General features: G+C 43.9%; 6 protein-coding genes across 12 annotated transcripts; 2 read left to right on the forward strand and 4 right to left on the reverse strand.

Annotated features, from left to right (window-relative positions):
* Window positions 1–18,015: 18,015 nt before the first annotated feature.
* On the reverse strand, window positions 18,016–39,849 carry FAAH2 (fatty acid amide hydrolase 2). Its single transcript, XM_063313507.1, has 11 exons — window positions 39,611–39,849; window positions 33,703–33,785; window positions 31,072–31,208; window positions 29,179–29,388; window positions 27,189–27,308; window positions 23,992–24,127; window positions 23,589–23,706; window positions 22,071–22,190; window positions 20,770–20,881; window positions 20,264–20,458; window positions 18,016–18,829 (listed from the first exon to the last, which is right to left on the reverse strand). Exons 1-11 carry the CDS (start codon window positions 39,830–39,832, stop codon window positions 18,654–18,656), a joined length of 1,629 nt encoding a protein of 542 aa, XP_063169577.1. The 5' UTR covers window positions 39,833–39,849; the 3' UTR covers window positions 18,016–18,653.
* Window positions 39,850–45,101: 5,252 nt separating this feature from the next.
* LOC134504303 (transmembrane protein 47-like) lies at window positions 45,102–54,783 on the reverse strand. Its single transcript, XM_063313449.1, has 3 exons — window positions 54,439–54,783; window positions 45,924–46,064; window positions 45,102–45,823 (listed from the first exon to the last, which is right to left on the reverse strand). The coding sequence occupies exons 1-3, from the start codon at window positions 54,638–54,640 to the stop codon at window positions 45,642–45,644; spliced, it is 525 nt and encodes a 174-aa protein (XP_063169519.1). The 5' UTR covers window positions 54,641–54,783; the 3' UTR covers window positions 45,102–45,641.
* Window positions 54,784–58,594: 3,811 nt separating this feature from the next.
* BRCC3 (BRCA1/BRCA2-containing complex subunit 3) lies at window positions 58,595–72,770 on the reverse strand. The gene is made up of 8 exons (XM_063313522.1): window positions 72,519–72,770; window positions 70,870–70,989; window positions 70,433–70,520; window positions 69,176–69,264; window positions 63,121–63,176; window positions 61,167–61,298; window positions 59,578–59,621; window positions 58,595–59,298 (listed from the first exon to the last, which is right to left on the reverse strand). Exons 1-8 carry the CDS (start codon window positions 72,621–72,623, stop codon window positions 59,147–59,149), a joined length of 786 nt encoding a protein of 261 aa, XP_063169592.1. The 5' UTR covers window positions 72,624–72,770; the 3' UTR covers window positions 58,595–59,146.
* On the forward strand, window positions 72,757–77,275 carry MTCP1 (mature T cell proliferation 1). Of its 3 annotated transcripts, none has more exons than XM_063313514.1 (5): window positions 72,798–72,849; window positions 76,447–76,626; window positions 76,731–76,901; window positions 77,013–77,065; window positions 77,175–77,275. In XM_063313514.1, exons 2-4 carry the CDS (start codon window positions 76,510–76,512, stop codon window positions 77,058–77,060), a joined length of 336 nt encoding a protein of 111 aa, XP_063169584.1. In that variant the 5' UTR covers window positions 72,798–72,849; window positions 76,447–76,509; the 3' UTR covers window positions 77,061–77,065; window positions 77,175–77,275. The 3 variants fall into 3 exon arrangements, with proteins under 3 accessions (XP_063169585.1, XP_063169584.1, XP_063169582.1); XM_063313512.1 differs by lacking the exon at window positions 72,798–72,849 and adding an exon at window positions 74,230–74,950; XM_063313515.1 differs by lacking the exon at window positions 76,447–76,626 and having other exon boundaries at window positions 72,757–72,849.
* On the forward strand, window positions 72,831–82,946 carry CMC4 (C-X9-C motif containing 4). 5 transcript variants are annotated; one of them, XM_063313519.1, is made up of 3 exons: window positions 72,831–72,849; window positions 78,515–78,582; window positions 80,675–82,946. In XM_063313519.1, exons 2-3 carry the CDS (start codon window positions 78,525–78,527, stop codon window positions 80,848–80,850), a joined length of 234 nt encoding a protein of 77 aa, XP_063169589.1. In that variant the 5' UTR covers window positions 72,831–72,849; window positions 78,515–78,524; the 3' UTR covers window positions 80,851–82,946. The 5 variants fall into 5 exon arrangements, with proteins under 5 accessions (XP_063169589.1, XP_063169587.1, XP_063169588.1 ...); XM_063313517.1 differs by lacking the exon at window positions 72,831–72,849 and adding an exon at window positions 72,875–72,893; XM_063313518.1 differs by lacking the exon at window positions 72,831–72,849 and adding an exon at window positions 72,917–73,030.
* On the reverse strand, window positions 82,937–94,197 carry FUNDC2 (FUN14 domain containing 2). Its single transcript, XM_063313762.1, has 5 exons — window positions 94,035–94,197; window positions 90,293–90,443; window positions 89,671–89,746; window positions 87,624–87,761; window positions 82,937–86,291 (listed from the first exon to the last, which is right to left on the reverse strand). The coding sequence occupies exons 1-5, from the start codon at window positions 94,195–94,197 to the stop codon at window positions 86,214–86,216; spliced, it is 606 nt and encodes a 201-aa protein (XP_063169832.1). The 3' UTR covers window positions 82,937–86,213.
* Between the last annotated feature and the right edge of the window lie 12,945 nt (window positions 94,198–107,142).

The raw sequence follows: 107,142 nt of genomic DNA on the forward strand, positions 1-107,142 counted from the left end.
CTGAGTAAATTAAAGCAAAACAAAGCAAACTCCATTCCTTTCATGTGTTGGCTCCTTTTTTACTTGTTGTAAGAATTATTGCAAGAACATGAAGAACTCTGAGCAGGAATGAAAGTACTATATAACTATTCATTACGGTGCAGTAGGACATTAACAAATGAATAGCTAATTGTATCCAGTATGGAAATACCTCCTGATTTTCTCCCAGAAAAGAGAAAATGAATTATGCAGTAAGGATGTGCTTAGCTAATTCAGAAAAACACTCTGGACTAGATCCTGAAGGCAGAAATGCAATGAGGACTGAGGTTAAGAAGCGATCTTGTTTGACACATTACTTGCATTGTCCCAATGAAGGCAAGGAGGAAGGGAAGAAGAGGATGGTAAACCATTCAGCTTCACTAACCATTCCACCATCCACCTTTCTGGATCTGATTAATTTCTTCTTCCAGAACAGAGCGAGCTGAATTCATATTCCGAGGCTGACGAAGCCCAATAGCAGGCGCATCATCAGGTACAAAGCCCATTGTGCTGTCCACCAAGTTAAAATCTGTAGGCACAAAATCTGAGCACAAGAGGGGGTGCGGGGATGGTTTCCAACTCTAAAAATATCTTAAGAAGAAGTAGCATACAAATGGACACGCTCTAATGAAAAACAGAAGCTAAGGACCCTAACTCTGAATTCTCTACTTTGGGTTTACAGTTCTGTCAAGAAAGAATGTCTTGCTGATAATATCAACCCAAGTCAGAGGTCAGTTCCATGGAAGGCCAAGGATCCTGGGATAAATTTAAGCCAAATTTCCCCATCTGGAAGAATCCAAAGAAAATTTCACACTGGGTGCAGAACCTTTATAAAGGCCATCAATTCTGTTTGGGCCAGGTAGTCTTCCTTTCTTTTATAATGCAAGAACTTTGGATCCTCCAGTGGGACTGACTTGTAGTCCTTGAAGGCAGACACACAGAAGTATGTTTCCAGATGGCTGTTATCCATCCATGGATTTTAATGAATCATTACATTAGGTAACTTTATAGCTGAAGTAGACAAAGCCTAGAGGCTGGCTTTATTCCTCTTACATGGGACTTTGTTGTACATAACCAATATGAAGTACTGAAGGCCAATTGCTTGGAAGCAACAACGGAAAAATGTTGTTGAATGTATAGTCTAGCTTATAGGCTTCCCAAATTCATGGCTACTGTAGCAAACCAGAGAGTGTACAAGGCCAGTCTTCCCCTACCTATCATCCTCCAGATGTGTTGGAAGAACAAATCCCACAGTTCCCATGCTAGCCAGATGGAGGGCAGCCAGTTGGAGAAGGCCTGATCCAGCAGGGCTCCTTTTACATCTTATGCACTTGAAAGCTAATATGAAAAAAATCATAATTCTGATTCATGATAAGCAACGGTCCTTACCTTGCATGCCATCAATATCTGGATAAACTGGATAAGCATTTATATAGCAGCCTGCTGAAAGCATAAAGAGGACAAACACCATCTGGGGATGCATCTCTGTTTCTCTTTTATCCCTTTGCAGCTTGGACCAATCATGAGAATCACAAGCAGAAGGGAACTTCTTTTATACCCTCTCCATCCATCTATCACCGCAAGATCAATAAGTTATCATCAACTTGCAAACAATTCTCATTGTCCAAGCCATCCATCCACTTCAATGACAAACCAACAAGCATTATTACACATTTTGTCATCCTGGTGCATCATTTTCGCCCTCCCCTTTGATGCTTCTGTTGTATCATCGCTTGAACAGGTAGCCCTTAATAAATATTTGGTCTGGACTAGAGAGTTTACTGCTGTTTATTTCAATACAGACAAACCTGGAACAGAAACAGTAAATTGACGTCAGAGGCTTGTTGAAATTGACAACGATGTTGGCCTGGGCTGAAGGGGGTTGAAATAAAAATGGATGCAAGCTTTCTTTAGGTATGAGCTGCTAATCAGCATTTCCTTTTTACATATTATTTCTCTGCAAACGCCATCTGCCCCTTCCATAAAACAGGAGGAGCATGCTTCTAATGGCAAATATCTCCCCAAATATCTTAGTGATCTACTTCACACGCACTTCTTAATAAAGCTTTGTTGGAATCAAGAGTCCTTCAACTCTGATTCCACAACAGGTAGAGTTGGGAAGCGACACATAAAGTATAAGAAGGGTTTGTTGAAATAGTTTATACTCCAGATACCACAAAAATGTCCACTGTCATAGTTGTGATTCTGTAGCAGAGCTCAGCTTCTCAGCCTTGTTCTCTCCCAGAAGACATTCATTGATTGCCTTTGCTAGCTTCTATTGATTGTTTGATTGATCAATTGATTGATTGACTGATTGATTGATTGATTGATGAAGAACGATCAAGTTGGTGTTAATGACCACTTGGACAGATTCTCTCCAGAATGATCTGTCTTCAACATGGCCTTTTAGGCCTCTTAATGGTGTATGCATGGCTCTCAGAACCCATTCACTTTGCTGCTGTCTGTCTCTTCCTCTTTTTCCATTGACTTTTCCAACTATTATTAAGCAGGAATTGGGTCTCCACATGATATGTCCAAAATATGATAAAGCCTGGTCATTAGTGCCTCCTGTGAGAATTACAGAGGATTTGTTCTATGATCCATTTGTTTGTTTTCTTGGCTGCTCATGGTATCCTTAAAAGTCTTCTCTAGCACCAAAGTTCAAATGCTCATTCTATCTTGTTTCTTCAAAGTCCAGCTTTCACATCCATAGACCGTAACAGGAAAAAACGTTGCCTGAACAATTCTGAACTTCATTGGTATAGGTACATCACACATTTAAATATCATTCCCAAGACCTTCATTGCATTACCAAATGCTGGTCTGCAGTGTACATTTGGACTGCTGCATCCTTTGCTGTTGATGATTGATTCAACAAATGTCATTAGTTTAACCTTCTTTACATTCTGCAACTCTAAAAGAAGCTAGGGACTATGATTAGAGTTGTAGAATTCATAATTCATAATCCTTTATGAAGGGCAGGACTCTGCCCTGGACTATCTATTTCTAACTCTGACCTTTGCATTCAAGCCCATATATTTTTTCCCGGTTCCAGGGTTCAGGGGGAAGGGCAAAGTAAATGCCGAAATCTAGGGAGTCCACGATTATAGCATAAGATCATCAACTCTTCTCCCACTGCCAGCTGTGACATTTACAGGCCCACTTTCTCCAAACATTAAACCTCCATTTTGCTATACAGCATCATTTTAAGAAAACAAAACCTCCACCAAGTTGTATGAAATCCTTAAATTGGGATCCTGGATTTACAAACTGGATCTGAAATTTTCTTTCCTACTGAAAATTCTAACTGAGCATTCTTCCCTGGCTTTCGACCCATGATAATTGGTTGGATATACAGATGTTGATTGATTGGCTGGGCCCCACCTGCTCAAGAATCATATTCTTCCTACTATCAGAAAAGCAAAGCTAATCATCTTATCCAGGGGTATGGGGTGATGACTCAGCTATTCAATGACTCTTTGATCTTTAATGATTCAACTATTTGTCTGGATGTTTATCATCATTTATCTGGAAGAGGAACACCTTCCCTTTTATTCCAACCAAACCAATTCATTAGGCCAGTGTTTCTCAACCTTGGCCACTTGAAGATGTGTGGACTTCAACTCCCAGAATTCCCCAGCCAGCCATGATGGGGAATTCTGGGAGTTGAAGTCCACACATCTTCAAGTGGCCAAGGTTGAGAAACACTGCATTAGGCAAAGGCATAAAGCTATTACCATTATTACTAGGAGAAGGAAGAACAACCGACTAGAATAATATCAAGAGGAAAAGGTCACCAATGGCCAATAGAGGCCATTGTTTATATGCCATATTCGTTTTATTACTGTTTCTAATTAGGACCAGAAAGTACACATTTAGACCTATTCCAAAATGTGTGATTACATAATGAGCAAACGATATTGGAAGAGAGATACTGCAGTCTCTTTATCTAAAAGTAACATCTGCCATCTCTTGCTTCCCCCCTTTATTGCACTTTCCAAGGCCACTGGTTACTCTTTCAAGTTCAGCTCGACGGTCCGGAACCATCCCTCTATACTAGCCTTTTCCAAGACCTTTGGTCGCACCCTTTATATTGGCCCCCATGCTTCCAACTGAAGTGGAATTAGATCACTTGGACCTTGGATCTAATGGTTCAATGGGGTGGGGGCTGTTTAGAAGACAACACATCTCTATGTTCTCATATAAGAATCCAACTCTGCTTCATTCAGTAGCTGAACCCCAAACATCTGCCTCCAAGTTCTGCTATAGTCTTTCTGATTGCAGGAAACTAGACAAAGGTTGCTTGGATTTGTTCAAAGAAGTTGTGGCATTTCTTCTCAAACTCATTTGTCATCCTCGGTGTTGAAAGGCTCATTTCCCTCCAGCCGTACATCTCTGGCTCATCAGTGAGAAATGCAGAAAGACAGATGGTCTCAAACCTTCATCCATCTTGACCTGGTATGCTGGAGTGCCCTATCATCGCTTGAGCACCCTTACCAAAATCACATCGATCTCTGCCCTGTGTTCAACTTGTTCCTGTTTACTGGACGTCAGGCATCTTCAGATTAAAAGTACTTAATCCAGTCCTACCACTTTGGCTAGTTCAAGGCAAAAGGGGACATCAGAAAAAGCTGCCCAAAGGCAGAGATGTGGGAGCATGGTTTCCCATGTTCTTCCTCAACCAGCAACCAATGGAACACTTGATACATATCAAAAGCAATCCTAATGAAGTTTTGAGGACACAAGTACAATGAATCTGTAAGGGGGGGGGGGGAGGCCAAATCGCCCACACCTCAGAGTCCATAGAAAACAACCACCACCACAACAGCAGCAATGGAGTGCTCCATTGCACAAAGCTTTCTGAACATATAAACTTATTCAGCATCCTCTAAAAATAGGAAGAGGTAGATTTGATTGACTCTGCAAGGAGAATAATTCCATAGTTAGGGTACATTTGTCAGCAAGGACAAGCCAGTGCTTCATTTGCAAGGGAGTGATCTTGTGAGACGGGGAATGACCTTGGGAGATGGGGAATGACTTTGGGAGTCAGGGAAAAGCCGCAGACCAGGCAATGGTCAGACAAGTGGCAGCTGAGTCTGCAGAAGGAATATGGGCATGGCAAACGTCTCACAAGGGACCTTCCCTAGTTGAAAGTACAATTCCACCCCCCCATCTCCTTTATGGTCCGAGAAACTAGGGAGGGTCTCTTCTGAGCCTCTTGCTCCACCCACTATCCAGCTGCAGGCTATGCTGTCTCTTATTTGACCGTTCCCTTGGCAGCATCTCTTTGCCCCATCTTCCAAGGTCTTCCCATTATAGACACCTAGAAGTACTAGCTCTAACTTTATTACATTAACAGAATCTTGCAAGTCTGAAAGTACATTTCTTCCCTCCTCACCTTTACAGTCCAAGAAACTAGGGAGGGTCCCTTTTAAGATGTTTGCCAAGCCCTCATTCCTTCTGTGGGCTCAGCTGCCTCTTATCTGACCATTGCCTAGGCTAGAGCTCTTCCTCCTGTCTCCCAAGGTCATCCCCCCAGACCATTACACATTACATATTATCTTTCTACATGCCAAGCTGTATGCAAAATCCCCACACTACCACCTGAGTACTAATCCCAGTCACCTTCAGACAGGAGCCTTCAGCAGCCTTCCTCAGTCTGGTGCCGATAATCATCAGTTTGATGAGCAGAAGAAACCAATGAGTCTTGAAATCCTCTTTCTTCACTATTGCCTTTCAACCAAGGCTGCTGATGACTTAGCTATGGCAGATTTCTCATTCTCATGTATCACCATAAACAGCTATATATTTTGAGATACACCATTATACAAAGGCATTGGCTGAGAGAAGCAGTTTATAAAACATTGAAATAGTTATTTAAATAGAACTATAAATCACAAGAAAGAATGGGTGGGCGGAAGTCATAACCAGAGAAACTTATCATCTCTGATCCTTTCACTTCCAGATTGGGACCCCTTGGATGTTCCCTATTGTTAGAGAACCTACTATGTTCTTCACATACAAACAACTTTTTATCCTCTTCAGCTGCAATTTCTGGATAGGTGTTATAATTTTCCACTGTAACGCAAGCCCTCGGATTGTATATGCGGCTTTGTATATCTGGAGTAGGTTGGGGTATCAAAGAACTGAGGGGAATGTCAGAACCTGGTGCAGATGGCCATTCTGCCAGCCCATCTTTGATGTCAATGCTGCATTTGAGTTTCCAGTGGCCTGTTCCTAAAATGTGGAGATAAAATCTTGTTGACAAAGGAGATGGAAGATGAGAATATTCCAAGTGCTGAGGAACAGTTCCATAGCACTTACCTGTTGGGTCTTCCTCTCTCACCAGCCCTATTATTGAGGAGGGCTCCACAAGAGAGACTGATGAAAGGGTGGCATCCTTGTTGCTTGGGTTGCCTTGGAAAAAACCATTGATGGAGTAGGGACCCAAACTCAGGGCATTGCAACCACCTGGAATGAATTGTATCTGGAATTTTTCTTGTTCTTTTGGAAAGTTGTGATTATTGGGCCATGCCACCAACAGAGAAATGCTGGGACCGGCTTCTAAATGAAAGTCAGATCTTGAAACAGAAGTCTCATGTAGAAATATCTGAGGTAGGCAAACAGATCAGCCATCAGTTAGAGGGAAAACAAAGCAACTTGCTATCAGATAGACCTGGCTGGACATTAATTATTTCATCTAAAGTCCTTCTTAAGGTATACTGTTCTTCAAAGTACTACCCATTGTAATGGTATGTGAGAAAGACCCTGAAAGATGGGGCAAAGAAATGCTGCCTAGAGAACCATCAGATAAGAGAAGTCATAGCCCGCAGCTGCATAATTGGAGGAGAAAGAGGCTCAGAAGGGACCCTCCCTAACTTCTCAGGCTGTAAAGGAGATGATGGCAGACTTGTACTTTCAGATTTGCAAGATTGATGTCAGCCTTCCCAGGTAGACCAGACAGGAAACATGACCAGATGAGCTAATTCTACTTTATTGTACGGCTATATCAACAGAATCTTGCAAGTCTGAAGGTACAAATCTCCTGCCTGTTCTGAGTCTCTTTCATTGCCCACTAGGCAGCTGCGGGCCCTGCTGTCTCTTATCTGACCATTCCCTAGGCAGCATCTCTTTGCCCGTCCCCCAAGGTCTTTCTCACATTCCATTACTCCATGGAGAATGGATATGGGAGAGGTTTTTCTCTTCTGAGAAAAGTGGAACCCTGGACTTCTGTCTCAAGGTCCTCCTATTATTGTTTGCCATTATTTGCCCTTAGTGTCCTCAAAAGAGCTTTGGATGCCAAGGCCTGTTCTGAGGTATTAAATGCAAGAGCTGTCAGGCAGGCACTTCATATAGGGTGCTCATTGGTTGATGCTTGGGTTGAACAAAGCCATAACCCTTCACTCACCAGTGACTTGGGGAAGTCCATTCCCTTGGAGCTTAGGTGCAGGTAGGGCTTAAGGAAGGTTCTCCCAACCACAGACAACAAGATGACCCCAAACAGAGCAACAAAACTAATAACAAAGACTGTCCAATAGTTACCTGAAAAAGAGAGAAAACGAAGGAGTGCAAAGGGTTGAAGAACATTGAGAAGAAAAACCATATTCTGTAGTGTCTTGTCCCAAAATTGAGGACAAGGGACTTTCCCCAAAAAAACCTGTAGGCCAGCTGCATCTGGCCCTTGCACCAATAATTCTGGGAGTTTCAGTTCAGCATGAACTATCTGGTCCTCATCTGGAGAACACTTTTGAGGTAGCTACATTTGTGTGATTTTGTTATTGCTAACTTCTGCCCCAGTCTTTCAAATAGCAGTAACTTTGGGGGTGCAATTTGTTGTTTGTTGCTGTCAAGTCATTTACAACTCATGGCCACCCTACGTATAACAGAACGAAATGCTGTTCGGTCTTGTGCCATATGCCTGACAGTTCCAATGTTTGCATCCATTGTTGCGGAAACTGTATCCATCCATCGCACTGAAGGTCTTCCTCTTTTCCGCTGGCCCTCGACGTTACCAAACATGATGTCCTTTTCGAGTGATTGGTCTTTCCTGACGCTGTGCCCAAAGTAAACCACTAATTTCAAATGTTGCAAATACATTCAGAAACAATGCCCTGTCCTATCAGAATAATGTGATTCATCTGCATGATGGGAATCTATCACAGCAGAACATGACTTGCATTTTTCGCCATCAAACAAGAGTCCATAATTTATTGACCCAACTGGTTTGCACTTCAGGAAGAGAATTCAGGAAGAGACAGAGACTCAACCATTCTTACTTGCCAAGCTTCCTGGCATCAGGATACATTGTACAGCCTTCTTGGCTGGTTGTTTGATCACTTCCGCTTCAACACAGTAATTGGCATTTGGCTTAATGTTGTCAAAATAGTACTCCATACTCATTGTGTGTTCCAAATCCATGTTCCAAAGTTCACTAGCCATCTTGGGGAGAAAAGAGTCAACATGGTTGACATCCACATTCAGAAATAACACACAACAAGAGATCAGCACTACTTCTAGTTTCAATTTCTTACTAGAAATCCTGAGGTAGGATGGTGTGTACACAATGAAATATTTCTACTTAATTACAAAGGCATAAACATGCAGTTTTATGCATGGCTTAACCATCAGCAAGTACTGTGTTAGTGATTTTTCTCTTCTCAAGCAAATCAGATTTCCATCAAGGAGTGCTTTAGATATGCCGAACTGCAATTGCCATTGGCTTTAGGCATCATATTGGTAAAAGGTGATGGAGTTTGTATTAAAGAAGAAAGCCCCAGACTAAGGAAGAATGGCTCAGAGTGCTGATCTCATAAGCTAAAAGCCCCCAAGACTGGGGAGCCAGAATGGTGTGTTGGTTAAGATGTTGGACTAAGACTGCAGAGAACCAGGTTCAAGTTCACCTGGATCCACAAAGTTCAGAAGATGATTTTGGGCCAATTGCTATCTCTTGACCCAACCTACCCTACAGAGCTGTCACCCCAGGGAAAAACTGGACGAGGGAGTGCTATGTATATCACCTTGGGCTCTTTGAGGAAAGGCAATATATACATCTAAGGAATAAATAAATAAAATAACTCAGCATCTTCATTGCTTGTGAGCAAAAGAGCTGCTGACTAAAGGCAATGGGGACAATAGTCCAGCAACAAATCCATGAGGGTTGACTTGATGTAATGAATCTTTACATACCATGACTTTTTGGGTGCTACCATCTTCTCCCTGGAGGGTGAGCAGAACTTCCAGAACAGATATCACAGAAAAGTCCTTTTCCTTCAATGGGGTCGGGGGCAAAAAAATTGACACACTTAGTTTATGTCCTGTGACAGTCAGAGAAAGAATGAGGGGACCAATAATAGCTGTGAAGCAAGATATAGGAAGATGCGGTTAGCAGGATTTATGCTCATCCATCATTATCCATCTTTTGAACAGCAGTGCTAAGCTGCTTGCTCTGTTCAATATGATTGGCAGGGGTCGAGTTGCATTAAATTAAAAGACTGGAGTAGGAGGGGAGGTTTAGTTAGGACTGAGATTGCAAGAGGTAGTTAGGAAGTCTAAGCCTTCCCAATCCCCCTTGTTGATCTTTGATGGAAGTCACATCATCTCAAACTAAGAGGGAAATTCCCTTTAGACCAGAGGTAACAGCTGTCTTTAGACCATACGATTTAGATGAAGAATGAATAAATGCTTCCTTTGGTTGGCCTTTAATCCTGTATCATTCCCTTCCACAGAAACAGTTTTATAACAGAAAGAGTTGGTTAGATTAAAAGAAGTCTCTCAATCCACCTTCCCTGTTGTGTTTCCACAATGTACTTAACTACGTCAGTGAAAGATCTAGCAGATAAACCTGCATGTTTGCAAAGCTTGGTTAGTGCTAATTTGGCGGTAAGCTTTTGTGGCTTAGCAAGTTGTGCAAACCCAGCCCACCCAGATAATTTAGGGTTTAGTGTATTGAAATTGGTTACTTGGGTAATCTATTAGGGTTCACCCAGATTATTACTAGGCAGAAATTCAAGGACAAAGCTCTTGATAAACTAGTTTTATTACAGATTTGAGAAAACCAGAAAACCAGCAACTGTGGACCCAAGCCATGTAGATAGCAGTCTCAAAGTTCAGCTCTGACATCTTTCTGCCACCTGTGCATCCCACTAATTTTTCTGTGTGAGGAATGATTGACATCTAAGTATTGTTATCGTAATAGACCTGTCTAGTCCCAGGCCCCCTGCTTCTATCCTTGCCTATTCTAGCCTTCCCATACCCAGGTTAAGCATATTGTATGGATGTGGCCCACGAACCATGATATACTTTCTCTTCCCTCTCCTCTACATCTTTGCCTGAATCCCCAATGAAAAGAGTTCCTTACTGTCTTTGTAGGGTTGCAACACATTTGACTCGGCCCATTCAGAAACTGTGGATCCATCCCGGGCTCTCACCCTGGCGTAGTAGAAGCCAAAAGGGTTTGGCAGGTGAAGCTGGCAGCTCTGAGTCTCTCTCTGATTATTTCCTTTGCATGCTACCTCTTTGATCCACATAGGAGATTGGTTACTAGAAGACATAAAAGTGCAATGAGATTTCCATTTTCTCCCACCGTTAGGGAAGCTTGGAGATCAGGATTCAATCATTATTTTTATTACGAGATATGTGCTGTATATCTTGACTTTTGTCAGGGAACTCAACCCAACACATACAAGGGTCCCGCCTTGTTTTATCTCGACAGCAACAAATGAGAGAATAACTCATTGCTTATATCTCAGTGCAGCATATCAAACCAGGAATTGAACTTTAGCAACTTCAAAGAGGACATTTTTGTTTGGAGGGGGGCCAGAGAAAGGGTTAAACATTATGTACATACAGCCTTGAGCTGGTGAACAAAAACACAAGCATTTGTCTGCTATATGGAGAACAAAAAAAGATGCATCTGGATTACATTCATCTGCTATTGACATAACAAAGGGGCATGTTAATTTCATTCATTCAATTCTTAAGCTTTCCCAGTTGACCAAATTGGGCTGATGGGATCATTGGTCTATAGAAGGAAGCTAAATAAAGAAGCTGTGAAAAATCCATCCATGAGATATTGCTGGACTTCAACTCCTATCAAACCCATCCAGCATGGCCAACAGACAAAGTCATGGAAGATGTGTTGATAGACCAAGTACTTCTGGACTGGCACAATTCTCCACTGCTGAAAAAAAAAAGAGTAATTGTGTACCTGTTACGTCTCTCCACTTCATACTGAATACTGTCAGTAATATTAGGGGTTGGCTGCCATGTTAAGCAGGAATAAAAATTCTCTGAAATGAGGATCACATTCCATGGTGGAAGAAGCAGATTCCCTTAGAATGAAAGAGAAATGAATTGAGAACTCTGGAAGAAGAAGGGATCCCCAGTCTATTTTCTGTTTTCATGTACAAAAACACAAGGAATTCATGATACAGGATTGGAGCAGAATCTTCATCATTTGAAACAACTGCTGTCCTGAATTCGTTGCATGTGAATATTGGATATGATGCCAGTGGAAGTTGGGACTTCAACACAAAAGTGTTATTTAAAAAGAATAAAATGCCTCTGCATGATCCTTTGGGAATGATTTTTTGAATTTTCATTACTTGTCCATTCAGGGTAGAGAGAAAACACCCACTTTCCATGCAGAAGGTCCTGGGATCAACATTTGACATCTATAAGCAGGATCAGGGCAAGAAGCTCCTGCTTGAAACTTTGAAGAGATGCTACTAATAGTCTCTCCTGGTGCTCTCCAGGATGTTGGACTACAAATTCCATCAACCAATATGACCTCTGGTCATATTGCTAGGGATGACAGTAACTGTAGCTCAACCTTGCTGAAGAACATTAATTTGGGGAGAGTTAGTTTAGAAACACTGAGCAACCTTCAATCTAGAGGTCATACATGGCCCTGAGATTCTTTTAGTGGCCTGCATAGGAATCCCTCTTCAACAACACTGCCAACATTCTTTAAGGTTCTCACAACACACTTAACTAAGCCAGGTAAAGATCTTGCATCTGTATTCATAAAACATGTAAACCTTGTTTAATTTTAACCTCGGTTGGTTGTTTTTGCCTTACTGTGCTGTGCATTCTCAACCTCTTCAGTTAGTTTATGGCTCAGCATATTACGCAAACCCAGAACCAGACTAATTCAACAACCAAAGAAAGTATGTAGCGTGATCTTTTTAAATAAATGAATGAATGAATGAATGAATGAATGAATGAATGAATAAATAAATAAATAAATAAATAAATAAATAAATAAAGCATAACACTACCCAGCCAACCCCCTCTCTAAGTAGGAAAAATTGAGGACATGGCAGTTTCATCCCTCTGAATGGTACATGTTACTTAGCACTACATCTAGAAGACATATTGCAGAGGGGGCTAGAGATTTTAGGCTGAATCCTTGTTATTTAAGAAAGACCCTCCCGAGAGATTAAAGTAGGACTTTCAGTTTTTAAATCAAATCCTTCCATGCTGAGCTACAAGCACATCTTAGACCTGATGTTGTTCAGCATTCTATTCCCAACACGAGCTATCTTTCTCTTTTTCCTTACAAATAAAATATTTAAATGTCATCAAGTAGCAACAAGCTTGAAAGACTTAGTGTCACGGTTCCTGTTCCAATGTTCCTGAAACATCGCAACAAGTTTCCATGCCATGTTCGTGCTGACACGTGTTGCTGAACAGGAGGGGGCTGCTATTAGTTCGTACCAGGCAGAGAGACAGATGATGCGAGTGCAAAGGAATTCATGCTTGGGCTATCTTGCCTGGCCAAGGTCATTACCCGGAGATTGCCAGCAACCGTTTTGAACACCTGCAGAGGAATGGAGTTGCACTGACAATGGGGGGAGGGGTCTGGGATCGCTTGTGGTTTAATTGGGAGAAATCCCGCGCTTTTGGTATTCTCAGCTTTGCCTGTGATTCTGCATACCATTCATCATTAAATTAGATTTCCATAGATCTCTATGTGAGTCTGGTTGTTGATTTGAATAGGCAGTCATTACACTCAGAGTAGTGTTTTTCAACCTTGGCAACTTTAAGAAGTGTGGACTTCAACTCCCAGAATTCCCTAGCCAGCATTCTGGGAATTGAAGTCCACACATCTTAAAGTTGCCAAGGTTGAAAACCATCGCTTTAGAGCAAACTGCCTTCTTACTCTGTCTGCCCCACCCACTGCATTGTCTGCTGCTTTTCTGGATATTATCTTCTCCTTGCTTCTGGAGCCGGAATGAATGTATTGGATACAGAAATAAACCCTTTTTCTCTACCCACAAAAGTTTCAGGAATAAGCTGGCTGAACTTGATGAGAAGGGTAGTCCAAAACACCTGAAATCTGGGGAACTAGTGAAACCACCAGTTTGGACTCGGTGCTAGGAAGACAAAATGGAGGTCCTTTTCTGGCCACATTTTCTGGCTAAATGAAGAATTCAGCGACTTACCTTCCAGGAAAGAGTGATCCGGAAAAAGCAAAAATACAATCCATAGCCCAACAGCCACTGACATGGTTCTACTTGCTTTTATTTCCAGGAACCACTTCCAGATTGCCAGCAGAAAAACGAGGCAGAAGAATGCACCAATAAACTCCACCCGGGGAGTTACTTCCCATGCTAATTATGTATGTAAAGGACTACAGGAGTTGAATTAATTATTTAGGACTCAACATGCAACAGGGCAGGGTTTTTTGGGATTGTGCCCAGTCCTGGCACTGGAAAGCCAATTTCTGGAAATGATGTAAGACAACGCACTCCAAACACCACCACAAGTCTGCTGGTGCCAAAGGACTTACAGTGTTGAGCTTCTAGAACAGACAAGGTTTCATCCAAACAGGTGTTGCAGGCAAAGCCACAGCTTCATTCCCAAGCACACCTCATGCTTCCACCATGACAGCCATTCCACACAAGAACGCAAAATGTCTCTCAAGCTTGCAAGATTCTGAATATGCCCACCAAACTCAGATGCCTTGATGAAGTGACCATTAACCCTACTTTACAGTCAACTGTCCCCTGTTTAAAGGCTCTTCTGTTTCAAGAATGTCTGGTTGAAGTCCTGTTCAGAAGAGAGCAGGGGCTTTCAAGCTGCCAATCATCTGGCTAACAGGCTGAATAAATATCTATATCATCTATTTGCATGGGATTGTACTGTTACTCTTTAAATAATTGCATGCTTTCTGAACTGGTGCCTATAGTCATAAGTGTTGTCTCAGCAGCTGGCAGCAAATGGCTGAACTTGTCTGGGCTTAGGAGCTAAGCATGATGAAGATTGGAGGTAGTTCTTGCTGAACAATCACAATTAGGACCTGAATTTAGGTTGCTAAGCAAAGCAGTCATTATGCAAATCCAGACCCAATTTTATGACCATTTTTGCAGTGGTTGTTTAGCAAATCATGCAGTTCCCTATTGATTTTGCTTATCAGAAGCTGGCTGGGAAGGCTGAAAATGCTGCGAGTTGCTGCAACCATTGTAAATACGCAACGGTTGCCAAGCGCCTGAATTGCAGTCATGTGACCGTGGGGACACTGCAACGGTTGTAAGTGCAAGGAATGGTTGTAAGTCAGTTTTTTCAGTCGTAACTCCAGGCAGTTGCTAAACGGACGATCATTATACATGATTAATACATATAGGAACTGCACGGATGTGTCCATGAAGTCACTTATTTCGACTTAAGCAAATTTAATTCTGTGTCTTTTTGGGGGGGGGAGGTCTTCCATTTTGGGGAAAATATTTTCTTCTTTTGCGGGGAGGGGGGTAGCCTGTTTCCGGGACTCACAAGTTTAAGTCCCTTTCTCATCACCTTCTCACAAACTGCACAAACCCATCTTAGGTAATGTACTAGTACTCTCTGAATGGATTGGACTACTACCCCTATCATTGCTCATCAGCATGACCATCGTGGGGAATTATGGGAATTTTGATCCAGCACTAATGGAAGCCTGGGGAAGGCAGATTCATGGGATAAAACAGGTCAGAAAGGACCTGGTTCTCGCTGGGAATGATATGTACATGAAGAAATACATCTCGTGTGGCGCAGAGGGGTAGGTGGCAGCATAGCACCCGAAACTCTCCCCGCGACCTGAGTTCGATCCCAGCGGAAGCTGGAGTCTCTCTCGGGTAGTCGGCTCAGGTCAACTCAGCCTTCCATCCTTCCGAGGTCAGTAAAAGGAGCACCCAGCTTGCTTGCTGGGGAAGGCAACGACTGGGGAAGGCAATGGCAAACCACCCCGCTCTACAGTCTGCCAAGAAAACGTAATGAAAGCGGCATCCCCCCAGAGGGTCAGACATGACTCGGTGCTTGCACAGGGGACCTTTCACCTTTCACATCACACAGAAGAAAAACACTTTGCTCCAGCTGAGGTTACTGTGAAACTTTGAGAGTAGCTAGGACAGTGCTTCCCAAATCTGGGTAAATTACCCCAAATTGGGTAAAAGTGTTTTTTCTTTGGGTAACAACACACAAACCCATTAAATTGAATTGAAGTGTTTTACCTACATTGGGTAAAAAAGGTAAACAGTTTTGGGTAATGAAGGCAAATGTTTGGGAAGCACTGATCTAGAATGTGGCACTAGAATCCTGCATCACACAAAGAACGTCACAGCAAGGAAATCCACCTGGTGTCTTCTGTGAGCCAAGGAAAGCACAGCTGCAGAATTTGCCCTGCCCTTCCCTTCCTGAAAGAGCATCTATTAAACGTGAGATCAGCATGGTCCCATTCTTTGGGTTATTGGTATTGCTGTTCCAATGCTTTACTTACTTCTCATGAGTAGCGTCTTCAACTGATCTGCAAGTCACTATTTCGACCGTGTAGAATGTTCATGGGATGAACTTAAAGATGGCAGGATGCTATGTCTGGCTTTGCAGAATCAGGGGGGGAGAATGCACTGACCACCTCATAATTACCACCATTCTTGGACCCTCTGGAGGTGTGTTTGGCCCCAACCTTCTTGCATTTTCGAAGCAGGTAAAGTCTATGTTATTCTAACACACCTTTGGCCTGTCAGCCCTTCAAGGTAGACCAGACTGGGAAACCAAAGTCATAAAGGCCAATTTATGTTTATTATATAGTTTTATATAGTAACAGAATCTTGCAAGTCTGAATGCACTTCCTCCCTCCCTCCCTCCCTCCCTCCCTCTTCATGAGAACTAGGGAGAGTCTTGTCCCAGATGTTTTCTCAGGTTACAGTTCTGCACCGGACATGGGCTTCTTTTATCTGTTGTCTTGGTAGCAGCTCTTCCCCCAGGCCATTCCCTCTTCCCACTACAGGCCCTAGATGGGGTGGCTATCACAGAAGTTTCAGCTACTGTTGTTACTGCTTTATACTGCTAATCTAATTTTTGTCTGTGCTTGTTATTCCCCACCCAGAGCATGTTAGGATTGAGGCAGGCTTTAAGCATTGTTAAACCAATCAATCAATAATTTGAAAGAAGAGAACTTTGCACATATTCCTTTTGGGATCCTTCTGGAGAGTTCCACTTGTGGTGTTTAACATTTTGTGTGAAGGGGCTGTGAGATTTAGTATGTCAGCCTGTAATTACCTGGGGCGTTAGCAAAGGAATGTATCATCTGTGAATCATCTTAAACTTGGAATGAGGGTGTCACAAACTGCAAAGGCGGAGCATATTTCATATGGTTGGAAATTTAGCTATATCAGTCTGTTAATATTTAAAAGCAAGAGAGAGAGGTGCTTTAAGGTGCACCATAGCACCTTCAAAGCTTTGAAGTGCTCCATAGGACCTTAAAAGCCAGTCATATTCTCCATCCTTCCATGCTTGCTTCTTTATGAAAACAAAACACAGCCAAAAGAAAAGAAAACAAGGTGAAAACTCAGCTACAGGTCCCAGGCAAGTTCATTTTGCTACAATCACCCTGTAAATGCAAGCAAGCCATTATTTTCCATTTTCCTTCCATAATATGGAGGGAAATGCCCAGCATCTCACATTTGCAAGATGCTTGAAAAGCTAGGTTGGAAATACATTCTTTGGTATTAATCAGGGGCTCTGCTCCAACTGACTCCAACTAAAAATATTTAAAAAGGGCCAACTGACATGCTATGAAGCATCACACTAATTATTTATAATCGTGGCCCTCTTACGAATTCTTAAAAACTAAAAATGGCTGGCTCTACCCTACAGTTTTATCTGAATTGTGCTCAACTGCCTAGGAAAAAAAGCAATAAAAATCAGCAGCAAGAGCTGAAGACAAGTGCAGGAGGTCAGTTAGAGTTGCTGGCAAAGTGACCAATATTAGCAGCTTGGCTTCTGGAAAGCAAGTGATCTATGGCTGGCTGTGCCTACCCTGAGAGTCATTTTGTGAGAGCACTCTCAAAATCTCAAATGGGCCAGCTTGCCCACGAAGGTTGCCTCCCCCTGGTGTAAAGGGCTCAAAGGTCAATGTTCGGATGGCATTTCATTGGGATGACATAGGGATTGGAAACACATCTTGACACTCTTATGCAGGTCCACAGTTGAGAACAGGCCCATACACCTTCACCCATGAGCCCATTTTGGCCACTGCATTCATGACAGGTAATAGCATCAGATTCTGTTCAAAGGCGCCATGGTTAGAAATGAATAAAAATCAACCAGATGACAGATCTCCAGTGCCAGATAATACATTACATTTTATTGATATATCAGGACAGCAACACGTATTTTATTTTATTGGGTCCATGAGAACCGACTGACGGGCCAGTTTTCCACTGCAGGCAGCCCAATCCAGAGGGCGGTGGGTACAGTACAGTAAGGATCAACCATCAACCAGATAAAGCTGTTTTGTCAGCATAAAGCATGACTTGGACTCACCATTCTAAAGACCCCCATCCCATTGCAACAGAAGAGGAAGGTGCATTGGCAGAAGCCCTGAGACACATCAGACTCTACCCGTTTTCTTGAGCCTATCAATGTGGCTTTCAGTGGCCTAGGCATCCCCCATCAACATCAACCAGTGTTTCTCAACCTTGGCCACTTTCAGATGTGTGGACTTCAACTTGCAAGGCTGGCTGGAGAATTCTGGGAGTTGAAGTCCACACATCTGAAAGTGGCCAAGGTTGAAAAACACTGACATCAACCCTCACTTGAGCAGAAGTCCATGAAAAGGTGACGCAAAGCTCAGGTGTCTGATCCCAGGGCTGTTTCTCATTTTTTGTGCAAATGGAGAGGGACCTGGGAACCTTAGTTTCTCCTGTTCTTTCTAACAGAGGAATGCAATTCTATAAAATCTTCTTGGTCTAAGTTGATTTCTAAGCAGCAAAAAAATATAGAAGCAAGGGACACCACACCCTACTCTACCAATGTTGTGGTCCAAAACAAAGCAAAAGGGCCAAAAAAGACCATCTCACGCATCCCATAAACATGGCTCCCAGTCTTGCTTTCCCTGAGACAGCATCTTCCCATGAATCTAGCAGGGGAGTCAAAGAGAAGAGCCAGCTGACTCCTTCATTCTTTGGGCTTTGCTTGCATGGGAGACATTATCTAACTTAGTGAACAAGTTCATTACCCCATGTGTATTCCCTTGGGTTGCATAGGTGAGGAAAGGTGACATGGCCCTTCGAAACGTCAGGCACAGACACCTAGCCCTAGACTTCTCAGAGGGGGTAGCGTCCTGCTTCTTTTGCCTCCAGGTCCCAGGGAACACATTAGGATGGGCCAGGGGGAACCCAGCCTCCAAACGCCTTCTCCAAGTATCGTGCCACAGCCAAGGTCAAGTGGTCATTATGGGGTCCTGCCACCACCTGGATGCCTAAAGGAAGTCCATCCTTGCTCAAGCCGAGAGGACACTGGGTCACTGGTAAGCCCAGAATATTGAAGATGGCTAAAAGGAAACAGACAGCAGAAAGGTCAAAGCTTTGAAGCACTTTTCCATAAAACTAGAACAAAGCATTGGAAGAGAAATTGGTCAGAGCATTTGCGGCTTCCGAAGGGATTCTCTGGGATTGTGAGATCAGAGTCACCTTGGAGTAAAAAAGCACACTATCATTGTTTAGACATGATGTCATGATACAGTTAGTTGGAAGATTCCAGCCTTCCTTGTTGGACTTAGCTAAAGCAGGAATGCAAAGAAGACTGTATAAACCAGTATCCAGCATGAAAGACCCTAGAGGAAAATCTAAGTCTCTCCTAAGAGGGCAGGGCTCCAAGAGGATTGAGTTCTGCTCTGGTATAAATAATTTATTTTTTTATTTTATTTTATTTTCCAAATTTCTATCACCACCCATCTCTCTCGAAAAGGGGACTCTGGTCGTTTCTTTAATAATAATAAATAATAATAATAACCAACCATAATATATTAAATACTGTATATAGGCTGCCCAACTCCCAGAGACTCTGGGCAGTTTACAAATTGTTAAAAACCTTAAAACAAGAAAACAACACAAACAAACAAACAAACAAAAAACGAAGCTGGCAGAGATAACAAACCCAGATGGGACCAAAGAAAAAGAAGGAAAAGGGGCTTCAATCATGCTCACCAAAGGCCTGGGCGAAGATTCTGAAAAATTATTAATGAAGAGAAATTCTGAACCCTCGTTCCTGCTCGCTAAGAAACCGTCAATACTCTTACATGATTCGTACTGAAGATACGGTTTCTAGCCAGGCTAATTCTTCTCTCCATGGGGCGCCAATGAATACAGCAGCAGGACTGTGGAGCACTGTGCTGCATTTGCTCTGGGCGTGTGTGTGGAAGCACTGGGGAAGTGCATACACACAGGTATATACTTGCAGAGAAATCACGTTTCATGCCACATGTGCAGTAAACCTTAGGCAACTCCAGATATTTTGGACCAGCTCCCACCTCCAACAGCCAAAGGATGAAGGCAACCAGTGTGCCTACACCCTTTGTTGTCAGAAATCCTCATCCAGGAGTCTTGCTCACACTGGAGATGGGCTATAAGGGAGGCACAGTTGAACTACTCAGGTCCTCCCTATAGCATTCACAGTTGCTACATCTACAGTTTGAACATGCTTCATTAAGCAGAGCTTCAGACCCCACATGAGGATAGTCAGTCATTAAAGCAGCCACTTCCTTTTCCAGGATTCTGCACAGCCTTATAAAATGAGTTGCTTTAATGAGCCAGCTTCTTAAAGCAGCATCTTTTGTTTTAGGCTCACACAGAAGCTTGAAATAGGACCTCGCTACCTGTATGTCTTCAAGGCAGGAAATGGTCCTCTTCTAATCTATCAATTGCAGCATTCACAAATAGTGTTACATCAACCATTAACAATTCAGACAAGAAGGAGAGCTTCTTACCTGTGTAGGCAAAATTGAATGGCATCCCCAGGGGCATGTGATGCTTGGGAGCTAGTACAGGGTGCGAAGGGTATAAGAAGACACCATTCTCCCCTAATAATTCCACCATCTCTGCTTGCAGGCTCTGTGCCATGCTTGCTAGCTTAGCATTCCTCCTGGCATTGTATTTTGTCAGCTTCTCCGTTATTCCTAGTGCTGGGGAGAAAAACATGTTGAAACCGACAAGTTCACAACAAAACATGGTTTGTTGCACATTTTTAAATAGACTGTGCTACACAGTGCATCTTGGGTATAAAATATGTAGCTTTCTTGATCTTTGGGTGTGCAGTTCCCACTAGGAATTCCACCAGGCAACTGAGTAGAATAACTTGACTTAGAATCATAGAATCCTAGGGTTGGAAGGGATCTTGAAAGTCTTCTGGTCCAACTCCCTGCCAGGGCAAATCCTCAGATTTAAAAAATATAGGTACAAATATTAAGAAGTCTCCCAGGTCTTGAGTTCTTACCAATGGCTGGTAATGTATGAGAAGACATTCTCATCATCCATTTCACCAGCTCCCACGATGGCCACACTGGCTTCCCGTGGTCTCCGAGCAAATCAGTGAAGGTTTGATTTTCCTATGGACAACATGGCCAAAAAAACAAAGATGGAGAGATCTCTGGGACATTTCCTTCTGGCTGATCTCCCCATTCTTAGCAGTATTTTATGGAAAGTTGTAGCAGTATCCAACCTCCAGTCTCACTTTTCAGAGGACAATTAATTAACAATTGCCTAAAAAGACTATAGAACCCTAGGCTGTTCTTTTTGGAGCACATTCCAGTAAACCTTAGAAAGATTAGGAAATCTACTCAGAAGACTACCTGGAAGCTGCAATTGTGAAATATGCAACAGCTTGCAGGTTAGCAGGTAAGAACTGCAATGTACAGATAACATCTTTGTTGGAGCCTCCACACTGGTTGGCAATAGGCTTCTAGGTAGACATCTAAGTGCTGGTTTTGATCTGTAGAAGCCTACATGGCTTCAGTCTTGTCCACCTGCAGGAGCATTGGCTTCAAATGGATCCTGCCCATCATGTGCACACATCCCCTGTGGGGTACTGAGGATTCCTCTCCCATGAGTGATTTGGGGAAGGATGTAAAGATGTGTTTCTTAGGAGCAGCATCCACCCTTTGAAAGAGCCTTCCATGGAGATCCAGGTGGCACTCTCACTCCTGAACTTCAGGAAGACACTGAAAGTGGAGCTATTCAGAAAGACATTTGGGGGTTGAGATTTGGTGACTGGACGCCTAATAAAATCAGTTTTAAGAATAAGGTTGAATTTTTTAGCTGAGTTTTTTCCTTGCTTACATTGTGTCAATTTATTGATTTGTTTTATAGATTCCTGATTTTAATTGTACACTGCCGTGAATTCTTGCAGAGCATGATGGTATAAAATACAACAGATTATTCTTTTGTCCTCCAGCATGAATCCCTTCCTGCTGTCATCTGCAGGACAATGCTGTGCTTCCCTTTTGACTCATGCACAGTGCCTAAAAACCCATATTTTGTATAAGCTGACTACTTTCCAATGTTTTGCCCCATATCCTGGTTTGTTGTTGTTGTTTTTTAGGGCTGCAGTTCTGCAACAGTCTGAGTGGGACAAGGTTCCAGAAGGTCAAAAATACTTTTTTAACAACCTAAAAAAATCAACTCTGACTTTGGGGTCTCCCTCTAAACCATGATGACTGGAAATGGATAAGAGTTTTCAGCTGTCCCCAGTAGAAATTTTTTGCCCTGGGGAAAAAGGAAGATCTGCATTTTACATACCTGACCATCACTGCTCTTGGAAGACATCATGGCTGACCATATCTGGAAGGAATACTTCATTTTGCGGATGGCCACACTCTCAACTTTAGCCCCCAGGTCAGTCTCTATGTGCATTACCACCTTCAGCATAGCAAAGAGAATGAGCAAGAGAAAGGGCCATCAGCTTCTGTCTCAACTCTTTATGCTAACTATTTATTTCAGGGAGAGTCAGTTTAGTGTAGTGGTGAAGGCACCAGGCTAGAAACTGGGAGACCATGAGTTCTAATCCCACCTTAGGCATGAAAGTTGGCTGGGTAACCTTGGGCCAGTCACACTCTCTCAGCCCTAGGAAGGAGGCAATGGCAAACTGCCAAAATCTTGCCAAGAAAACCACAGGGACTTGTCCAGGCAGTCCCCGAGAATCAGGCACAATTGAATGGATTAAAAAACGTTAGAGATAGATGAGACTAGTAGAGTTGGTCACCTCCTACAGATTCACATATGCACATACATCAGCCACGTATCTGTGGTTCTGTTTGTACTGAACAGTCTTGAACTTCACAAGCTATTCTATTCAGAGATCCTAGATTCACAAGACAAAATATGTACATACGAATATGTATATACTCTGTCTACAAGTTACTATTCTTTCTCCTCAAGCATGTCATAAGTAAGGATGGAGAGCAGGGGGCTCCCACCCAGACTGTCAAGCGCATGCGTAGCACTGAGGAACTGTTCAGCCATTCAAAGAGACACAGATCGGGACCGCCTTAACCCTTGGGGTTTATATGGCTGGGTTTTTCCCACGCTTCCTCAGTTTGTTAGGATTCTTGTTAAGTACTACTAATAAATATTAGAGACCAAATCATTGTCTCAGTGTGTTTCCTGGTAATCAGGACAAAGCATGTGATGGGTCCTTCTCCACTGAAGTTCTGTGAACTGGCCCTAATGGTGAAAGAGAGAAGAAGATGCACCTGATACTTCCAATGTAACTCCAGTGAAACTAGTTGGCTCCATGACATCTGTTTATAAGAGTGCCACAACTCAAGAGGATATTAAGCAACCATCCCTTTATTTCAAGTGTTGCATTCAGTTTTGTTCCGGCAAGCCCACGGTCACAAGATACCAAGTCAGACACACAGACATTACGCCCCAGTAGCACTGCATTTATCTAAAATGAACCTTTCATTAGAAGCTATCTTAAACCAGGTCACTAAGTCTGACTCTTCTAGCACAGTATATTCTTTCTTGAGTTACAATGACTTTCCAGGTGTCAGCCCACGTGCCTTTCCACTCTTCTTTTGGAGATACCTGGATCTGAACCTGGGACCTTTGGCATACAAACTTGGTGATTCAATGTGTTGAGCTACAGGCCCTCTATGATTCTCACCAAGACAGGGTCCAGATCTACTGAGCTACAAGAGAGAACTAACAGACGAAATTCATCTCGGCTAACTACATTGCCATTGACCTAAACTGCTACCTGATTTCTGCAACAGCACTTAAGTTTTGATGCAACCAAAAGCAACTTCTTCTTACTTTCCGATGAGCTTGAAGAATCTCTTTATCGACCGGGAGGATGAAAATGGACCCTCCATCATGTTCCATAGAATAGAACTTTATATTCTGCAAGGATACCTTGTCATCCAGCTTCAGTCTGAAGATGAAGGAATAAGATGGAAAAGGCAGCAATGAAGAACAATTGGACCTCTCATACCTTAGAAGAGCATCCAACTGAGATCTGTACACTTGCCTTTGGCTTAGTCCAGCTCCCTGATGATATAATCTATGACAGCTAAGGCTCTAAAACTAGTGGGAACATCATTCTTGTCCTGAAGATTTCAACCAGGTGACAATGCTGATGCTCAGTGCCAACTGCAATAAGCTTCCCAACACAAGATTGGGTCTCTTTTAATACTACAAATTAATAAAAGCCACCTACTTGGAAATGCTTGGTCCAGCCATGACTCTCAACATGAGTTCTAGGTCTTCAGCATAACGACACATGGGTCCAGTGCACAGGAACTTGGTACGGGTGCCTATAGCATTAGGGAATTGGCCACTGTTGGGCACCACACCTACATAAACACACAAAAGCACTGAGTTTAGTCCTGCATGACAAACCTCATTCTCCTAGTCTGGCATTAGCAGTTGCTTTTTTCATATATTTGATGAGCTATAACAAGCAAAATAGAATAAGCAAAATAATTATCATAATAATCCAACAGCGATAATGCAATTAAAATTATACATCTGAGCGACTAAAATGAAATAAAAGTAAAGAAATAAAAAATGTCCATATTATTTTAATACAGAATTAGCTCAGACCTTTAATACTTTACTGGTTCTAGACCAATACAAAAATGTATTGCTCCATCTTCTCATTTTTACACTATAAGGACATTTCAAAAAACTGATAAAGAATCCATTTTTAAAATCCTCTGTGACATCAGGAGTGTAAAATTCTTCATCCACGTATTTTCTTTTCACCTGTGTAGGATAATTCTTTCTGCTGAACTGCAGGCTTAAAAAAACCCAAAGATATTCATAAAATATCAGATCCCATGTTTTTGGAGTATACTTTAACATCACAGTTACATTTTTAATTGATGTGTTTTTCCCTAGGGTTATATTAACATATGCATTGACCTGAAACTCAAAAGAGCCATGAAGAGGCATTTAATAGTAGGATACTTAATACTATCACATACACAATATAAATAGCTTCTCCAAAAATTTATCACTTGGACCAACTCCCTTTCTTGCCGGAAAGCATTCTGCTACAATTCTGATTATTGTGAAACTGCAGGGCAACATTTATTGCCTCTCAGGAATAAATACCATGATGAGAACAAAACTAATCTCATCCCCAACCACAGAATGTGAAGGTGCAGCTGCACTGAAATGTGCTTTTCTCTTCCCTCCACATTCCTTTTTCCTCTCGCATCATGCCTATTAGATTGTGAATACCCATGTAGGGATGGGTTGCACTTTTAATACCAGGCCCATACTGTGAAGCACAAGGCACTTTATGAGTAAATAATTTTTAACAAGAAACAGTGACAAGATTCAGAATCACTGCCTACACTAAGAAGTCATCAGACTTATGGAAATTATTACTCTAACCCTCCCCCTTAAAAAAAGTCCTGAAGACAAGGAAAGATGTAATTGCAAATGGAGCTAAATAAATACAAAAGGGTTTGGGGGCAAAAATCAATCGCTATTGCATATTATAAGCCAGCGTTTCTCAACCTTGGCAACTTTAAGAGGCGTGCACTTCAACTTCCAGAATTCCCCAGCTAGTTGAAATCCACACCTCTTAAAGCTACCAAGCTTGAGAAACACTGTTATAAGCCATGCACAGTATGAGCTGTTGCTATAGACCAAGGATTGCAATAGACTAATTTAAGGGATAGGAAAATCTGTTAAGGATGTGCAATAGTTCTGGCTGAAATGCAAATGGATTTGGAGTTGCAGGCGTGTGGTGCACACTGCATCTCTCTGCAACTCCTTAAACGAAACGCAGCTGTTTAATCCTGGGAAAGGGGCAACTCCGTGCTTTTGTTTTTTGTTTGCTGGGAATCTCTCTTTCTTTTACTTGCAGTACAGATAGGCATAGGCTGCATATTTTAAGCATGTGAATCTTCCTTACAAATAATCACTCTCAGGCTCATCCAAGCAACCTTCTTGTCGGTAGGTAAGACTTGAATTCAATGAACAGATAGAAGAACATTTTTAATATATAATTCCTTGGCCTGCTTTTATAACTCGAGGGTATTTTCCTCTAGACTTTTACTGAATTTTTCTGAAGGCCCACAAGGAGAATTGTTGTATGTATGTTGCAAGTCATTTCACTGTCCTTTTTCATACTGTTTCTGTTCGCACAGTGCCCTTGAAAAAGCAATACATTTTCCAAAACGTTTTCATTGGCATTTGGGATTCCTCTGTATCTTTTACTTCCTTCAGTGGCTGCTTTCCTCCTCCACTGCAACTCCTTAGATCAAATGCAATTGTACAATCCTTGGAAAAGACACAACTCCATTCTGCTTTAGGGAGTCACAGACAGGGGCCATATTTATGCCCCTCCAGACCCCAAAGCCACTTTTCACCTTCAAACACATAGTACAGTCCTAAATTTACATGAAGTTTCCATTATTTTTTCCTTCATTACATTTTTGTACTGTTAACTCCTATAGGACTCACAGTGGTTTACAATGTGTATTAAAACACCCAAACATTAAAAAAAAATTACAATTCCAACATCTACAAAACAAACAAATGCGTTGTTCTTGTTTTGATTGTTTAAAGACGGGGAAGTAAAACATTCTCCGCTCTATGGCCGATGATCCGGTAGAACCCAGTTAATCTTCTGCCCACCACAGGAATAATTTTGGCTGTTAAGGTTTTTAAATTAAGTAAGGTGCTCCTTAAAAGATAACTGTGTCCAGGTATCCGTTGCTTGTTACCGGCTCTTAATCAATTTTTGAAATGTCTTTCCTACTCTACAAATGGAGCAATTTGCTTCCATGTGGCCTAGATTTCTTAATAAGGTTAAGGTTTGAATTAATTTCATACTGATCGGGGGTTTTTTGCTTAGTTTCTTTTTCCCTCCCTTTCTCTCAATTCTCTCAATATTTCTCAATTAAAATAAACTAATTTTAATCACTGTAATGCAGCCTTTCTCAATCTTTTGACCCTGGAGGAACCCTTGAAATATTTTTCAGGTCTTGGGGAACCCCTGCACATTTGGGCTAAAATATAAGCCACAAATTACAAAATTATGATATTCGTTTCATGTGTAGGCCTGTACATATGCACTAACAGTGTTCTTCAACTAAAAATAAAGAATAAAAATTACCTCTTTCATGTGAAGTTGCCTGAATTTGAAATAATTTTCTAAATAAATTGTGATCTCCCTGGGAACCCCTAGTGACCTCTCATGGAACCCGAGGGTGCCACGGAACCCTGGCTGAGAAACCCTGCTGTAATGTATGTGTAGTTTCTTTATTATACAAGCACTGATGCTTTTCATGCGCATGGAGGTGTTATCATTATATTTTTAAAAATGATAAAAACTTGTCACTGGTTCTTGTAGTCACAAGTTAGAACTGCATCTAGGGAGAAAAGACCCGGCAGTACCTGTGGTGGGCTTGTGTCCAAAAATCCCATTGAAGAAGGCAGGCATACGGATACTGCCCCCAATGTCTGAGCCGATCCCCATCACCGAACCAGCAGCTGCTAAGATGCACCCTTCACCTCCTGCGGGACGACAAAGGCCAGATTGGCACTGGAATAAAGACAAATCAGACTAACACAGAAGTCTACAGAATCTGTTCTGGAAAGGGGAGTTAAACCGCTCTGGCAATGGCAACAGCTTCTTGGCATCTGTTCCTCCCCCTGCCTTTGATTTACCTGCAAAACCTGCAGATCCAATGCCGCAGCTGAGTTATACAGGTTTTACACAAACCTGGCTTGTAAATTCATTTAGGTCGGGGTTTCTCTCATACACACACAGACACACACACAATTTTTATTAAAGAGATTTTTAAAAGAATAGAAACAATACAAATTTTGAAAGAAAAAAGTAAGGGAAGTAAAGAAAAGTAGTAAGTGAGAAAAAAAATTGCAAAGAAAGAAAGAGGGAAAAGAAAGGAAAAGAAAGGAGAAGTTATAAAGAAGCAGCTTCTGATTTTCTTAACAGCAGTTACAAGTACATTTATATTTTACCCTCTTTCTCTAAGGTTACCACATAATTTCCTTCTTTCCATAGTCTACCCTTTCTAATCATCAAACCCATAAATCACAAGTTCATTTTTTCTTTTTTTCAGTAAAAAGTCCATAAAGGGTTTCCAGTTACTAATAAATGTAGTTATTGTCCTTTCTGTAATCAAACAAGTCATTTAGGTCAGTGTTTCTCAAACTTAGCAACTTTAAGATGTGTGGACTTCAACTCCCAGAATCCATGGCTGGCTGGGGAATTCTGGGAGTTGAAGTTCACACATCTTAAAGTTGCTAAGTTTGAGAAACACTGATTTAGGTGGTTGCCAACTCCCTAACACAACCCACTTTACTGAGTGGGTCCCTGCATTACATTCAGCCATGATTGGTTTACCGGTGGAGCTTACTGAATAAACTCCAGTGCTGGGTTTGCACAGCCCACTCAGACAAAACCAAACAAATCTGACTGTAGTTCACGTGTTGCGTGAACCAGGCCTCTCTCAAAATCAGCTCAAGAAGAAGCCCGTGCTTTCCAACAACTTCAGGCTCAGCGGTGATTTCCTGCTCCAAGGTCTCTTATTAACTTGGTGGTTAAGAATTCCAGGTTCTTATAAAAATTGATGATGTGTCGTTGGTACTTAACACCTGATAAATTACCGAAGATGTGTAAAGGAATGTCAAATATATGTTGGTAATGTTCTCAAGGTGAAGGCACTTTTTATCATCTCTGGTGGACTTGTAAGAAAGCTAAGACTTATTGGGGCCAGATATGTACTTTAATTCAAAGGATCCTTAAGGGCAATCTACAGATGAAGCCAGAAGTGTTTCTTTTAGGTTTGATGGGTAAACAGTTTGAAAGAAAATCTGGACTTTGTTTTTATATATAACAGCAGCAAGACTTTTATATGCAGAAAGGTGGAAGAACTTACAAATTCCTACAGTGGAAGAACGGATGGTGAAATTAATGGAGCTGGCAGGGATGGTGAAACTGACTGCATTGATTAAAGAAAATAATTTGTCTAACTTTGTTTCTGCTTGGAAACCATTTTTGGACTTTTTGCTTGAAACTGAAAAGGTGAAGTTTTAATTCTGGGATTTGACAATTAGGATTGTATAAGAATATACAAATAACGTGTTTTAGAGTTAAAAATAGAATAAGAGGTTAATGTATTTTTATGTTTGTATCTGTACTGAAGATGGTTGGAAGTCACTCTTTTTTCTATGTTTCTTTTTATTTCTGCACTTTTAAGTTCTCTCTCTCTCTCTCTTTCTTTCTCTCTCACTCTCTCTCTTTCTCTTTCTTTCTTTATAAGTTTTACTTACATTCTGAAATTTAATAAAATTTCTTTAAAAAAAAGAATTCCAGTTTCATCCAGTTAGTCAAGAGCGTGATTACCCTTAAAACACTGACCTGAGCTGCCTCCCACCATGCAGCCAAGGTTGTAGGGGTTGTTAGATCGGCCGTACACCAGGTTGCTGGACTCAAACCACATGCACAGCTCGCTGCAGTTGGTCACCCCCAGAGGAATAGCGCCCGCTTGCTTTAACCGGGATACCACGACAGCATCCGCCGTGGAGATCACGTCACGGCGGTTAACCAACCCAGAGCTATTGGGCATTCCTAGCAAGGTGAAGAAACAAAGGCTTGGAAGAGGTCAGAGTTTCACATTGCCTAAGGTAAAGGTAAAGGTTTCCCTTGACATTAAGTCCAGCCGTGTCCGACTCTAGGGGGCGGTGCTCATCTCCGTTTCAAAGCCGAAGAGCCGGCGTTTGTCCGTAGACACTTCCGTGGTCATGTGGCCGGCATGACTAAACAGAATGCTGTTACCTGCCGGCCGAAGCAGTACCTATTAATCTACGCACATTTGCATGTTTTCGAACTGCGAGGTTGGCAGGAGCTGTGACTAGCAACGGGAGCTCACCCCGTCAGGCGGATTCGAACCACCGACCTTCCGATTGGCATGCTCAGCAGCTCAGTGGTTTAACCCGCAGCGCCACCGTGTCCCTTCACATTGCCTAAGAACCCACAAATAAGGAAACTTGAAAAACTACAAACAGGGAGGCCATTATTCAAACAGCATACATGGCTTCACACCTAAGCGCAGCACAATTACCCAATATTGAAAAAAATCTTGCCTCTGTGTGCATTTTCATGTTAGGCAACCATTCCTGACTCCTCTTCATGTTGCTGTGGGAAGCAATCTATCACCTCTTCTGCTGCTAATCCAAAGCAGCAAAACCAGAAAGAGAAGTTTTAAAATACAAGCGCTTTCTAAGTCATCACCTTCTTCCACCTTTTGTCTTGACCTTCTAAATTCTAAAACTGGAAGTTTTCATTCCCTGCAATGTGTCTATGCTTGGAGTCCTCAATCCACCTCTCTTTCCCCAGAGAGAATCTCCCGGTGTGTGTGTGTGTGTAAAACAGAGAGAACATAAGGAGGAAGAGATGTTGGTGATTTGGTGGAATTTTTCTGGATCTTTCCAATGCATTCTTTTGGCATAGCTGGCTTGCTCAGAAGGAGACTAAAAAGGAAGACTTTGCTTGGGCCTGATTTAAAAGGAACAGGCACAATCACAAAACAAAGAAGCCAGCAGTAAGAATGGAAACATGGTTGATTTAGAACAGTGTTTTCCAAACTTGGCAACTTTAAGATGTGTAGACCTCAGCTCCCAGAATTCCCCAGCCAGCATGGCGGTTGTTAAGTGAATCCAGCTTCCCCAATGGGTGTTTTTTGCTAGAAAATGGCAAAAAAGTCACAAAATGTGATCACGTGACCGCAGGACCTCGCAACCGGTGGTAAATGCGAGCTGGTTGCCGAGCGCCCAAAGTGCGATTGTGTGACCGGGGGGATGCGACGTTTTGCGATGCTCTGAAGTGCTTTACAGGCTGTAAAGCACCCATTCCAAGGCTGTTGTAACTTCGGACCATCGTTAAACAGTCATAAGTCAAGGACTACCTGTGGCATAGAAATGTTAGCAAGACAGGCAGGCAGCGTTTATATTGTGCTGGACACCTCCTAGGCTTCTTTGAAAGGAAGAGACACATGCTAATGTTCAAAGAAAAAAACCCAGTGAAGAAGAAATTGGGCATGGACAACTGCAGGACATGGTCCAAAGAATCCAGATGGTGCACATGGCTGTACGATCAACGCCTTGCATCTTTTCTACGTGTGCCACGTGCCCAATGCATGTGTGCAGTGGCAGCCACCATCCTGACCGTTGGACCCTCTCCCCATGGCTCTCCTAGGCTGAAGACTGAAGACGAAAAGTAGTGGAAGGAAACAACTAAAATCCAGCTACTCACCATGTAATGAAATAGCTTCCTTAATGGTGATGGGAACGCCCAGCAAGGGGAATTTTTTCTGGAGCGACTCTTCATCTTCCTGTCCCTCGGACACCAGCTGATCAACGATCTGAGCTTCCTGCAAGGCGGCCTCAAACCTGAGCAGATCGGTAGGGAAAGAGCCGGGAGGAAAAAACTGATGTCTCTAGCTATATTTTTCAACCTAGGGGCTACCCTTGAATTTCATAAGCTGCTTGGAAAGAAGGCTACTGTGATATCCCTGGAGTTGGCTAGACCAAAACATTGTCTCTGTTTTGCATCTGAGGAACGAAAGGAGCAAGACAAGGCATCCTGCAACAAAGTGGGGCAACTTATAGCAAGTCCCACCCACACAGTGACATCACTAGCCAAGCCCTTCATTTAGATGCCTGTCTCGTGATGCTGTGGGGTGGGGCTTGCATAGTGACATCATGGCACATGTTCAGACACCATGAAAGGACTTGATCTGTTTGCCAGCAAAAAACAGGCCAGTAGGTTTAATTACCAGTTCCCTGCTAAGAGTTGACCAGCTACAGCTAGCTGCTGCTGGATTGTTTTTTGCTGGCAAGAAATAATTAAAACCCCATTTAAAAAGGAAAAAAATGCTGACCTCTGCATGGATTTAAAAAAAAATTCTGGGAGTCAGGATATGTTGACTGATTTCACTGGCTATACAGGTAGTCCTTGCTTATGACCATTCATTTAGTGACAGTTCAGACTTATGACGGTGCTGAAAAAAATGACTTATGACCAGTCCTCACACTTACAACTGTTGTAGCATCCCTGTGGTCACATTATCATGATTTGGGCACTTGGCAACCAGTCCGCATTTATGTCCATCGCAGCATCCCATGGTCATGTAATCACCATTTTTGATCTTCCTGGCCGGCTTCTGGCAAGCAAAATCAATAGGGAACCAACTGATTTGCTTAACAACTGCTGCCAACAAGGTCATAAAATTGGGTCAGATTTGCTTAATGACTGCTTCACTTAGCAACTGAAATTCCAGTCCCAATTGTGGTCATTAAGCGAGTACTACCTATAGCAGGGGGGGCCTCTTTTGCTCCTAACCCCACCTAAACCCTACAAAATTTTAAAAATCCAAGAAATGCCAGCCTCACTCTTTCTAGGGGCTCCTGGGGGTACTAAAAAAGCAGGGCCCATCACTGCTCTGGCTAAACTCTACGTAGCCCCCTGCTGATGCTTGCTGTGGCCTCTATCTCACTGCCTGAAGTCCTACTCTGGGGTTACAGTGATGGATGGTGCACAAGAAACAGAAAACAGAGGAAAGAACAGAGACTGCCCAGCTTCACAATGCTTCGCCATTGGCAATAACTCCAAGCCCCTGTGCTGGGTGTCAAAACCCAAAGCAGGCTTCCCAGATCAGACCAGCAAACCCAAACCAACTTCCATTTTCTCTCCCATGGATTGACTCTCTTCCATCCACACACTGTGCCTGCCCTTAGCTGAAAAAAGTAATTAGATAGCTCGTATCTTTGGAACTTACTCAGCAGAACAATTACGAGTTATCAGGAATCCATATGGGATTTCTTTTGTGGGGGGGGGGGGTGCCTTTGAGTCAGTTCTCAACTCCTGGCAACTGCACTTTTTTTGGCAAGTCTTTTCAGAAGTGGTTTGCCATTGCCTCCTTCCTAGGGCTGAGAGGGAGGGACTGGCCCAAGGTCACCCAGCCGGCTTTGTGCCTAAGGTGGGACTAGAACTCCCAGTCTCCCGGTCTGTAGCCTGATGCCTTCACCGCTACACCAAACTGGCTCTGTTATATGGGAGAGACCAGGTGCCTATCCCATCGTAAGCACTCCCCATTTTAACGTAATTCAGAAGATACAGGAGAAGAGAACTTTGCAATCTGAAGCAAGGAGCACCAAACTGAACCTATGTTCCTTTTTAGGCCATCGCACAATTACATCAGCTTTTTAGTCATTGCTTCCCTACCAAATCTGGGCTGAAAAGATCTGAATGACCACTGGATGGGAGCAAACAGTTGGCGCGCACTCTCTCTCTCTCTCTGTCTCCCCCCGTCTCTTTGCTGCCCCCTAATGGACTGTGGAACTTTGCAACCCAGATATCGTAGCCCTGCTCTATGTACAAACAGGGCTTCTGAAAATAGGTTAAATCAGCGAGAAAATTTGTGGGAAGTAAATATAACTTATTCAAAAGCAGGTCTGTTCTGACCGTGAGATGCTTCTGATAAAAGATGCTAAACAGGATGATCCTATCTTGGAAACACCCAATCAGCTGCTCCATTGTGTCCTTTCCCATCCTCATCTAGTAAGCAGCTCCTGTCTTCTTAACTTGAATACAGAATGTACAAGGTCAGTGGAATGGTGAGAACGTTGTTTAAGAATGACTCTGCTTGGAGTGAGAAAAGCTACAAAAGAATTACTTTCACTAGGGTTGTGTAGCAAATCACCAGCATGGGAATGGGAAGTTGGGAAGAGGAATTCTCAACGCACAGCCCTGAAGCAGATAGGAACAGCAAGAATTTGGAACAGCAGAAGAGCTTCAACCAGGAGGCCACACCTGCCTCTTCTGTTCTCCCCAGCCCAAATCCAAGAACCCGTTGGACAGAACGCTGAAGTTTTGTTGGCTTACCTGTCTTTAACAATGGCATTGATGAGTGGGTTCACTTGCTTGATTCTCTCAATGTATGCTTCAAGGAGATCGACACACTTCAGCTGGGAGGGATTGAAATGCATTTTGATGAAATAAATTCCTTCCTGGCTGGGTTTTACAGCAAGCATCCCTACTGCCTACCACTGGCACCAGAAAGCTAGGCTTCAGTCTCTAAAGAAGACCCCTTCTGGTTCTCCCATCTTACACATAGCACCTCAGCTCCCTGGAAGAAGATGGAATACAAAGTTAGGAAGGATATACCCCTGCTCAAAGGAGATCTCTAAGAAAACCTCATTCCCTATATTTCGCCTAGAAAGGGTTGCCAGGCATAGGATAATGCTCTGACAATCCATGTTCAGCATAAGCCTAGTCCACATCTAGTGTGGACTGATGCAATTTGCTCTACAAGGAGCTGCCTCCTAGCAGAAGACCACGAGGAAACTTCAGTTGGTCAGCCTGCAGCTGCTCACACAGCTATGGGGACATTGATGTTTGCTCACATGACACTGGTACTTTGGGAGCTGTGCTGGTTACTTATTGGCTTCTTGGTACAATTCAAGGTACAGCTGCCCCCTTAAAAGCTCTTCGTAGCTCAAGGCCTGGATATCTACGATTGTCCACTCCATGCTGAATCTGCCTGTCCAATGAGATATGGAAGAAAGGGTCTGCTGAGGGTCCTTTCCTGAGAGAATGCCACCCACAGGGATCAGGGATAAGCCTTCTCAGTGATGGCCCCCCTTCTGTGGAAGAACGTACCCCAGATATCTGATCCTCCCCATCTTTGAGTTCCAAAGGGCTGTAAAGTTCCCACTGATAAAACAATGTCATCTTATGGGACCTCAGAGAAGGGCCTTCTCTAAGGCCACCTCCGGCCTCTCCTCCTGAAGTCCATATGGCCCCACCCTTGCTGCTTTCAGGAAAGCCACAAAGCCCTGATTCTTCAGCAGACCCTCAAGCAGGGGGGTTGTGACCCTGTTTTTGAGTTTGATTGATATGTGGATTTGTGGCTGTAGTTTCCCCAGGGTGGGCTGTTAACCTGATACTTCTATTCCAGATTTTTCGTTGTTGTTGTTGTTTTAAATGGGTTTATTACATCTTTGTCTGTGGTCTATGGCAGCCCTGGCAGGAGAAGCAGCTTAGAAACCAATGAAATATTGTCGATAAAATAAATAATAAAAACAAAGACTGGCTGTTTGGGAAGGCTTTGGGGCATGGGAGAGTTTAGTTTACCCCTGGAATGGCACCGGGGTTGAATGCTGATTGGAGTGATGTGATGTTTTCAACCCTACATTTGGCACTCTTTAGGTCTGCTCGGAGCCTACAGGAATTAGTGGCACCAAAACTCAGGTAAATTAATCCATTAATTTATAAGATGCCCCTACAAACCCATTTCCACCCATGCAATCATCTGAGGCCACGGGCCACACCTCACTAAAGGCAGTTCAGCTGAGATGGAAGAGCTGAACTTTAACACTATGCAATTAACAGCCTGACTCAGATATTGCAGCAAAGCATGGCTGGCATTGCCCATATGCTGATCATATGCCTCCAACTGGTATTGGCACACATCTGTCAGTGTGTAGGAGAAATCATGGCTGCACAGATCTCCCAGGATTACAGGCAACATATCTGTAAAAACCCAGCTACTGGGGAAAAAAAAACCATGAGAGTGGGTTATTGTTCCCTGCTAGTGAGTTTTCTCTAAGTTGTAAGTTTAGTTTATTTATGGCCAAAGACCAACAACCTATGCTACCATAAATACAATAATGGAAAAATAAACTTAAAATCCAATACAGGACATCCTTTGTATATAATGATACACAATACAACAGTAAGAGACTCTGCCAAATGACAATTGCAGTTTGCAACCCTTGTAGACATTGCTGTTAACTTGCCAACTAGGAGGAAAGGAAAAAAAGTCTTGGTCTTCTAAGATTCTATAGAAATTGGACAACAAAGGCATGATTAGGTCCTTAAGGCCAAAGTGAATAGAAAAGGTATGAAGAAAGAATATGGCCAACCAATTTTATGACACCCAGAGTTTGGGACAAAGATGTTCCTACATAGGGGCACCATTCAATTTTCCTTCTTAGGGCCACACATCAAACCTAGCTTGAGTAAAAGCTCTCCTCCTCTTTGGGTGTGAAATAGGAAGCTGTAACCATACATAAGAAACACCTTGGGAGACTGGGCCAAGAGACGCTGCCAAGGGGATGGTCAGATAAGAGAAAGCATAGCCTGCTGCTGGACAGTGGGCGGGGCAAGCTCAGAAGAGACCCTCCCTAGTTTCTCTGGCTGTAAAGCGGGGGGCGGGGGGTATAGAATTGTACTGTCAGACTTGCATGATTGATGTTGGCCTCGCAGGGTAAACCAGATAGGCATCAAAACCAGATGAGCTAATTCTACTTTATTGTAAAGCTACATGGACAGAATCTTGCAAGTCACTTCACCTGATCTTCCAAGGTCTTTCCTACACACCATTACACCATTACAGAAGTAATGGTGCAATACTGTCAGGGGCAGGAGTTTAGACCTTTCAGCATGTTTAAAGAGGAGAAAGGCCACACCACTTTAAATCCAAGTTCATTCCCTTTAACCTAGATGGTGTAAAATGATCTTGAAGGGCCAGGGAGGCCCAAAGGCTCTCCAAGTAAATAAGTTTGAGTCAATATTTTAGGTAGTATAATCACATACAAGTCTCCATGGAGATCAGGCCAATCTTAGCAAGGAAGCATACTTTTATTCTTTTTCATGTTCTCTTTTGTAGTTTTTTACCGTTTTTAAGTGTTCAATAAACAAACAAACAATAAAGTGTTCAATTAAAAAGCAAACAAGGAACTGGATACACAGGGGTGGGTGGTGGCAGGAAGTGTTTCCATGGAAGGCCTTAGGAATTCTGACTGAGCGATTTCGGAAGACCTCAGTATGATATTTACAAACCTGTGCATATAAATCATGTAGCTTTTGCTCTTATATCAGGGTAGGATAAGGGAACCCAACAGGGTTTTTCTGCTCCTACCTATGGTAAAATAAAGCCTATAAGGGACAGAGTATTTATTTTAAAGTGCATATGTGTGTGGGCGGGGGAGGAATAGAAGATTTAATTCCCATGCTTGGATCACCTGTTTAGTATTTATAAATTCTGTCTCTATACTGAGTTTTGCCACCAGGAAAGCTTCTTGCAAACCATACAGTAATCTTCCTTATAAACTTGCAAGGCTTCTGTAAGTTAAAATCCCCCCTGAATTTTAAGATGCTACTGACTCGGATGCCGTATTATCCTCCTTGTAATGCTTTCCAGAGGTAGAAAAAAAATTTTTTTTTTAAATTCTTGGCCCTGAGATTTAATCTTCAGAGATTTAATCCTCAGCAGAATTAGAGCAGTGCTATCTTATTTTTAGAGCTGGTTCGGTGTAGTGGTTAAGGCACCGGGCTAGAAACCCGGAGACCGTGAGTTCTAGTCCCACCTTAGGCACAAAGCCAGCTGGGTGACCTTGGGCCAGACATTCTCTCTCAGCTCTAGGGAGGATGCAATGGCAAACCACTTCTGAAAAACCTTGCCAAGAAAACTGCAGGGACTTGTCCATGCAGTCTCCGAGAATCAGACACGGTTGAACAGATTAAAAAAGAAATCTTATTTTTAGGACACAGGGTTAGTTTCTGTAAGGACCCTAAGCATTTCGAGCTTGGCATTCTTATCAGGTGGGACTTAGAATAGGAGCACTTTGTACTAAGGCACCTGAAGTCCCTGCTTTTCCCATGCAGAGTGAGGAAAGCAGATTAGACTAGGAGAGTGTTACTTGCAATTGCAACTTCACTGCTCCCTTTCCCTTCTGGCAGTTAAACAAATCAGGTTTTTCAGCCCTGTTCCAATCAGGAGGAGCAGTGCAGTTTTAGAGGAAAAGGTTTGGGGGCTCAAGGCAAGGAAATCGACTCCTTTACTTTAGGTCATTCTCCAAATATGTGGCCTTCATCTCTTAGTGCACCAAAGTCCAGCTATCTAGAGCAGTGTTTCTCAACCTTGGCAGCTTGAAGGGGTGTAGACTTCAACTCCCAGAAGCATGGCTGGCTGGGGAATTCTGGGAGTTGGTCCACGCATCCTCAAGCTGCCAAGGTTGAGAAACACTGATTTAGAGAGTATTTCAGATGATTAGCAGAAATGGAAAACTGACCTGTTTGGTTAGAGAACAATAAAAACAGTTTTAAAAAACTGTTAGCCTTATGAACTTTTTGCTGAAAGAAGAAAAAAAATGAATTGATGATTTATGGATCTGACAACTAAGAAAGATGAGGACTAAATGAAGGGGTGAAAAGACTTGTAAAATACTTAAGAGGTGGGAGGGACAACAAGCAAATACTAATTATCTGTTGAAAAGAAGGTCAGAAGTCATCTATAGGTTTCTTAACTTTGGTTTTCTTTTTCTTTTTCTTTTCTGTTTTTCTTTTTTTTATTTTGGTTTGCTATTATTATATGACAATTTTCCATAAATATAAAAAAGGGAGAGAGAATTTCAGGTGAGAGAAGGCCGCTGTAGATAAGAGGATCACCATATGCTTCAGTAAACATGTAATGCCACACAGGGCTTCAGTAAACATGTAATGCCATCCCACTAAATGGAAAAGTTCAAATTTTAGAAAAAACAGAATGCCAAGGCCCAGACAGCTTGTCTTCCTGGATCAGGGAGGAACTGCATACATCTGGAAGAGTGAATTTTATGGCCAGATTTCCTAAAGAGGTTTTTGAGACCTGCTCGATCTCTCTCATCTCTCTGGGAGTGGCACATCTCTAATTTACAGAAACTGGGATGTTTGCTCCTTAATCCCACATTAGGGATTTGAATTAAGGGGAGTGGAGAGCAGATTTTTTAGAATGAAAGATTTAAGTCCTGGTTATATTTATCCTCATGGATTTGGGCTTAATTTAGACCCCCGCCCATTGGTTCCAGACGCAGAGTGGGAGGCAGAGATTATGATTCAATATGCTCATACCAGCTCTGCACCATTCCCACCTTTAACCATTTTTCATGCATTCCAATACTTTAGGGGGCCATTTGGAAGTGGCCAATCTCAACTGGGACCACTGCTTGGTGGGATATCTGGGCTGGACAACCCGCATTCCTCAAAACGCAGCTGGATCTCCTCTCCTGTGCTTGCCAACCAATGGGCGCTGTAGTCCGACTCGAGAGGGCCACATGGAATGAGTACGGTGCCGCTCTTGAGCCAAACACCTTCCAGACTGCAACAAGCTGTGCAGATAAGGGCACCCTCTCTTCCTCTTTCCACCAAGATGGAAACACAATAAAGAGAAAGCAGGAGAGGATCCAGCCACCAAGGTCCAAATCCAGAGGATCACTCTGGGCAGGTTATTTTACCCCAGCCCAACCTACCTCCCAGGATTGCTATGGGGATCAAATGGGGGAGGGGGGGCTCTTGGAACACCTTCCCAAAGGATAGAAACCCACCAATAAAGACGGCCTCTTTTTTATTTATTCTTTCCTTGTACTTTTTTCTTCTTTTTCCCCATCTTTTTCTTTCACTTTGACTTCCACCGTATGCAAAACGCCTAATAAATAGAAAGCAAGCAAGCAAGCGAAGCCGCGGTCGGGGGCGAAATTATTCTTTTAACTGCTGCAGCAGTGACTGGGGCCCATTTCAATGAGGTTTTTAATACACCTGGACCCAGTAACGGTTGGCCTGATTTTCTAACACCCGCGACGGTACGAAAGCAGAGGTGGCCTGTTACTGTTAGAGGGGATGGTCGTGATTCTTCATAGGCATTGTGCTAAAGCCTGTGGCTGCGACCAAAGGGATGGACAGCGCAAGGGCGCGCATCGCTGCCCTGCCACGGGGCGCGCGCGCCTCGAGCCGTCTCCGCTCCCTTCCTTACCTCTCTGCGGCGGATGCGCCGCGCCAGCTCCACGCCGGGCAGAACCAGCAGCGCCCGGTTGGGCGGCGGGACGGTGCGCGGCGGGCCAGAGCCGCGGGCGCCCTTCGCCTTCCAGCGCAGCACGCAGGAGACGCGCCCAGCCAGGCTGAGCAGCGCCAGGAAGGCGAGCGACAGGCAGCGCAGCAGCTGCACCAGGCAGCGCTCGGCGCGCGTCAGCGCCATGACCCGGAGAGCCGGCGAGTCGGGCGGAAGGAGGCAGGCAGCGACGGCCGGCGGGCGGGGAAGCTCCGCGGGAAGGGGCGGGGAGGAGCTCCGCGCCGGCTCAGGGCCGGGTAACGATTGTGCGGGAGGCGCGGACTAGGAAGTGCCGCCGCGGAGGCTGCAAACGGCCGAGCCCGTCTCGGAGGGAAGGCGCTGCGATGGCGCGCCGCTCCCTGGCTGGAAATGCCCGCGGCTCGAAGGGCGTCCGCGGAACCTCCTCAACGCGCTAGGCTTGTTTTGCATAAGACCCTGGGAGCATTTTTTTTTCTTCCAACGAACCCATTTTATTCCAAGGCGGCCGCCGCTGCTGCTGCGCCCTTCCTCGGATGCAAGGGGTGGAGAGATCACGGATTCTCAGCCTCAGAGCCTTTCTCAGGTGCGGACTTCGACTCCCAGGATTCAAGTCCCAGCATAGTCGCTGGGGGATTCTGGGAGTTGAAGTCCGCATCTCTGAAAGGCTCTGAGCGTGAGAAGCACTGGGATAGACTTCCAGCATCGCACATCAGTCTAGGCCAGGGTTTCTCAGCTGCGGCAACTTTAAGAGGTGCGGACTTCAACTCCCAGGATTCAACTCCCAGCATGCTGGTTGGGGGATTCTCGGAGTTGAAGTCCTCACTTCTTAAAGTTGCTGCGATTGAGCAATCAGCCTCTCTGTGCATCGGGAAGGGAGCTTCAGCTCATTAAAGTTTAGGACTTTTACAAAACGGGTTAGACAGCTGGTTTGGTGTAGTGGTGAAGGCACCAGGCTAGAAACCGGGAGACCTGGAGTTCTAGTCGTCTTAGGCAGAAAGCCAGCTGGGTGACCCTGGGCCAGTCCCTCTCTCTCAGCCCTAGGAAGGAGACAATGGCAGACCACTTCTGAAAAACCTTGCCAAGTCCAGGCAGTCGCCAGAAGTCAAAACGGACTCAAAGGTCCACGCGCAGGGGAAAAAAAAACACTTTGGGAAAGGTGCTACCCGACTCCTGATGTTTTGTTGCATAGAGTAACATGGCTCTCCTCTTACCCTATCTTACATATCCACCCAAGTAAGTTAAGAAATACCGTGCAAATAGAGCTTTTGACTGTTTTCCAGGCGATCGTATCCACACCAAGAGAGAGGTACAAAATGCAGGTATCAAATGATTCAACCTTTGTCCATTTCTTTCTCTTTTTTAAAAAGGTAGTTTTTACTAAATTTAAAATGAGACGAAATTTTGCAGCACTTCAGGTTCTACAGGCATCCCTAGATACTTACACAAGTTGTGTGCATGCGTCATGCTTCCCCCATGATTACCTTAGACTTAGTTTACTCAGTCTAGTTTTTTTTCCTAATGTGCACTGACTCCTAAGCCACAAACGAACACTTAGCCTGTGTTGGCAAAATACTTTAGCTCAAATGTGGTTGGTGGGTTTGGGCTCAGATCACTCACACACAGTCCATGAATGTCACGTTATGTGACTGATGACAGTGAGCCACATGATGGCAGCATTGCATGGACTTCTTCCTATACTTCCTACTCTCTTAGTAGATTCTAGGGTGGTTTGTAGTTGGAGAGCAACAACTTTGAAAACAAAGATCAGAAGGAGCAGCTTAAGGTTTTGTAGGGCATCATCTGATGGTCTGGGAGGAAAAGCATTTGAAGAACACCAAATCTTTCCAGCATGAAATCTGGGAATTTGAGCTTAGCAAATAGATAATCAGTTTTACAGTATTGCTCTGCAAATGTTGGTGACCCCTAGAACACCTAGTATAGTGCAATGATTGTTTTGAACCTGGCCAACAAGTCTAATCTCAGGCGGTAATGGCTATCCAAATTAAAATGCCCTTATCTGTTTATAGTCAGTAGCTCATTTTGCACTCTGTCACTGTTGAAATAAAAATCCACCTCTGTCCACAAGTGCAGCATTCAGCTTTTCCTTGAACAACCAACTGTTCGATCTGGGACGCTTTTGGTCGGAGTGTAGGTAGCCATGTTCTATTATTCAAGCCTCTCTCTGTTTCTTTACTTACCATCCAGAGAGCACCTTTCTCCAATTTAGCTCCTTCATTTATTTCAGTCAACTTTTCCTTGAAATTTGTGGCAGCTTATAGAAGTCCCCCTCTTCCTCATTCTACCCCAGTTTCTCAACCTTGGCAACCTTAAGATGTGTGGACTTCAACTCCCAGAATGGCTGGCTGGGGAACTCTGGGAGTTGAAGTCCACATCACTTAAAGTTGCCAGGGTTGAGAAACACTGACATAGAACTGTCCAATAGCCCAGGTTAGGCATTGCCCTGTGTTTCATAATCCAAACCAGGGTGCTCCCCAATCAACATTTAGAACACCTCCAGTAGGAACATCTTAAGGCCTAGAGCATGGATATATTTTCCCCTGTTGCAGCTTTCCACTGTCTTATGCTTCAACCCATCAGAATTATCTTAAAAAGAAATCTGAACATTGAAGAAAGGGAAAGAATGTAAGAGCTTAGCTGGGGTTCTTTATCCCACATTGGGAGCATTGTGCATCACACAGCATCAAGCCAGGTGTATGTGAAAAGCTCACAAACATGTAGAAGGGACAGGTTGCCCTCTCTCACTGTTGCTCCCCCGCATTTGCTATGTAACAAAAGCTGCCTGGGAATCAGGAAATAATCAACAGCCATCAAGATTAACAGACATTTGTACACTATTTTAAATTCACTGCCGAATTTTCCCAGCAGTCCTGTTTGGGAAGTGTGTTAGCAATACCATCTATGTGGGAGTCAGAGATCATGGCTTGCTTAAGATTTCTTCATTACTGAGGCATCTTAATCACTCTGTTATTTTGTGAACAAACAACAAGGGGCTAAATTTTCTTGTTTTCCTTACCCCTCTTCCATTTCGCTGAAAGCCTGCTGTAAATCTGCAAACAGGGATTCTGGTGTTTAGCGTGTTTTTATTTAACACAATACTTAGAAAACTGGGCCTTAATTCTACCGTGTCCCTCAGTAGTATAAAAAAAGAATCTAAAGGCTTCTAGTAAAAACAGGAAAAAAATGGAACTTTGCTTAAAAACCTCTAGAGGGCTTTGCAAACAGTTGCTAAAAATGAAACTGTTTACTTTGATTCATGTAAATGGTACGAAATCTGCCAAGACAGCCAAGTTTATCAACAATAGAAAGACAGTATAGTATTTATATTGTATTAATTGTCTAGATTATTTTTGTGATAGTATTTAATTGTCTAGATTATTATATTTTTAAAAAATGCTGCTCCCCCTGCTATTTTTTGGTACTCCAATTTCTAATAACCAAAGCAATCCTTTGTAATTCCTCTCAAAACAAAAAAAAAAGGCAGTTTCTGGAACTGCTTCTGGCTTGCTTTGCTGGACACTTCGATCTAGCAAGATATGAAACTTCAAAGCCTAGCATTTGATTAAAACAATATCAGAAGATTCCAGTAAAGAAAAGTAATGAAAACAGGGGAATATGTATTAGCCCTTCAATCAAGTTATTTGTTAGGTTTCTGCCCCGCAAAGAATTTAGGTAGCTTGTAATGCAGCGCCCCTGTCCTTTATTCTCCCAACAAGGCTGTCAGCTATGTTAGGCCAGGAGAGAAAAGCTGAATCTGGAGATTGCTCCGCTCTTTGGGTCCACCTTCTTTTTCTCCTTTCCTGAGTGGATTGGATAAAAGTAAATATTTGTACATCTGAACAGGCAGTTCTTCAGAAACTGCCAGCCCAACCACCACAGCCATTACCACGGCGTTCATTCCACCAGAATGCAGAGCTCAGCTCTGTTCAAACTTTGCATTCCTCAGAGCTTCATCATCTATACTCATAAATATAGAGCCACAAGGCGGTGTGTTTTTCTTAACAGGACTTTCTTAGTCCACATATCTTCAAGCTGACAAGATTGAGAAACACTGCTGTAAAGTAACTTTGGTGGAGAATTAGGGATTGGGTCAAAATCACCTGGCGAGCTTTCATAGTCAAGGCTGGTCCTTGATTCTACTGGCACTCCCTCCTGGCATCCAACTCTCTTTCTTTTGAACCATATGGGGCTTATATTAGGGCTCATGCCTCAGTTTCCATGTGTTTCCCTACTCAAAATGGCAGAGAACTGCTTTCAGCCACTGCACTCAGAGAAGGGTCCAAGGTTGCAGGTTGCCCATCCCTATGTCAGAGACAGACGAGACTAGAGGAGTTGGTCACCTCCTACAGATTCACATATGCACAGTGTTCCTCGACCTTGGCAACTTTAAGAAGTGTGAACTTCAATTCCCAGAATTCCCCAGCCAGCATTCTGGGAGTTGAAGTCCACACATCTTAAAATTGTCAAAGTTGAGAAACACTGCTCTAGACTGGTCAATTGGATAGCACCCAACTTTAGACACAAACTGTCTTCTTTCTCTCACTACTAAATAGATCAAGCCAACCCTGCTGAGGTTGCTCAGGCTGCTTAGTGTGACTCCAGTTGTGAGTCCCAAAGTGTTTCCCAGAGAGGACCTCTGCACAGGACAACCCACGTGACAACAGAAACTGGCATGAGGGAATCTGCAAGGTTCTCAGGTCAGCAGCTTGCTCTTACTGCAGAAAGGACAGTATATAAACACCATCACATGTCCCCAGCATGCTGCGAGAAAAGCAACTAGAAAAGAGCTCTGGATTTTACAAGAGCTAGACACACACACACACACACACACACACACACACACACAGGAGCTGTTTGAAAAAGGCCCTGTGCTTCTGCATTCAGAGGGGCTCATTGTTTTGACTGGCTGAACGAGGGGATCTGTGTTGCACATTTGCACCCAGGAATGCTGAGAGGAAAGAAAATGAATGTGGTCTTCAGTCTGACAGCGCTGCAATGAAAGAGAGAAATTTACCCACCTTTCTTAGCATAGTAGAACGGTGGTTCTTAAATTGTTTGACCCAATTACACTTTTTCCTGGTCTTGAATAATTACCCCCACCAAAACAAAACAAAAACCAGATTTTTAAAAAATAAGCGTCTCAGCAGCAGCAGTCACAAACTGGATCCTGGGCTCACAAACAAGCAATTACAAATTGTTCCATTACCCCCAGGATATGCCCCCCAAGCCTCCTTGGGGGTAATTACCCCAGTTTAAGAACCACTGCAATAGAAACTTATTTCAGTTCAATTGTCCTGATTTGTCCAGGCTGCTAGGATAGTTCCCAAGCCTGATCTTTTTCCATAAGTACCCTTCACTGTGATAGAGCTGTTTGTGTGTGTGTAGTCTTTTTTACAAAGAAGTATGCAAGATACCCATCTCATTTCTTCCATGGTTTTATTCATCGGCAGCCCATAAAACCTTATGTTTTCTGTGTTTCAGGCTTCTCAGCATCAAGTGGATTTAGCATCAGTGCATTTGCAGAACCCTTTGAATTCACACAAACTCCCCATCTTTGTGTTCAAGGTGTGCACAGGACACCACTAAATCAAAGCTAAACCAAGCTGCTGTTCACTGTAGGAGCTGCCCTCCCAAAAACAAAATAAAGACAACCTTTCTTATACAGAAGATTAAGATAAAGAAAAGTAATTTTTAAAAAATGCACGAAAGATCTTAAGCAAGTTGTGATGGAGAGAAGTGCAGCTGGCTCGCAGTGATAGGTCCTTGTGATAATGGAAGAGCGTCCAACTGAAGGTCTTCACTTCTCCTCTTGGCAAGATGCTGGCCAAAGTGTCCATCCATAATGCTTGAGTGTGCCAAGAATTCCCATGAATCCAATTGTCCTTCCTGTTCTGTTGCTCTCTGTTTACTGATCTGGCCTTCCTGATCTGGTAATCCGGTAGCGTTCTTCCAAGATGTCTTAGTAATAAGCATCTTCGTATGCATCAATGCGTAGGCAGGAAAGGATGGCTGCTCCCAGCATAAAGATGGCAGAACCCCAACCCAGACCATATCCCCAGTTGAACTCGTGGTAGCTTCTCAGCAGGCTACTATCAATGAACTTGATGGGGTAGAGAATCAAGGCGCAGATTTGGAGAACCACTGGATCAATGGAACAATAGGAGAAACGAGTTCTATTAAAACCACTGGCTAGTTCATCAATATCTACCCAAGCTGTGGCCTAGGGATAGAGAACACCTACCTGCTCCAAAGAGAAGAACTGCCACTACCCGATAATAGGACTTATGGGTCCCCATGCAGAAGGAAATCAGAGACATGAGGAATGACAGCAGAGCGATGGTGGCAGCTGTCAGGATTAACACCAGGGTGGTGACTTGCCAGTCTGGAAAAGAAAAGGCAGGGAAAACCCATTTGAAGAAGAAACTTAAGTCACAGTCAGTAACTGCAGTGGGCAAATGCTGTTTTGAGGACTGGGTTATCTTTCTTTCCTTCTTTTAATTCTCTTGCTTTTACTTTTATATTCCAGCAAGCTGTCCTGTGCCTTTCTTGGAACTGAGCTACACAGAATTTACAGAAATAAATTAAATAAAGAAAATAAATAAATCCTACATGCCTTCAAGGAATCTGAGGCATCTAAACTGACACCAGACTACCTACATTTCTCAGCAAAGGCTGCAATCTTGCACTACATCTATTGAACTTAATGGTGCTTACTTATGAGTGGGGATCTTTAACGTTGCACAGTACATTTTTTTTGTCCACCCACAAGCTGTGCAACCCTTAATTTAATTTTGTAAGGGCATGTAAGCAGGACTACAGCTATTTATCTTAATCTTATTAAAGCATCCTATTTGGAGCACAGTAATGAGGCACAGTAATGAGGGACGCGGTGGCGCTGCGGGTTAAACCGCTGAACTGTCGATCGGAAGGTCGGCGGTTCGAAACCGCGCGGCGGGGTGAGCTCCCGTTGTTAATCCCAGCTCCTGCCAACCTAGCAGTTCGAAAACATGCAAATGTGAGTAGATCAATAGGTACCACTTTGGCGGGAAGGTAACGGCGTTCCGAGTCGTCATGCTGGCCACATGACCCGGAAGTGTCTATGACAACGCCGGCTCCAAGGCTTAGAAACGGAGATGAGCACCGCCCCCTAGAGTCGGATTCGACTGGACTTTACGTCAAGGGAAACCTTTACCTTTAATGAGGCCAAATGCTAAGGGAATGTATTGCAATATTGGAAATAATTATAGGCCAGATGTTTGTATGTGAAAGTATCCTTGAAAACTTCCAGCTTTGGGGGCAGCAGCCATTCTTGATTGGAAAAACTCTTTCAAAGCTAAATATTATTGAAAACAAAGGCCCTGATAAAGAGGAGACCAATACATTGAAATCCAAATTATTAAAAGAGATGCAATATTCCCCACACCCCTCCCTGACCAGCTTTGAAGTTTTTGATCCCTATTTTTTTAAAAATAAATATTTTCTTCTTTAAGAACTGCTTATGGAAAGGGTTTGAAGCTGGATGCTATTTGGAGGGCCTTTTTTAAAACTGTTGTTTCAGGTGCTGGTGATGCCGCCAAATGGCAAGGCTCTAATACAATAAAGCAACTGGGTGTCGGCCCATCTCTTTGTTTCTTCTGGAGAAGACCTTTCAAACATCCCCAGAGTGTCCTGAACATATCCTAGCATGAAGCATCCCCCATAAAGGCAACAAACAACCAGTTTATTCCATTTCCCATGGGAATGAGAAGACTAGTATCTCAGATTTCTTCTTACAAGTTTTGTCTGCTGAGATAAAAAGCTCATCTTTGGATGACTTGCTCCCAGGACCAAGCCTTGAAGGCACTATCAAAATTCAGAATAGGATAATTCAAAAGACTTGGGGATCCCCTCTACCTACTCTGTCGAATATATCAAATGTTCCTTCCTAGATGACAAAATCAGATATGAAGAAACCTGAGTCTGACCTTATTCAACTTTGCTGTTTACACCTCATTTTATTCAGACCTTGAACAAGGGACCAAACCAGTCCAAAAAGCTCTCAGGGACTAGAATTCAAGAAGTATTAATAAAGGAAAAGGACTTTGTACAAAATATTGTAATGTAAAAAGATCCTGTTTAGGATTGCAACCCGCCATGTCCTTTGCATGAGGGTGAGGTGATTTACACAGACCACAGAATGGCCGAAAACAAAATACGCCCAGTGCTTGGCATTGGTTACCCACCAATACTGGAGTCTATTAAGATTTGGTTAGCAATAAAGCAGAGGGTGGAGGGGTGGGGGGGATGGGTGCACATCACATGAACCTTCTAGCTCTATTTATGAAGCTCTCAGAGCCCTCCAGAATTGCGCTGCTGAAATTCAGCAGCAAAACAATTACTTTCAGCAGCATTTTTTTTTAGCAGATTAGAATGGCAGCATTGACTCTCGGGGAGGCTTCCATTGTGTGGCTGAACTGGTCCTCTGGCCTAAATAAATCAATAAATAGATGCAGAGGAGTAAGGCTGTCCACCCAGCTTTAAAGCATTTTCTTTCCACGGTTTGCCAGAATATCCTCAGAGTAAGAATCCAGGCAAAGGAGAGGTGGAATCTGGGGCAAATGAATATAAACAACATTTCAAACCAAGCCGCAGAGAAAGAGTGAGTGTATTGCCAACTGGAAATTATTCTAGACAGGCTTCAGTATGTGTGATGCACTAACTGAACCATCAGGAATTACTATTCCTTTCATGGTCATGTTTCATAACAAAGGGACTGATTCCCCGGCTCTGAGAATCAGCCTTTAACTGAACCCAGATTATGCAAGAAACAGGGTGGAGGGGCACCCGCAAGCAAGAAGGAAGAGAATAGATTGACCATGTTTACAGACCTTCTGTCCAGCACTGCTGCCAAACTTTCTGCCAGCATCCTGCCAAAGCCCACTTCTGAAATCAGTAAAAACAGGACCTGGCTGGTCTGAACTGCATCCCCTGGTTCTAGAATTTGGAAACAGCTGTCAGCTGTTGGGTGTTTCTGTGAAAGTCTCTCCGTTCCATTCTACTGGTCCCAATGGGGCCAAATGACCTGCTTCGAATCAGGCACAGAGAGCTTGCTCCCTTCTGCCTTTCTAGTAAGAGACGGTTCCCAGGGCCCTTTGCCACGGACCTTTCTTTTTAAAAGAAGTGTTAAACATTCCAGGGAACTGCTGGGTCACCAAAGCGAACTCTTCTGTTCCTTCTCAACTGGGGAGCAGCTGTCTCGATGCTCCACCAACCAACTGTATGCCTCACCAAACACGCCACTCGCAAGCCTGTCCAAGATCCATAGGAAGGGTCACTGTTGCTAACTGTGGAATAAACCCAGAAAGCTTCTCACTGGCTTGCAAGTGATTGAAAGAACAGGGACTCCTTTGTCTCAAAGGAGAGGCAGCGAGGCTGGAAAAGACTTCATCTAAACAGATGCTTCCTGTAAGGGCACAGAACTGGAGAAAACCAAATTACAATCTGGCTTTACCTCCTGTTGGTTTTAAAGTCAAGGTGATAAAGCAAAGGGAGAAGGGAGGAGGGGCAGCCGGTATATTCAGATTCCTCACTATCAACGGCCTTTCCTTTTTCAGTTCATTGGTAACGCTTCTGTTTGCCAAAAAATCTGCCTCTTCTCTCATGCTCCTTAAACAGAAGGACTTCAAAACATTGACTTTTGATGATACCTGGGAACAAGAATTACTTTTATAAAAGTCTGGAAACCTTGATGGACTTTTTGCTGAACTTAGGATACAAATGAATGGGTGATTTGGGGATTTATTGATTAAAAAGTTTTGTTTATGGGAAGAAGGGAACCATGATATGTTATCTGGGAGGGTGAGAATGGTAATTACTCTGTCTGTAATTGCTGCAAAGAAGATTGGAAGTTGCTTCTTTAGATGTATTTTTCTTTTATTATCTTTCACTTTTATTCTTTCATATTTCTTTCTTTTTTCTACTTTTCCTTTTAGGTTTCCATAGTTTTTTAATCTAATGTAAAATTTTCTTCTAATTAAAATTATATTTTAAAAAAACAACTGTTGATGAAACCTCTTTCTCCCAGCCTTCCTACACCTCCTCCAAGCCACCTTCTCTTGATATCCCAGTTTCATCCAGCAAATTGGCTTCTGCAACTAAAATACTGAACTGTTGTACTCCGCCCAGAGTCACTTTCGTGAGATGGGCAGCCATATAAATTTGCTAAATAAATAAATAAAAATTGCTGCACATTATTTTTCCTCTCTTCGTTGACTCAGTTTCTTTGGGATCACCCTTTCAACTCCAAGCTCCTTTGAGCAAAAGCCGTACAGAAATTATGTAGACCTGGGGGTGAGCAGGTGTGTATGGGAAGTGTATCTGTGTCTCTATATCCTCATACACTATTTTAGTTAGAGAATTCTGCAGAAATATAGACGCCATTTGAAACAGTGAGAGGCCAGTCCTTGGAAAAAGGTCTCAGCAATTTCAAGGACCAAGTCCGTTTGGGAAGAACTTAACTTCATTCCCAAGATGGGAATTCCCTGTTTAAATGCCACTAAATCAGCTGTTCTAACTTGGTGTGTGCCAGGTCAGCTAATCACTTCATCATTATATACATACACCACACGCTACTTATAACAATAAGGGACAACCCAAGTGCTGGGCCATGGCTTTCATTTATCATCCTACCCCTTCCCTTCCCTCTCACCCTTTCTCTTTTCTTTCCTTCCTGCCTCCCTCCCTCCCTCCCTCCCTCCCACCTTTCCCCTCCCCTCCCCTCCCCTTCCTTTTTATTGTTTATTTTTATTAGATGTTTTAATACACTAAAAATATACTTTGTATTTTTTAATACAAAAAAGTATTAAAAATCAAAGGAAAAATAAAAAAGAAGATGGAGAGAAAGAAAGAAAAAGAAAGACAGACAGACAGACAGACATAGAATTACAACTTCTACCCTTCTTTCTATCAAGTAACCATCTTACTCTTTCCCCTCCCTCTTTAACCCTTTTCAATCCCCAAATCCATAAATCATCAATCTCTTCTTTCAACAAAAAATCCACCTAAGTTTTCCTGTCTTTCAAAAAAGTCTTTATCTTTTTTTCCTGACCAAACTGGTCAGCTGTGCTATTTCTGCAAACCCTGTCATTTTTATAAGCCAACCTTCTACTGTGGGTATTTCATTCTTCCATCCTTGTGCATACAATACCATAGTTACATGATTTTAATTGCCCATATTTCTTTTCTAGTTCAAGAATCACCCTATCCTTTCCAACCAGAACATCCATGGTGCTCCATCTGTAATCTCCTACTGGCCAGATTTGTGCAATAATTGCCAGCTACAGTGAAGTCACTGGATTAGATCCCAGCATTTCTGGTTATTGGGGAAGATACATTATCTAACGCCAGTTGCATTCTTTGAATAAAAAGTCTTCCATGCCTTACCCCAAGTATGTGAGGAGGTAGCAGAAGATTTGGGAGGCAAAGCAGGTGGCCAGCCAATGAGCTGAGCATAAATCACCGGTTTAAGCACGGGGTGGGGGTGGGGGGTATAGCCAATCTCACACATCTGTTGCTCCCCATCCCAAGCCAAAACAACAGCCGCCTCGATGCAAGACGAATCAGCACACTGCCCCCGCCCCACTTTCAAATTTGCACGCTTGAACTGCAGCAGAGCAAGAAAAATAAAAGTTTGCAGCAGGCTCCTAGCCTTTGCCCTGCTGCTTATACTGTGTCTCTTGGTTTTCTTCCAAAAAAACAGAATTTATAGACAGTAGCGCCAACCCTTGTTCTCTTGTTCAAGATCCTTGCATGTGTGTTTTGGCTCAAACTTTTACTCCAGAAGCTTGCACTGGAGTTGTTATGCTGAACAAAAACTTGTACTGAAGGATTAGAGCAGTGTTTCTCAACCTTGGCAACTTTAAGACATGTGGACTTCAACTCCCAGAATTCCCTAGCCAGCATGGTGGCTGGGGAATTCTGGGAGTTGAAGCCCACACATCTTAAAGTTGCCAAGGTTAGAATAAGTAAGAGCCTACTAGTTAATGCAAATGCTCCCTGCATCAAGCTTGAGTCCTGCAGACATTCATGTCACTTTTCTGAAAATAATATGGAAATGATTTGCCATTGCCTTCTTCTAAGAAACATCTCCAACTTTCTATTCTAACTTACAGCTCTGGCATTTCCTCAAGGTCTCCCATCTATAAACTCACCAGCTGAACCCTGTTTAGCTTTTCAAAGATCAGTCAAGTCACTTAGATGCTACAAGAGGATGCCAAAGAAGCATGTGCCACAATGGAGGTAGTGTGTCACATGTTCACACTCGGCTTTGACGGACTGAATTCCCGACTCTGCCCGTACTGTAAAGGCTATGTTGATGTGTTGAGTTTTTGGGGAAAGATGCACATTTTTCCAGGAGATCTACCTCCAGCAATCATCATTCATGCCCTTCTAAGATTAGATAACTGCAGTGTGCTGTAGAGAGGGGTACCCTTGCAGCTTGTTTGGACAACTCTACAAATCTGTCACCAGGCCACCTACTTCCTAGAGCTGGTTTGGGGAGAGGCTACAATTCTGAATTATAAATGAAAACAGACGGGTTCAAAATTCTCTTTAGATGTTTTAATCAGTCACCTTGGTCCAGCCTTTTTCCCTGGCCTGATGCATGCTAAGTGACAGTTGAAGCATGTTTCCTGAATTAGTCACAATTGCCTGAGTTTGAACAACTTGCTAAACTGTAAGGCTTATAAATCACAGTGGCTGGGTTCAAACCATCTCTGAAATCAAAGCCAAACAGACCCCAGTTTGCATGACTGGGATCTCTCTAACCAATTTCTCCCTTGTCTGGGATTATACAGAAGGTATAAGGTGGAGAGAACAGATGCTGTTTGAAGGTCCTTAGAAGAAAAGTGTGTGTTTTCTCTGCCTTTCAGTCCTTTCCAATTTCTTGGGATTTGGTTTTTTTTTTAATGTAGAAGTAGCTCATCTGAGACAGAGAAGAAGAAACATTCAGCATTCCAAGAATCAAGAGTTACCATCCTTGGAAATGGTTGCAACAGAAGTTTGTTTAACAGCTTGTAAACCAAGATTTATTTCCATTCCTGGCAGTTTTCTCTTTCACTTGAGGTCTCTTTGACCTGCTCTGTCCAATGACCAACTAGGGAGCAAGCTCCCAACAAATAAGGACCAGAGCACAACATGAATTTCCCCAATTCCTTGGAGATTATTTTTGGAGTACACTCCAGATCAACTGCACATAGAACTTCCATGGCCAAAGAACCAGATGTTTTAAAGAAATGCTCCAAATTAATACTACTTTTAAAAGAGTGAGGTTCCTTCCCCTCCCTCTTCTACACAGCACTTCCACAGGGTGGGGAACTATAGCTCCTCAAAGATGGTTGGACTGCAGCTCTCAGGATATATGGTTATGGTTAACCAGTGCAAGGAAGCAGGTCCCTATCCCAAAAGCCCTGTTGAACGAGACTGAAGGTCCATCTCCATCAGTCTTGTTTCTTCTATCTAGGAAGCTCTCAAGTGGTAAGGGATGTTTTCCCTTATTCACTTCATATCCTGACTTTCGGAGGCAGACTATTTCTATACATGGAGTTTTCTTTTAGCTACAACCAGAAGATTCTAAGAACAACTCTGTGGGTCAGATCCATAGCCCAGCCAGCATCATGTTTCTTGCACAGTCTTGAGAAGCCCACAAACTAGATGTGAAGGCAACACCATGGCCATTTCCCCCAGCTCATTGTCATCCAGATGATGAATTAGGTGACACATCCAGCGAATCAGCGGTGATGAACTGACTCCACACAAAGAATAAAATATCTTTTTAGCTTTGAGAACTCCTGTTGGCTGGAGGACAAAGTCATGGAAAGGAACATTCTGGGCTATCTTACTGGACTGTTGCCAGGATCAGTCAGGTTGGGGAAATAGGGAGAGCCACATGTGTTACCTCCAAATCTTTGGAGGAAGGGTGGGAACTACATGTTATCTTTTTTTTAAAAAGTGTATCTGGCTTTCCAAAGGTGGAAATGATACAGGGGTCTTATAATATTCAGGCCTGGAACCCAAGACCATCAGATCAGGGGACGGTTCCCTTTCTCCCACTGTCAGATGGAGACACTGCACTTTTAACAGAGAAGACAGAGAAGACAGAAATCTTGCTAGACAAAATCTTTCCCCCACATCTATGTGAAGGATCCCAGTACCAGTATGTTTCTGTCTGCCATAGTGTCAGGGCAGAGGTCCCAGGGCTTAGCCAAGAAAACGAGGAGGAGGAGAGGCTCCAAAGGAAACATCCCAATCAGAGCACGACTGGCATTAGCACATTCAAGTCAGTGAAGGAATGCAAATTATCATTTAAAAAAGGGAGGGGGAGGGTAGAAGTACCATGAAATCCAGAGTCTAGAACAGTGTTTCTCAACCTTGGCAACTTTAAGAAGTGTGGACTTCAACTTCCAGAATTCCCAGCCAACCATGGGGAATTCAAGGCTGGCTGGGGATTTCTGGGAGTTGAAGTCCACACATCTTAAAGTTGCCAAGGTTGAGAAACACTGCCTTACCCCTTACAAACATAAGAAAGATATCAGCGTTAATGAACTGAAGTTCCATACACCATGCTCGGCCACGGTTTGGCTGCTTCACACGACAAGGCTACACCAAACCTTAAACAATCCACCGGGCAGCTCAGCGCCTCCAACGCCCCGGACTTTGGTGCGCGCCTCCTCCCAGCGGCAGTCCCGGTCTTCCCCCTCCAATTCCCGGGCACCGCTTACCAGTTCGGAGGGTGGAGAGGCACTGCCAGCCGCCCAGGAGCTGCCGACACTCTTTCCAAAGGGAGAGCGAGTAGCGTTCCGACGTGACCCAGGCGGGGCTCAGCAGCGCTGCCACATCCAGGGCCAGCGCCAAGAAGGCGCAGAGCAGCGCGATGAGCTTGAAAGGGCGCACCAGCAAACCGCCCTCCTCGGCCGCCGACATTCTCACGACCTGCCTGCCTGGAAGGCGTCCTCGGCAGGAGCCCCCCGAGACGCAGCCCGGCAGCCGCGCGCCGGAAAGACGGAGAGGAGCCGGCGGCGCGAAGAGCGCGGAAAGGGGACCAGCGCCTCGCCCTGCCCGGCTCCAGCGGCGAAGTTGGCCGGAGGGACGCGCGCCAGCCGCCGATGCGCGGGTCCCGCCCGCCCCGGGGTCCGCCCCCTCCAGCCCCCGCGGAGGGCGGCCGCCGGATCCTAGCGACCCCCGAGCCGGACTTGGGAGACCCGCCGGGCAAGGCTGGCTTTAGAGCCGGGCGGCAAAAATCCGGACGAGCGCCGGACTACAGCACGGAGGGGCAGACGATTCCAAGCTCCGCTGCCTGACCGTCTGAGTTCGGTTCATTTTAATCCGGAGGGAGGGTCGCACTCGGCGTGATCGGGGAGCGGGGGGCGTTATTTAGGATTTATTTTCCTGTGCGTGCGAAGTAGGTGAAGCCTGTCCCGGGAGCAATGGTACTGATTTGGCAATCATAGAAGTCGGACGGTGGAGGGATTGGACCTGGAAGACCCGGGGTTTAAGGCTCCAGTTGATCATGGAACTCCCTCGGTGACTTTTGGGCCAGCCGCGTGTCCTCCCTCCCTCCCTCTTCCTGCCCAAGCTACCTCATAGGGCTGTTGTGGCGGAGAGGGACTCAGGCGCACTTTCTCGATTTCCCCGGGAAAGGTGGCATATAAATGCTTTAAATCAAGGAAGCAAGGAAAGAATGTAAAGAAGGGGAATATAAATGCTTTGAAATAATGAATAAATGAATGAAGGGTAGAATATAAATTCTTTAAATGAGTAAGCCAGCCTTACTTAGATTTATTTTGACATTAAAGTTTTGTGGGAATAGAGGCTAGTAAAAATGATAAAAACATATAGGTCAAAGGACAACAAAATGTACCGTGGAGGCTGTAATGATGCAATTAACAGTAAACAGTGTACAAAATAAACACAGGGACACTTGAAACCACCATCTGGCTGGCAACTGTAGGAAGTTTTGGTCTGTGGCCCAATCCAGCACCATATTGTTGCCACATTCTTACGTTCTCTACTGATGATTGGAGTTTACCAGCTGAAGACATGATGCGAATGCGAAAGAGCAGGGCAGAACGTTGAATAATCTTTCTGAGCAATGGGGCCCTTAGAAAAGACTTTGGGGAAGATATCCAGACTCAAATGGTGCAGAATGATCACCGTTCAGAGCACGCAATACTTCTTATCACCACCTTTAAAAGGTGTAATGGTGTAAAAAAAAAAGGGGGTAAAAAAACCATTACATCCAAGCTAAAAAGTTTTAATGGCATTTAGGCAACTTACCGTAAAGTGGTAAAAATGGGCAGCCTAGTATGCTTTCAAACTTCATCCATTCCAGAGAAAAGAGAAGCACTAATTAAAATGAAAAAGGGGGGAACTTTTTTTATCAAGCTTATTCTTAGAGTTATGACTCTCGATAGCTAATTTTCTCTGAGGATGACATTAAAACTTTCAAAGTTTTAAAAACATTTTTTAAAAGGGCAAAACAGTAAGACGTGGTTAATAAAAAGCTCACTGATCCTGTGGCTCTCACACTCCCTACCCCCTCTTCATGTTCAGAAATGGCAGGTGTAAGCTACTCTTTGTATCACGAGGAATGCACCCCTTTGTCCAGCGCGGTGCTTTATGCTCGTGAATCACATTTCCCCCAACCTCCCCAGGAGTGTATAAATAGGCTGGCCAGCTGCCAGAGAGCCATGAACTCAGCAAGCCTGCTGTAAACATTATCCAGGAAGGCAGCGGAAACAAATGGAATTCAAAATCCTCTCTGACCCTGCCAGCTGATGCCAGTGGCATGTGTGGGAAAACGGGTTTTTCCTCTAGTTATGCTAACAGAACAACTTGTTGGCCAAAAAGGTGCCTGGACTGATTGTCCCAGTAAGGGCAGGAATAGCACATTCAGTAGTTTGCATTTTTCTCGACACGTACAAGAAGGGGCATCGGCAGGCTGGGGAGAGAAGTCTTACAGAACGACAAAGAAATCTGGTGAAATAAACTTGGCAATAAACGGGATGTGTTCAACTCATGGATTTTGTTTTCCTGTCCCCCATTCCTTTGCATTCTGCAACGTAGCTCGTAGCTTTGCATGGCAGCATTGCAATCAATTTGACCTCCAAGCATATGCTCTGGAGCACTTTTGCTCATCGTTCATGTGCTGGTCTAAATCAGGCAAGTTGATTTCTAGCCTAAACTAGATCTGAGGGGGTTAGAACATCATTGGGAACAAACTGCAGCTGCTGTGCTTCAATGCTCAGTCACACTTGTGCTGTTTTATTCGGCAAGTATCAGCTGAAGCCTTTACTCAGTTCTGCAGGCAGATCAACCCCCGCCCAGGCGATCTTCAAGTTCACAATCCGTGAAAAATACCATCAGTTGCTACTTCCCTTCCTCCACCCCTCACTGAAGGTATTTTCTTGACACCTGCATCAGGGAAAGAAAAAGAGCGACCCCATCAATCCCCTGGAGATGAGGACCATCACAGAATCATAACCTTCAGGAAGCTCATCTGGAAGGCAGGCCTAAAGTTGCTGCATTGATCTTGAGAGTTAGAATAGAGATAAAGGTTAAGATGGAAACTCAGCCAGGGCTGGAATCTCTTTGTCTGGGATAATCACTGACAGGGACTCGCATACCACGCAGCTGCTTTGTTAGAGAAAAGTACTGTGAGAAACTGCCGCTGCAGCAGCTCTTTTGAGATGCCTCCGGGCCCTTCAGTTCTTCGAGGCCTGGCTCTGATCCTCATGAAGAGGGGAGCCATGGGGAAAGGTTAAAGCAGTTGCTTAAGCCGTTGTGGAAGGACTTCAAGGCCGAGTATTCTGCAGCTTGAGCAGGCTGAGGATGAAACGGGAGAAGAGAATGCTGCTACGGAGTGAGTCAGAGCGCGATGTCAGTGAGACAGCCAAGGTTTTCCCTCTGAAGGCAAGGGGGGAAAAGTAGATAGAGGGAGCGAGACACAACCAGCAAAGAACCAGCTCCTGCCCCGACTCCTGCGTCTCCTTGTTCGGCTTTCTCTGAAGCATGGTCAACGTCCATGCATTTTTCAGGATGGCAGTGCTTTGTGCAATGGCCACCACTAATCCCATGCTGGATGTGTGTTCTTCCTCTTCCTACAGCAAGTAACGACCAATGCACCAATTCAGATGTTACAAACTCCTGTTTTGTTTCTTCCCTTGTCAGGGCCCATAAACATAATATGGGGGTTTATTTCTGTCCATAGTCTGTTTAGCATTGTGGCTGAACCAAGTTCATTGGTTTACTGCTCTCCTAATAAGGCAGAATCTCAGTGCGTGGCTTGTTTGTGCTCCCAATCAGAGAAGCCAAGGACAGGGGTTTTCTGGTTTGTTTAATCACTTCTATTAAAAGGAAGAGCCATATGGGTGCAAACACAGTCAGTTTTGATAAGGTTTAGAGACCCATGGCAATCACCCCAAAGAAACTTATTTTTGTAGTCCTGATTTTTAGAAGGTACAGTATAAATTGTTATGAAAATGTAACAAAATAGTTTAACTGGGGGAGACCCCCAAGAGAGACCATGCACAGAAGGAACCCAACCACGTGAGATAGTAACACCATCCCCAGATGTTGGAAGTGGGAAGACGCAGAGGATGGGAAAAGCTATTATTTGTATACCACTGTTGGACACCGGCAACAAACAGAACAAGCACAGTTCTGCCCTATGCAGATTCCTCAGTTTTCCCTTTCAGTCCGAACACCAGAAAGCTCTTTCTCAAAATCAAAATCAACTCAGCTAGGCCCCTTGAGAGCTACCGTTACAGAAGGCCCTGGATGGAAAATCTTCTAGGATGATCTTCTTTGGCAGAGATCTTCAAAGGTTTATTAAATAAATTTGGCTATTTAGCGGTTAGAATCACTGAGCCTTCTGCATTGTTTGTAATATTTTTTTCTTTATATGGAACGGAGCTCTCTATTAGGAGGACAGCATGGGAGGCAAAAGAGCAACATTCAGAAGGTATCCAATCATTTCTCTGACTTTATTCCATTTGAAAAGAGAAAGACATGCAAAACCCTTTTTCTGCGGCCAGAAACCTAACAGGGACAAGAACGAAGTGAGAGAGAGGGCGCCATGCCTCTGTAGACCCTGCCACACGGTTCATCCACAGGTAATCTAGAATTAGCTGCTACCAAATACTATGAGGACGATGGCCGCTGTGCTTATATCATCTCACCTTGACAACTTCAAGGCCTGTTAAGTTAAAAAAAAAAAAAAAGTCCCACCATGTAAAAAAGTTAATTCCCTTTCCTCTGCAGTATCTGCTGTCCTGCTCAATGAAATCCTCACCCCCCTGAAACGCCAATCCGCACAGGGGACTTCGCGTTTTGTAGCAGCGAGGACTGCGAGATGGAAGCAGGGGCAGGAGAAGCAGCGAAACCGGAGGGGGCCAAGCCCAGGAAGGCAGAGCAGGCCCTTTGCCTTCCTCACTCCAGGGCAGCCAGTTCCTCCAAGAGCTCCTCTTTCTCTCGCTGCAGTTCGTGCATCCGTTGTTTGTTCTGCTCCAAGCGGTCCTCCAGCCACTGCAGCAGGGGTCCGCTGATGGCAGACATCTGGCTGCACAGGTTCTTAGTGAAGACTGGCAAGGAAAGAAGGGGGCGGCCGTGAGTGTGCAGGAGGAGCCCAAAGACACCTCGAGCAAATGGCACAGACAGGGCTGATGAAGCTCAGCCCCATACAGCATCGGTAATGCTACCTCTCAACCCCAGAAATATTATTAAATAAGCTCCGCCCCACCAGTGACACGCTACGGTTAAGACGTGCCGATGGATGTTTAAGGACCCCAAAGCCCAATTTCATCTTTCTGATGCTTGAGACGTGAGCAGCGCCCCAGACTCTGGATGATGGAAAGCCGTACCTGAGCCATTGTGGATCTTGGTTATAGAATCCAGATGGGTGAGGCTGAACAAGGCAAGAGAAGATACACCAGGGTCACTGAAACACTCATACCAATCCTCAAAAATCACAGTTACGTTTTTGGCCTAATTAGAAGGGACTCCTATTGGTGTGTGTGTGTGTGTGTGTGTGTGAGAGAGAGAGAGAGAGAGACAGACAGACAGACAGACAGAGACAGAGACAGAGACAGAGACAGAGACAGAGACAGAGACAGAGACAGAGACAGAGAGAGGGAATGAAACATAAAATGAGCCTAAAGTCCTTCTCATGGTCTTCCCTGCCTTCTTGCCTACTTACTGAATTGCTTGACATTGCCCCACAACTCACTGTGAGTACAGTAAGTTATCTGGCTCCCAACCAGGGCCGTAATACAATCCAGACTGGCCTTCAAAGGCTTCGCTCACCAAGTCACCACAGCAGCCCTGCTAGATTGACCAAGGGGTGCTCAACCAAGCTTCCTCTTCCCAGGTGAGCAACCAGATGTTCAGAAAAGCCCATCCTTTCCGACTTGCTCCTTAGCAACTGGTAGTCAGTCACTAAGGTGATGGCTCTCTACCTGGAAGTTTCGTTTAAATATCAGAAGCTCCTACCCTGCAGGCCAGTGTTTCCTTCTTCCTTCCTATATTTATATAATTTTTATTAAGAGTTTTAATTGTAATAGTAAAATCTAATATGAACTAAAAAGAAAAAAAAGGGAATAGAAAGGAGTAAAAAGTGCAGGAAAAAAGAAAAAAGAGAAAATAAAAAGTAGGAATATAATAAGGAAAGAGAAAAATATAAAGAAGTGAGTTGCAACTTTCATCACAACAAGTATAAACTAATTTAGTGACTCTTCACCCCCTCTAAGGTTACAAACACTAATCTCTTCATCCCATATCCCATCTCTTATCTATAAACAAATCCATAAAACATCATCTTTTCAGTTCCGGTGTCAGCAGAAAGCCCAAAAAGGGTTGCCAGGGGTAACAACGTATCTTGTTTTAACCTTGATCAAATAAACCAACATTATATTCCTTCCTCTTACTTCTAACAGTCTTAATCTTTAGTTCATTCAAACACTGTCATAGGATTTGATTTCTCTTCATTTCTTCTTTGTCCCATTACTCAGTAAATTGTGACCAAACTTTAGTCCTATGTTTTCTTTGCAATGCCTGAAATGGGCTCAAAGATAACCTGAAACAAGACTACCAATGACAAACTGATCACCCTACTACAGAGACAAGCAATGTTTCCTGGGCAGGAGTAGCAACTCAGGGTTCTGACTGCCTGGCAGTCCACAGGAAGCTTTCCAATGGTGTTGTTTACATGATGGGGAAAAGCTGAGGCTGGGTATGGTGGCTTTTTCACCTCTCAGGACCCTTGCACATGCATTTCCACCCTTCTTTTTATGTTTCTGTACCATATGAGACATTCTGCTACCTAAAGTTGGCAATGCAGTCTTTGGTGCTTTGGGAGGTGTGTATGAGATACTGGGAGGCTGCATGTAGTCCATCTACCCCACTCATGAGATTTAGAAAGGAAAGAGAAAAAGGAAGCGGGATTTCACTTTACCTGTGGATTTTTCTATAGGCATCCTGTTCCTCTTGACACAAGATTTTTGGCAGTTCCACAGCTGACTCGAGGCACACTTTCCCAATGGTATTGTGAGGAACGACATGGATAGGAATTTCAATCCTTTCATACCTATAGAGGGAAGCATGTACGCATCATCAACCTAATCCTCGTAATTCTATCTGTGCTGGCTAGAAAACAAATTTTATCACATTAACTTAATTTAGGGTCACTGTATCTAGGGTACTAAGATTAGATGCCCTGTAAAATAAAATTTGAAAAAGGCTTGTGCAAGCTATTCAGCCTTAAACTGACTGCGATATTTGTCAATTTGTCCCACCTTTTGTCAATTTTTTTCCCATAACAGGAACTCTCTCAGATACGTTGGCCTAAAGGGATTAACTGGCCCAAAGTTACCAATGATACTCTGTGGCTGAGGATGGACTTGAACATGGGTTTCCCTTGTCCTAGTCCAACACCTTAACCACTAAACCACGTACTTCAAGTGAATTTAATTAAATTTAACGTTTTCTAAGGGCTTATATATAAAACAAAAATCATTCTTTTATCCCACAATTTGAGTACTGTTGCACTGCTTAAAGGTGTAGTCCTAAAACACAATTTAGGAAAAAATCTATATATTTATAGATTTGATATACCCTCCCAAAGCACCACTTAACCATTTGTATAACTGTCTTTTCATACTGAATGGTACAGAAAGGACTGACAATTCACAGGGCTTGGCAGAGGAGAGACCCAGATGGAAGTGGTGTGCCACTTCTGCACATGCACATGCACAGCCTATGTGAATGCACATGCTTGCGTGCTTTGTTATAGACAGATTTTTTTCAATGCTGAAAATTCCCCAAACCATGTTTATTAACCACTGTTAGCAGGAATGAGTGCACAGCATGTTCATGATTATCCCACTGATAAGTTATACCACTTCTTGAAATGAGGGAGCAAAAAGCTGGGCCCTCAATCAGCTCAGCTAAGAGAATAACATTCTGCCCCTTCTCTTATTGAATTAATGTGTTCTTACAAGATTTTTATACATATGAACTGCTTCTGACTTTGCATTTTCCCCCTTTTCTCTCCCCTCGCTCTCTCAATTTGTTTTGTATTTGACCTTTTAGAGCAGTGTTTCTCCACCTTGGCAACTTTAAGATGGGTGGACTTCAACTCCCAGAATTCCCCAGCCGGCTGGAGAATGCTGGCTGGGGGATTCTGGGAGTTGAAGTCCACCCATCTTAAAGTTGCCAAGGTGGAGAAACACTGTTTTAGAGCAAGACTGCAAAAAGTAAAGCCTCCGACTCACTACACCCTCTTTTCATCCCAGCTGTCAGCTCTCCTGGTGTCCACTTACGGCCACATTTCTCACCTGTTTTCCACATCACTTTTGCTGTTTCTCCCTCTCTCTCTCTGCCTTTCTTTTTCCCTCAACTCTCTGCCAAATCCTTCCACCCCTCCCACTTTTCCAAACAATTCAAACAAAAACAGAAAAGGTGCACTAATATGCCCTCCTGTTTCTGCCCCCGCTTCAAGGCAGTATGTGGTCCTATAGAAGTCCTTTTCAGCCAAAGGCAGGCAAATTAAACAGCTGTTAAAGGCAATAAAAGATACTTATTCCATGTAGTGTTTGAGTGTGCAATGGACCATTTTATTCCTATGTTATATAATGCCGCAGGAAGCCTGGCTTCGTAATATAAAAGGCAAATCAAAATAGCTGCCATTGAGTATTAGCAGGCTTAGATAAAGGCAATCAGTAACTGGAAAAGTAGGGCATTGTAAAGGAAGTCTTTTAAGTGATGAGCATGAGATTTCTTTTCTCTCCACATGGCTGACTACAGAGGTAACACATTTACATGCGCTGGGTAATTACTAAAACTGAAATTGGAAGAAAAGTGAGAGGGAAGTTTCAGTTTGCTGAACTGATGTTCAGCAAAATCCTTACTCTGAGCTCTTCTGGGCTTGAATGGACTGGAAACAGGTATACAAGACCCGGCCCGTCTGCATCAAATAAAAGAGAAAAGTTGACGGTATGAAGCATGCTAGTGACTCCCTCCGCACACCCCTCCCCCATATATATATATATATATATACACACACAGTGTAGAATCTTACTTCAAATCCACCCAATCCAGTTTCCCACTACTGACAAAGAAAAGCTCTTTTTCTGGGAGTGAGAGGATGGAAAATTGTTTAGGGGTGTATTATGGTGGGATAGGGTTTAGTCTCATATCATTCAGTCTGCACCCTGATCAGATACTCAGCTCACTGCTTTCTAGGGAGAATGAAACCAGACACACTTCACACTCTGTTTAGTTTGGACTGAAGGCCTCCTGTCATTTGTTTCCTTCCTAATGCTCACAGTTATAATGTATTAGAAACACATTACACTCATAGGCAAACTCTTTCATCAGCACTGCCTGATTTCAACTACAGGTACAGTTAAGCTCATAGACATTAACTTCAACCTTCAATTAAATACTCAAGAGATACGCCTTATGAATCATTGTCTTCTCTCAAGGCATCTTTATAGCAACTTTCACTTTTTATCAATCATTACTGAAATCCATTGATAATCTACATAATCCATTTTGGTTCTTCCGGGAACCTTGGATCTCTAGACATACACTTTGAGGGAAAGAAAGCCAAATAGTTGAACAGATTGTTGCAAAGTTACCACCCCATTTAGCTCAGCTCATGTACTTTTCTAACTTTATGATTCTGTACAGGGTCATTATGCACCCAATTTACATATCAGGATTGCAATATCAAGCAAGGAAAGAAAAAAATATTAACACAATTTTAAAACCAATGCTCTGTCATGTTCACTGTTTCAATGTACAGTATACATTGTAACGCTTCACATGCCATGGCGCTGACGAGCGTTTCTGTTTGGGAGGGAGCTACTGTGAGACCTTGTACTAAGCTCTGTATCTGTGTTCATTACAATGGAATGTGTTTGGGTTATGTTCTCTGTTGAAGGACTTTTCCCGCAGACCATCAGAAACCGTTAGGAGCACCTGGGATTGTGAACTTGAGAAGATTCTACGGGGGGAGGGATTTCATTTGCACCGAGGGTTTTTAGTTTGTATTTGGCGCGCTTTTATCATTCTCAGCTTTCTCTGTGATCCTGCATACTATTCTTTAATAAATCAGACATCTTTGAATTCCTGCTCATGAGTCTGATAGTGTTTTAGAATAGGCAACCAGTATATAAAACTGAGAATCACCACAGTTGTACCGTTAGCTCCTACCAAGATCAGTTTCTTGTGAGGGAAAATAGTTAACGATGGCCGAGTCCAAGCTCACGACCGGGGGACTTGAGGAGATGGCTAGCTTGATGCCTGAGTCGACGGTCAATAGCGGAGAACTGAGCCTCACCCCAGAACCTTCAGATTTCCGGGAGGAATCGAGTTCCAGTCCTGAGGTGGAGGAATCTGACGATGGGGGAGAACCAGAGCAACCAGCACCCAGAGAATCGCCCACAGAGTTGATCACCTGGGAGTGAACCCCAGCCAGGGACATCCCGGGTGCCCTGGAAGTATCGGTTCCCGCTGACCCCAGACATAGAATCTACCGTGGTGTCAACAGAGAGACAGCCAAACATGCGAGGGAGGGAGGAATCTCAAACCCCTGAAAGGCTAAGAGTGATGGAGGCCAAAATAGAATCGAAGGAGTACATGCTAAGAAACCTGTCTCTGTCATTGGGGGGGCAGGGGAGGCGTGGAGAAGATCCCAGCTTCATGCAACCATCCCCCATCTGGACTGCTGGCGGAGCAGGGCAGGAGACGGCTCCGGGATGAATCTCCACCCCGCAGGGCTCGATCACCAGTGTCCCCACCCCGAAGAGGGAAAGCTACTGTAACCTGGGGCCCAACCACTCAAGTAGCTGCCGATTCCGCTCCAACCAGAGTGGGGGTGAGAGACTTTTCTGTCAAGTTTGATGGGGATCCAACAAAGTTATCTTTCTTTCTAACTAATGCTAAAAGTTACATGAGGCAGTTTGGAGCATACTTCCCTTCCGAAGAGGCTAAGATAACTGCCATTGCCACCAAGTTGAAGGGTCGAGCGGCTGACTGGTATGTTCAATTAAGTGAGGCTGACTCCCCTGCACTTGATTATTCCGAGGACTTCATGTGGGCATTAAAGCTGCATTTTGAGGATCCTCTGGCCAAGGCAAGAGCTAAGAAGGCGCTGAAGGATCTTACCCAGGGCCAAATGTCTGTAGCTCATTACGCCCTAGAGTTTAAGGCTCTATCTGGGAAAATCCCCGACTGGTCTCAGTCAACCTTAATAGAACGGTTTAAAGAGGGACTCAACCAGGACATCCTACGGTGGGCGTTGTGTAGAGACGGCCCAGAGTCATTGTACGAATGGATCTGTCTGGCAGGCAAGGCTGAGCATGCTCAGCATACCTTCACGCAAGCTAGAAGATCTGAAAGACCACCCGCCACCATGAGGGGACCCCGAAGTGCTGCGACTGCTCCCCGGCCAAACTATAGAGCCTAGGATGAGGAGAGAGATTGGCGCTACGCGAGGGGTCAGCGTCTCTGATGCAGGAAGGAAGGGCATTGAGCAGCTGATTGCCCAAAAGCCAAGGCTGGAGATCGAGCGGGGAAGCCACCGGCCAAATCGCCCCCCCCTCGCAGCAAATGACAGCAGCCAAGGATGCAGCCGACGCTGAGGAAGTATTCTACCTCTCGGGAGAGGCTGAAGACAACTCTAAGGAGCTGGCGGGAAACGCCAGCCACCTGCCATGAAGAGCGCCTGAGGGCAGGTGGAGGAGGATGGGCGCGAAGATGCTATGGTGAGTGCTGACTGTCCCACTTTAGCAGTAAAAGTGAAATTGGGTTCCCGCACAAAAACTACAGAGGTCTGGGCTTTGGTTGACTCTGGGTGTTCCAGGTGTTTAATTCACCCTGATCTGGTTGCTGCTTTGGACCTGCCTAGCTTCCCCCTCCAGCAGCCTTTGAACTTCACACAGTTGGATGGTTCAATGGTGGGGGGGGGGGGCGGCAACCCATTTCACTGGAACTGTCGCAATGCAAATGGGCAGCCACCATGAGACTTTGAAATTCGTTGTAGCACCTGTTGGCAATCCCTTGGTAATTCTGGGGATCCCCTGGTTGACCTATCGAAGCCCCTATATAAACTGGGAACACAGAACTGTGACTTTTAAAGATGGGTTTTACCAAGCTCCTACAGCAGAGGGAGCTGCACGTGCGGGGGTTGGAAGGGCTGCGATCGCCACGCCACGCTCTAACTTGGCACATTTAGAAGGTTTGCCTGATCGATACCAAGACTTTGCAGACGTATTTGGGGAAATGGAAGCAGATCAGCTACCCCCGCACCGGAAAACTGACTGTGCAATAGAGTTGGTTCCCAATGCTCAATGCCAAAGCCAAAAATTTATCCAATGACTCAGAAGGAGCTTGAGGCATTACGGGACTTTATTGACAAAAATCTGTCAAGGGGGTTTATTGAACCTGCAAATTCCCCAGTTGGGGCCCCTGTGCTATTCTGGGAAAAGAAAGATGGCATGCTTTAACTCTGTACGGACTATCGAGGGTTAAATTCCATCTCAATTCTCAACAAGTACCCTCTTCTGCTCATGAAGGACATGTTAGCTCATTTGTCAAAGGGCAAGATTTTCTCCAAGCTCGATCTTCGCGAAGCCTATTTCCGCATCCGCATACGAGCTGGGGATGAGTGGAAAACTGCTTTTAATTGCCCACTGGGTTCATTTCAGTACAAAGTCCTCCCTTTTGGGTTGGCAGGGGCGCCCGGAGTCTTCATGCAATTGATTAATGAAGTATTACATGATCATTTGTTTAAAGGGGTCCTGGTTTATTTAGATGATGTTCTCATTTACACTGAAACCGAGGAGGAACACGAACGCCTCCTCAAACAGGTGTTATGCAAGCTTAGAGATGCCAAACTCTATGCCAAACTTTCCAAATGTGAATTCCACAAGACCCAGCTTGACTATCTGGGCTATTGGGTGTCTGACAAGGGCAATGAAATGGACCCTGCAAAAACTCAGGCGATTTTAAGTTGGGAACGTCCCTGCACCTGGAGGCAATTGCAAAGTTTCCTCGGGTTCAGTAATTATCATCACCAATTTATCCAAGGGTTCGCTGAGATTGCCTTGCCCCTCACTGATTTACTCCATACCAAGGGCTTGGAGGGGACACACAAGGTAAAACATCCTGGAGCAGTGCTGAATTGGACAACTGAATGCCAGGCAGCATTAGAAAAACTGAAATCCCTTTTCACTGCTGAGCCTATTCTACAGCACCCCGATCCCAAACGCCCCTTTGTGGTCCAAGTTGATGCTTCTGACTCCTCAGTTGGGGCTATTTTGTTACAGAGAGATTCTGAAAATCACTTAAAACCCTGTGCTTATCTGTCCAGGAAATTTTCTGAAACCGAACGCTGGTGGCATGTTTGGGAAAAGGAGGCGTTTGCTGTAAAAGCTGCTTTGGAAGACTGGTGTCACCTCCTTGAAGGCGCTAAATGCCCTTTCGAGGTTTGGACCGATCACAGGAATTTGGAAGCCCTCCGCACCCCCCGGCGTCTCAGTCCTAAACAAATTGGGACTCAGTTTTTCAGTTGTTTTAACTTCCAGTTAAAATTTATCCCAGGAAAGAAAAACTTTCTGGCCGATGCTTTGTCGCGTTTACCTCAGGATTTTGACCAGGGGGCAGATGTGGTTGGGACTGTTCTTACTGAACCACAACTGGGTTTGGTTGCTGTAACTCGGAGCCAGACCCGTGCGCAGGGAACCCTGCCCCCAGCCCAGTCTGGGAAGCGGAAAGTGCAAGTTGTCAGTTGCAGAAGGACTTTCTCCAGGCGCTGAAATCTGACACTTGGTTGCTAGCTAATAAAGACACAGTCTCTTTTGAAAACAGTCTGGCGTGGGTGGAACACCACCTTTTTGTGCCTGAAACTTTAAGAGCTGATATTTTACAGCGTTCCCATGATGATAAACTTGCTGGACACTTTGGTTTTGTCAAAACATTGCATTTGGCTCGTTGTCAATTCTGGTGGCCTACCTTGAGACGTGATGTAAAAGACTATGTTGCTTCCTGTCCTGTTTGTGCCATGTCAAAACGTATGGGGGGTGGGTGGGAAACCACAGTGGCTTCTACAGCCAGTGGCCAGCCCGTCCCGTCCCTGGGACGAGATTTCTATGCATTTTATTGTGGATCTTCCTCCCAGTCAGAAGAAAACTGTAATTTGGGTTGTAAAAGATTTTTTCTCCAAACAAGCACATTTCATTCCATGTGCATCCATCCTGTCAGCCCCTCAATTGGCGTGCCTATTTCTCCTCCACATCTACCACCTCCACAGTAGCCCCTCCCGTTTTGGACCGCGGGACACAGTTTACTTCCCAGTTTTGGAAATCATTTCTAAAATTGATTGGCACCAAACAAACGCTGTCCACGTCTTCCCATCCTGAGACTGACGGTTCTACTGAGATTTTAAACTCCACTCTTGAACAGTTTCTTAGAGCATACATTAACTACCATCAGGACGATTGGGTGGAGTTATTACCTTTTGCTGAAGTGGCTTACAACAATGCTGTCCATCAAAGTACCGGACAAACCCCTTTTCGTGTGGTTTCTGGTCATGACTTTGTTCCCATCCCTGAACTGCCACAACCCCCTTCCCAAACATGTTCTGCATCTGACTGGGCTGTTAAGCTGTCTGATTCCTGGCCGGTGATTCAACAAGCTTTGGCTGATGCTGCTGACTGGGCTGTTAAGCTTTGGTTGATTCCTGCTCATGAGTCTGATAGTGTTTTAGAATAGGCAACCATTACACGCTCTTACAGATAATGCTGAAATTAAAAGCACGGGGTGGCACTACATTTAAACAAACAGCTTCTAGCCACACTGACTATAAGCAAAGCAAAACACTTATTCCAGATTGAGGTCAGATAGCAAGATACCTGGCCTACCACAGAAGCAAGTATCATTTATTTGTGTTCTATTTACCTTTGTGTTTTTATCTTCAATGAAACAAGAGAAGATAAGCCCCACAAAGCCTTGGTCCATCATCTGATACATTGCCTGTGTGCGAACATCTATAGACAATCAAAAACAAAAAAGGGGCAAAGTTAAAATTTCAAACATCTCTCCTGCAATGGCAGTCACAGGACTATCAACACCAGATGTTCAAGCCAAAGAAATGTCCCTTTTCTCCAAAAACAGCAGAAACCTTCAGGAAAGAAGATATCCAATAGAGGACATTTGAAAACTAAAATCAAGGTAAACATAAAAGCTAGTGAAAACAAGAAGGCAGTCCAGCCATAGAGTCCTAGGAATCAGTTGCTTGATCAGTTGCACTCCTATCTCAAAACCTTGAAATACACTGATTCCTTTTCAGCGTCTGTCACTTAAAGCAGTATGTGCATCACCTCCCAACAGACAATATAATCAATTCTAAACAAGACTTCAATAAATGAGACTTCCCAAATAGGGGAAAATACAGTACTAGTTTGCTATATGTGAGAATCACTGCTGGATCAATGCATGTATATTAGAAGAGTTACACACAGTTTAGCTTAAATGAGATATTTCTGTACTTCAATCTTCCTAGATCAGATCAGATCAGACAGAACCATAGCTTAGCAGAAGGTCAAAGATTCAGTTCTCACTACTGGAAATTTTCTGCCAATCAAATATAGCTTATTTAATTAGAGCTAATTATTGGGTTCAGTGTAAAGCACAGTTTATGTAACTCTGACTCCCTCTCAACCTTATCCAAGTCAGCAAAGGCTCTCATTAACTCATTAACTAACTTGTTCAAATCCTAAGTCTTGGGAAGATGTGGGAAGAAAGAAGTTTCAACAATCTGAACTGGGCCGTGGTGGCTCAGTGGTTAAGACTCTGAGTCAGAGGACTATTAAGGTCGGCAGCTCGAAACCTGAGAGCGCGAGCTGCATGACAGAGTGAGCTCCCATCAACTTGTCCCAGCTCCTGCTAACCTAGCAGTTCGAAAGCATGCAAATGTAAGTAGATAAATAGGTACCACTTCGGTGGGAAAATAACAGGGGCATGAAAGGAGCCCTGTTGGGCGTCCCCCAGGAAACGGTGATGTCACCGGCAAATCCTTTCAATACAGAAGTGCCTTGGTAGGTGCTTCTGACACACACACACACACACACACCATCTGAACTTATCCTTCCAAAAGGTGGTTACCTACCCTCAGTTTGGGAATCTTACTCTTAATTATAGAACACAGTATCTTACCTACATGTGATGGCCAAACTGTTATGTGAGGATGAGAATGGTACCAGCCTACAACTCTCATGGGCCGTCCTGTTAATTCAGCTAATCTGTGTGTTAGTTAAGGTTTTCAAAAAACTACAGAAAGATATATAAGACAGTAAGTATACTTTTGATGCTGTGGTGCAACAGCATTAAAATAATACATTTAATCTTTTTGCAGCCCTATCAAAACAGTAATTTAATAAATCCCTGGAATAAAGCTTTCCTCACATTGAAACAAGCAAGGAAGTTCATAATGAACAAATGCTGAAATTAGCCAAAGTAAAAACATTTCAGTGTAAACTCCTCTTCTGGTATAGAAAAAGAAATTAGTAGAAACTATATATCTAGATCACAAATATATGTCTGCTTTGAAACCACCTGAAAGATATTAATCCATAAACTTGGTAAAAAGATATCTCTGCTTCTGTTGAAGCAGCTGAGAGCTGCTCAGGAGAAATCTCCACACGGTCCTTTCTTTTATCTGACCTGCGCAGAATGATCACTGAATGAATGTGAACAATTCGGCTTGTGTCAACCTGCAGATAACAAAGAAAAAAAATCACTGATAGCCCAATACAACACAAGATACATCTCAGTGGCTGTATATGCATGATATGCTAAACCTCTGCATCAGGTTAATGAGATCCCTACAAGCTATCATCTTACCTGCCACCATCTCACTTCTCTGTGACCCTTTAAAAAAAAATGCTGACATTTCCTTGCAACTTTATGTATTATACACACTTGGAGCAGCTGCTGAGTTCAGGTTGTGGGTTCCAGAATATGAAACCAATCTTGTTTGATGTCCACATTCCAGTTTGTGGAAGGATGAATCTTGTAAATACACTTTGCACTACACTGATAAAGTAATAAACAGCACTATATTCACTCATTCGCTCTGTGTGTGTGCCTGCTTCTTTCCTATCCATTCCACTCTCCAACACAGTTCCTGCAAAGTGACTAAGGTAGTCCCATTGCATATTATTGCAGTGGCAACATGTGAATACTATTGCCCTAGAAACAACTCTCCCTTTGTCGCCAAACTAGTTGTGTATCCTTTTACAGAAAGACAGTTCTCAGTCAAACTAGAGCATAGCCATCAAACTCTGCCTTCCTTATTCAATCTAGCCAGGAAGGGATGCTGTGGGTGCCCACCCTTGGGAGATTGGGGGCAAAGGTGGGGCAGAGGCTTGGAGGGGAACATTCTCAGTGGCTGTTCCCTTATGCAAAACTGCCCCCCCCAAAAAAAGATAAGCCAGCCCCTACTTTCTTCATTTTTGGAAGAGCAAATGACAACAGCTTTGCTTGGAGAGGAAGGCTTTTATTAGTGGACAGCTACGCAGATGGATACTGCTGCAGGACCAGCTGTGGCTTTTATCCTGTCTTAATCTTAAAAGCTGCCTGAAGCCTAGCACAGAGGCTGCCTACCAACCAGGGTATGAGAGCCAGTTTGGTGTGCTGCAGTGGTTAAGTTGCTGGCCTAGAAACCAGGAGACTCTGAGTCCCCCACTTAGCCATGACAGCCAGCTGGGTGACTTTGGGCCAGTCCCTTTATCTCAGCCCAACCCACCTCACAGGGTTGTCACGGGAAAAATAGGAGACGGGCGTATTACATATGTTTGCCGTTATATAATTATGTACACATACACGTGCATTATTTTTTAATATTTAACATGTTTAATAAAATATTTAGCAACTAAATATTATTACTTAATATTATTAATAAAATATTTAATAATTAAAGAGTATTTTAAATAATAAATATAATAATAATAATAATAATATAGTAATAATACAGTCAAACAAACAAACGTCGGCTTGCTCGTTCCCTCTCAACGCCAGGCCAGCGCAGCTAACAGATCCCGGACGAGGCCGGGTTCCCCCTCGCGCGGCCCCAGTCAGGCAAGGACGTCGTCCGGGCACAACTCGCGGAGCTCGGCCCTTTTCTGCGGGTTAGCTCGCTCGGCTGCCGGTTCGGCCTATGAAAGCGGGTGCTGGCGGCCGGCGTGGGGGGGATCATCGCTCCCTCCGTTTCAGCTCCCCTCCCCGGCCCAGACGGCCGTACCTCTCCGATGCAGAGCCCCATGACTTCCTCCTTCTCGGTGCTCAGCGCGTGGTTCAAGCACACCAGGAAGGCGTCCGCCTCCAAGTGCGCCGCCTGCACCGCCATCCCGGCTGGCTTCGGTCCCCGACAGCGACCGCCCCGGCAGGAGAACCGACCAGGCGACAGGCCCGCTCATCGGCCGGCCCCGCCGCCGCGCTCAGCCCGGGGCCAGCAGCCTTCCGCCTAGGCCTGCGTTTCCCGGACAATGTCGACTTCCGGTCCGTCTCCACGGAAGAGACCGGCCGGGCCTCGACTGAAGCGTTCCTGGGTTCCGCCGGCGCCACTGTACCAGGTCGGTTCCGCCCGGGGGCGGGGGAATTGGGCAGCGCGACCTGTGTACGTCCGGCTGTGGGGGAGGGAGACGTGGCTGTGGCCGAGGGGGCGGAGGGGCCTCCACGGAGCTGCCCGGCGGGCTTTGGTTGCCCTTCAGCCCGGGGAGGGGGCGTGTGCGTGGCTGGCGAAGAGAAAAGCGGGTCGGTCTCTGCCTGGAAAGGAAGGCAGTTGGTTCAGCCCCTACGTGGGAAAGAGGGCTGGTCTGTGCGTCGCCATGGCGACGCCCCCGGGATGTACTTGGGGGGCAGCGGAGAGGACGAAGGACCTGGGTTGAGAGGAGTTCTCCAAGGCTACAGTGGCAGGCGGCAGTTCAACAGGCAGAGCTCCTTCTCTGATAGGGAAGGTCGAACCTGCTGAGTGTCTACCTGCCAGGGGCTGATCAAGCCCAGGCCTTCTTTTTACGAGGGGAGGGGCTCCGATGAATCTAGTCAGGGACCAGCAGCCAGGATCTGGAGAAAGAGGCGAGGGACCCCCATGGTTGCTGAATCCTATTAGTAGAAGAACCTGTTTTCTAGGTTTTCAGCGTACTGTATCTTCAACCTGAAACTAACCAAAGAGTCTGGGTTTGGTCAGTATGTTAAGTCACTCACGAAAGAAATCCAACCAATGTTAACATTAACCAGTGTTGGGGGGATACAGCTGCTGGGCCTTTAACTAGCCAGATGTATGTGTTATGTGAACACTGCCATATCTAGATTGCTGCTGGACCAGCTGCATCTGCCTTCCCCTTTCCTCTTTATCTGTGCATGGTAAACAGGAAACCAACCCCAGCAAGTTTAGCTTCATCTAAGGGTGAAGATATGGTGATGGGAAAGGTTTTATCTGTTGGGTTTCTACTGAAATGTGGGAACCTGTGGTCCCTCATTCCCTCTGGCAATTCCAAAGGGAATTGCAATCGCTGGTTGCATCCATAGCTTAGAGGCAGAAAGTGATCCTTTTATCTCATTCAAAACTCAAGGAACTCAGGACAAGGAATAGCAACTCTGGAATGTTAACACTTTTATCTGGCCTGATACCAATTTTGCAGAATTGCCAAAAGGAGAGAGGGCTGGGAAAAAAAAGAAAAAAACCCCTTTGTTTTGATTTGACTTATAAAATGTAATAGCACAGGAGCTATAAAGTCCACCTTTTGGTGCAGTTTGCAGTTGTTGACTTCTTCCACTGCCTCAAATCTCTGCCTTGTTCTTTTTCTTGTAACGATATCTTCTATTTGTAATTTTCACTTCTACTTTTTAAAAAATTCTCACTGATGCCAAGAAAAGTAGTAAATACTCTCTAGACCAGAGAAACAGGAGGCTGCAAGAAGCTTGGCATTCTTAAGCTGAACTTTAGAACAGCTACTTGAAAACAGACAAATCATGCTCACAGGAGGCCTGCTAACCCAGAGTTTACTTTGGGTTAAGCATGTTGCAACCATGATGTATGGCTCAATAATGCTGCTTAAGGCAGATCCGTCTTTTGACTCAGTTCTGCTACCATTTCTATTGTGAGCCTTCTTTCTTGTGTGCCATATCAAGCCATATTCAGCAGTTAAGAAGAAAAAGGGGGAAAATGAGCTGCTGTCTCCAGATCTGGAGGTAGTAGGCAGTGTTACAAAAAAATTCTTCACCAGGTTGGAGTAGCACAGCTACCCCACTGGTCATATTTTCCTTCTGCTCCTTTGCTGTGCACAAATAGGAAGTCTATTAGACTTCAGCAAACGTTCTTTGTTTTCTAAGCAAATTGCTTGCGTCAGTATTAATAGAATTTGAGGGGGATGTTGCCGTGATACAGGCATAGTGCTCTGATTTGTACTGTGTGGATAGACTTCTTGAAAGAACCCAGGTGCAGCTTGGGGAAGTGTGTGTGTGTGTTTTTTAAAGGCATAGGCAAAATTCTCCCCTCTGAGTCACCCTCAAATGTAGGTCCATGGTGAGAGGTGCCCTTTGTTGTTAGGGCACCGAGTGCTGCCAAAATACAAGTATGGGCACTTTTTATTCTAAGTAACTGCTGGCTTTTTGAATTTGCAGCAACATGTTGACTGTGCTGGTATCTGAGTGCAGGCCAATCTTGCTGAAGAGGTGTGTATGTGTGTATGAGATGGTTGGGGGGATCTTACATGGAGTGCACCTTTCTTTGGGGAAATCTCTTGTGCAGTGTGGATTTGTTCTTAGGGTGTGTAATCTGAGCAGCTCTTGGTACATTTGGCATGTTTAATCATTTGATCCCAAGAGATTCTGGAGGAATTCTGAGACCCTGACGAACATCTTGTACCTTGGCCTGCTCCGTATTCCTTGGCAGTGATCAAATGCAAAGTATTCTTTCAGAAGTTTGCCACCAAAGTGGTTAACCACATGGCCTTCTTTTCCGTTGCTACACAGTCTTTTGATGTGTGTTTCTTCCTCCTAGCAGGTTAGAACACCCCTGTTTTCAGCTGCTCAATTCAACAATAGTGAGTTAGTTTAAAAAGTATTTTAGAAATATATATATATATATATATATATATATATATATATATATATTCCTTTCACAACTTTTCTTACCTCTGCTTACACTACTGAATGTCCCCACCCATCTGTCGTTTAGATGAATCCAGAATGCTAAAAAGAATTTCACTTAAAGTACAATATGCTTTTCTGTATCTTGGGTTTTTTTAATTTGCCAAAGAGAGGGGCTAAGTTCAAAAGTTTGTCCCTAAACTGAAAGATTTATGGGACATCCATGTAACTAATGCAGTTGGGATACTAAATAATCTTCATTTTGTTGTGCTTTGCCAGCTCTTCAGCAGCTCAGTTTTGCCCTGAAGTGGCAAAATAACGCTCCTTTTGAGTGAAAGATTTTATCCCTCTGACTGTTCCTGGTTCCATATATCTACTTTACTCAGCACTTACAGTATTTCAGGTAATAGCAGCAGAGAGTATACTGTCCAAAATCTTCAGTTGTACCTACTCTTAATGTCAGATTTTGTAGAACTCTTGTTTTCTTCTCTCAGAAAGGTCTAGAAAATAGTGGTGGGGAGATCAACTGAAAGAAGAGAGAGAGAGAGAAAGAAGTAATGGGAAGGCAAACTGGGGCAATGTCCAATGAGAAAGTTAACTATGAAGTGCTCTGGAGGCCATGTTCATGTTACAGACCACTAGTTCACTTGGATCAGTGTTTCTTAACCACAGCAACTTTAAGATGTGTAGACTTCAACTCCCAGAATTCCCCAGCCAGCCTTGCTGGCTGGGGAATTCTGGGAGTTGAAGTCCACACATCCTAAAGTTGCTGTGGTTAAGAAACATTGACCTGGATGATGCTGTAGTCCTATCTATTGATCAAGGCCACTGATGGGTCACATCATAACTGCCACCACACCTTTCTTCCTTAAAGACCTTTCTAGTGGAATCTACTCTACTTTGAGGATGTCTGAAGGAACAGTGGCCAGCATACATTTCTTTCATTTGTCCCTCTTTCCTTGCCTTTTTTTTTTTTTAATCATGCCCTTCACAGTGCCGGGACGCTGCATGCCACTCGGCCTCCCTCCCCAGCGCCGATTCTTTGCAGGACTAACAGTTAATTCCGTATCTTTGCTCAGACGTAAAGGCGGACGTGTAGAAATGGGAACCAAGGGCGGGCCTTCCTAGCAAGATAGCAGGGCATGGCAGAAGGCGAGGAGGGTAGCGACGCCCAAGTCCCACCCGTCCGCCTCTGGGTACGACGGATGGGCGTCTATTGCGATGAGAACCAGGCAACATGGCTGGTGGCACCGGAAGAGGTAAGCAAGAATGCTCCTGGTCCTTCCCCCCTCTGCCCAGGTTGACCAGACTGATTTTGGCTCGAGCTTGTCACCACTCCTTTTTGTGCTTCTCCCTCCTCTAGGAAGGTGGGACGCTGAAAGCCCGGATCAGAAGAATCCCTGTCCCCCTGGGTGAAGCAGTGCGCCCCAGCCGCCTTCCTGCTTCTCAACTGCCCCATATGTGGCAGCTTTCAGAGGGGCAGCAGTACCGGGACAGTAACTCCCGCATCTGGGGCATTGAACACCACTTAATGGTAGGTTGCCTTCCGCAAACTAAACCTTGCTCGGTCAGAATTTGAGGAAAACTGGTCCCGACAATCAGCCGCTTGCTGGGATGCCATAAATGCTTCTTTGGGTCCTTGCAGATCATGGGAGTGGAAGAGCTGCTGTTGAAACTCCTGACAAGCAATTAGATCTGGTGAGAGTCTTTCTCCTCTCGTCCCCCGCAACCTTCCTCGCCTTCCTATTTTTATTTTTCGCTTTGTTTTACTCATGGTGGTTCTTTCATGCTGGTTTTTGTCTTTCAGGAGCTGCAACTCTAGGATGGTGTCCTGTTTGTTTTTTATGTGTTAACTCCTAGCACTAAAAATGCCGCTGCCCCTGAGGCAGAGCATGGCGAGCAGCTCTCTTAACAGCCCACAACAGCATCACCCAAGAGCTTAGGACAGGCAGTCGAGAAGCGTGCCATGGCCAGTTGAAATCAGAGGGGCAGTTTTAGGTAGGCAGACTGGACCTGACCCGACCCCGCTGGAAAGCTGGTCAGAATGCCATGATTAAGGGTCAAGTAGTCAGCAGCGGCGATGGCCCTCACCTTCCTGCTTGTGGAGCTTCCCGGAAGCATGGGGGGCAGGGGGAGGCCGAGGCAGAAGGCTGGCCCCTGATGGACCTGGGCCTGATCCATTAAGGCAGGCCATGCCTTCTTCCTGAATGAACTGCCTTGAAAAATACTCTGCTCTTGTAATAACCAAGGATGTTGTGTGTTTGGTTTCTCATTTTACTAATTTCTGGCAGCATCACCAGGGATTACATTGTTCCCTACATGTTTTCACAAGGCCAGTGACTCAGAGGGGAGAATCTAGTCTCCAAAAAACAGCATGTTGGGGGCCTCCCTCCCTCCTTCCTTCCCAAGGTTTCCCTGTTCATGTACAAGGAACTATCATTCAAGTTCCCAGGCAACATAGTTTCTTTAACACACGCAGTCCTTTAAGTGCATTAGATTTCGTCCTTTAAGTGCATAAGTTACCCAGCAAGTTTGTTTAATGGTGTTTGTAATAAGGGAAGGCTGTCTGGGGTGCCAATGTGTCTTTCTAAGTGTCATTCCAAAATTTAGGGTGCAGCCTATAGCTTATCTGTTGGCAAATCCCAGGACCCGCTCAAGGAGAGATCAGCTCTCTCTGGCTTGGTTTATGTGTTGTGCTAAGCCGAAGCAGTTTGTTTGGTTCTGACTTAGTCTAGGATATGAAGTTAATTATTGTAATGGTGGTTTATGGCTTTGCGGCATGAATCCATCAGAGGCTTTTTTGGCTGAGCGGGTTTGAGTAAACCAGGCTTAGCACGTTGTAATCCTTCTAGAACTTTCTCCATCCAATGTTATCTCTTGCTTGGCAAGCTCTGGGGAAGGCAGAACTCATCTGTGCTGCACCGGCTCTCTCAGGTGGAAAGTGGGAGTTTGACAGGTAACCCTTTTCATTGCCCAAGAAAATGGACTTAAAAGAGGATGAAGAAAATCCTTGACTGGCTGGATCCTATATGACCAAATCCTGGAATCCGGGGGTGGGGGAAATGAAGCTTCTTTTAGATAGGGCCTTAGGAAATTTTGCCCTTCATTTCACCAGGATAATATTTTCCTTTCTGATTTTTGTTTCAGTTCTCTGGTTATGGCTGCAAAAGATCCTTGTAAGAAATATGCCTGTGAAATCCAGAAATGTTTGCAAGGTAAGCGGCTTCTCTTGGTTTTCTTGTACTTGAATTACTGGTAAATAAATAGATGCCCTTTCCCTGCCCTTCAAAGCATTTTTTTTTAGAAAATACGGTTTAAATGTAACCAAAATAATAACAATAGAAGTGGAGGACAGAAAAGCCTAATTTTAAAATTCATACTGATTAGTCAAAATGATTTAAATCAAGATGGGCTATCTATGGACTGTGTATGATCTCCCAGGAATCCATCTGCAGCCCTTAGACCCTGCTGAGCTGGTGAGGCTGAAAGAGATTGCTTCTGGAATGAACAAGATTTCTTTCCAGGTTTAGCTATCCATGGTCATCCTAAACTAGCGGAGGAGTTCTTTTTTGCCATGTTTTTCCACCTTGCGCTCTTCCCTTTATGACCTACTGTATTTTAATAACACTGAAGTTCTTCAGGAGAACAAAATGCTACAGGCACCTGATCTGGTCTATACCTGTGTGAATTTCTGATGCTCTGTGAACAACCACCTCTTCTAAAACTTTGCTTTGAGCTGCCAAAAGGCAACTGGCAGGGCTGCATCCTGATTTAGCTGCAAGGTGTCATGAGTAAGGATGGCGAGCAGGGGGCTCCCTTCCAGACTGTTAAGCGCATGCGTAGCACTGAGGAATTGGTGAGCCATTCCAAGAGGCACAGAGTGGGACCGCCTTAACCTGCGGGGTTTATATGGCTGGGTTTTTCCCACGCTTGTTCAGTTTGTTAGGATTACTGTTATGTATGAGCAATAAAACATTAGAGACCAGATCCCTGTCTCAGAGTGTTTCCTGGGAGTCAGGACACAAGGGGATTTTTCCTCCTAGCATTCTGTCTGAATTGGGCTTCTTGTTACGTGATTGATAATTCAAAGAAATAGCTAACCAGGAGAAGTCTGAGAGGAGGCTTGTTCCTGCTTTGCCTGAAAGGAGATTTTAGTGTAATTAAAACAAGAAACACCTTAAAATTACTTCCTTGCAGTAAGACAAACTGAGTTATCACCAACTATTTAATTAGAAAACAAAACAAGAGAAAAGAAAGTCTCACTATGTAAACTGTAGGCAATATACATTGCCACGATGTCCTGAAATATTTCGTTTTACTGCTATCCTGGCTCTTCGTTAATTTTTAGTAAATGCCAAATGATAGCCTTAAATGAAAGTCTTCATCCTAACATCAAGCACTGTATATCATCACTGAACTTTGAACTAACCAATTATTTTGTGGGGATGGAGTGCCTGTTTCATCTGAATTTACATCAATTTATGGCATTTGTATACATATAATCAGTGTAAATGGGAGTAAATCCTTGATTGAATGAAAAAATTCTCAGTGAAAAGGATGTGAATCCATTAAATGAGGGTGAAGTGAGGTTGCAGGTACCATCAGCGACGTTCATTTAAATCAGTGTTTCTCAACCTTGGCAGCTTGAAGATGTGTGGACTTCAACTCCCAGAAGCATGGCTGGCTGGGGAATTCTGGGAGTTGAAGTCCATACATCTTCAAGCTGCCAAGGTTGAGAAACACTGATTTAGAAGGAGTTATACTCAGCTTTTATTGTACTTGAAATTGTTCAGATACTTTCTAAGAAGTCCAAGACTGGGGAAATTTGAAGTTTTGTTTCCTTAATTTCTGTAAAGATTTTGCTTCTTTAAGCTCAGAAGAGGAAGTGAAGAGCAAAGACCTCTGTTTGTGCAAAGAAGACCAAGGTTGAGAAGCAGCTCAAGGGATCCTTTTAAAGCAGAGGTAGCATTCTAGGGACCACATTCTTAAATGTGAAGAGTCTTAACTGCAGCAGGTATAGATCAAATAAATAGCAGGGACAAGACAACTTGATTTCATTTACATTAAATTTGCATCAAATTAAAATTAAGTCTAGTTCATATTACAGTGTAGTCATGTACTTAAATTTTTTTTTTCTTCTTGCGCTGTTGAAAGATCGCAATTTGATTGCAGCTTCTGGAGATCTTGCAACTTTTGGAGATTACGTGGAGTGCTTTGGTTTCTGGCTATATGCCCATTTTAAAGGGGGTTCTACCTGCCCACCTTCCATTCTGCAGCCTGTCCATTTGTCCTCTCCTTTGATTTCAGCAAACAACTACCTGGAATCTAAATGCGAAGCTGTCTTCCAGGAGATGAGACGGTGTTGTGCTCAGTATCCCAAGGGCATCTCCCTCTCTTGCTCAGGCTTTAAGGTGGAGGAGGAGAAGAAGGAGAAGGAGAAGCAGGTACTGGATTCCAGTCGATCTCACACCCTACAGCCCTGAGGAAGCCATTCTCCGGGAGGGGAGAGCAGCCTTACCTACCGTCTACGTAGCTACCGCGCTATACCTCATTTGTCCTCCTTGCATCGGAGAGGTACTCCCAAGATGCAAGCCAGCTCCTCTTCCAGGCACTTGTGGAAACCAGAAGACCACAGCCGGTCTGTCAAAGAGTAGAGCTCCTAGCACTTTTGCTGTCAAGCTGTGTTACTGTAGCCTTATTGTAAAGTAGATTGGAGTAGAATAACTTGGTTTGTGAATGTTCCGTGTCATCTGTTCTATTGTCCAGAATAGCAATATTCTACTGGAAGGTGAAATCCAGCCTTTTCGCTGGATGTCAGGTTTCAGACAATCTTGTTACGTGTGGTGTGTAAGCTAGTCCTTTGTTAAACTGCAAAAACGTTACTCTTGCGAAGTCATCATTCCTCACTCTGTCCAGAACTTGTCCTCCTCCACAATACAGGAATAGAAGGTTGGCCACTGAAGCCCACAGAGCCCACTTTTTAGCTCAGCAGTAGGTTACCTGACGTGCCTCAGTTTTCTCATTGGCAAAGTAGGGTCAACCACCTGGTTCTCTGGACTTGGATTCCGTAGCAGTCAAATCCAATTGCACAATATTGATTTATGTAATGCTGTGGTAGAAGCAGCTGATTTCAGGGACAGCTACATTGTGTGATGTGACCTCCTTTCCCTGTTTGTAAAGCAATAGACACTTTGTGGAAAGCTAGAGTTGAAAGTGGTATTTTTGAAATCCAGCGTTTTGCTATTTGTGTGGATGAAACCCCATTTCTATGAATGGAATGGGAATGTGAGTGTAGCACCTCTTTCCTCTTCATCCCCACCCCCAATTTAGACTTTAGTTTAATGGTTCCCAAGGGATTTTGAGCACTCTTTACTACTCTTGCTATTCTGTATCTAGTACCTCCTCAGTGTTGAAATCATCTCAAGACAACTGCAATGTGGTATACGCCATAAGCAGGCATTAGCAAAGCTGGTGGAACAATCTCTGTTAAGATTCTTTTAAAAGACCCTGCTGCAATTCAGTAAATACATGATCCACATACGGGTATGATCATGTCATCTTGATATCTGGGGTCCAAGAGAACAAACTTCTTTTGAACTGCCTTTCTTGGCCATGGATAGGATTATGCTGAAGGTAGGACAAAGTAACTTTCTCATTTTATAGTGAAGGTCACAGAGAAATGCTATTACATAGTTGGTAAAGTCTGGATTCTTGCCCAGAGAATCCCGTATTCAAATCCGATGACGGTCATGAGCACATTCAGTAGCCTAAGTCAAACCACAGAGCCCTCCAGATAATGTATTTTATGTCTGCCCCTTTATTTCAGTAAGGTGCACAAGGTTATCAGGATTGTTGTAAGATTGCAGAGAGGGGCTTAGCTCAGCAGGAGAGTGCTTGTTTTTGAGATGTGAGGCTCCGAGCTTATTTCCTAGCCTTTCCAAATAAAATTGAAAATGCCCTAGAGTACAATCCTGTAATCCTGTTGTCAGCCCAGTGTAAACCAGATACAGGCATATGCCCCAGCTGCCATGGCCAGAATCACGCGAGTCAACATTTGCTAGGAGGCCATACATAGATAATACTGAGCTGGGTAGACCAGTGGTCTGAGTTGACTGGTATTTTCCAGGTTCGGGAAAAGAGTTATCCGTGGTAGAACACCGTTGCAGATTTAGCCTAGATTTAAGTTTAAAAAATGTCTGTGTGTATTGCAATTTATAGGAAAGAGATCTGTATATGAAATACGAGGGACCCGCTATTTAGTAGAACAAATCAGAGTAGTCAACCTGATGCCTTCCAGTTGCTTGGGAGGCAGTAATTCCAAGAACCTTTGACTGATCATATAAACTAGCCAGCAAAACATCTGGAAAGCATCAGGTTGCCCACTATTCAGTAAACATCAGTGGTCTCATGAGGCTAACAGTCTGAATAATTACAATCGTAGCCCTTTTCCATTTTCCTTTAATTCTTCCAGGCTTAACTGGAAGAGTGCATTAACCCGACACTTGCAGGAGATTTTCCATTATGAGGAAAAGATTTGATGGCATATAGATTTAATGAATAAAAGAGAGACTCCGAAAAACCATTTACTTTTAATTCTTACTTCAAAACATTTGAATACCATATAAAGACATAGAACCATAGTATTCCTGATACAGAGGGCTGATAGCATTTGAATTCAGTTTTGCAACTGTGCCCCACCCAGTTAAATTAGAATTGACCTAATTTCTGTAATGTTTCCGATTCAGACTCCAAAGGGTATATATACAGTGCCAGATCGTAACACCATAAAGCAGTGTTCCTCCACCTTGGCAGCTTTAAGGCAGGTGGACTTCAACTCCCAGAATCCCCCAGCCAGCATTCTCCGGCTGGCTGGGGAATTCTGGGAGTTGACGTCCACCCATCTTAAAGTTGCCAAGGCGGAGAAACACTGCCATAAAGCGATTGTTCCCTTTCATCACACAGTAGTAGTGTGATTCTGGGAAAAAGATCCATCTGTTTTCAGATGTAGATAAGTGGGACATTCATGCTTCTGCATATTCTGAAGATTGAACCCGAAGTGCTGAATAAAAAGATTTATCAGCTGAATATCTTCTATTGAAATTCTTTTAACAGATTATTTTTTTCTGCACTCATTCTGCTTTTTCCCCAAAGGGTGATATTATTCTCTCTTTTGTTTCCAAATAGGTTAGTTGGCTTATTCAAGCTCCCTCTTATGTTTAAAGACTTCTTAGCATGGAAAGTATTTTAGGCATCTTCTAGTTGATAATAAAATCCTTGAAACTAGCCTTTGGCTCAATGAGATTAACCAAATTCCAGGGACCCTTCGGAGATTGTTAAAACCCGTCTTGCAGGAGCTCAGAATCCTACTGCCCAAGGATTACATGACCATCAATTTCCTTTGGGGAGCAGGAATGACAAGAACCCATGATAAGAATACATACAGTCCCACATTAAACCCCTAATCTTGGTTCAACTACTAGCAAAGGCCATTTTCTCAGACTTGACAACTTTAAGACACATGGACTTTAACTCCCAGAACTCCCCAGCCAGGAATTCTGGGAGTTGAAGTCCACGCATCTTAAAAGTTGCCAAGTTTGAGAAACCCTGTAATCAAGACCATGACCAGCCACTGCAAGTCAGAGATGACAATACCTGGTTAAGATGAATCAGTAGTTCAGGTCAATATACTGTAGTAGGAGCATCTTGCCTCCCAGGTTTGAAAGCTATTAGTCAGAATCATCACCTAAAACCAACTAAAGGTATGTCATGGGCTTGTCTTCTAGTTTCGTGGTTTTTAGGCACCCAATGGCAACCCAAGCAGTGGCTAAATACATAAATAAAGTGGGTTCTTTCACCAACTGATTTTAAAATCCAGCGACAGAGGCCGTTTCTACTCAGCAAGGGAAAGGTTTACTCTCTAAGGCAACAAAGTTTCCAGATTATTCAACCTGCCTGAGGAAGGGAAAAAGTATTTGTCAGTTGATGCTGAGCAGGTGGCTCACAATGACTTTGGGTAGTCCACCAGCTACAGTAGAGGTTTTCTCACTAAGAATGCAGTTTTCCTGTCACCTTGCTTCTTTACAGGTCAGGAGATCAGTGATTTGCTGTGAAAGCAAGTTGGCTTTCCAAGTCTGGAGACTCCATTTTGTCAGAATATTAAGCTACAGGTAGTCCTCACTTAACGACCACAATTGGGACCAGAATTTTGGTTGCTAAGCAAAGCAGTCATTAAGCAAATCCAATGCAACTTTATGACCCTTTTTGCGATGGCAGTTAAGTGAACTACATGATTGTTAAGCGAATCATTCCGTTCCCCACTGATTTTGCTTGCCAGAAGCTGTCTGGGAAGGTTGAAAATGGCGATGACATGATTACAGGATGCTGTGATAGTCATAAATGTGAACTGGTTGCCAAGCGCCCAAATCATGGTCACATGACGGGGGGGACACTGTGACGGTCATAAATCAGTTTTTGCAGCACCGTCCTAAGTCTGAACTGTCAATAAATGAATGGTTTTTAAGTGGAGACTACCTGTAGTTGTTTTCCTCTTTTCAAGCTGCCAAGGTTGAGAAACACTGAGCTAGAGGGTGGAGTCTTGCAAGGTGAAACATACAAGTCCTATATATTCTTAGAAACAGTCTTAGGGATGGTGTAAGCTTTCATGGCACTGTTCTACCTACGACCAATGAAAGAGGTTCCAGACCAAGAAAGCTGCTGCTATCCAATAAGGTATGCATTTATAGATACTAAAAAAAAAAAAAAGGCAGCTCTATGAACTAATGCTGTTATCCCACAGATAAGATGGCAAGAACGTCAGCAGAAAACACACACAAAACATGGCAGCTTTCTGCTCAATATCCAATTCCTATAAAGGGAAACAAACGTCAGGCCACGCAGCCCAGAATTTTGCTCCTTTCGTTCTGGGCCAAAGTTAACCCTCCTCAGAGCCCAGGCCGTAAGAAGACCTACCCAGCTCCCTCTTCACCCTGCACCCCACTGCCCAAGAGTTCTGAACCAGACAGAGGAGGCCACCCATATAATTCCACTGCCATGATTCACTGGCCGTTGCTACCAAGACTTGAATTTATCTAAAACTGGTGCCAACTCTGGACTGTCCTCCTGAAGCTACTCCACTGCGGAGAACCAAGTTTTACTTTGGCCATCTCTGCAGGGCTGCGGCGAAAGATGTTTTCCTGGAGAGGCAGCGCTGCCAAGTTTTCCAGACCTCCAGTCAGACAAAGGACTACAGAGAATCCCACTCAGCGGTCAGAGTTTCCATCGATTATTCCAGCAATCCTGTGGTATAAGTAACAGCTCGGAGGAGACCAAGAGGCTGTTTCTCTCAGGCACCAACTTTGCTAGGAAGCAGGGAAGAACAAGCCAACTCTGGATGCCGGTTATTTCAGGACGTGCTCTTGTCCCAGCCTGTTGAGCTGCTTTCTTGCTCTGCTAGGAAGTGCAGGCTGTGCTCTTGACACACAATGAGAGGCACACGAAAGACAGATACTGTGGGTCCTTCCACAGTATTCTGTGTAGTTTACGCCAATAAAAGCGAAAGAAAAAATAGAGGGGAGGGAAGTTCTACACAGCCTGGCACCTCAAGCAGGGATAGAATGCATCCTGCAGATTAATCCAACTTCCCTCTTGTGTTGAATAAAACAGGAGGAACCAATGGGGAAAAAATGGCTAGCTGTGGAGTTTCTGGAGGCCATACTGCAGGCGTAAAAAGAAAGGCAATTCGGGAGGCAGAATGTTTCAGCAGGCCAATCAGGCGGTGGAGGTGGAGGAAACCGAGCAGGAGATGGCCACAACAGCAGCATGTGGAAAGGCAGAACAGGCAGGGCTCCTAAGAAGCCAGGCCGAGCAGGAACCCCCCAACAAAGCCTCCAGACAGGAGAACGTTCTTCTTCAGAAAAAAGATGGCCTAGATTGAGAAAGGAAAAGCTTACAGAGTGGATGGACTTGGGCTCTCCTTGTTTCTGCTGCCGGAGCTACAGGAAGTCCTCGACTTACAACCACAATAGGGGCCAGAAAACTCATTGTTAAGCAAGGCATTGTGTGACCGCACTCGATTTTACAACATTTTTTGCAGCGGTCATTAAACAAATCATGTGGTTTCCCATTGATTTTGCTTGTTGGAAGCCAGCTGGGAAAGTTGCAAATGGTGATCACCTGACCCCGGGACACTGCAACCATCATAAATTCATGCCGGTTGCCAAGCGCCCAAATGGTGATCATGTAACTGTGGCAGGGCACAATGGTTGTAAGTGCGAGGACTGGTTGCAAGTCACTTTTTTCAGTGTTGTCATAACTTCAAACAGTCGCTAAACAAATGGTCATTAAGTCGAGGACTATATTATTAAAAGTCCTCATAAATCAGTATTCCTTTGGGAACAGTGAGGAGACAAAGTTACACACCGAGTAAAGCAAGCCACTTGGATTAGAATGGAGCAAAGGCAGCCCTCAGCAAAACTCTCCTGTCCAGAAATGCCCCCTCCTCCCCCTAAGATTATGCCTAACTCCTTTGCAGCTGGGTGCCTTTATGTAAACTCTAATGAGACTTTTTTTGGCTTGCATTTAGCCTGTTGGGTGAACCTAGCTATTCTGGTTCACAAATCATGATTTACAGTTGAGCAGTTTCTGCACAGCCAACCATTTTTGGTTTGTTCAAAAGTCTGTGGCTAAACAAGCCGAGGTTTAACATGTGTGAGTCCTATCTAATCGTTGATTGATCAGTTCATGGAAGACTTACAGAACAGGTGGAATAAAGATCCCAAAAGCAAACAAAGAGTAACCTCTTATTGAGCAAGACTAATGGCAGTTGTTTAATCTAATGGATTCCTCAAATTGTGATCTGTCAGACCAAATGCGATCTAGCAGACATGCATTGTGGCTGTCCAGATATTTGTCAAAGTTGCTTTGAGGTAGAGGCAGAGGCAGAGGTGGAGTGGAGCAGCCATAGACACACAGATTTGGGAAGGAGTTTTTTTGAAACTCCATTAAGCTTATTTGAGGACTTTCACTGACATGTTTGAGTGTCTTGCCTTTATGCTAGAGAAAACCATCCCACTGATTTTTAACAGTTGTGCAGCTGATACTTGGCTAGGAAATAAAACACAGTCCTGGAGAACTGTGGATTACTAACCCAAATTCTTTGTCTCTCCTGCTCTATTGCATAATTATTCCATTTTTCTTACTTGCACCCCAGCAATCAGCCCCCCCCCCATCTTTTAACAAGCTTGGCCAGCCGTCTCACCTCATCCATTTGGCTCTTCACCTCTGGAGCCAACTTGCTGGAGGTGCTACCAGAAAACTTCAGATGCTTCTTGGCTTTGTTTACATCTCGCTCAACCATCTTCCAGTCAATTTTGATGTATCCTGTGTGGTTTGCAAGCTGGAGCAGGGAAAGGTTTCATGAAGCAAGAGCCTGCATATAAAACCAGGTCTTCCTGAACAATCTGCTCACTCCCCCAGCTGACTCACTTCATGACAAAGAAAGGCATGCATGGTCCAGGGTAACTACTGTTCAACTGGGTCGCTGTACTATACAGAATGCATAGGACTAGTTCAAAGCCCATTTCCTTACGCTACTCACTAACATGGAAGTGGCACTCTGACACAGCGAACTTTTAGAAGCCCTAAAACGTATTTTTGGAAAAAGCCAGGCACAACTGAAGCAAATGTGGCCAATGCCTGCACCCAGCCAGCAAGGTTTAGCAACTGCCTGGTTTCCACAGATTAAGGGCCCACTGAGCCAGTGAATCACTAATCCAGTCTTAGCAACCGGAAAGAAGATCTGCAGAGAAGGTAGAGCCAAGATTAAAGCAGCAGCTGGGGTTGCAAAGAAGATGCATGCATGCCAAATTTAAAATAGAAGAGCTGTTCCTATGAGGTTGATACTTGAAACAGAAGCTAGTTTTGTTGTAACTGTTAATCTTTGTGTGGCTGCCGACAGTGTGACTGTTTTCCGCACTGGCAACCACAGAGCCCACATTCTACACAAGAATGTAAAAAAAAAAAAAAAAGGAACTCCCAGCTGAGAGATAAATAGGCTTGTTAGGGTTTTCTTTTTATTGAAAGCCTGCATATTACTATCTATGATAAGTAGTATCCAGGCAGGATCTAAATCAGAGTAGTAATAATGCAGCTACTGCGCCTCCATATTGAAGAAAACAGTACCCATGTAATTTCAGCTCCTTCATATATTACTTTTATTTCAGTCAACTTTTCCTTGAAATTTGTGGCAGCTTATAGAAGTCCCCCTCTTCCTCATTCTACCCCCGTTTTTCAACCTTGGCAACCTTCAGATGTGTGGACTTCAACTCCCAGAATGGCTGGCTGGGGAATTCTGGGAGTTGAAGTCCACACATTTTAAAGTTGTCAAGGTTGAGAAACACTGTTCTATCCTGATATCAGTCCTGTAAAGGACATCTTGAGCAGAGAGACAAGGACTGGTTAGATCGCCTTGTGGGATTTGTGGCTCGTGGTATTTCAACTCCATCCCTACCTTCATTTATTTACAAGCATAGATATGCTGTCTGCTCCTACGACTCTGGATGGCGTACGATACACAGATCTAAAAACAGCCCAACATAAATATACTACCTCTTTCTGTCCTAATTAAAATCTTTCTATGGAAGAGAAATATCAGTGGATTGATGATCTAACCCCAAACTGACAAATGATCTACTCTAGTGGGGAAGATATTGGTCAAACAGGATGAGGAAGAGGACTTAGCCCTGGGGTACTGCCCACTGGTGGCTGAAGGGCTCGACCTTTCCTCCCCCAGTACCAACTGAAACTTTCTGGTCAGGAGGGAGCAGAACTACCCCAGAACAGGATCTCAAATCCCTGGCCCCTGCAGGCAGCCCCGACGGATACCACCACCTATATCTGATCAAACTGCAAAAGTGGCAGGGGTATGAAAGACCCAGACTCTTCAGCAACCCCCCTAATGTTATCAGACTACAGGGAATGGTCACGGGCTCTACTTTCCTGATCTCTACAAGCAAAGATGTCCCACTGGTAACAGCAGGGCATCCCATGAGATCCACCAGTACGATACTATCCCTGATCAGAACACATCCATAGTCTACAAAGGTTCTGTGTTACATGGATGTTTGTGTGTGTGTCAGTGTGTGTCAGATCTGAACGTACTGCATGGCCAAGTCAAAAAGCAAGAGACTGAAGGGCTCCATTAAACTATCACCCATGAGATAAAACATGAGTGTGAAGCTCCTGCTGAAGACAGATGAGATTCCCCCTTGTGCTGCTGACCACTCCCACGGTGAACAAGAACCAACCTGAAGCAGGAAGAAGCCACCTCCTACGGCAGTTGCTGCCAGTTTGCCAACCTTCTGGAAGATGAAGCCAGTGCACCTGCAAGTGAGAAAAAAAAAGGGGGGGTCAAATAAAACAAGGCTACATGAGTGCCAGTTTGGTGTAGTGGTGAAGCACCAGGCTAGAAACCAGGAGACCGTGAGTTCTAGTCCTGTCTTAGGCACAAAGCCAGCTGGGTGACTCTGGGCTAGTCCTTCTCTCTCAGGCCTAGGAAGGAGGCCATGGCAAACCACTTCTGAAAAACCTTGCCAAGAAAACTAGTCCAAGCAGTTGCCAGGAGTCAAAACTGACTCAAAGGTCCACACACGGGGGAAAAAAAAAACTTTGGGAAAACCTTGCCAGGAAAACCGCAGGGACTTGTCCAGGCCGTCAGCAGGAGTCAAAAGCTGACTCATAGGCACAAAACAAAACTAAAAAATAAACACCAAATGCAGAACATACCCGTGACTTAAAGCATTGCCAAGGGGTCTGTCTGCAACAAAGTCAATGTTTGAAACCCGGGGATTATGGCATTGCTTGACCGATCGTGCTCATCCACCACCCACCCTCCAATACAAGCACAACCAGCCCCTAGAAGAGCCTCACCATCCTGTGACACCTCCAATCGCCAGCTGGGTGGCCACGTTATATTTTTCCTCACTGGATGTTAAACTCGGCCCAAATAGTTTGCGCCACCACGGTTGGTTCTTCGTGTATTCAGCCAGGTCCAGCACATCATCATCGCTATTCTGCCTCCCTGCAAATCAGTGTAAAATCATAAGGGAAAAGAGAAAATGTCCGTGACTTACAGGAGAGTGACCTCACAGATGGAAGCTAACTCTGAAATTTAAAGAGCAGCAATAATGCAAAAGAAAGTGTAGTGGCAGAAACATACCTTCACAGATGGAATTCACGCATCGGTCTCATCCATGGTCTGTTACCCATAATTTATTGAGTCAATGAAAAATGACATCGTTTGCAAAAAAAGTTGTTGGGGCTCAGGCAGCATGCAAATTTAATAAATAATAATCGAATCACAAGCAAGCCAAGCATATTTTAGCCTAGCATTTGTACGAACTCAGCCTGTGGGAACATTTCAGTGTTTCACGAGAACCAGAAAATGTTAATTAAAAAACAAAACAAAACCCTAAGCTGTGTTGTATAAACACAGTAAACCAACCAAGCTACGGCTGAGCAGAATGGTCCCCTTTCTCTTTATGTGAGTCTTTATAATAAATACAGAAACTTGTCCCTAAAAATAAAAATAACAATCTAAGCATCCTTTAAATGCTAGATGTTCACATCTCTTAAAAGATCTTTCAATTCTTCAGCATTATGTTTGATCCAGTATTGGACAAAAATGTCACTGGAAACTGTTCTCCATTGTGTCAGAGCACTGCTCCACCCAAGCCAGAATTTTCCACTGTGGACATGCCAGAAACTGAACATGGAGTTGAACCTGCCAGACTCAGCTGTTCTGCTGAAGTTTGAGTTTGTCCAGTGAAGTCTGCCTGAAGATCCTAGCTCATTGTTATTCACCACCCAAATGCCTTGAACAGCTCCTATAATCCCTGGTCATTACAGAAATAGCTATGCTAGCTGAGGACCATGGAAACTGCAGACCAATGTGCATGGAGAGTATCAGATTAAGTTACTGCAGTATTTTGAAAATCAGGTTTCAAATGTTTATGGTAAGGGGATGGTTATGCTATCACTTCCAAAAAGGGGTAGATCAGACTAACCTGTCTTAGAACTCTTTACATCCCTATTATGTCAGGCTGTCTGTAAATATATGAGATTAATAGAGATGTATGTAGACAAAGGAGCTTGTAGAACTGTAATAAATATGTGGACTTATTTTATAGACTCCTCTAAAAGGCACTTTCCATTTCTAACATTGTGCATCCGTTTCTGTTACGCATGCACAATTGTTATCATCTTAAATAACAATGCCTATAATTGTATTGGGTGCAAAGCCCAACTATGTTATAGACAGATATAGAAAAGAGCTTTTCATCTCAGCTTCCTTCCAGAAAGTGTTAGCTTGTAGCCAAAAATATGATATGCCACGGTGATCAATGACAGGGAAAAATCCAAAATCACTGAACGCTTAATTAGGGCCAACCAAATAGCTCAAGGGTGCACAAAGTTTGGTGTTCTCCAGAACTTTTCATATGATAAAATTAGGTGTTCTGAAGACTTTGGAAGGTTGCACATTCTTTTGTTCTGTTTTGGTCAGTCCTAATAAAAGATACCACCCAACCATGGATTTTGGACTGCCTCCTGCAGTCCATTTTCAAGCTGCAGAACCGGAACGAGGCAAATTGAGGTTCTTTGCTTTCACCCACCAAGTTAGTGGATTGCTAACAGGACTAAGTTATAAGATAATTTTCAAGGACAGAATCTTTTAGTGCAGCCAAGCGCTATGTAACTGATACCCAGGATGCAGCTATGTCAGATGCCCAATTTATACATGCAAATGAGTAACGTCTGATAATTGGTCACACTCTCTCAGCTCAACATACTTGGCAGGACTGTGTACGCAACCCTCTTCAGCCCCTCACCAGAGCAAAATAGAAGTATAAATAAGTAAAATGAATTTCTGAAAAAAGGAACGTTAGTGGGGAAGGCCAGTAACCTATCATTAGAAATGGCTTCTGTATCACTAATGAAAATATATGCAATTTTATTTTTATTTTTTACTACGCATGCTCCAAGGATGAGCATGCTCCAGGGAGTGAAATAAAAGCAAAGTGAGAGGTTTTGTTATTTCCAGATACAGATCTGGTAGCTTAGTTGAAACAGGCTGAGAAAGAACAGGACTTTAGGGTTGGGATCCCCAAGGGTGGACTGACTAAGTGGTGGCAGTTTCTCTTTCTCCCAAAACTCCACTTCGGACATGGCAAAGCCACAGGTAGGACATAACAGCTCTGGTCAACACAACTGATATTAAAAATGCAGGACCTGTAAAAAGGAAGCCTAGAACTCCCTAGAACAGTGGTTCTTAAACCGTTTGACCCAATTATCCCTTTTCCTGGTCTCGAATAATGAATGCCATTACCCCCACAAAAAAACCCAAACTTTTTAAAACAAGCGTCTCAGCAGCAGCAGTCCCAGACTGGATCCTGGGCTCACAAACAAGCAATTCCAAATTGCTCCATTACCCCCAGGTATGCCCCAATTACCCCTTTGGGGGTAACTGCCCCAAGTTAAAGGATCACTGCCCTAGAGAATTACGGTGAGGATAAAATGGGCAGGGGAATGTCCTGAGTTGCCATGAGAAAATGTCTGAGTATTAAATAAACGCAAGAGATGGATGTTTCATTTTGATGTTGTACAAAATAAAGGCAGAATATAATAATAATAATAACAACAACAAAAACAAAAACAAAAACAACAACCGCTGCCAGTTTGATGTAGTGGTGCAGGTGCTGGCCTAGAAACTAGGAGACTAGTCCCACCTTAGGCATGAAAGCTGGCTGGGTGTCCTTGGGCCAGTCCCTTTCTCTTAGCCCAGCCCACCTCACAGGGTTGTTGTTGTGGGGAAAAGAGGAGGAGGAAGGTGTATTTGGTATGTTCGCCACCTGGAGTTACAATTGTGCTTCCAAGTTTACATACCCCTTGAAGAGTTTGTAAGGCGTGGACTCTTTTGTAAGTAAACATGAGTGATAGACAAAACACATTTTTAAAAATTAGTAATGTGATTCCAATTAAACTATTAGGCACCACAGAACAGCAAGAGCAAAGGATATGTAAACTTAGGAGCACAATTGTACGTATCGATGTTTCTCAAACCTGGCAACTTCAAGACATGTGGACTTCAACTCCCAGAATTCCCCAGCCAGGAATTCTGGGAGTTGAAGTCCACATGTCTTAAACTTGACAGGTTTGAGAAACACTGGTATGTATGCATGCATGTATGTGTATGTATGTGTATATATATATATATATATAAAGTGCAACAACAACAGAAAATAATAATTTCGATACCTCTAGGACCATACAAGGAAATGGATTTACTTCACCAGCTTTCAAGGGAGCCTCCCTGACTGCATTTTCCTCCCCGCACCTGGCCATTCTCCTAACAACCCTCTAAGGATGGACCAGCCAGCGGGCGTAGAGGTGTGCCGTCATCCCCCACAGGGGGCGGGGATGATGTGTGCTATAGTCCAACAGACACAGAAGGCACCAGCAACGCCAGGCACCTTCAAAGACCCCTTCCTAAAAGCGGGGGGGGGGAGGCCCGAGGGGCGGAGCCAGCTGACCGACCCTCCTCCCCCTCCCGTGGTGACGTCACTCCCACGGCCTCCCCTCCACCGGCGGGGGAGGGGCGACGAGGGGCCCTCACCTGGCATGCTGGAGTGGAGCCGGCGCTGCTGAAGCTGCGCCCGCCTCCTGCGCTTGGCCTCCTGCTCGAGGCGGATGAGGGAGGAGCACGAGTGAGCGCCGCTGGCGTAGGTCGGCACCACCTCTTCCTCCTCCTCCTCCCCGGGGTAGGCGGACCCCTCCATCGCGCTCCGGCGAGCGCATGCGCGCTCTTGCCGGCGCGGGGAGGGTCCCGAGGAGCCGCGTCTCCCGATCGCCCGCGGCGCTTTGTTGATCACCTAGGCGACGGCCTCGTGGGCGGGGCTGAAAAAACTCCTCTGTGGGAGGTGCTGGTGGTGTCATCGGGCTAGGCTCCGCCCCCATGCTACGAAAGAGGGACCGAACTTTGACAGCCCGGCAGGGAGGCGTGTAACCGTTCCCGGGTCTTGGCATTTTAATGCCTCTGAGCATGCGCAGAGTTTTTCCTCTTCTCCCTACTGTGCCGCCGAACGTCATCCTGGTTATGGTGCTGTTAAGGCCGTACGCCGCTGCGTGAGCCACGTAGCAGCAGCTCTGAGATAACGTGGCTCTGAGCATATGCGGAGTTTTTTTAAGTATGACACGTGTAGAATTATTTATGTAATATGTGTGTACGTATGTGATATTTATGTAATAGGTAAGAATTATCTATGCAATCCAACTTCATTAAAAGCCTGATCTAAATAACCTCCCAAAATAATATCAACACCGCTCTTTGAGAGTAAACAAGACAAAGCAACATTTTCCGAAAAAGTAATTTATTGCAGCATTGTGACTTTTGCAAGTCCTGACCTGTGCCACTCAAAAGGTGTAAATGTTGTACACTGCTATAAAGGAAGAGTTACTTTTGATTTAGGCCTTCCTGTTCTGCATATCTACAAGGATACCCAGGTAGGTATTGTAATTATTAAACAGGTTTATAGCATAGGGAGTGGTTAGTTCAAGGGATGCCGTGCATTTTAGGTGCATTTTAGGTTGGCTTATTCAACAGCCTGTAGGATAAGCCACGATTTTGTGCAACGGGTGAATTGGCTTCTCCAGGAAACTAGCTGCAAACAAACAGGAGTGGCTCTATCACACTCACACTCCATGCTAGGCTAAAACAGTGTTTCTCAACCTCAGCAACTTTACGCTGTGCGGACTTGGACTCCCAGAATTCAGCCAATGTAAGTTTGCTGGGGAATTCTGGGAGTTGGAGTCCACACATCTTAAAGTTGCTGAGGCTGAGAAACATTGACTTGGATGATGATGATGGGGTCCTACCTATTGATCAAGGCCACTGATGGGTCACACCATAACTGACCTCCACTGAAAGATCTTTCCAGTGGAATCCACTTTACCTTGAGGAAAGGGACAGCGGCCAGCATACCTTTCTTAAATTTGCCCCTCTTTCCTTGCGTTGAGGGCGGGAAACACTGGGCTAGAACTGGGTATCCATTCAGGAAAACAACAAATCCGGTTGTTTCCGCTCTCGAGGGCTGAAGGCTGCAGAAGGCTGCGATGCCACAGGAGACCCAGTAATCAGATGTAGCTGTTGGTATTATCGGACAGATCCTACACCAACTACTGAGCAGCCTGTTCACATCAGGATCTGGAGTTCTTTTCTCCATTGCTTTCAGAAACAAGACATTCACGGTTAACAAGAGAGATCTCTTGGTCAAAGAACTTGTTTGCCCTGGATATGGCTCAGGAGAATTGGACCAGAGAGGAAGATAGTCAACCTTTTGAAAAGAATTAGGGTTAGTGTAGAGTACAGCTGAAAGTAAACAGGGATCCCCAAATTTCACAATCCCAAGTAAAAGAACATCTCAGATGTCTCCTGAGGAAAACAGGCTTCACCTGGCAGACTCTGCACTCAACAGACAGAGATTTCCCAGCCTCACAACTAAAGCTTCTGGCCATGAAGAAGCTTTGGAGAATGTGGGAATCTTCTGCCTCACCCAGGACAATTTGCCTGTCTAGCTTAGCGTGGTTTAAAAGCTGAATCCAACCAAAGGGTCAAATTCTGCTCCCCATACCCTCAACTGTTTGAATGATGCTGTGGGGGAAAGTGGGTGGGGAGAGAAAATCTCCCATGCCATAAAATACCCTCTCAAATTCAAAACCCCATCCTTCCTTAGTCCTTCTCTCTGCAGAGAGATACGAGCTCCGGTCCTCCCTTGGCAGAGAAGGAGAATCTTCCACCAGGTTGGAGGGAGATGGTAAGGCTGTGAAGGTAGGCACTGCAGGAGGAGGGTGAGAGCTACCACTTTGGACTTCTCTCAAAGCATCACTGCATCCACGTCTTCCTCTGGGGCTTTGTGCTCCATGAAGTGATGGCTCTGAGAAGAAGGAAGCGGCCTGAGGCCCTGCACTTTGGGTGGGGACACCTGCAGATCACATCCAATCCAAAGGTTTACCTGTCCATTACTCCCTAGAGCAGTGTTTCTCAACCTTGGCAACTTTAAGCAGCATGGACTTCAACTCCCAGAATTCCCCAGCCAGCATGGAGAATTCTGGGAGTTGAAGTCCATGCAGCTTAAAGTTGCCAAGGTTGAGAAACACTGCTCTAGAGCTACTGGTACTACACTGCAAAACTTCAGATGAGCAGTAGATGAAAGCAAAGGGATACAGAATATTCCCTTTGCTGTCAGCTGGTTGTCATTAATAGTTTTGAAATCCATCCCTACGTTTTTCAGAACTATACCATCTCTTCTGGGACTCAGGGAGTCTGCATCATGGGCAAGCTTTCAGGATACACCAGGGCAGGAACCATCGGCTTCCTTCTGGCAAAGTAGAGGCACCACCATTAAGTAGGGGCACCACTCTTCCCGGGTGCTTTTCAGGTAATTCAGCTTGGAAGGAGAAAATAAACAAGCTGTGACTGCCAATGAACAAGTGTTCAGATGAAATCCGTACTTGCTGGATTGAAAGTCCCTCAAAACTATCAATATATATATATAAGCGTGATTAAAATCAAAAAGTTTGTGGCTACTTTCCTAAGCTGTTACCTAGAGGCTGGATGGAAGAAACTTCAGCAAGATCTATTTTGGCTTTAAAAAAAAAGTAGACACCCCCCCCCCCCCATCCCAACAACTGGAGCCTGTAGCAATTTTGGTCTAGCGGTTAAGGCAATGGGCTAGAAACCAGGAGACTGAGAGTTCCAGTCCCGCCTTAGGCATGAAAGCCGGCTGGGTGACCCTGGGCCAGTCCCTCTCTCTCAGCCCAACTCACCTGACGGAGTTGCTGTTGTGGGGAAAAGAGGAGGAGGAAGGAGTATTGGGTATATTCACCACCTTATTTATAAAAATAATAAAGGTGGGATAGAAAATAAAATAAAAAATAAATTAAAATAATACATTAAATCTAACTAGAGATTTAAATTAAATTAATTTAAAATAAGTTAAGTTACAGATAAATTAAAACTAAACTAAACTAAATTAAGATAAGATAAAGATAAATTAAAACTCAGCAGAGATCACCTTTCTATGCAACCCCCCACTCCTGTTTACCCAAACTTTATTCATTTACCCAAACAATTTGAGGAGGTGGGATAGGAGGGTCAACTGGCAGTTCCATGTATGGGAGCCCAAAGCCCTTGCTGATTTATCCCAGGTCATCTGGACGTCTACAACTGCATCCTGAGTTATCTTTTGTTGATCCTGATCTAGATGTTCCAGCATATTGAGCAGCTGGATTAACTGTACTAGCAATCGAAGCTTGCCTGCAATGGTCTAGCATGGACCATTTCTCAGATGCTCCAGCATTCTTACAACTACATAGCAATGCATCAGCTCTAGCCATAACCCACACAAGACCATGTTTCCATCCCTAGATTTAGGACTACCCACAGAAGGTTGAGAGAGCCAGCCTTAGAAAACATGCCCAATGAAAAACTACCAGTATAGGGAACATTGCACACCATCCCTCCAACCTGGGACCCATTTGGCAGAATAGTGTCCCACTTGCATTGTTCAAGAGAGGAAGCATTAATGCACCTGTTTAGCTGAGGGCTTGCAGCCTCAGACGATGAGGGTGGGTCTTCCTGCTGCAAGAAGAAAGAAGGCTGAGAAGGGGTGCGTGATCTTTGGGCCAAGGCTGGTCTGCAGAGCACATCTGCTGTGGGGACCGATGATAGAAACCAAGGGCTGGTTCTTAAACTACATCTGCTGCCACATTTCCCAGGCTCGCACTTAACTGCAGCACTTCAGGCAACAAGCCCGTGCTTGTGAAGAGTGCTGGGAGAATGTGCATTTTTAGGCATCTGTGGAGACTTCTGGCCCGCAAAAGGGGAGACCACTAACCTCGTGATAGAGCAGGGCTCCTTCAAACCTTGAATGCAGAAAAGTCCAGGAAGAGAGCCTTGGACAGGCTTGGAGTAAGTCCTCTTCATGTGCAGCCTGTGTGGTGGCTTCCTGCCAGTTTCAGCCAGAGCAACTGCAGACCACCCCTGCATGTGCCATGAGAAAGGGAGGTTCAGAGTAGCAATGTGAAGGCTGGTGCTGATGCCATCCTGGCCACTGTCCTCCTGCTCTGCTTCTTGTGACCAGAATGTCAGGTCAGACCCAGGGTATTAGTAGGGCTGCCAAAAGCTTGTGAATTCCCCTTTATTGGTTAGGCCATTTCTATTCTTCTTACTCATCTTACTGGGGACAGCCCCTACGATTCACAACTGCTAGCAGAGCATTTCTAAGACACCTCAAAGTGCGATCTTCAAAAGAGACCAGCAGAAAGAAATGAATGGAGTTTCTCTCCTCTCTCATTTTCTGGAAACGAACACACTTCATCCAAGTGTCTCAGATTGCCTGGGGATTTTCACTGTGCTGTGGATAAGGGTGGCTTAAAAGAGTTTTTCTTCTCCTCGCAGCGTCCAAAGAAGCAGGTTGGATATTGGCTTCCAGGGCTCTACAGATCAGACATCACAGTCTGAGCCATTCTGAACCACCAGGTTTTAGTGAAACAGCTTTAACTCCAAGCCTTGCCACGATTTAGTCTATAACTTACATTTAAGCTATTTCTGGCTTTTTGGAAGTTTTCCTTAATACCGAGTTTGGGGGGGACAAATAATATTCTATCCTTACACATATGATTCTGAAGGGCATATTAGAGCAGGCAAACTGAAATTGCTTGGTGACTGCGGAGGGAGAAGGAGACAGATACAAAAATAAGGTGGTTGTCTTTTTGGTAGTGTGAAGGGAATCAATATATGGGTAAAATAAAGGACATGGTTTACATCAGGAGGGGCTAGCATCAGCAGAAAGGGCAGGCTTGGCTCTCGTTAGAAGAGCGGAGTGTAGAGGTGCTGCGCCAGTCCATAGCAAGTTCTCACCATATTGTTATCAGATCCTACATTCCTGCAGTAAATGACGTGTCATAAACCAAGTATTCTCAACTGTTGGGTTATTTTATGTTAAGTATGTCATTTTTAAATTTGTTTTTTTTTACTATATTTTTATTCTGTTTTTAACTGTTAGCCACCTGGAGTAATGTATATGACATGTAAATTTATTTATTAAATAAATAAATAAATAAATTTAGACTGCTTCTATCTTATATATCATCTCAGAGGGTATATAACCAGTGACCTTGTAGTCTTTGGGGCTCTCCTGCGTTCCTTTTGCGAGGAGCCAAGTGATCTCTGTAGTTGGGCATGCTAATAAAAGATACTTGGTTACATCTATCACCAAACACTTTGGTTCTTTATTTAAGTGGGCATTTTCCCCACCATGCTGGGAACACTCCAGTTTTGCTCCAGTAAAGTGATGCACTTGTTATCTCCAGTTGCATCTTCCTTCCTGGAAGGAGATCTTTCGATTAGGCGAGGTTCAATGATTTGTGCTTTCCCTAAATCTCCAACTTGATCTATAATTTTGGAAGTCTTCTGTTCTGTTTCTCCCCCCAGAGTTCACTTGCCACATCCGTAAGGCAGTAAAGCAGAACATTGATTATATTTCCACCCATCTCAGCCTCCATTCACTGGTCAAGATAGAATAAGATATAGCTCACGACGTTTCTGAGATAGATGGAGCATCCATCTGTCTATCTATGGATGCTGATTGGATCCAACCCAACTGAATCATTGATCTGATCCAAGGTGAAACAGTTTGGAACGGTCACATTTATTTGATTCAATCCAATTCAGAAAGTTGATTTGATTTGGTGATACAGGTGAATCATGTTCAGATTGAATCTCCAACTCGAAACTACATTCAACCCACTTTTTAAGCTACTATCAGAATGGACAACGTAATGCTTGGAGAATTTTGGGTGGAAAGGGCCTGTGTTCTTGTGACAGCACAAAATTCTGTTCAACATCCACACGAAACTGCTGGGAGAGATCATCCTTTGGTTTGGGGCAAGTTATCATTGATATGTACTAGTTATCTCCAAGAGGAAAAATCTAGTTATCTCCAAGAGGAAAAATCTAGTTATCTCCAAGAGGAAAAATCTAGTTATCTCCAAGAGGAAAAAACAGTGGAATTCCTAAACTGTGAGTCCACAGATCTTAAAGTTGCCAAGGTTGAGAAACCCGGAGCCAATGAGATAGCTACGTAGCTCTGCCTAACCCAGGACTGATCCTGGGCAGGCAGCTCTGTGGAGTTCAAAGGAAAAGAAAGCGGGACATAATCTGTTTATCTAACAGAGTTACCAGCAAGATTTCCAGTTCTTTTGGACTCTTTATTAGGTTACGTATTCAACTATGCTGGAAAGGGAAGAGGGAGAAAAATTTGCTTTCCAAGTCTGCATTTGATGGCTGTCTTTTCCTGGGAAGATTTGGTCAGTTGGAAAAAAATATCTGCCATGCCATGCTTCCATGCCTGAATCTAGGAAACACATTATCTGGCTACTACTCTCTGGCACAAGAAACTGGTTCTTAGAAGCTAAACTTACTGGATGAGCAAAACCACAGTGAACTGAAAAAGAAAGATTTCTCTGTAAAATTGGACATTTTTGTTCTATTCCAGAAATGTGATAGTTGACTCACCACTTACATACCAAGGGAGCACAGAGCTGTGACTTGTGATTTGACTCACCTTTGTTTCTTCAGGGCTGGGCTGAGCAGTCAGGGAAATGAGCTGTTTTGGAGCAATAATCTTGATGTGGGTTCTTGTCCCCTCTTCCTGCTCCTATTGTTATAGCTGTTTCTGCCAGACGTGCATTAGTTCACCCCTCTGATACAGAAAATGACTTTGCTATCCTTTGTTTCCAGAAAACAAACAGCAAACAGGCCAAAAAGACACCTGGATGTTGTCTGGAGCATTAGGACAGCACTAGTTTGCAACCACTATTGTGCAATAACACAATATCCCGTTCTTACTAAATGCATTCTTCCCCAATTTCAGTGCTGTCCAAATGTGCGACTTCGGGAGTTTCAACTCGCAGAATCTCAACAGTAGCCATGTTGGCTGGGGGACTCTGGACGTTGAAGTCCACCCACTGAAGTGTGCCCAGTTTGAAGAAGATTGCATTATGGAGTTGTTCGGCTAGGAATCCACTTTGGGGTGCAGTACCTAAAAAGATGAATGCAGTTTTTGACTGTGTCAACCGTCATCTAGCATTGGTGTCATTCTATTTGGTTGTGTCCATTCAATAACACCATTATTTAAAAGGAATGTCAATATATTAGAAGGCAATAATGGGCCTGGAGACCATGTCCTCTGAGGAAAGAGAGATTCTTTGGAGACAGCTTGCTTTGAAGCTTCATATTCAGAGTTGCTTTTTGTGAGATGGGCGTCCATATACAGTAAATCTGAGTAATTAATTAATTCATTCATTCATTCTAGCCTGTTTACATAAACGCCTTGATTTCTAGATTGGATCCAAGAACTGCTAATGTCTCATTCCATGAAGCTGAATGTTGCTTGTTTTGGGGGTATGAGTGAGTGTTCCCTTTCCCTTTCTTTTTCTTTTTAGACTGATATGTCTCTTCTAGGGTTTGCACTAACTTTTTAAAACTTGTTTTCTCCCTCAAAATAGTATGGAACTGTACAGCTGATTTTCAGCAATTGGAGTGAAGGAGAGAGTCCCAGGGACTTCAAAACGGGGCAGGGGGGGGAGCACTGAAGCTGCTTGTGGTCCCATCTCAAACCTGGGGTGCCTGGGGTGCCTGGGGTACCTCCCAAGGATACTATCAAAAAACACTGGGGAACAGTTAATCTTTTCTTCCTCATGGATGTTTTATGGGAAGGGAAAAACTTTAGAAATAATGTGAACACCTGGGAGAGATCTAAATGAACAATTCTGCCATCACAACATCCTGTGAATGAGGCAGGCGATAAGAAAACCCTTGATCAGAAGCAACAGTTGATGCCCCTATTGTATACAGGCTGGACTCTTGCATTCTTCAAAGAATCTTTGGAAACTGTATTTGGTCCAGAATATAGTAGTAAGGATATAGATAGATAGGTGCTCATGAGCAGGTCTGTTATTACATGGCTGTCCAAGACTGTACTGGTTACTATATTTTTCTGGATTTCCCATCAAATATTGGTATTTCAGAGCTTTAGAAACTTGGATCCAGCAGAGCCGGGGAACCGTTTTCTTCCATGCCATCCTGTCCAAACTTGAAGATATGTTCGAAAAGTCTTCCATATGTCCCGGATGTGGTGGAGACTCTGCTGGTGGGAAATTTGATGAGAGAAAGGGCCTTCTTGGTAACCATAGCTAAATTGGAGCTCTCTATTTTATGAGGACTCTCTAGGTTGCTCGTACCCTGAGATCCTGTTAGAAAGTTATAAAGAATGCTTGATTTAGGAATGTGTTTCTTTCCTTTTGCCCAGCAAAATGGCAGCCCCTAAATGACTTCTCTGCTGATCTCAAAAAGTTAAGCAAAGTTGGATTTGCTTGATTAGGTCTGTGGTGGAAGACCATCCAAGAATCCCAGGATTGTAGGAAGTTTTTTAAAAAAGGAATAAAATAAAATAAAATAAAGAAACAGAAGAGGACAATAGCAAAACACTTCCCTCTTGGTGCCAAGGAACAGAGCCCAACCTGAAAGAGACTTTATTTTTCAGGGACATGTGAATTTTACTTCACCTTTTATTTGAGTTCAGCTTTCCCCCCTGTTTTTAGTTACTGCCATTGTCTAGTCTTGCTTTGTACTGATTTTAATTGTTCTCCATTCTGGGTGGTACATAAGAACTAAAAAGTCAAGATATGGGAAAGACAAATACGGCTCCAACTATGCAATGGTCTGCAGAATCGATCAATATTGATTAACTACAGACCACTGTAATGAATTATGTCTTCCAGTCATTGAAATGTTTACTCTACGCTTTATACATGTATGTCTGTACATCTGTAGATATATGAGCTGTATGTTTTTGTTTCTTTCTTTCAGCTTTCTTTCTTCTTTTCTTCTTTTAAAACGTTGTCTATTCTTTTTCTTTGTTTTTGTATCTAGTTAATGAAAAGGGAAAAGAAGAAAAAAAAACAAGGCAGGATATAAATGTTCTAGGATGCTTGGCTGGATGGGTAGGTGGGTGAGTAGATACATGAATGAAGGAGGGCATATCTCCAGAACTTTAATGGCTCTGTTCAAAGAGAAGATTTTAACAGATGTAAACTTGTCGTACAAACTTTACTGGCTGGAATAGCCTCTCCCAAGCAACTTGTCTCTTTGCAATTGAGACTACTGATGGGAATTGTAGTCTCCAAAGCCTAGAGCTGACATTGGTGGCAAGGTGTTTTAGGGTGCTTTGCTACATCGTTTTTTTTTTTTTTCATCTGCATGTGGAACATTGCAGGATATACTCTGAGCTGTGAGGATTTCTTGTGCTAAACCTAAGGAAATGGAGAAATCACCTGAAAAACAACAGAAGTGATTTTTACCTCTTTGCTTCTCAGCAGAATGTATTCCATGCATGACGGGTCTGAGTATTTGGAAATCAAGGGGGAAATTGCCTGAGGCCATGAGCTCACTGCCTTGGGCTCCTCAAAAGGGCCCCTCAAATTTTTCAAGGGACTCTCCCATCTGAGTAGTCAGAAACATCAACTCTCAAAAGCCACCTACACTTTCCTGCTTATTATCTGGGGAAATAATACCAAGTAGCTGTAACCATCATTCATTATTCAGGGAAAGAAGCTTGGGGTGGGGTAGATTTTCCTGTCCTGAATGTGGGACAGGAGGGGAAAGAAAAAAGATGCTTACTGGCAACCCTGTGTAAGAATGGGAGGGGGGGGGGAATTCTTTTTTTTTCATTCATATTCTGAGTTTTCTCTGGGGCTTTGACTGATTTCTTTAAACTATTTACAGCAGCTATCAAAAGAATGCAAACAACTGGCCCTAGCAAACCAAAGGAAAACCAGATCATGATCAGCAACTAGCTATTTTAAATGCCTGCACATTTCAGTAAATTGACTGTTTGAAAAAGCAGTTAGGGGTAAGTTTTCTTTTTTTAGATGAAAGAACAGCCGGTGTGCTGGCCTGATGCTTGCAGGCTAATAGATGTCAAGAGATATAGATTGTCATGGATCAATCACATATTCTCAGCATATCTTACTTTATTTATTTTCAGGATTTGTACATTGCTTCAATCCAATTACTCTGGATAGTTCAACACACGCAGACACCCAAATCAAAATCTCATCACTCCCAAAATCCACGAAATCCTCATAAACATAAATTTTATAAGATGTGCATCAATTATGCCCAATAAGAATATGGGATTATGTTTAAGCTTGTGTTGTCCTATCGGATCCTTCACCGGCTCCAGATGTAGGATGAGGACTTCACTAGATTCAGCTACTCATATCTAATACTACTAACTGGAACTAACTACTCCAGAAGGAGCAAAACCACTGTAGAGTAGGAGGATGGTTGATGGCATCAAATGTTGCTGAGAAGTTCACTGGACCAGGAGGGCTGCATTCTCCCCATTCCAGTCCTGACAAAGGTAATTCATTACAGCAACTAATGTCCTTCCTTTCCCATACCCAGATTTAAGCTCTGACAAGGAACCAGATACTTAACATCATCTAGAACCCTCTTGCAAGTTTTTTCTGAGGTTCCCAGTTCCTCAACTGTTATCTAGTGATAGTTATCACATCAGACCAAGAGGGAGAAGGGGGGAAAGGATGACATCACACAACACCGTGACTTATGAGCTTGTGCCAGACTTGGGATGCCCCAACACAGTTGCAGCATTTGTGTGATAAAGTAATGGTGGTTTATTATGGACCCTGCTGTTTCAACCATTTAACTTTCTTCCAACCTGATCATTAGAAAAATTGTAGCTTTGCGAATTGTGTCTAATTTGCTCTTTTCCCTCCTTCCTTTTGTGCCTTGTCTTTTTGCCTGTAAGACTAAAAGTATCTAAGGCCATTTCCTCACTAGTAATTTATAGCAGCTTGCACCATTGCCCAGTCCTTGGTTGTGGCTTTGTAAACCCTGTCATTGTTATTGTTATTTTGGGACAAGGTCCACCAAAGGGTTACAAATCTTTAGTGAGGAAGTGATTTTGGACCTGCCTTGCTGATTATCGCTATGGGAATGTAGCTGTCAACAAGACATGCATTTTCTGTGCCAATCTATAAAATGGGATTCTTTTTGGCATAAACCACAAGACTGAAAAGAACAATACTTGACATTGTTTTAACACATTCTCATCCTGGGACCACCTAACGTATCTCTTTTGCCTAGGAATACAAAATCTTTTTGCCCTGTATGGTTAATAGCCAAGGTATGTTTGAATACAAGGAGTTGTGTTTTCAACAGTCATTTTAACACAGACTTGTGATTTACATAAAAGGTTTTAATGAATCATCCCACATCGCCCTTTGCTGAGTATGAAGGAGGAAGAAGGGTTTTTGATCAAGAAGAAAGTGAAAAGATACTGTGGGGGAAATTCCTCATTTCTCTTCTTCCTTTGTCTGAAGACTGACTCAGAAAAACAGTTAATTCCAGGCCCAGATGTTTCCCTACTAGGGGCCAAATGAGACAAAACAACGTCTGTGCAATTTGCAATTTTGTTAACAGCATTTACAAAATAAACAGCTTTTGAAAGCCCTAACATGGGAAGCAGAAGGGTGGGGGAAGTAGGGGTTCTAACCAGCAGATAGACTTTCTGGATACTGGTGGCCTTGTTAAGCTCAGCCCAATTCCATGTTGTCTTCCTGAGAGTGCAAAACATGTACTATAACCAAGCAACTGAGCCCAGAGGAGAGAATAAAAGATAAGTTTGAAGAAGGAGAAAATCAGGTATGTCAAAAAGCATGACCTGTTTGGTCTTAGAAACAAAGATACATAAAAAAGCCAAGCTGATCAAATCAAAAGAACATCCCTGTTTTCATGGTGGCCAATCAATGTAGGAAGGGTTTAGGCACCATAGTTTCAACCAAACTAAACAGATTCAGAATTGGGCAGCAGGGGTAATCAGAAGTTCTGTGAATAAGAAATCGTAGGAACTGGATCTGGGAAGAGAACACCAGAAGTGGGTGGAGAGATAAAGGATGCCCTGCATAAGCAATTGAAGAGAGGTCATGTGGAAGAATATCAATGGCTTGTTTTCCATCATCCGAAAGCATAGGACATGACGTAATGGTGCTACAGGAAGGCAGATTCTGATGGTTAGAAAAAGTTCCTATGGGCAAAAGCATTTCAAGAGCAGGACCAGTGACTGATGGAGGTGGAAGGATCCCCTTTGTCGATGTGTTCAAGCAGCAGAGCCTGGACAGCAATGTGTTGGGAATGTTTGGCCCTGTATTCCCATTTACACTAACGGCCAGAAGGCACTATAATACTATAAGTTCTGTTTCATCCAGGAATCCAGACACATAGAAACAAATCAAGGTTAACAACATTTACCGTTCGCTTCCTAAGCTAAGAATTCACTTAGCTGCACATCGATGCATATCTGCCCAGCTCAAAGTTTAGCTGGCCCGGTTAGGTAAGGGTTATGTTCCAGAAGAACCAAGGTAGGATGTATCCATAGAACCAATGTTTTTTGGGATGACTCCCAAGGATTACTGTTCAGATACAATTGTTATACCTTCCAACACATGATGACTAAAGTCCTATCTTGTCATCTTTCTCACACTTATTGGAATACCTTCTGGTACTTCTTCATCATACAGCCCTTGCCTCATCCAGTTCACACACGGGTTCTGCTTGCTTTGGCGATCATGACTTGTGT

This window comes from Candoia aspera, chromosome 12, assembly GCF_035149785.1.
Source record: "Candoia aspera isolate rCanAsp1 chromosome 12, rCanAsp1.hap2, whole genome shotgun sequence".
In the NCBI taxonomy this organism is placed as follows: domain Eukaryota; kingdom Metazoa; phylum Chordata; class Lepidosauria; order Squamata; family Boidae; genus Candoia; species Candoia aspera.

What these genes read in the sequence shown, in the direction of transcription:
- LOC134504303 (XM_063313449.1), bottom strand. Translation starts at nt 54,640, where the DNA reads ATGTCGGCGGCCGAGGAGGGCGGTTTGCTGGTGCGCCCTTTCAAGCTC. An exon ending in CCTCTCCACCCTCCGAACTG is followed by an intron (nt 46,065 to 54,438) that starts GTAAGCGGTGCC and finishes TTTCTTTTCCAG; the next exon opens with ACTGGCAAGTCACCACCCTG. An exon ending in AGTTCTTCTCTTTGGAGCAG is followed by an intron (nt 45,824 to 45,923) that starts GTAGGTGTTCTC and finishes CCATTGATCCAG; the next exon opens with TGGTTCTCCAAATCTGCGCC.
- CMC4 (XM_063313519.1), top strand. Translation starts at nt 78,525, where the DNA reads ATGGCTGCAAAAGATCCTTGTAAGAAATATGCCTGTGAAATCCAGAAA. An exon ending in AATCCAGAAATGTTTGCAAG is followed by an intron (nt 78,583 to 80,674) that starts GTAAGCGGCTTC and finishes CTTTGATTTCAG; the next exon opens with CAAACAACTACCTGGAATCT.
- FUNDC2 (XM_063313762.1), bottom strand. Translation starts at nt 94,197, where the DNA reads ATGGAGGGGTCCGCCTACCCCGGGGAGGAGGAGGAGGAAGAGGTGGTG. An exon ending in GCTCCACTCCAGCATGCCAG is followed by an intron (nt 90,444 to 94,034) that starts GTGAGGGCCCCT and finishes ACTGATTTGCAG; the next exon opens with GGAGGCAGAATAGCGATGAT. An exon ending in ATTGGAGGTGTCACAGGATG is followed by an intron (nt 89,747 to 90,292) that starts GTGAGGCTCTTC and finishes TCTCACTTGCAG; the next exon opens with GTGCACTGGCTTCATCTTCC.
- FAAH2 (XM_063313507.1), bottom strand. Translation starts at nt 39,832, where the DNA reads ATGGCGCTGACGCGCGCCGAGCGCTGCCTGGTGCAGCTGCTGCGCTGC. An exon ending in TGGACACAAGCCCACCACAG is followed by an intron (nt 24,128 to 27,188) that starts GTACTGCCGGGT and finishes GTGTTTATGTAG; the next exon opens with GTGTGGTGCCCAACAGTGGC. An exon ending in TTCTTCAAGCTCATCGGAAA is followed by an intron (nt 22,191 to 23,588) that starts GTAAGAAGAAGT and finishes GCTATGCTGAAG; the next exon opens with GTGGTAATGCACATAGAGAC.
- BRCC3 (XM_063313522.1), bottom strand. Translation starts at nt 72,623, where the DNA reads ATGGCGGTGCAGGCGGCGCACTTGGAGGCGGACGCCTTCCTGGTGTGC. An exon ending in AGTTTGGCCATCACATGTAG is followed by an intron (nt 69,265 to 70,432) that starts GTAAGATACTGT and finishes GATTGTCTATAG; the next exon opens with ATGTTCGCACACAGGCAATG. An exon ending in GCCTATAGAAAAATCCACAG is followed by an intron (nt 59,622 to 61,166) that starts GTAAAGTGAAAT and finishes TGCCTTGTTCAG; the next exon opens with CCTCACCCATCTGGATTCTA.
- MTCP1 (XM_063313514.1), top strand. Translation starts at nt 76,510, where the DNA reads ATGGCAGAAGGCGAGGAGGGTAGCGACGCCCAAGTCCCACCCGTCCGC. An exon ending in GGCTGGTGGCACCGGAAGAG is followed by an intron (nt 76,627 to 76,730) that starts GTAAGCAAGAAT and finishes TCCCTCCTCTAG; the next exon opens with GAAGGTGGGACGCTGAAAGC. An exon ending in GCATTGAACACCACTTAATG is followed by an intron (nt 76,902 to 77,012) that starts GTAGGTTGCCTT and finishes GGGTCCTTGCAG; the next exon opens with ATCATGGGAGTGGAAGAGCT.